Source organism: Budorcas taxicolor, chromosome 13 (assembly GCF_023091745.1).
Source record: "Budorcas taxicolor isolate Tak-1 chromosome 13, Takin1.1, whole genome shotgun sequence".
In the NCBI taxonomy this organism is placed as follows: domain Eukaryota; kingdom Metazoa; phylum Chordata; class Mammalia; order Artiodactyla; family Bovidae; genus Budorcas; species Budorcas taxicolor.
The window spans coordinates 77,202,255-77,316,934 of record NC_068922.1 but is presented as its reverse complement, the minus strand read 5'-3'; the positions used below and the strand labels follow the sequence as shown (position 1 = coordinate 77,316,934).

The 114,680-nt window shown below is 44.5% G+C and overlaps 2 protein-coding genes, 1 long non-coding RNA gene and 3 other non-coding genes across 7 annotated transcripts; 1 reads left to right on the top strand and 5 right to left on the bottom strand.

Moving 5' to 3' along the window:
• Positions 1–33,126: 33,126 nt before the first annotated feature.
• On the bottom strand, positions 33,127–36,115 carry LOC128058725 (uncharacterized). The gene is made up of 5 exons (XR_008200515.1): positions 35,708–36,115; positions 35,286–35,394; positions 34,427–34,491; positions 34,058–34,134; positions 33,127–33,330 (listed from the first exon to the last, which is right to left on the bottom strand). It is a non-coding gene; the product is annotated as an uncharacterized LOC128058725 (long non-coding RNA).
• LOC128058932 (small nucleolar SNORD12/SNORD106) lies at positions 34,257–34,348 on the bottom strand. The gene has a single exon (XR_008200533.1). It is a non-coding gene; the product is annotated as a small nucleolar SNORD12/SNORD106 (small nucleolar RNA).
• On the bottom strand, positions 34,570–34,660 carry LOC128058933 (small nucleolar SNORD12/SNORD106). Its single transcript, XR_008200534.1, has one exon. It is a non-coding gene; the product is annotated as a small nucleolar SNORD12/SNORD106 (small nucleolar RNA).
• On the bottom strand, positions 35,468–35,559 carry LOC128058931 (small nucleolar SNORD12/SNORD106). Its single transcript, XR_008200532.1, has one exon. It is a non-coding gene; the product is annotated as a small nucleolar SNORD12/SNORD106 (small nucleolar RNA).
• A 243-nt stretch (positions 36,116–36,358) lies between the features above and the next one.
• ZNFX1 (zinc finger NFX1-type containing 1) lies at positions 36,359–62,679 on the top strand. Of its 2 annotated transcripts, XM_052651017.1 has the most exons (14): positions 36,359–36,487; positions 38,460–38,615; positions 42,447–44,258; positions 48,183–48,314; positions 49,901–50,049; positions 50,632–50,781; positions 52,080–52,194; positions 53,456–53,706; positions 55,380–55,519; positions 56,514–56,668; positions 57,096–57,241; positions 58,078–58,188; positions 58,493–58,588; positions 59,217–62,679. In XM_052651017.1, the coding sequence occupies exons 2-14, from the start codon at positions 38,555–38,557 to the stop codon at positions 61,653–61,655; spliced, it is 5,757 nt and encodes a 1,918-aa protein (XP_052506977.1). In that variant the 5' UTR covers positions 36,359–36,487; positions 38,460–38,554; the 3' UTR covers positions 61,656–62,679. The 2 variants fall into 2 exon arrangements, with proteins under 2 accessions (XP_052506977.1, XP_052506978.1); XM_052651018.1 differs by lacking the exon at positions 48,183–48,314.
• Positions 62,680–66,766: 4,087 nt separating this feature from the next.
• Positions 66,767–84,164, bottom strand: DDX27 (DEAD-box helicase 27). The gene is made up of 21 exons (XM_052650782.1): positions 84,022–84,164; positions 82,624–82,770; positions 80,563–80,622; positions 80,142–80,307; positions 79,208–79,254; positions 78,986–79,072; positions 77,958–78,063; positions 76,933–77,106; positions 76,117–76,267; positions 75,346–75,445; positions 75,091–75,232; positions 74,095–74,248; positions 72,753–72,834; positions 72,463–72,640; positions 70,781–70,887; positions 70,509–70,611; positions 69,128–69,222; positions 68,908–69,031; positions 68,076–68,163; positions 67,051–67,125; positions 66,767–66,916 (listed from the first exon to the last, which is right to left on the bottom strand). Exons 1-21 carry the CDS (start codon positions 84,112–84,114, stop codon positions 66,898–66,900), a joined length of 2,298 nt encoding a protein of 765 aa, XP_052506742.1. The 5' UTR covers positions 84,115–84,164; the 3' UTR covers positions 66,767–66,897.
• Positions 84,165–114,680: the final 30,516 nt, after the last annotated feature.

Sequence of the window (114,680 nt, the reverse complement as noted above, 5' to 3'; positions counted from 1 at the left end):
TAAATTTCCACCATTCACCACTGCAAGTTCTGGGGAGCAGCAAGGAGCTAGAAGCAAGCGGATAGCCCAGCTCCAAATCCTGCTGGGTCGCCTTGGCTGGCCACAGCCCACACCTGTCTGAGCCTTGCTCTTCCCAGAGGCTGAGCAGGGACCTTATTATAGGCCAGAGCCCCAGAATGCCATGAGACAGGAACCAGGTTGGATGAGACACCCAGCTTACAGAGTACACTGGTGGTCAGTAAATGTTGTTGTTTGAGCAGTCAGTCGTGTCCGATTGTTGGTGACCCCATGGACTGTAGCCCGCCAGGCTCCTCTGTCCATGGATTTCCCAGGCAAGAATACTGGAGCAGGTTGCCATTTCCTTCTCCAGGGGATCTTCCTGAACCTGGAGGGGATTAAACTCTCATCTCCTGCCCTGCAGGCGGATTCTTGACTACCAAGCCAGCAGGGAAAACCTAGTAAATGTTAGGTCCCTTCCACTTTGAATATTTTAGAGCTGTTCTCTTTGAAATATAAGTTTCTGAAGGAAGCTCCCCTGAGACTCCAGGTAGAGGGGTCCAATCAATCACCCTTCTCAGGACTTCCCAGCTGGTCCGAAGGTAAAGAATCTTCTTTACAATGCAGGAGATGTGGGTTCAATCCCTGGTTGGGGAACTAACGATCCCATACATCCAGCAACAACTAAACACCACACCACAACTAGAGAGCCTGGCTCCACCCCCCAAGGATCTGCCCACACTGAAATGTCCCACAAGAGACAGGAAGACTCCACCTCCAGCGCCTGAGAGCTGTATGAGTTCTCAGTCTCTCAGCTATGGCTGACTCTGTGCGACCCCACGGACTGTAGCCCCCCAGGCTCCTCTGTCCATGGATTTCCCATGCAAGACTACTGGAGTGGGGTTGCCGTTGCCTTCTCCAGGGACTCTTCCTGCCCCAGGGATTGAACCCACGTCCCTTGCATTGGCTGGCAGATTCTTGACCACTGTGCCACCTGAGACCTGTGGCAGCCAAATAATTTTTTTTTAAAAATCACTGTTCTCCCTGACAAAGGAGATTTAGATCATATCCACTTGACAAGGTGACAAAATTTAGATTTTTTTGTCTCCAGTGGGAGACAACCCTGCATATTAATAATCAACCTTGAATATTCATTGGAAGGACTGATGCTGAAGCTGAAGTTCCAATACTTTGCCTGCCTGATGTGAAGAGCCAACACATTGGAAAAGACCCTGATGCTGGGAAAGACTGAGGGCAGGAGGAGAAGGGGACGACAGAGGGTGAGATGGTCAGATAGCATCATTGACTCAATGGACGTGAATTTCAGCAAACTCCAGGAAATAGTGAAGGACAGTGAAGCCTGGCAGGTTACAGTCCATAACATAGTAAAGAGTTAGACACGTAGGGACTCAACAACAATAACAACTCCAGTAGGTGTGAAAAGGTTATTCCTAGAATTTAAAAAGGATGGGGAGGGTGGTGTTCCCTGGTGGTCCAGTGGTTAAGAATCCACCTCCCAAGGCAGGGGGCATGGGTTCCATCCCTGCTCAGGGCACCTAAGCCCTTGCACCCCCGCCGCTGAGCCTCCGCTCTCGCATCCTGAATGGGCTACAACGACTGAAGACCCTGCGCCCTGGAGCTTGTGCTCCGCAGCAAGGGAAGCCCCAGCAGTGAGAAGCCTGCTGGCTGCAATGAAGGCCCAGCGAAGCCAAAAATAAACAAGTAAATCTTTTTAAAATAAAAATAAAAATGGAGTCCTCCCCACTAAGCTAAGCTGCTTCCCTTGTGTCCGGCTCTTTGCGACCCCATGGACTGTCGCTAGGCTCCTCTGTCCACGGAATCCTCTGAGCGAGAATACTGGAGTGGGTTGCCATTCCCTTCTCCAGGGGTTCTTCGCGACCCTCGTATCCAACCTATTTCTCTGATGTCTCCTGCACTGGCAGGCGGGTTCTTGACACCACGCTGGCGGGGGAGGGGCGGTGGGGATGGGGGTGGGGGGTGTCTCGCTATGAAGTATGCCCTAGACCCCGGTACCCACGGCCGCACCTCCCACTGAGCCCACAGTGGCACCTGCCTACTGTCAGGAACTCCCACCCTCGCAGTCCCCCCTTGGCCCAAGTTTTAGCCTGTTCCCCCCCACCCCTCACACCCAGTTCCTCCACCCCTCCGGGACCACCCTGCCGGTTCCCTCTCTCTGCTCCGTGTCCGTCCACTCCAAGCCCTCTCCAGGCTTCAGCCCTTCCTTCTGCTTCTCAACACCGCCTCCATCTGCCTGCTGAACCCCCCTTGCCAGCGACGGTCGCCCGCCCTCCCGCTCCCACCTCGAACCCCTCCAAGCCCCACGCCATTCCCCCAGCTAGAGCTGCCAGATAAAATTACAGGATGCCCAGTTAGATTTTAATTTCAGAAGAATCCGTTTTTGGCCTAGTTTTTAATTTCAGACGAATAATCAAAAAATTTTAATAAAAGTATTTCAGTTCCAATTCAGTCGCTCAGTCGTGTCCGACTCTTGCGAGTATGGCCCGCGCAATACTCAGGACACACGTATACTCAATAAGTGCGGGTTATTCATCTGAAATGCGAGTTTAACGGGGCGTCTTGCGTTTTTATCCACTAACTCTGGCGCCCTACCCCACGCCGCCCGCGCCTCCTCGCGTGGCTCCGCACCGCGAGAGCCCGCCGACGGCCGGCCTCCCGCTCCCACCTGGTGTGGCCGCGTGCGCCCTGCTCAGCTCGTGCGCCGCTCCTCTCTCGCGCTGTTCCCGCGGGGTCCCCTGCCTCGCGCCCCGGAGTGCCTGGCTCGCGCGCCTCTTCCCCGAGCGCTCCATCCTCAGACCGCCCTCCCAGGCCCCGCGCAAGGTGAGGACTCTTGTGCCTTCTCTTCCCAAACGCTCATCGACTCTTCTCGCATCCGTGTCCATTCGGCTCCCCAGCCCACAGACTTGCGCAGCGGGGTCGGGGGCTCGCGGGCCTCTTTCTCCGCGCGCCCCTCCCCAGCCCCACTCTTGCCCTGGCGTCCCGCGCGACTCCGTCCCCCTTGCTCGTGCGCCCCTCCAAGTCCAGAACCGACGCCCCCGACCCAACCTGGCTGGCTGTCTTTCTTCCTTGCGATGGCACGCTGGTACCCTGCTCCCCTAGGCCCTGAGAGCTCCGCCCCCGCCCCGTGCTCGCGGGGGGGGGGGGGGGGCGCACCTCTGCGGACTCGCGTGTAGTTGGGGCCGTAGTCTCCCAGCTTGCCGCACTCCTCATCGCAGAAGCAGCGCGGGGGCCCGCGGGCGGCGCAGGGCAGGTCACGACCCGAGCAACAGCGGCCCAGCCCTGCGCAGCCCTGCCGGCCCGGAGCGCGCTCGACCTACCCTGTGCCCAGGACGCCGCGGCCACCGAGGTCAGAGCGAGCGCCAGGGGCAGGATCGGCGCCCCGCCACGTGGGGCCGGAGCCGGAGTACTGCTGGGAACCGGAGGCGGGCAGGCACCGACCCTAAGCAGCCCTCCTCGCGCGGTGGGGGCTCCTGGCCCGACCCCTCCCCTACCTGTCACGGAGCTATTTTTATTATTCACCCCTATTCATCCTATCCGGGCTTCCCTGGTGGCTCAGTGGTAAAGAATCCGCCTGCAATACAGGAGACACGGGTTCCATCTCTGGGTCGGGAAACTCCCCTGGAGAAGGCAGTGGCAACCCACTCCAGTATTATTGGAGTGGGAAGAACACTTGGGAAATCCCACGGACAGAGGAGCCTGTAGGGCTGCAGTCCATGGGGTCCTAAAGAGCTGGAAACGACTTTGCAATTAAACCAACATTCTATCCAAACTTTGCACAGCTTATGGGCAGTGAAATATTAAGATAATAGTGGTAACAACCACAGGGTTCAACAAGTAACAACAACTATTTCAACAAAGTTGCTCAAATAGTACCAGTTTTGCAGGGTTCCCATTGCCCCCAGGGACAGGGGAGCCTGGTGGGCTGCCCTCTATGGGGTCCCATAGAGTCGGACACGACTGAAGCGACTTAGCAGCAGCAGCAGCATTGCCCCCAGGTTCCAGGGAGGTACAAGTGATACTGAGGTTCATCAAAACAATGCATTGTCATAAATAACAGTAGTGTATTGTTACAGCAGTAATAACAGTAATAGCCACTATGCCATAAGAATAGTAGCAAGAAGATTCAAAATAGCTGCCCATATTATTTAAATAATAATAATAGGCTTAATAATTGCCAGGTAAAGGGGCTTTGGAGCCAGACTGTGTACCAGGCTCTTTGTGTATCATCCGTAATGCCCAAATCTGAGTCCCTTGAATACAGCTTCATTTTTCGCTATGCTCCTACCATTTTGACTATCATTTCCTGAACATTTCTCTTTAAATTGACTCATTTTTAAAAATTTTCAGTGATTTCTTTGTTACAAAGCTGTATCACTCAAGAAGATGAGAAGACAAGCCACAGACTGGGAGAAAATATTTGCAAAAGACGTATCTGATAATGAATTATTATCCAAAACATACAAAGAACTCTTAAAACTCAACAAGAAAACAAACAATTGGATTTAAAAATGAGCCAAAGAAGAACTACAGATGGCAAATAGCATATGAAGAGATACTCCACATCATGTCATTAAGGAAATGCAAATTAAAACAATGAGCTACGATTACACCTCTGAATATTCATCAGAACGACTGATACGGAAGCTGAAGCACCAATACTTTGGCCACCTGATGCGAAGAACTGACTCACTGGAAAAGACCCTGATTCTGAGAAAGACTGAGGACAGGAGAAGGCAACAGAGAATGAAATGGTTGGATGGCATCATCGACTCAATGGACATAAGTTTGAGCAAACTCCAGGAGATAGTGAAGAACAGGAAACCCGGGCGTGCTGCAGTCCATGGGGTCGCAAAGAGTCAGACACGACTGAGCAACGGAACAATAAGACTGTGACCTGCCAGGCTCCTCTGTCCATGGGATCACCCAGGCAAGAATACTGGAGTGGGTTGCATCTGCTCCTCCAGGCAATCTTCGGGACCCAGGGATCAAACCACATCTCCTGCATTACAGGTGGATTCTTTACTTCTGAGCCGTTGGGGAAGCCCAGGAAGGAGAAGGGAACGACCCAGGATGAGATGGTTGAAGGGCATCACTGACTCAATGGACATGAGTCTGAGTAAACTCCAGGAGTTGGTGATGGACAGGGAAGCCTGGCCTGCTGCAGTCCATGGGATTGCAAAGAGCCAGACATGACTGAGCAACTGAACTGAACTGATGTGTCATTATACATTTGTCCAAACCCATAGAACTTAAACACCAGAAGTGAACAGTAATGTAAGCCATGGACTTTGGGTGATAACAGTGTGTTGACGTAGGTTCCATTACTGTAACAGATGGCCCACTACGGTTGGGAATGTGGCCAGGGGAGGGGCTGAGTAGGGGTAGGGGTCGGGGAGTTTATGCAAACTCTCTGTATTTTCTGCTGAATTTTACTGTGAGTCTAAAACTGCTCTAAAAAACAAAGTCTATTTTAAAAGAGAACATATCACTACCATAAGTGGAAAGCCAGGAATATTCTTTTCATAGATGAAACAAGAAGGAAAGAAGGTTGGAAAGAGAGAAGACATATAAGACAGAGGATACTGTGAGTTAAATCCGCACGTATTGGAGCAAAACTCAGTAGATAATGTTTCTAAGGCTGATAAGTCAACAAATGTCCACCTGAATACATGATTTAATTCTATGGAAATAACAATTAGAAGAAATAGCTACAAAGGCTAGATATAGTTGCCATGCGAAGTGAGGATAGTCAAACCTCCTGATAAGACAGTTCAAATGTAAAAAGTACAAAGATACCATTTCTTACCAATTGGTGGAAATCACAAAGGTTGATTTTTATTTGAATGGAATTGAGGAGGGTATGGAGAAAGGCAGGACTTCCCCAGTGGCTCAGAGGTAAATATATATATATATATGCCTGCAATGCAGGAGCCTCAGGAGATATGAGTTCAATCCCTGGGTCAGGAAGATCCCCTGGAGGAGAAAATGGCAACCCGCTCCAGTATTCTTGCCTGGAGAATTCCATGGATAGAACATGGGGTAACAAACAGTCAGACACAACTGAGCAGTTAACACTTATCACTTTTGTATATATGTAACAATATTATATATATATATATATATAATTGTTGTTGTTTAGTCCCTCGGTTATGTCTGACTCTTTTTGACCCCATGGACTGTAGCCTGTGAGGCTCCTCTGTCGTTGGGATTTTTCAGGCAAGAATACTGGAGTGGGTTGCCATTTCCTTCTCCAGGGAATCTTTCCAACCCAAGGATCAAACCCACATCTCCTGCACTGGCAGTCAGATTCTTTAATTCTGAGCCACCAGGTTACATATATACATATATACAATATTCACTTGCAAATGTTTTAACTACTAGAAGAAAGAAGAAAGGAAACAAGGAGATAGAAACAGAGAGAAGTGGTCCCTATTGATGTAAAGGTCAGGGGAGCAGGCACCCACTGCTGGCCCTGCCCTGTCCCCAAGGCAAGAATCAGCAGCTTCCTATAGCTTCCAGCCTCCAAAGAGAAGCTTATTCTCTTCTTCGCAGGGAGGGGCCCATCAGAATGCCAGAGAACCTTCCAGCTGAGGTGGAGCACCCCTCTCTCCATGGTTCTGGGCCGCAGGGTACTGGGCTTTGGTTGGGGCAGGGAGGCTGATCCATCTCCTTTCACTGCTCACGTCTGTCTCAGTTATCTGCTGCTGTGTAACAAAGTATCCCAGAACTTAGAGGCTTAAAACAACCATTTATTATTATCCGTCAGAGTCCTGCGGGTGGGTTGGGTGGTTCGCTTAGGGTCTGTCATGCAGTTACAGTCAGAAAGCTGTTGCTGCTGGGTCTCCCAGGGAACTTCTACCACCGAGGGCCCAGGTTCAGTCCCTGGTCAGGGAACTCAGATCCTGCAAGCTGGGAGGGGGTGGGGGGAACACAGCTGCTGCTGAAGTCATGTCAAGTCTTGATGGGGCCCGACATCCAAAACAGCTTCTCCACTCGCCTGTCTGCCACCTCAGTTGAGATGGAAGAATCAGGGAATAGCTGACCATCGTCTCCTCTTCATATTGTCTTGCCACATGGCTAGCTTGGGCTTCCCCCCATCGTGGCAGTCTCAGAGTTAGATTTCTTAAATGGCAACTAATTTATCCCAGAGCATTGTCTCAAAGGGGCTTCCCAGGTGGTGCAATGGTAAAGAATCCGCCTGCCAATGCAGGAGATGCACGAGACGCAAGTTCAATCCCCAGGTTAGGAATGTCCCCTGGAGGAGCAGATGGCAACCCACTCCAGCATTCTTGCCTGGCAAATCCCATGGACAGAGGAGCCTGGCGGGCTGCAGGCCAGGGGGTCGCAAAGGGTCGACATGACTAAGCACACGTGCACACAGTGTCCCAAATCAAGGGTGGAAGCCACAGGGCTTCTTACGGCTCCCGAAGCATGGCCTCAGAGCTCCATTCTGTTGCTCTCACAGGCCCAGCCCGGAATGAAGGTGGGAGACAAGGGCGTGCAGGGCAGAGTGCGCTTCCCGATGGGCCATCTTTGGAGCCCAGTCACTGCCATCTATGGGGTCGCGCCGAGTCGGACACGACCGAAGCGACTCAGCAGCTGGAGCAGCACTGCTGTGTTGCTGCCATAAGCACTCTCTTCTCTTCCTCCACCTCTAAACTCACCAGTGCTCCTTCTTAGAGTCTTCAGTGGTTTTTCCTCATCTTCTGGCTTCAGGTTACTCGAGTGCCCGCAGACCCAGACCTGGCCTCTCCTCTACATGCCCTCCCTTAGTGATCTCATCTGGCCTCAGGCCTCTAAACAATGACAACTCCTGAATTTACATTGCCAGCCTGGACCTTCCCTGTGAAGTCTAGCCTCTAGTCTCCAGCTGCCCACTTGACATCTGCACACACGTATCACACGGGGGGCCTCAATGCTAGCCCCTCTAAAAACACCTGCCGCCCCCTGCTCCCAGACACTTCATAAAAGAGTGTGTGTCAATAGCCAGTAGTCGCACATAAAAAGATGTTCAATCCCATTAGTCATTAGGGAAATGAAAATTAAAATCACAATGAGACACCACTATACATCCATTAGAATGTTGAAAATTACCAAGACCGATCGTAAGAAGTGTTGGTGAGGACGGGAAGCATATGGAGCTCTCATACGCTGCTGGGGGAATGAAAAATGTGCTAAACCATTTTAGAAAACAGTTGGGTAGTTTCTTGAAAAGTTAAACATGTCCCCACCATAAGATCCCATCCAGCCATTCCACTCCTAGGCGTTTCTCCAAGAGAAGCGAAAACATTCGTCTCCACGAAGACTTCTGCTTTAATGTTCAGAGCAACTTCATGTGTAATCACCAAAAGCTGGAAACAATTGAAGAAGTTTGTTAACAGATGAGTGAATAAACAAATCATGGAACACCCAAACAACGGGATACTTCTCAATATTAAAAAAAAGAAAAGGAATGATTTATTGGTACCTATGATGTCTCAAAATCATCATACTGAATAAAAGAAGCCAACCGCCACCACGTAACAATGAGTACATACTTTATTATTTCACTTACATAAATTCTGGAAAATGCAAACTAATTTACAGTGACAGAAGTCAGTAAGTAGTGGTGGGGGGAGGAAGGGAAGAGGATTGCAAGAGGGCACAAGAATGGATGACAGATTTGGGAGGCAAAGGATATGTTCATTATCTTAACTGAAGTGTTCATGGATTTGACCTATAGCAACACCAATCACAGTATACACTTTAAATATGGCCATGTAGTGTATTTCAATTATACCTCAATAAAGTCGAATCAAAGAAAAAGAAAGACGTGTGTTCGGATGAGCGTGTGTGCTAAGTTGCTTCAGCTGTGTCTGAATCTTTGCAACCCTACAGACCGCAGCCCGCCAGGCTCCTCTGTCCATGCGATTCTCCAGGCAAGAATACTGGAATGGGTTGCCATGCTGTCCATCCTACAGGGGATCTTCCCGACCAAGGGATCAAACCCGCGTCTCTTACATCTCTCGCATTGGCAGGAGAGTTCTTTACTGCTAGCATCACTTGAGAAGCCCGAGTTTGGATGAATACACACCAGAAGTTAATCATCGTTACCTTGCGGAAAGGGCATGAGGCAAGAACTATCCCTTGTTACCTTACACACACGCAGCTTCCTGGTTTAAATTTCCTATGACACGCATGTATGACGTGTGTTTAGGAAAAAGGGCAATACATTTTTTTATCCCAAGTCTCAGCCCAGCGTTCAGGAGGCCCCGTGTCACATGCCCCCAGTGGACCAGGTTGTTCCACTAAACTAACTCACCTCCTGGAGTTGAGCCGAGGGTTTCTGGGCCAAATTCCCATCTAGAGACAATGAAAAATGTGCTCCCTCAGAACAGGGACTTTATTTACACCTTATATCTACATTCTGGACGGAGGCCCATGTGGGATGATTGCCCAGGAAGATAATGGAGTCATTAATCTCTGCCCCAGACCGACTCCCCCAGCCAACTTCCCATTGGGGTAATTAAACCACCTGGCAGCCTGGTGTCCGAATCCATGGGGTCTGCGGGGCAGAGGGACCAGGCGTCTCTGGATGCTGCACTTGGCTTCTCCAGAGGGGCAGGTTGCTGACTGACTTCAGGACAAGCGAGCTGAACCCAGGCTGGGGTCCATGGTCGTGACTTGGCTAAACCCAAGACTCAGGCAGACATGGACTTCTTGGCATGGCAGGGGCTTGGGAACAGCTGCACGACCTTCTGCTTTTGTGAGGTTGCCTATGTGTGGACTTCCACTCTTCCTAACCTCACACCGGTTCCATCGATGGGCCCAGGAGCGGGCTAGTCCACCTCTCCCCTGACTTTCTCCCTTCCTCAATAATAGCATCAAGACCTTTCAAAGGAGGACCGCCTCCCCTTGCCCTCAGACCCAGAAGGTACATCTTGATTTGGCTTGGCCCTCACTATTCAGAACTGGGTCCAGCACCCGCAATCGGCTGGGAGCTTGTTGGAAATGCAGAATCTCAGTCTGCACCCCAGACCTGCTGACCTCGAATCTTCCTTTGTAAAATATTTACTTATTTGGCTGTGCTAGGTCTTAGTTGCAGCCTGTGGTTTCTTGTTAGCTGCAGCCTGCAGGATCTTTGGGCTTCCTAGGGGGCGCTAGTGGTAAAGAACCCACCTGCCAATGCAGAATACACAGGAGATATGGGTTCAATCCCTGGGTCAGGAAGATCCCTTGGAGAAGGAAATGGCAACCCACTCCAGTATTCCTGCCTGGAGAATCCCATGGACAGAGGGACCTGGTGCGCTACAGTCATGGGGTCGCAAAGAATTGGACACGACTGAAGCGACTTAGCACAAGCGAGATATTTAGCTGTGGCATGCAAACTCTTGAACCCTGATGCCCTGATGTCCAACATGGTGATCTAGCCACTTCCTCTAGGGGCCTTCCTCTTGCCCTCTGTGTGTGTTTATATCTTAGATAACATTTTTTTAAGGATAGAGCTAACTCAGTGGACAATATTTAACTATGTGATTTCCTGAATGGCTAGTCACACCCAGAAATAAAAGATGGATGCCTGATAAACCTGGAATTTTCCCAGCTGATTTTGGACACCACCCAAGTAAAAATGCATATGGCACCCCCAGACACCAGGAAAGCACTATCTTCACTATTTCCTGCCAAATGCCTAGCTGGCTCCACTGGTAAATGATGAGGTTCAGGGTGTAGCCAGGTGCATGACCCTTTCTGTATGGATAACTTTCCAGCTCAATTTCCCTCTCTGACAGAGAGAGTCTGGGAAACTGGAGGCCCGTGAGTTAGAGATGAGGAGAATTTCTCCAAGGCAAATAAAACGCATCAAGTGTTTTTAAAGAAATGTCTGGTGACCTCCCGGGTGGCACAGTGGTTAAGAATCCGCCTTTCAAGGCAGGGGACACAGGTTCAATCCCTGGTCCAGAAAGATACCACATGCTTCAGGGCAACCAAGTCCATGGGTAGCGACAAAGAAAGCCAATGCAATGAGAAGCCCACCCACTACAACTAGAGTAGCCCCCGCTCACTGACTAGAGAGAGCTCACTTGCAGCAAGGAAGACCCAGTGTAGCCAGAGATAAATAATGAATCAATAAAAGAAATATCTGGGGTTTTCCATTTTTACCCCACATTCACATGAGTCCAGGTCTGATAAGTGTTTAACTGGTGTTAGTTCTATGTGTCTAAGACCCAAGTTCCTTCTGTGGACAGGTTGTTCAGAAGCTGAAGCAGAGTGTTCAGCACAATTCTGTGCATTCTCATTGGACAGAATTTGCACTCCCTGTTTCTTTTCCCAGGATGCTTTCTCTTTCAGATTTTCTCCTGCCCAGCTCCTGTTCACCCTTTGGGTCTATCACCTCCTCAGAGAGACCCTCCCTGAATATCGTAACCAAAGCAACCCTCTATCCATCTTCTGTTCTATCCCCCTATTTTATTTCCTTTATAGCATTTTTCACTGTCCAACACTATCTTCTCCCTGTGTTTGCTTACCTGCTTATTGACTGTGTCCTCAGCTAGAGTGAAAACTTTATGGGATCAGAAACCACATCTTTCTCCCTTTCTGGGCAGTCCAGTGGTTAAGTCTCTGCACTTTCACTGCAGGGGGCCTGGGTTCGATCCCTGGTCAGGGAACTAAGATCACACATATCGCACCGTGAGGCCAAACAAACAAGATAAATAAATAAATACCTTAAAACACACACATCTTTCCTATCTCCACCTGCTAAGGGGCCAAGCAGGAAGGAGCGTACCTGGTACCTAAAAAATCAGAGTTCCTTGGATAAATGACTATTTCCAAAGCTCAGCAGGTAAAGAATCCGCCTGCAACACAGGGAACGCAGGAGACATGGGTTTGACCCCTGGGGTGGGAAGATCCCCGGAGGAGGAAAATGGCAACCCACACCAGTTTTCTTGTCTGAAAAGTCCCACGGAAAGAGGAACCTGGCAGGCTACAGTCGATGGGGTCACAAAGAGTCAGACCTGACCAAGCGACTAATGCCATACAAAATAAGAGCCAGAATAAGGAGCATGCAAATTACCTAGTTAACATCAGCATTTACGGGACAAACTGACATCACGCGCCTCCTGATAGGACTTCCCTGGCGGCTTAGACGGTAAAGCATCTGCCTACAGTGAGGGAGACCTGGATTCGATCCCTGGGTCGGGAAGATCTCCTGGAGAAGGAAATGGCAACCCGCTTCAAAATTCTATATGGAGAAGGGCACAACAATATTTCTATGTATTCTTGCTCAAAGGTGTAGAACCTGAATGCTTTCATAAGGAAACTTGAAACTACATGGAGGAACATTTTACAGAATAACTGGTCAGTACACTTTACAAGTGTCAGGGTCAGGAAAGACAGAGTGAGGAACTGTTCCAGATGAAAAAGAGTCGAAGAAGAAGAAGAAGAAAAAAAGAGTCTAAGGAGACGGGACAACTAAAGGCACCATGGGATGCTCGATTGACTCTTGGACCAGAAAAAAGCTACTGGGAGGGAAACTGGAATAATCTGAATAATAATGAGAATAGACTGGTAGCTCTTAAAGTGTTGCTGCTTAGGACACGTTCAGAAGGTCTGCAAGGTCTCCTAATGGCAGTAAGATGTTACTTACCTTTCTCACAGTGTTGACGGTCACACTAACACTATGAACACAGTGACGGGAAAACCTGCAGTCTCCTCCGCATGAATCAACCCAGTGGCACCAAACTCTGCTGGAAATCACTCCTACACACTCACCATTAAAAACAGAAGGAAAAAGAGAAAGCCAATTTCACCTAGGAATATCCGTAACAAGGCAGTGAAAATTACTGATTTCATTAGATTTCAACCTTGGAGTAAATCCTTTTGATTATGTAGAAAAAGCTTAGAAATAAAAATGATAGATTATTCTGTGATCACTTGCTATGCACTAACCATCTTTTTAGTGATTCACATCCATCAACTGACTTTACACTCACGGGACCTCTGGTCTGTCTAGACCGTCAGGCACTGCTGCTTAGAGACTCAGGGTGAAAAGTCATGTAAATAACCCAGTGCACCTGTAGGGATGTTTTCCTTTTCTTTTCCTTCCTTTTTATTATTGATTCTTCTATTTATTTATTTACTTTTGGTTGCTCTAGGTCTTGGTTGCTGCACCCGGGCTTCTTCATGGTAGATTTCTCATGGTGGAGCACAGGCTCTAGGCACACCGGCTTCAGTAGCTGCCACACGCAGGCTCAGGAGTTGTGGTATGAAGGCTCTAGAGCTTGGGCTCAGCGGTTGTGGTGCACAAGCTTAGTTGCTCCACAGCATGTGGAACATTCCCAGACCAGGGATTGAACTCCCATCCCCTGCAGGCGGATTCTTATCTGCTGTACCACCAGGGAAGGCCCAGGCATGGATATCACGAGAATCTTATTTGGGGTAAGCGCCTCTCACCCAGAATCTGATTGTTCTGCTTCAGGAACGCTTTTAAGAGCTTAACATCATGCAGGACTTTGGCATCAGAAAAATTTATTGCTCGGGAAAATAATCTCAAGCTGAGTACTTTTCTCTAACCACCAACTGACCAGCTTCTCCAGTGATCATCAGCAATTTAGGAGAGTTTTCACTAGAGAGAACACGTCAACCTAGGACTGTATTTGCTTATTTAGGGAGTCAGCATATTGAAAGAGACAATTAAGGGGGAAGGGAGAAAAGAAAAGAAAACCCATGATTGATTTAAGTGGATCTGAAAAAGAGAGAGAGGGAGTGAACTCAATTTTTTCTACTTTTTCCAGAATAATGCCCTCCAGGGCAACACCCCAAGGTTAAATTCAATAGCACGCCATTAAGTTGCCTGTGCCATTCACTCTCTTATTTTGCTAATATCTCTGGGGTGGGCATTAAGAGTTTTTCCAGGACTTCCCTGGCAGTGCAATGGATAAGAATCCACCTGGCCATGCAGAGGACACATGTTGGATCCCTAGTCCAAGATTTCACATTTCCTGAAGCAACAAAGCCCCAGAGACGTAACTACTGAGCCCGCATGCTGCAGCTACTGAAGCCCTCATGCCCTAGAGCCTGGGCTCTCAGCAAGAGAAGCCACCGTGAGGAGAAGTCCGAGCACCACGACTGGAGAAAGCCCGCACGGCAACAAAGACCCACTGCAAGCAAAATACATTTAATTCATTAATTTTTAAAAAAGAGTTTGTCCCTTTCACAGATCTTTACTGAGCTCCTTTACTGATTTCACACCAGACATTTTCTATACTTCATTATTGCCCCAACCCAGGGAAGCATCATTATGAGGCCCATTTTACAGGTAAGAAAACTGAGGCAGAGAAAGAGTACATGATTTTTGAAAGTCTCACACCTGGAAAGTGATGTATCCCAGAGCGCCAATCTTGTGGGATTTGCATACAGAGTGCGGGTAGGAGAGGCAAGGATTCAAACACACACAAATATACTTTCCCTTCATAACAAAAGTCTGTCTCCCGTGGGAGCCATGCATATCCTGTGACTTTTTCTAACTGGAAAATCTGAATAGAGATGTGCTTTGTATTTTAATATTGTTTTCTTTTCTAAATTTTTAATATTTTTCATAAGAGCTGTATATTTTTATATTCAGAAACATTTAATAGTTTTATGTCCTGCGGAGGAGCCTGGTAGGCTGCAGTCCATGGGGTTAAGAGTTTTACACGACTGAGTGACTTCACTTTCACTTTTCACTTTCATGCATTGGAGAAGGAAATGGCAACCCACTCCAGTGTTCTTGCCTGGAGAATTCCAGGGACGCGGGAGCCTGGTGGGCTGCCGTCTACGGGGTCACACAGAGTCGGACACGACTGACGTGACTTAGCAGCAGCAGACTGGCTGCAAAAGCATCTTTCTTTTTTTTTTCTTAAGATGATACAGAAATTTTTATTTCTCTCTGAAATTTTTCTTTAAAGTCATTTTATCTTAAAATAGAAGCTTCCTTTTTTTTTTAATTCATGATGCTCTTTTATTTTTACATTTTAATGAAATTTTTATTGAAGTACAGTTGATTTACAACGTTGGGTTAGTTTTTGCTGCACAGCAAAGTGACTCAGCCATACATATGCATACATTTTTAATATTCTTTTCCATTATGGTTTATCACAGAATATTGAATATAGTTCCCTGTGCTATACAGTAGAATGTTGTTTATCCATTCTATACATAATTTTTTGCATCTTATAACCCCAAACTCCTAATCCATCCCTCCACCACCCCAGCTCCCTTAGCAACCACAAGTCTGTTCTCCATGTTAGTCAATTTCTGCTTAGCTGGATAGGTTCGTTTGTGTTGCATTTTAGACTCCACATACAAGTGATATCATATGGTACTTGTCGTTCTCTTTCTGAGTCACTTGACTTAGTATGATCATCTCTAAGTCTATCCATGTTACTGCAGGTGGCATCCATTCTCTTTATGGCTGCCTGGCATTCCACTGTGTATGTGCACCCCATCTTCTTTACTCATTCATCTGCTGAAGGACGTTTAGGTGGTGTCCGTGTCTTGGCTATTGTGAATAGTGCTGCTAGGAACATAGGTGTGCATGTATCTTTTTGTGTCATAATTTTGTCCAGATACATGGCCAAGAGTGGGAGTGCTGGGTCATACAGCAACTCTATTTTTAGTTTTTTGAGGACCCTCCATACTGTGGCTGGATCAACTTACATTCCCACCAACAGTATGGGAGGGTTCCCCTTTCTTCACACTCTCTCCAGCATTTGTTATTTGTAAACTTTTTAACGATAGCCATTCTGACCGGTGTGAGGTGGTACCTCACTGTAGTTTTGATTTGCATTTTCCCAGAGGATGAGATGGCTGGATGGCATCACCGACTTGATGGACCTGAGTTTGAGTGAACCCCGGGAGTTGGTGATGGACAGGGAGGCCTGGTGTGCTGTGATTCATGGGGTCACAGAGTCGGACATGCCTGAGCAACTGAACTGAACTGAACTGAACTGAATGATTAGTAATGTTGGGCATCTCTTTGTGTACTTTTGGCCACTCGTGTATCTGCTTTGAAGAAATGTCTATTCAAGTCCTTTACCTATTTTTAATCAGGTTATTTTGTTGTTGTTGAGTTATAGGAGTTCTTTATATACTCTGGCTGTTAACCTCTTATCAGATATATGATTTGCAAATATTTTCTCCTATTCTATAACTTACCTTTTCTCTCTGTAGGTTGTGTCCTTTGAACAGGGTTCTTAACTTTGATGTAGTCCAATGTATCTATTTTTACTTCTGTTGCCTAAGAATCATCTTTTATGCCATCTTTTTAATTATGTAACACAATTGAAGAAAGAAAATACAGATTCATACAGTTGACTAACAGGTTTATTAAGAGATCTTCTACATCATAGGTCATCAGGATATGTGAAAATTAAAATAACGAGATACCACTTCACACCTATTAGAATGGTCAAAATCTGAAATACTGACAACACCAAATTCCAGCAAGGTACCGTCATACATTGTTGGTGGACGTGAAAAATGGTAAGGCACTCTGCAAGTTTCTTATAAAACTAAATACACTCTGACCATATGATTATTCTCCCAAAGAGTTGAAAGCTTCTGTTCACACAAAAAAATCTGCACAAAGATAGCAATAGAAGTTTTATTCATAATTGCCAAAACTAGGAAGCAACCAAGATGTCTTTCATTAAAGAAATGGATAAATAAAATATGGTACATTCCAGCAAGGGAGTACTCTACAGAGCTATAAAGAAATGGACTACCAGGTCATGAAAAGACATGGAGGAACTTAAAATGCATATTACTATCGCCAAGTAGTGAAAGAAACCAGTCTTCTACTACTAGAAAGAGCTACTGTACGATACTAACTGTATGTATGTGACATACTGTGTGATTCTGGCTATATGCTATTCTGGAACAGGCAAAAACATGGAGATAATAAAAAGATCAGTGGTTGCCAGGGGTAAGGAGGGACATAAACAGGCAAAGCACAGAGGATTTTTAGTGAAAATAATCTTTATTATGTTATATATAATGATTGATATATGTCATTAGGGGCTTTCCTGGTAGCTCAGCTGGCAAAGAATCTGCCTGCAATGCAGGAGACCCCAGTTCGATTCCTGGGTTGGGAAGATCCCCTGGCAAAGGGATAGGCTATCCACTCCAGTAATCTTGGGCTTCCCTGGTGACTCAGATGGTAAAGAATCTGCCTGCAACGTGGGAGACCCTGGTTCGATCCCTCGGTTGGGAAAATCCCCTGGAGAAGGAAATGGCAACCCACTCCAGTATTCTTGCCTGGAGAATCCCATGGATAGAGCAGCCCGGTAGGCCAGAGTCCATGGGGTCGAAAAGAGCTGGACACGACTGAGCATGTATGCACGCATGTTGACAATGAGGGAGAATTTACACGTGCAGGGGCAGGGAGATACGTGGGAAAATGTCTGTGCTCTGCTTTCAATTTTGTTGTAAAGCTAAAACTACTCTTAAATAATTGCATTTTAAAAAACAGATTCCTCCAAAATACATATACTATTTATAAACACATAGAAAAAGATCTAGAAAGATATACAATAAGGCTTAACAGTGTAGTCGGATTTATGTGAATATCATGTTTATTTTTGTTCTATATTTGACTTTCTACAATGCGCTTATTCTGTGCTGGTAACAATGAAATGTTTTAATTTTTTATATTGAAATTTAGACTCATAGGAAGCAGAAACATAATGCCCAAACTATCATGTATCCTTCACCCACCTTCCCTTAAGAATGATATCCTATATAATGTAATGCAACATAAAATCCAGGGAATTGACTTTAATGCAATATTATTAATTAGGCTGAGGCTTCCCAGATGGCTCAGTGGTAAGGAATCCGCCTGCCAGTGCAGAAGATGCCAGCTCCATCCCTGGGTCGGAAAGATCCCCTGGAGAAGGAAATGGCAACCCATTCCAGTATTCTTGCCTGGGAAATCCCATGGACAGAGGAGCCTGGTGGGCTACAGTCCATGGGGTTGAAAAGAGTTGGACACAACTTAATGACTAAACAGCAACAATTAACTAGATTACCTCTTTCTGTCGTCACCATTTTTTTACACATTTATTTGTGCCTGTATACACAGGCATATATAATTATATGTAATTTTATCCCATGTATAGATTAATATGTTTGTGTAAACACCATCACAATCAAGATACAGAACATAGACATTTTCCTGTCTGTCCAGTGGCTAAGACTCCATCTTACAATGCAGGGGTTGTGGGTTTGATCCCTAGTTGGGGAACCAAGATCCCACATGCCACATGGCTAAATTTAAAAAAGAGACAGAGATATAAAACACAAAGGAATTACCTGACACTATCCATTTATGTTTGCACGCTTCTCCCCAATCCCTCTACATGGGCAACCACTAATCTATTCTCCTATTCTATAATTTGGTCATTTCAAGAATATTATATCCACAATCGCACATGTGTAACCTTTTGAAATTGACTTTTGTCAGTAAATATAATGCCCTTAAGATGAATCTAGGTTGTTTTATGTTATCAATAGCTCATTCTGCATAGTAAAAGTTTTATTTTTAATCAGAATATATTTGAGTGTATATCCCACCTGAATTTAAAATTTAAATTTAAAAAACATCTGTGTGTCCCTGTTTCCAAATGTGAGGCTAGAGTCTGGAAACCACAGGTAGAGGAGCTTGTTCTCAACCCCTATAAAATTCTAGCCTGAAAAATTAATCAGGTATTTGATGGCATGGCTGTGAATTGTTTTAGGGCAGAGACTAAGGGACAGTTATCCTTCTTGCCACTCCTTTAGCCCCACTCAATGCTTTTCCACTTTGGGAATGTTCAGGAAGCACTGCTTAAAATGGTTCTCATTAAGCACTTGGGGGTAGGCTGAGGGTGAAGGTGCAAGTCTTCGCTAAGAACAAGTCATGTCAAGCCAGCGTTGTTTTGGATTTATTTTTAATAGGGCGCATACACTAGCATGTGGCTTCCCAGGTGGCGCTAGTGGTTAAGAACCTGCCTGCCAGTGCAGAAGACATAAGAGACATGGGTTTTATCCCTGGGTTGGGAAGATCCCCTGGAGGAGGGCATGGCAACCCTCTCCAGTATTTTTGCCTGGAGAATCCCCATGGACCGAGGAGCCTCATGGGCTACAGTCCATAGGGTCGCAAAGAGTTGGACACAACTGAAGTGACTTAGCATGCACACCCATACACTAACAGGCTTCCCAGGTAGCTCAGTGGTAAAGAACCCACCTGCCAATGCAGGAGATGCAACAAAAACCCCTGGGTCAGGAAGGTCCCTTGGAGTAGGAAATGGAAACCCACTCCTAGACTCTGGCCTGGAAAACCCCAAAGGCCGAAGAGCCTGGTGGGCTACAGTCCACAGCGTTGCGAAGAGCTGAATGTGACCGAGCACTCAGGCGTACAGTAGCAGGCACAGAAAAGGCACTTTACAGCATCTCCTATAATTGTTGGAGAAAAGGAATAGGCATGAGACCAGGTCGTGATCCAAGCCTGAATGAAAACCCCGTGCCTGCTAGGAGCAAGGAGCAAGCAGTTCTAGGAGGCCATGAGCAAAGAGGTTATTTTGGAGTCCTTGGGTTCAGATCCCAGCTCTGCTCCTCTACTGGTTCTGGCGCTTTGGAAAGAGAATAACTTTCAGCAGAGTGTTATTCAAGAACACAGTGATGTTCATAGGATATAAGGCAACCACAGAAGCTAGTGCAAAACCTTGGGACTGGAATAGAGGGGTTCCCGCTATCTGAGAGGGCCAGGGAAGATGCATCAGAGCCCAGAGGGAGAGTCAGGTAGAAGAACATCTGGAGAGGTGCCCAGACAGCGGGGAGCCAGGGGAAACGCACAACTCAGGTTGACTCTGCAGCCCCATCCCGTCTCCTGTGGAGGACCACGGGGCTCCAAGCTGATGCTGATGAGTCCCTGCTCCAGGTACACTAAGGAAGGCAGACTAGGGTGAGGGGGGACCTGGATGAGCAAGGAAAGGCACCGGCAGAACCATTTACTAACTGTGTGACTTAGGGAGGTCACTAGCCCTCTCTGAACCTCGGTTTCCTAATCTGTAGAGTCAGGATAGTAATATTATTGCCCCTGAAGAATAAAAAAAAATTTTTTTAAGGAATAAGTTATTTCAAGTATGGAAAGGACCTGGCAAGGAGGCTGGTAAGAAATTTCAACAAATGGCATTGCAATTATTGTGCTATTACTGTTATGATTCAAGTAGGGAAACATGGGAGACTTCCCTGGTGGCTCAGATAGTAAAGAATCCGCCCGCTATGCAGAGAGAAATGGAGCTTAGAGAGGAAGCTTTGGATTTGACCAAACAGTGGGGCAGTGAAATATTTGAGGCAGCCTAGCATGTTTGATGATAAATCCCACCACACTAAGTAGGTAGCTCCTCTAGCTGTAAAAATGGGCAGCGGCCAAAGTGATGACGAAATCCCAGGCTGCACATGCCACCATTTTAACAAGAGAAAGAGAAAAATGCTCTTACCCACCAGGACCACCCTCATCCCAAATCCTCCCACCTGCAAACTGGCTCCACAGTGCCAGTCTGTTTTAGCAAAAGGACCATTTGTTTAAATGAGCCTGCCAAGTGAGAGGATCCAGATGTCTCCTTTTCTCTCTTTTTGAAAAAGCCACAGACAAAAATAAGCCCAAGATGGCCTGTTTCTGCCATGACTTACAGATAAAAGAAAAGACAGTTGCCTTCTAAACAGACCTGCAATTAATCAACATTGGGACCTCAGGAGAAATGGATCAGGAATCAGCTTAGGGGACTGTAGGACCTGCCAATTCTACCCATCCAGGCACTGAAGGTAAATTATAAACTATCGGGAGATTCCATAAGCCACCATTTCCCCGCAAATAACCCAGGAGGAAAGTTCAAGTCGGCACAGATACAAAAGTTACTCAGAAGGTACAAAGTCCATCTAGGGTTCCTTAAAGAACAGATGTATCATCCCAGGCCAGATGCTCTCTACAACAAGGTTGCCAGATTTAGCAAATAAAAATACAAAACACCCAAGTACACACTGGAAGTTCAGATAAGTAACAATTTTTTAGTGTGTGTCCCAGGCAATATTTAGGACATTGTTAAAATTATTTGTTACCAGAAATTCAAATGCAGCTGGGCATTGTGTGTTTTTCTGGCCCAGGAATGACAGGGATGGTGCTGAAAGGGTCACAGCTCAAATTCCAGAAGTCTCACACTGGTGGCCTCCAGGCTCTATGAGGCTCACGAATGTGAATTGTTCAGTCTTCACCGTTGATAAAATTGGAATCAGTAGCCAACATTTTAAGGATTTCTGGCTTTCTTTAAAAACTGGAAGCTCCGGCCATGCTGGCAGCAGCTTCCCCACTATAGTAACATAAAGAGAACAGAAGGGAATGTAGAAGAGTGAAAATTAGTTACCGATAATGTTAGATTGAAAGGACCATGGGCAAATTTGGTTTTGGTTGGTTTGTTACACAATGAGTGGTGGTCACAAGATCAGTAGCCCGAGCTTTAGGCCTGGGGAGCTCGATTTTTCTCAGGTTCCCCACAGTGCTGGCTGCAGAATGTGAAAAGCTGGCCCAACCACCTGGCTCTCCTGAGCCGTCTTCCTTCCTCCTAACCGAGGCTTCGCGCTCATGTTGGACAAATGTGTGCGCACAGCGCCCCCTGCAGACACAGGCTGGAGCTGCAAGTTCTAGAAGGGATAAAATCAGTTCAGTTCAGTCACTCAGTCGTGTCCAGCTCTTTGCTACCCCATGGACTGCAGGACGCCAGGCCTCCCTGTCCATCACCAACTCCTAGAACTTGCTCAAACTCATGCCCATCGAATCGATGATGCCATCCAACCATCTCATTATCTGTCGTCCCCTTCTCCTCCTGCCTTCAATCGTCCCCAGCATCGGGATCTTTTCCAGTGAGTCGGTTCTTCACATCAGGTGGCCAAAATATTGGAGTTTCAGCTTCAGCATCAGTCCTTCCAATGAATATTCAGGACTGATTTCCTTTAGGATGGACTGGCTGGATCTCCTTGCTGTCCCAGGGACTCTCAAGAGTCTTCAACACCACAGTTCAAAAGCATCAATTCTTCAGCGCTCAGCTTTCTTTATAGTCCAACTCTCACATCCATACATGACCACTGGAAAAACAATAGCTTTGACTAGACGGACCTTTGTTGGCAAAGTGATGTCTCTTTAGGTTGGTCATAGCTTTTCTTCCAAGGAGCAAGCGTCTTTTAATTTCATGGCTGCAGTCACCATCTGCAATGATCTTGGAGCCCCCCAAAACAAAGTCTGTCACTGTTTCCATTGTTTCCCCATCTATTTGCCATGAAGTGATGGGACCGGATGCCATGATCTTCGTTTTCGGAATGTTGAGTTTTAAGCCAACTTTTTCACTCTCCTCTTTCACTTTCATTAAGAGGTTCTTTAGTTCTTTGCTTTCTGCCATAAGGGTGGTGTCATCTGTGTATCTGAGGTTATTGATATTTCTCCTGGCAATCTTGATTCTAGCTTGTGCTTCATCCAGCCTGGCATTTCACATGATGTACTCTGCATATAAGTTAAATTAGCAGGGTTGACAATATACAGCCTTAGTGAACTCCTTTCCTGATATGGAACCAGTCTGTTGTTCCATGTCCAGTTCTAACTGTTGCTTCTTGACCTGCATACAGATTTCTCAGGAGGCAGGTAAGGTGGTCTGGTATTCCCATCATAAAATTCTTAAAGAACTTTCCACAGTTTATTGTGATCCACATAGTCAAAGGCTTTGGCATAGTCAATAAAGCCGAAGTAGATGTTTTTCTGGAACTCTCTTGCTTTTTCCATGATCCAACAGATGTTGGCAATTTGATCTCTGTTCCCTATGCCTTTTCTAAATCCAGCTTGAACATCCGGAAGCTCACAGTTCATGTACTGTTGAAGCCTGGCTTGGAAAATTTTGAGCATTACTTTGCTAGTGTGTGAGATGAGTGCAATTGTGCAGTAGCTTGGATGTTCTTTGGCATTGCCTTTCTTTTGGATTGGAATGAAAACTGACCTTTTCCAGTCCTGTGGCCACTGCTGAGTTTTCCAAATTTGCTGGCATATTGAGTGCAGCACTTTCACAGTATCATCTTTCAGGATTTGAAATAGCTCTACTGGAATTCCATCACCTCCACTAGCTTTGTTCGTAGTGATGCTTTCTAAGGCCCACTTGACTTCACATTCCAGTGTGAAGTCTGGCTCTAAATGAGTGATCACACCATCGTGATTATCTTGGTCATGAAGATCTTTTTTGTACAGTTCTGTGTATTCTTGCCACCTCTACTTAATATGTTCTGCTTCTGTTAGGTCCATACCATTTCTGTCTTTTATTGTACCCATCTTTGCAAGCAATGTTTCCTTGGTATCTCTGATTATCTTGAAGAGATCTCTAGTCTTTCCCATTCTATTGTTTTCCTCTATTTCTTTGCATTGATCACTGAGGAAGGCTTTCTTATCTCTGCTTGCTATTCTTTGGAACTCTGCATTCAAATGGGTATATCTCTCCTTTTCTCCATTGCCTTTAGCTTTTCTTTTCTGGCTATTTGTAAGGCCTCCTCAGACAACCATTTTGCGTTTTTGCATTTCTTTTCCATGGGGATGGTCTTGATGCCTGCCTCCTGTACAATGTCATGAACTTCCATCCATAGTTCTTCAGGCACTCTGTCTATGAAATCTAATCCCTTGAATCTATTTGTCACTTCCACTGTATAATCACAAGGGATTTGATTCAGGTCATCCCTGAGTGGTCTAGTGGTTTTCCCTACTTTCTTCAATTTAAGTCTGAATTTGGCAATAAGGAGTTCATGATCTGAGCCACAGTCAGCTCCCGGTCTTGTTTTTGTTAACTGTATAGAGCTTCTCCATCTTTGACAGTAAAAATATAATCAATCTGATTTCGATGTTGACCATCTGGTGGTGTCCATGTGTAGAGTCTTCTCTTGTGTTGTTGGAAGAGGGTGTTTGCTATGACCAGTGTGTTCTCTTGGCAAAACTCTATTAGCCTTTGCCCTGCTTCACTCTGCATTCCAAGGCCAAATTTGCCTGTTACTCCAGGTATCTCTTGACTTCCTACTTTTGCATTCCAGTCCCCTATAATGAAAAGGACATTTTTTTTGAGTGTTAGTTCTAAAAGGTCTTGTAGGTCTTCATAGAACCGTTCAGTTTCAGCTTTTTCAGCATTACTGGTTGGGCCATAGACTTAAATTACTGTGATATTGAATGATTTGCCTTGAAATGAACAGAGATCATTCTATTGTTTTTGAGACTGCATCCAAGTACTGCATTTCGGACCCTTTGGTTGACCATGAGGGCTACTCCATTTCTTCTGAGGGATTCCTGCCCACAGTAGTAGATATAATGGTCATCTGAGTTAAATTCACCCATTCCAGTCCATTTTAGTTCACTGATTCCTAAAATATCGACATTCACTCTTGCCATGTCTTGTTTGACCAGTTCCAATTTGCCTTGATTCATGGACCTGACATCCCAGGTTCCTATGCAATGTTGTTCTTTACAGCATCGGACCTTACTTCCATCACCCGTCACATCCACAATTGGGCATTGTTTTTGCTTTGGCTTCATCTCTTCATTCTTTCTGGAGTTATTTCTCCACTGCTCTCCAGTAGCGTATTGGGCACCTACCGACCTGGGGAGTTCATCTTTCATTGTCCTATCTTTCTGCTTCTTCATACTGTTCATGGGGTTCTCAAGGCAAGAATACTGAAATGGTTTGCCATTCCCTTCTCCAGTGGACCACGTTTTGCCAGAACTCTCCACCATGACCCGTCCATCTTGGGTGGCCCTACACGGTATGGCTCATAATTTCTTTGTTAGACAAGGCTGTGGTCCATGTGATGTGTTTGATTACTTTTCTGTGATTGTGGTTTGCCTTCTGTCTGCCCTCTGATGGGTAAGGAGAAGAGGCTTATGGAAGCTTCCTGATGGGAGAGACTGACTCCAGTGGGGGAAACTGGGTCTTGTTCTGATGAGTGGGGCCATGCGCAGTATATCTTTAATTTTTTGTTGATGGGCAGGGCTATGTTCCCTCCCTGTTGTCTGACCTGAGGCCAAACTATGGTGGAGGTAATGAAGATAATGGTGACCTCCTTCAAAAGGTCCCATGATGCACTGTTGCACTCAGTGTCCCCGACCCTGCAGCAGGCCACCACCAACCCACACGTCCACTGGAGACTCCTGGACACTCCCGGGCAAGTCTGAGTCAGTCCCTTGTGGGGTCACTGCTCCTTTCTCTTGGGTCCTGGTGCACACAAGGTTTTGTTTGTGCCCTGCAACAGTCTGTTTCCCCAGACCTGTGTAAGTTCTGGCAGCTCTATGGTGGGTTAATGGTGACCTCCTCCAAGAAGGCTTATGCCATACCCAGGTCTGCTGCACCCAGAGCCCCTGCCCCTGCGGCAGGCCACTGTTGGCCCACACCTCCGCAGGAGACGCTCAACACTCAAAGGCAGGTCTGGCTCAGTGTGGGGTTTCTTGGTGTGCACAAGGTTTTGTTTGAGCCCTCTGAGCATCTCTGCTGGATATGAGGTTTGATGATAAATGCAATTTCGTCCCCTTACTATCTTGCTGGGGCTTCTCCTTTGTCCTTGGACATGGGATATCTTTTTTTGGTGGGATCCAACATTCTCCTGTGGATGGTTTTCAGCAGCAAGTTGTAATTTCGGAGTTCTTGCAGAAGATGAGTGCACATCCTTCTACTCCGCCATCTTGTAGGTGTTTTAGGGATAAAACAGGATGGTAGTAAACCAGGGTGGGGTATGGATTAAAGAGAAAATAATTAACACAGTGTCACACATGGTAAGCACTCAATGAGCTCACTTCTTCCATCTCTCGAACATAGATCTTCTTCCATCTCAGTGTGGCAGGAAGATTTTATTCACTAGATATGAATTATGTTTCAGGACTTTCCTGACAGCTCAGTGGTTAAGGCTTTGTCTGTCCGAGGCCAGGGGCAGTGGCCGGGAGGAGCAACCCCATGTCCAAGGAGCAGTGGCTGCGCGGGCACAGGAGGGCCTAGAGGGGCCATCCCACGTTGAAGGTCAGGAAGGGCGGTGGTGAGGAGATACCCCTCATCCAAGGTAAGGAGCAGTGGCTGCACTTTGCTGGAGCAGCCATGAAGAGATACCCCACGCCCAAGGTAAGAGAAACCCAAGTAAGATGGTAGGTGTGGCAGCAGGGCATCAGCGGGCAGACACACTGAAACCATACTCACAGAAAACTAGTCAATATAATCACACTAGGACCACAGCCTTGTCTAACTCACTGAAACTAAGCCATGCCTGCAGGGCAACCCAAGATGGGCGGGTCATGGTGGAGAGGTCTGACAGAATGTGGTCCACTGGAGAAGGGAATGGCAAACCACTTCAGTATTCTTGCCTTGAGAACCCCATGAACAGTATGAAAAGGCAAAATGATAGGATACTGAAAAAGGAACTCCCCAGGTGCCCAGTATGCTACTGGAGATCAGTGGAGAAATAAATTCCAGAAAGAATGAAGGGATGGAGCCAAAGCAAAAACAATACCCAGCTGTGGATGTGACTGGTGATAGAAGCAAGGTCCGATGCTGTAAGGAGCAGTATTGCATAGGAACCTGGAATGTCAGGTCCATGAGTCAAGGCAAATTGGAAGTGGTCAAACAAGAGATGGCAAGAGTGAACATCGACATTCTAGGAATCAGCGAACTAAAATGGACTGGAATGGCTGAATTTAACTCAGATGACCATTATATCTACTACTGTGGGCAGGAATCCCTCAGAAGAAATGGAGTAGCCATCATGGTCAACAAAAGGGTCCGAAATGCAGTACTTGGATACAATCTCAAAAATGACAGAATGATCTCTGTTCATTTCCAAGGCAAACCATTCAATATCATGGTAATCCAAGTCTATGCCCCAACCAGTAACGCTGAAGAAGCTGAACTGTTCTATGAAGACCTACAAGACCTTTTAGAACTAATACCCAAAAAAGATGTCCTTTTCATTATAGGGGACTGGAATGCAAAAGTAGGAAGTCAAGAGATACCTGGAGTAACAGGCAAATTTGGCCTTGGAATGCGGAATGAAGCAGGGCAAAGACTAACAGAGTTTGGCCAAGAAAATTCACTGGTCATAGCAAACACCCTCTTCCAACAACACAAGAGAAGACTCTACACATGGACATCACCAGATGGTCAACATCGAAATCAGATTGATTATATACTTTGCAGTCAAAGATGGAGAAGCTCTATACAGTTAACAAAAACAAGACCGGGAGCTGACTGTGGCTCAGATCATGAACTCCTTATTGCCAAATTCAGACTTAAATTGAAGAAAGTAGGGAAAACTGCTAGACCATTCAGGCATGACCTAAATCAAATCCCTTATGATTATACAGTGGAAGTGAGAAATAGATTTAAGGGCCTAGATCTGATAGATAGAGTGCCTGATGAACTATGGAATGAGGTTTGTGGCACTGTACAGGAGACAGGGATCAAGACCATCCCCATGGAAAATAAATGCAAAAAAGCAAAATGGCTGTCTGGGAGGCCTTACAAATACCTGTGAAAAGAAGAGAGGTGAAAAGCAAACGAGAAAAGGAAAGATATAAGCATCTGAATTCAGAGTTCCAAAGAATATCAAGAAGAGATAAGAAAGCCTTCTTTAGCGATCAATGCAAAGATATAGAGAAAAAGAACAGAATGGGAAAGACTAGAGATCTCTTCAAGGAAATTAGAGATCCCAAGGGAACATTTCATGCAAAGATGGGCTCGATAAAGGACAGAAATGGTATGGACCTAACAGAAGCAGAGATATTAAGAAGAGGTGGCAAGAATACACAGAAGAACTGTACAAAAAAGACCTTCATGACCCGGATAATCACGATGGTGTAATCACTCATCTAGAGCCAGACATCTTGGAATGTGAAGTCAAGTGGGCCTTAGAAAGCATCACTATGAACAAAGCTAGTGGAGGTGATGGAATTCCAGTGGAGCTCTTTCAAATCCTGAAGGATGATGCTGTGAAAGTGCTGCACTCAATATGCCAGCAAATTTGGAAAACTCAGCAGTGGCCACAGGACTGGAAAAGGTCCATTTTCATTCCAATCCCACAGAAAGGCAATGCCAAAGAATGCTCAAACTACCACACAATTGCACTCATCTCACATGCTAGTAAAGTAATGCTCAAAATTCTCCAAGCCAGGCTTCAGCAATACGTGAACCGTGAACTTCCTGATGTTCAAGTTGGTTTTAGAAAAGGCAGAGGAACCAGAGATCAAATTGCCAACATCCGCTGGATCATGGAAAAAGCAAGAGAGTTCCAGAAACACATCTATTTCTGCTTTATTGACTATGCCAAAGCCTTTGACTGTGTGCATTACAATAAACTGTGGAAAATTCTGAGAGAGATGGGAATCCCAGACCACCTGACCTGCCTCTTGAGAAATCTGTATGCAGGTCAGGAAGCAACAGTTAGACCTGGACATGGAACAACAGACTGGTTCCAAATAGGAAAAGGAGTATGTCAAGGCTGTATATTGTCACCCTGCTTATTTAACTTCTATGCAGAGTACATCATGAGAAACGCTGGACTGGAAGAAGCACAAGCTGGAATCAAAATTGCCAGCAGAAATATCAATAATCTCAGATATGCAGATGACACCACCCTTATGGCAGAAAGCAAAGAGGAACTGAAAACCTCTTGATGAAAGTGAAAGAGGAGAGTGAAAAAGTTGGCTTAAAGCTCAACATTCAGAAAACGAAGATCATGGCATCCGGTCCCATCACTTCATGGGAAATAGATGGGAAAACAGTGGAAACAGTGTCAGATTTTATTTTTTTGGGTTCCCAAATCACTGCAGATGGTGACTGCAGCCATGAAATTAAAGGACGCTTACTCCTTGGAAGAAAAGTTATGACCAACCTAGATAGCATATTGAAAAGCAAAGACATTACTTTGCCGACTAAGGTCTGTCTAGTCAAGGCTATGGTTTTTCCTGTGGTCATGTATGGATGTGAGAGTTGGACTGTGAAGAAGGCTGAGCGCTGAAGAATTGATGCTTTTGAACTGTGGTGTTGGAGAAGACTCTTGAGAGTCCCTTGGACTGCAAGGAGATCCAACCAGTCCATCCTGAAGGAGATCAGCCCTGGGATTTCTTTGGAAGGAATGATGCTAAAGCTGAAACTCCAGTACTTTGGCCACCTCATGCGAAGAGTTGACTCATTGGAAAAGACTTTGATGCTGGGAAGGATTGGGGACAGGAGGAGAAGGGGACGACAGAGGATGAGATGGCTGGATGGCATCACTGACTCGATGGACATGAATCTGAGGGAACTCCGGAAGTTGGTGATGGACAGGGAGGCCTGGCGTGCTGCCATTCATGGGGTCGCGAAGAGTCGGACACGACTGAGCGACTGAACTGAACTGAACTGAAGAGAGTATGGGTTTGATCCCTGGTCAGGGAACTACGATCCCACATATTTCCAGCCAAAAGGCCAAAACATAAAACAGAAACAATACTGCAACAAATTGAACAAGGATTTTTAAGTGGTCCACATTAAAAAATAAAAATAAAAAAGAACAGAGGAGATGTAGGCAACAGCATTAAAAAAAAAAAAGAATTGTGTCTCTACTATGTGCCAGGCTTGGGGTAAGTGCTTTACAGGCCTGATTTTCTTGATGCTTACAACTCTCTGAAGCAGGTATTGTTATGAATCCCATTTCACAGATGAGGAAACTGAGGCTTATGGAAGTAAAGAAGGTGCCCAAGGTCCCTCAGCTAAGAGGACAAAGAGGTAGGATGAGTCTGGAGCATCAAATGTTTAGTGAGACTGAAGCTGGGGAGACAAGATGCAGAAAGTTTGAGCAGCTAAACCCTGACATTGCCTGCAGAGTTCAAAGAAGCAGTAGTAGCAAAGGAGAGAGATTCAAGCTGCGTGGAAGCTCTCAAGCGAATGTCTCCAACCCTGGCTGGTAGGCATTCGGGGCCACTTCTGACCTCAGAGGTGTTTCACCAAGGAAGTCAGAAGAATTTGAACTTGTAAGAACTGGAAATTGGCTCCTACCTATAAGACTGCATTTCAGTAAGAGGCTGCCATTAAGTCAAGGGTTATAGACTCAAGAGCCAGACCGACTGGGTTTGAATCCTGGCTCTATTACTTACAGGCTGTGTAACTTTAGACAAGATGTTTTCTCTCTCTGAGACTGATTCTTCAACTGACATATTTAATAATACAATCTGCCTCATACAGTTGTTGGAAGAATAATGTTTTATTACACGTGAAGAACTTAATTAACACACAGTAAGAGCTCAATAAATGTTAGCCATTTGCTGTTTAGTTGCTAAGTGGTGTCCACCTCTTTTCAATCCCATGGACTGTAGCCTGCCTGACCCCCCTGTCTGTGGGATTCCCACATCCCCTATTACTACAAGGGCAAGTATATTAAAGAGGGAACTACACCAATGTGGGGAAACAGAAAGTGCATGACCTTAAAAACATACATACAGGGACTTCCCTAGTGGTCCACTTGCTACGGCTCCACGCTTCCAATGCAGGAGCACAGGCTCAATCCCTGCTCCGCGAGATCCCACACGCCCACATGGCATGGGACGACTAAGCCCGGGCACCACAATTACCTTGTGCCTGGAACCCATGTTCCCCGACAAAGAAATCACTGCGGTGAGAATCGTGTGCACCCCTAGAGAGCAGCCCTGTTCGCCTCAACTAGAGAAAGCCTGCTCGCAGCAACACCCAGAGCAACCAAAAATAAATGAGCTAAAATAAAAACATACCTACACGTGTTACTCAGCCACAGCCAATTATCAGGTAAGAAAATGGGCCCACTCTGAGCAGATCTTTCAAATTTTCCATGAGAAGCCACACTGGCCTCCTTTCTAACAAGCAGGTTTTCACCTCAAAGCCTTTGCACTGGTCTGTTCTATCCCACTGATAAACCACTCACTCCCTGATCTTGTTCAGCTCTGTACTCAGATGCGCAATTTTACATTTCTATTCCTTTTCCTCACTTTAGTTTTCTCCATTGCACTTATTAAATATCATAACACAGAGCATTATTTTTTACTGTTCCTCCCCCTACTAGCAATGTCATGTCCCATGCAGGCAAGGATTTTTTTTTCACTACTGTTATCTGTAGCACCTAGAACAGAGCCCGACATGTGGTAGACACCTGATGAATAGTTACAGAATGGATCACGTGAGTGCATTTTAAGAAACATTCTGTGGACTCAATATGTCTTCAGGTTTCCGGGTTAAGTGATGCTTCAAGGAATCATTTAATCAGTTTTGCCTCACTGAGCACCTACTATGTGCAAGAAGCAGCTTTAGAAACTGTAGGGGATGCGAAAAACAGGAAATACTTGTTATGGTAAAAGGCAGTAAGTTATAGACAGAAAAGGAGTCAAATTTTAAGTCAGGGTGTGTGACCTGATTCTGTCTCACACAGATTTGGGGAGCTCTCTGAGCCTCAATTTCCTCATCTATGCAATTAGACTGGGGATCATGGTAGTTCTCTCCTCACAAGGCTGTTGTAATGGGTAACAAGTGTGCAGGTCAAGGGCCTTAGCAGTCCCACAAGGCATTCGTTTAACATTTAGTGACCTACCTTGGGCCAGGCACTGCCATGTGCCATGGAGGGGCCACAAAGGAGTGGAAGTTGCTTTCTACGTGGTCATGGTCTAACGCAGGGAGACAGATGATGTTTGTGCTACACATAATGTATGCATACTGTATATGCATTGGCACTATTTGTTACACAGTAAGAAAACATAAGGGAACAGAAAGTGGCGGGGATTGTTTACTACAGGTCCCCATAGGTGATGTTAGAGTAAACGGAGGGAAACATGCAGGGGCTAGGGCTGGTCATTCCAGATTGGAGTGAACCTGAAGGACAGTTAGGAGATCTCATATGGCTGAAAAAGAAGGAAAAGAGATGAGGTCAGAGGTTACAGTGAGGAAGATAGCCCAGGCCATTGACTCCACCAGTTACCATGTAAGGTGGGGAGAGGACAGATGGGAAGAGTACTCACAGCATACAGAGAATAGATGGTGGCTCCAACAGTAAAGAACCTGCCTGCGATGTGGGAGACCTAGATTATCCTTGGGGCAGGAAGTCACCCGGGAGAAGGGTATGACCACCCATTAGACTATCCGTCTAATCAATGGTATGGTTTTTTCAGCAGTCATGCATGGATGTGAGTTTATAAAGCTGAGCACCAAATTGATGCTTTTGAAATGTGGTGTTGGAGAAGACTCTCGAGATTCCCTTGGACCGCAAGATCCAACCAGTCAACCCTAAAGGAAATCAACCCTGAATATTCATTGGAAGAACTGATGCTGAAGCGAAACTCCAATACTTTAGCTACTTGATGCTCATTGGAAAAGATGCTGATGCTGGGAGATTGAAGGCAGAAGGGAGCAACAGAGCATGAGAGGATCTGATGGCATCACTGACTCAATGGACATGAGTTTGAGCAAGCTCCAGGAGTTGGTGATAGACAGGGAAGCTAGGCGAGCTGGGGTCAGAGTCCGGACATGACTGAGCAACTGAACTGACAGTATTTCTGTCTAAAGCATTTCATGGACAGAGCCTGGGGGGTGCTGTGTCCAACACTTTCTGTGCTTCAAAAAAAAAAAAAACCTGTTTCTGCTGCAGCTGTTCTAAGTGGGAACTACGATCCCACAGGCAGTGCAGTACAGATTAAAAAACCAAGACTAAAATCTTTGTTCAGCAGCACACAAGGATGCTGTCCATGGAATTCTCCAGTCAAGGATACCAGAGTAGGTTGTCATTCTTCTCCAGATCTCCCCAACCTAGGGATTGAAATCAGGTCTCCTGAACTGCAGTCTTCACTGCCTGAGCCACCAGGCAGTCCTTATTCCCTTATTGGTTGGAGGTCTCTTAATTTTTGCTAGCTTGTTTCATCAAGGTTAGGAGGTTAAGAGAGGAAGGGAACTATCAGTGGATGTCAACAAGTCATGTGAGTGTGGGATCTACCTTTTAACTCAGTATCATTTGGTTCAAGGTCTAATGACTCAAGAGAACAGCATTTTCATTTAAAGGATTTTATTTCTCCAGACAGGAAGGCTACACAGTTAAAACCTTAATAACCAAAATTTAATATAACACTACATTTTTCAAAACAGCCACAAGCTTTTTACCTCTGGACACTCAGGTTACACAACAACCCAAATCTTCATGCTTTCTCAGAAGTAAATGTACATCTTTGTCAAGAGGCCTTGCATTCTGACTCCACAGCTGAAATTCCTTAAAAAGAAAGATACATCACAATCAGTACTTCATTAGGATGCAAACAGCTGTTTGGGATGTCGGAGTATCTAGACTTCAGGAACTAGGATGATGTACAGTTAGTTACCAGACCAAGGAGGGAGGCTTCCAGCCTGGGGTCTGCCCATCAAAGTCAATATTGTTCCTGATATGCCAAATATTGATTCTACTCAACATTCTGCATGAAATAAATGCAAAGGATACTTTAGGGACAAATGGAGGCATCTGAAGGAAAAGGGGATAAGCAGGCATACAAAGTGTTATGTTTAAGAAGAGAGGGAGAAGGTAAAAAACTGTCTCGATCTGCTCACTGTGATGATGCAAGGCAGTAGTTAGTTTTAAAATATTTATTTCTATTGACTTGGCTGTACCAGGCCTTAGCTGATGCACATAGGACCTAGTTCTCTGACCAGGGGATCAAACCCAGACTCCTTTGCCACTGGACAGAGGAGTCTGTCCGCCATGTTTAAGAGGCACATGGAGTAATGTATTAAGGTTGGCATCCAACTAAGTGTTAAGAATTCAATCTTTCATAATGAATTATAAGCCATTTGGAACTCAAAAGGTAACTTGGAACCCAACTTGCAACTGGTTCCCAAGTCACTCCCAAGTGGGCAAACCCAACACTTCTCTACCTGCAACACATTCAGTTATCATTTTACCAAGGGGTTAACACCTAGGGGACAAAAATTTACAAAAATCTTACCTATTACAGAACTGAACCAAACTGAAATCAGGCAGCCATCAACCTATGTAGGCCCTGATGTACACAGGGCTCTGGTCCTGTAGGAAAGTAAGAGGAAGCAAAGATAAATGATTTGAATGATGTCCAATTCCCACTAAAAAAAAAAAACACACACAGAAAGTCAGTGGTAAACAGAAAACAAACAGGAGTTATCTTTGAGGCCAACGCATCAGACAAAACTGGCTAATAGTTCAGTTGGATCAACAGGGTCGATCTGATGGGGAAAAAAGTCAAGTCATCAGCTGCAATGGCCATACTTGAGTCACAGAAAAGTAGAACGTAGGGGGATAACCCCTTCAAAAGAAAAGTAGTTAAATAGATATGACTTACAAATTCTCTCCCAGTCCTGGATCCATCACGGTCCATTCAATGCCTGTTTGCTGCCAACAGTGAGCCTGAGATGAAAACATTTGAAACATGACCTGTAAGTCAGCTAGATGCAAAAGCAGTGAGGGGACAGAAGAGCTGCTCAAGTTGGCATATCAGACAGAAACTGGCTTAGAGAAGTTAGATCAACATGGTCGATCTGTCGGGGAAAAAAGTTCAGTCATCATTATTGCCAGCAGGAAGCTCTTGGACTCTACAAGGCAAACACCCGGCTTTCTGTAGTTAATATTTGATAGAGGCCAGCATGGCTGGCAAGAGCTGTGGGAAAATGGTTGGCTTTTACTTAAGTGACTGCAGCGTTTTGACTGTGTCAGGATATCATCATACTTGAACGCAACATGTCATCACTTCTAACACAGCAAGGTCTAAGGAAAACTTCATTTCAGAGCATTCATCCCAGCATTAGGGTGGCATTTTGAAATTAGACTAACATGGTCAAAAGAAACATTTGGCCTTCCTTAGAAAAGCAATGTATCACAGTATGCACCCATTTGGAAATTTAAGTACAAAAAGCTGTTTATTACTAAAAAAAGGAAGGAACGGGCATCTGAGTATGTGGCATAAGCAGCATTTAAAAATTAACACCGATTCACTTATCCTAGTTTGAAATGTCTCTAATACATATGTTTTTGTGAATTATAATAAAACGAATTCAGAATACCTCAAGAAAACCGAGTAACTAAAATATGCTTATTAGTTACCCTTACTCTTTTGTTCCCCTGCAAGGCGGCCTAGCAAACCAAGAGGTTCCTCAGAGCACAAATTCCTGCAACAGGCCAAAAAAAAAGAAAAACGTGCTTACTCCAGACGTCAGGAAGCTGAAGGTTATGCCTGTCGACACGTGGTTCCCTTGGAGCCCCAGCAGGGACCCCTCCGCCAAGATTCATTCTGTAGCGTCTGATCACGCAAATCTGCAAACCAACAAAGAAAGGTCGTCAGTCGCCATCTTTCCAGTCAGAAGAGAACAGGGCACCGCCTTTTGAGGCCGGTGTAATCAGAATTAACTGGCAAGTATTCAAAGACATCAACATGGTCGATCTGATGGGGAAAAAAGTGAGTTCATCATTTACACCGGCCGAGGAACCCTAGGTTTCTTCAGCTCTCATTCATCTCCCCAACGACGCTTAGACCTATTCAGTCAAAGGAGAGGGGACCACCAGGAGAGGCGACGGCACAAAGAGGGAAAAGGAGGCGCAAAGATGTAGAAGCGAGGTTTCTACTCACCACGTACAGTAGCAAATTCTGATTCCAGGGTTGAGACGACATCGGATGAGGAACAGACAGCACACCACAAAGAAGAGAGAGCGCCGCAGACGCGAAAGGAAGAACAGCGAGCGAGCCTCCCTTAAGTAGCCAGCGGGACTCTCACGCCTGCGCACTGGCTCCGAGGCGCTTCCTTTTCCCCGCCCCCGCCAAGCCCGCGCCGCACGAGGCCCTCTGGGAAATGTAGTCTCCGCGCCGCCCAGACGTAAGAGGTCTTAATGGTCGTCCAGGGTGCTTTAGCCTCGCCCGTTCTCAGTCCCTACTAGGCCTCCGGGTGCCGTCGGCCTTGTCGCCATGTTGCGCTTCACAGGCACCGAGCCTTGTGCCGGGTCCCCGCTCCTTTGGGGACGGCTGAAGCCTACAACGGTCTTGGGTGCTGTTAACCCGCCCCCCGCAGTCCCCTCCCTTCAGCGGCGCCCGCCCGAGCCTTCCTGCCCAGGCGCCTGGGGTAGCTGAGGCGACGCCCGCGCATCCGCCCGCCCCTGACGGGCCTCAGGGCGGGGGGTGCCGGCTGTGCCAGGGCCTGGCCCCTCGCTCGGCGCCCTGGCCACCTCCTCCTCCTCCCCCTCCTCCCCCCGTCTTCCTGCCGGCCGGCCCCTCGCCCCGCCCCGTGTCTGAGGAGCCGGGAAACCGAAAGTGCGCGGCGCCGGGCGGGGCCGCTAACCTGCCTGGGCCCGAGTCCGAGTGCCAGTCGGCGGCGGCGGCGGCGGCGGCGGCGGAGAGAGGACGCACCGGAGCCCGGTGAGCGACCCCCTGCCCCGCGCCCCTGTCCCACACTTGGTCCCGCCCGCTGGCACTCGGCGCCCGGGCCGCCCTTACCCTGCCCTGCCACCCCCTCAGCCCCCGCGTCCCCATCACCCGCCTCAGCGCCCCTATCACTCTCTGAGGACCTCCATCACCCATCTCCGCGCTCGTCACCCCCTCAGCGCCCCCATCATCCACCTGAGCCCCTGTCCCCTCTTCCCAGCGTCCCTCTCACCCTCCTCAGCGTCTCCATCACCTCCTCCGCCTACATCCTCATCATCTAGTTCCCCTCTGTCCCCCACATCTCCGTCCTCACTTTCTGCCACAGCCCCTCGTTCATCCTCACCTTCCATCTCCTCACTCATCCCCCTTCTTCTAGAAGCACCCTCCGCACCTAGACTCCCCATCCCTATTTCCAGGCGCCCCCCTCCCTGCCCCCGGCGCTTCAGCAGGCAACCCCCAGCTGAGCTCAGTTCCGCCCTCCTCTTGAGAACCCCAAACCTCTTGCAGTCTCCCCAACCTCTCCAGCCGCTCCAGGCTTCAGCCTTGCCCGGGCACCTTCGTGGCCCCACCCAGCCCTGGCTGTCCCTTGACCCTATAATAGCTCCATCAGGACCTGCTGAGGCCCTGGGTGTCAGGGACTTCTCCATCCTTTCTTCTACTCTCTCAGGAGCCTGGAGACTTCCTCTAACATTTTTCATTCCACTCTGGTAAATTACATTCTTCTCTGATTTAACTCTTCCATTGGCTTGAACATCACTGATTTTCTTCTTCCTGTCCTTTGAGGCTTTGATTCCCAAAGAAACCCACTCTAGTTTGCTTTTTTGGTAGCATTTCCTGTTCCTCCCTGCTTCTCCCTTTCCTTTCCTTTCCGCTTTCTTTTCTTCTGTATCTTTTATCCCAGAAATTTGTGAGTTTCTATTTTAGTATTTTTTTTTCAACAAGAGAAGGAATTGTTCCCTGAGAAGTTTTTATAATTAAACAGAAAAACTAAATGTTGAACTTGTGCCTTGAGAACTGGGTTTGATAAAATGAGAGATGAGATTCAAAAAATATTCCCAGCAGGAAGGAAGGGGACTCCTTTTTCCCATGAAGATAAAAACTACTCCTCATATAATGCCAGATCTGGTCACAGTTTCCAAGTATGAATGTGTTAAAACTCAATGAGAGGGACAGTTGGAAAAGGTCCCTTTGCTGTGAACTCTCAATTACCCACTCTTTCCCCAGCCCCAGCCCACATGATGTGTTTGAGTAGGATGGAGAAGTTTCCTTTAAAGGGATTTCCTCTTACTCCTGTAGGACTACCTTTGCAAATCAAGATAGAAGAAAGAAGGAAGGAACTGCAGATTTCTATTTATAGTTGGTCCTGAGAAAACAGTATCCAGTAGATGTTAAGCCTCCTGGTTTTTGAAACATGTTATTTCTTTATTCTTGCTCCTGCGGAGGGGAGGGCTTAATCAGTTTGGCTCTGTTCCAGAGAGTAGTATAGGGATATCTGCTCACTAATTATTTACAAACTATAGAGTACTGCAAGCTATAGAGTATTATATAATAGAAGTGTTGGGTGGAGTGGTGAATACATGATTTTGGGGTTAATAAAAATGTACTTTTTTCTGTCCTGGCAACAATATTTGTTTGCTTTATAGGAGAGGAAAATGAAACCTAGCAACTGATTAAGTAACTTGGCTAAAGGTATAAACCAAACAGGAGTTTTGAATGGGAAATGATGACACTCATTTAACCTCAAGAAAATACAAGGATGCAGGGAAGGGGGAATTTGATCCTTTGGAATTTGATCCTAAATTGTGAATTTCCCATTTTGTGTCATAATTGGGCATTCACAGAGTTGAACACTTGTACACATGATTAAAATCTGTGTTTCAGTCTTAGTTAACAAAGCATTAAGATATAGAGGTAGAAGGATTAGCCTGATATTATTTGGGTGTTTGTTTTTTTCTTTTTCTGCTAGATGCTGTGTTTCAAAGGCACTGAAAACTGTCAAACCGTGCAGACTTCCAGACAACTGAAATAACGTGACCGTGGAGGAGATCAGGTGACTCAGACATGGAGGACCGAAGACCTTGTCCAGAGGTGGGACCCAGGAATCCTCGTATTAACCACAGAGGTGAGCAAGATTTTCTACTCTCAGATGATCCCAGATTGATGTTGGTTCCACTTATGATTTTTGACTTTACAAGATAGTCCAAAAGCCATATGCATTGAGTAGAAGCTGTGCTTCAGACTTGAATTTTGAACTTTTCCTGGGCTAGCAATATGTGTGTGGTAAGATGCTCTCTCGTGATGCTGGGCAGCGGCAGTGAGCTTCTGCTCCCAGTCAGCCTTGCTGTCCGAAGAGCAAGCAATTAATGCACTCAAAACCACTTGTATCCAGACAACCATTTTATTCTTTCAGTACATTATTCAGTAAATTACATGAAATATTCAACACTTTGTTATAAAATAGGCATTGTGTTAGATGAGTTTGCCCAACTGTAGGCTATTGTTAATGTTCTGAGCACATTAAAGGTAGGCTTGGCTAAGCTATGATGTTTGATAGATTAGGTGTATTTAGTGCCTTTTTAACAATGTTTTGAACTTATAGTGGGCTTATAAGAAAATAACCTAACATAAGTTGAAGAAAATCTATAATGGGAAGGAAATCAAGTTCCTTATGGATGAGCAGGCCCACCACAATTGACTGCATCTCTCAAGTAAAGAATGGTTTATTTTTGAGAATTCCCTGGAGGTCCAGTGGTTAGGACTTGGTGAAGTGAAGTGAAGTCGCTCAGTCGTGTCCGACTCTTTGCAAACCCATGGACTGTAGCCCACCAGGCTCCTCCGTCCATGGGATTCTCCAGGCAAGAATACTGGAGTGGGTTGCCATTTCCTTCTCCAGGACTTGGTACTTTCCTGCAATGGCCAGGGTTAGTCCCTGGTTGTGGAACTAAGATCTTGCAGGCCGAGCAGCAAAGTCAAAAAAACTGAGAATGATTTATTCCTTAGTTACAGCATGAGTGACTTTGAGATGAGACAGCCCTCCCCTTTCCTTAAGAGAGCTTCTAAAATGGTACAGTTCACTTTAGCAAAGGTAGAGATGAGGTATTAGAAGTGGCAATAACTGGTTTAGAGCAGCATTATCCAGTAGAAACATAATGCAAGCCAAAAACATAATTTTTGATGTTCTAGTAGCATCATTAAAAACAAAAAACAGGTGACATGAAATTTAAAAACTTAATACTAAATAATCATTTAATAAAATTTGATATTTGTCTTATTTAAGCCAGTGTATCCAAATAATATCATTTGATTATAATTGAATATATCTTATTATTATTGTTCTTTTCTTGGAGTTTTTTCCTTCTAGTTTTATGGAAATATAATTGACATATAGCACTGTGTAAGTTTAAGGTATATAGCATAATAATTTGACTTAAATATATATCATGAAATGATTACCAGAATAAGTTTAGTGAACATCCATCATCTCATATAGAGACAAAACCAAAGAAACAGAAAAAAAGTGTTTTCCTTGCGATAAAGGAAAAAATTAGGATTTTTAGGGTAAATCTTAGGATTTACTCTCTTAAAAACTTTAATAGATAATATATAGCAGTGTTAACTACATTTATTGTGTTGTACATCATTTCTCTACTATTTATTAATCTTATAACTGGGAGTTTGTACCTCTTAATCTGCCTCACCTACTTCTCTTCTTCCTCTACTTCCCTCCCCGCTGGTAATCACCTGTTTATTCTCTGTATCTATAATTTTGTTTCTTTTTTTGTGTGTTTGTTCATTTCTTTTGTTTTTTTAAAGTTCCACATATAAGTAAAGTCATAGAGTATTTGTCTTTCTCTGCGTTATTTCATTTACCGTAATACCTTCTAGGTCCACCCTTGTTGTTAAAAACTGTAAGATTTAGTTCTTTTTATAGCTGAGTTATAGTCCATTGTGTGTGTGTGTGTGTGTGTGTGTGTACACCCCACATCTTCTTTATTAATTTACTCAGGCTGCTTCCATATCTTGGCTATTGTAAATAATGCTGTGAAGAACATAAGAGTGCACCTGCCTTTTCTAATTAATGTTCATAGTACTTCAGCAATTTCAATTTTGTGTTTATTCCCTGAAAGTATTCAGTATTATCATTTTCAGATGTTACCAATATAAAAAATTTTAATGAGGTTTTTAACTTTTTTTCTGTTAAGGCTTCAAAATTCCATGTGTCAGTTTACACATCTTAATTCAGACTAGTCACATTTAAGATGCTTAATAGCTACACATAGTTAGCTAGTAGCTATGTGTTTGATGGTATGTGTATAGAGTCGTAGTCACCAAAGCAAAGTTAGTTCCAAAAACATCACTCTATTGCAATGATTATTCTGTTTGCTCAGAACTGTCTAAAACAAAACTGAATGGAGCCTTGCCTTTTCCTAAGTTTGCAATATATCCTCCAAATTTCAGTTGTGGAACAGATGAGGAAGAACTGTAGAATATATTTTATGAACTATGTGAATGTTGAAAGGTTGAGAAATAATACAATTTTCCATTCTTCCAAAACATTGTCTTCTAATCAGACCAGCATTAAAAGTAGAACTTTTTACCAGGATTAAAAGTAGGACTAAATTTAATGATATCTTGGGAGTTTGAAAAGTAAATGTAAAAGCAACAGTTACAAGGAAATATGTACATTAGTAGATTTTTTTGGATCTGACGACATGAAATGGCACGGTCGTCTTGAATATGATATTCATTTGAAACTTTCATAACATTTGTTATCATCAAATCATTGCATACAGTCTTATTTTGTTTATTTGTTTTTAAACTCTCCAAGTCATTCTGCTAAATTGGGTCAGCTCCAGACTCAGTTTTAGAGGAAAGGAAAGTGAAAGAAAATGGGCTTGGGTAAATTGGCCAAGGTCTATGAAATGTGTGGCAGATCAAGAAAGACATGTTCAGCCTCATCCACAGGATGGCGTTAGCTTTCCTGTGTCTGCTGGGCACCTCTGCTCTTCTGCAGACCTCCTTGTCTGAAGATTGGGAATAGAGAAGTACTATGTAGATGAACTCGTGCTGCAGAAAGGAGGAAGAGTTAAGTTTCATTTTTCAGTTTCCTGAATCAAAGTTTGAGTTTCATTTTTCAGACCTGAAACAGAACTTGAGTTTCGTTTTTCGGTTTCCTTCACAATCTATTATTTGGCTCAAAAACATCTTGGGAAAGGAAGTCCTACCTTCCCCTTTGCCATCTGATACTAAGCAAAGTTCAAATATATATTTCCCTGTATACTTTTACCCCGCTTGATGCCTCTGTTGCCTGTGACCTATTTGTTTAGAGACAGAAACTATGGCCCTAGAAATCAATAGAGTTTTCCCAATAAAAAATGATTAGTATTTCTGCTAGTAATAACTAACATTTAATGAGAGCTCTTTATATGTCAGATAGTATACTAAGCATCTTATAAACATTTAATGTTTACAGCAACCCAGATAGTGAGGCTTAGAGAAATTATACAACTTAGCCAAGGTTGTACAGTAGGGAAGTCCCTAGACCAAGATTTGAATCAGGTCTGTTTGGCTATGAAACTCATGCTTTCACTATTATTTGGTATTGGCAAGAGGCTGAGAAAATAAGATGATCTCTTTGAGCCCCTGAAATAATCCCAGCTTATGAAGATTAAATGAGTAATTATTTCTGTCATGTATGAGGTACTCAACAAATGTTTATTCCCTTTTTCCTTTTGGTACCGTCTGAAAAAACAGTATTTTCATAATGTATACAGCAACCATAGTAATCTATTTTATATTTATTACATGACTTGGTAGGAAACCTTTTTTCTCTCCAAATAAAACCTAAGCTCCTCAGTTGTTTTGGAAAATAAAAGTATGTTCATATTGTTGTACTATTGGATTTTCTTGCATCTTGATTTTTATGTTTGCCCCAAATTCCCATTGTGTTTAGGACCTATGGATGGAGAATTACCACCAAGAGCTAGAAATCAGGCCAATAACCCACCAGCCAATAATCTCAGAGGAGGAGCCAGCCAGCCCGGAAGGCATCCCAGGGCCAACAACCATCCTTTTCCTCATCGGCAAAGAGAAGAGAGGTTTGGGGCCATGGGCAGGAACCCACATCAGGGAAGGAGGAATCAGGAAGGGCATACCAATGACGAGCCTAGAGGCCAAAGACATGGTCAGGAAAATGATAACAGGAGGAGAAATGGCAACCAGGAGGGAAGGAACCGCAGACCCCCACCACGATCTGATGAAAACTTCCAGCAGTGGCGGACCCCCCAGCAAAAACCTGCAGAACAGCCACAGCAGGTGAAGAAACTGGGCTACAAGTTCCTGGAAAGTCTTCTGCAGAAAGACTCCTCTGAGGTGGTCATCACCCTTGCCACATGTTCGGGACTGAAGGAACTCTTGTCTCATTCTTTTATGAAGTCCAACTTGCTTGAGCTCATCTGCCAGGTTGTTCGGAAGGCTTGCAGTTCCAGAATGGACCGCCACAGTGTTCTTCATGTCCTGGGCATGTTGAAGAATTCCAAATTCCTCAAAGTCTGCTTGCCAGCTTATGTGGTAGGGATGATCACTGAACCCCTCCCTGAAGTTCGAAACCAGTATCCAGAACACATTAGCAATATCATCTCCCTCCTCCAGGACCTTGTAAGTGTCTTCCCTGCCAGCTCTGTGCAGGAAACTTCCATGCTCATTTCTCTCTTGCCAGCTTCTCTTAATGCTTTGAGGGCCTCTGGTGTTAACATAAAAGAGGAGACAGAGAAGAACCTGGAAAAGGTCCAGACCATCATTGAACATCTGCAGGAAAAGAGGCGAGAGGGCACTTTAAGAGTGGACACCTACACTCTTGTGCAGCCCAAGGCAGAAGACCATGTTGAGAGCTACCGGACCATGCCCATTTACCCCACTTACAATGAAGTGCACTTGGATGAGAGGCCGTTCCTTCGCCCCAACATTATTTCTGGAAAATATGACAGCACTGCTGTCTATCTAGATACCCACTTCAGACTCCTACGAGAGGATTTTGTCAGACCCCTACGAGAGGGCATTTTGGAACTTCTCCAAAGCTTTGAAGACCAAGGCCTGAGGAAGAGAAAGTTTGATGACATCCGAATCTACTTTGATACCAGGATTATCACCCCCATGTGTTCATCGACAGGTATTGTCTACAAGGTGCAGTTTGACACAAAACCACTGAAGTTTGTCCGCTGGCAGAACTCCAAGCGATTGCTCTATGGGTCCTTAGTGTGCATGTCCAAGGACAACTTTGAGACGTTTCTTTTTGCTACTGTGTCTAACCGGGAGCAGGAAGATCTCTGCCGAGGAATTGTCCAGCTCTCTTTCAATGAGCAGAGCCAACAGCTGCTCGCAGATGTCCAGCCCTCTGACTCTTTCCTCATGGTGGAGACAACCGCCTACTTTGAGGCCTATAGGCACGTCCTGGAAGGACTCCAGGAAGTCCAAGAGGAAGATGTCCCCTTCCAGAGGAACATCGTGGAGTGTAACTCTGATGTGAGGGAGCCAAGGTACTTGCTCATGGGGGGCAGATATGATTTCACTCCGTTAATAAAGAATCCCTCAGCCACTTGGGAATCTCTGAGGAACGCCGAGGGCTTGAGATGTCCCAGCGTTAATGTCTTAGACCCCTGCCAGTGGCCCTCAAAAGAAGCCCTGAGGCTGGATGACTCCCAGATGGAAGCCTTGCGGTTTGCTCTCACAAGAGAACTGGCTATTATTCAAGGACCTCCTGGAACAGGTAAGATAAAATTTTTCACAGCACACATCTGCCCTATGAGATAGGCAAGAGTGGCTTTGACTCTAGGTTTCTAGAATGTCTCAATTTAAGACATTCCCCTGAAATGGGCATCAAACTTGTTTAAAAAGTAGCTGCTCAAAAAATAAATAGGTGAAAATTTTTAAAAATAAAAAAAAAAGCAACTACTCATAGTGATTTTCCAGTGAGGACTCATTGGTATACATGGTAATAGATCAAAATCACAAGGTTAGAAAAGACTTCTAAGGGGTCAGACTTAGGGAGATGCCTGACTTCTGTCTGCTTCATCAAAGGCTGTATTGATTTGCTTGATTTTATGTAAATTTAAATTAAATAGTATCAACTATAAATACCCTGTGTACCAAATACTATCTTATATTTTTTGCATATGTTAACTCATTGCAAGGCTGTGAGGTAGAAGCCATTCCATGCAATAGATGAAAAAACTAAGGCAAAAAGGAGTTGAATGATATGTTGATGGTCACACAGATGGCAGTCGACAGACCTGAGACTCAGGCAGTTTAGAAGCCAGCTCCTGGCTCTGTCATCTACCTCATTGTACTCGTTTCTCTTGGAAATACACCTACCTACCTCCTCCCTGACCCTGTGTGCCATTCTAATCCTTCTCTGGAATGATAGCTACTATTAGCAGTTTGACGTACATCATTCCAGATGTTTTCCAAAATTAAAACTGATACATCTTTGTGTCTCTGAATGTGTTTATATATTTGCATACATACATGCATACTTTTCCTATTTTTTATATAACAAAAATGAGATTATGCTATATTTATATATATATATATATATATGCTGCTAAGTCACTTCAGTCATCTCTGTGACCCCATAGACGGCAGCCCACCAGGCTCCCCCGTCCCTGGGATTCTCCAGGCAAGAACACTGGAGTGGGTTGCCGTTTCCTTCTCCAATGCATGAAAGTGAAAAGTGAAAGTGAAGTCGCTCAGTTGTGTCCAACCCTGAGCGACCCCATGGACTGCAGCCTTCCAGGCTCCTCCATCAATGGGATTTTCCAGGCAAGAGTACTGGAGTGGGTGCCATTGCCTTCTCCGATCTATATATATATGGGTCTACAATTTACATATGTATGTATAGAACTACATGTTAGGGATATTTTTACATTCTTTACAGTACAATCACATTTGGAAAAGTACCTCACTCTTTTTACAACATGCCTGTATTCATGGCGTAAATGTACCATGTTGTGTTTTTTGTTTGTTTTTTAGTTTCACAGACAGTGCTTATTAAGTATTCATATATCTAGTTCTGTGTGTGTTTATCTTTGAGTACTCTGCTAATTACTTCTGTAGTGTTTTTCCTTAAGGTGGGAATTCACATTAATAGTTAGTAGGTACTGCTATATTACCCTCTCAAAAGAATATTAAAAAAACAATGGGAAGAGGTCCTTAAAAAATACCAATAAAATAATGGCAGCTCATGATAAGAAATTAATGTAACAAAATGCAAAGCTCTTACTGATGAGACATCCATATGATGGGAAAACATGCATAATTAAAGTGATGCTTTCAGGCCTTTAGAAGAAGAAAAGGATATACCAGTTTGTACTGCCACCAAGAATGAATTAGTGTTCCTATTTCCTTATATACTTTCCATCATTGTTGTATGTTATCAGTCTTACTTTCTCATTAGCAGTTTTCCCTGATCTATGAGATTATAATTTTTGGCTCATTTTAATTTTAGTTGTATGTTCAAATTTTTTTTTTTAATTCATGTGTTTCTCCCCTCACCATCCCACTTGGTTCTTTTATCTAAAGCAAACGATGTTATTGTCTTCCTATTTATCCTTCCTGAGATAGTCTATGTATATTCAAGCAAATGCATACTTATATTTATTTCCCCTACTTTTTTTTTAACTCACTGTGCTAGAAAACAGTTTGCATATTGCTTTGCTAACTTATAAACTGTCTTGGTGATCCTTTCATATTGGTGCACAAGTGGCATCCTGTTTATGAGTATGTAATATACCATTGTATAATTAGTTTATAATCTCTTTAACCAGTTCTCTATGGAAAGATTTACTAAAACAAACGATGTCAGTAAATAACCTTGTTTGTGAGTCATTTCACACAGAAGCAGAATATGTCCAGGGGAGAAATCCCTAACTGAATCAAATAATATTTGTATTTGTAATTTTAATAGGTAGTGCCAAATTGCCCTCTAGAAATGTATATCACAGTGGTTAATTTGTATTTCTCTAATCAAGAGTGAGATAAAATATCCTTTCTTGTCTTTATTGGCTACTTATATTACTGCTTCTATGGGTTGCCTTTTTATATTTGACATATTTCTATTGGATGGTTTCCCTTTCTTACTGATTTGTAGGAGCTGTTAGTATATTTAAAAAATGTTGTGTTCCAAATAACTTCCCCTAATATTATCATTTGAATTGGGATTCTTTAGCTCCAAGTATAGTAATAATTTAGCAATTTCACACTAGCTTTACACACATACACACACGCACGCAGCTACTAAAAAAGAGGCTACCTGTGAATTTGAGGGGAGGTGATAGAGGGGTCATCTTGGAGGTAGAAATCCCAAAAAGTATCCATTCTAAGGGGAAGGAAGCAGTGGGAGAGAAGGGGCAAATATTGAATTATAAAGATTTTCTTTCCTCTGGAGGTCTCCTTATCCATCCAAGACTCCAAATTAAAAACATGGGATTTACTCTTTTCTGTTCCCCAGCCCAGCCAAACCATTATCCTGTTGGAATGAAGTTTACCTCTGAAACTGCTCCCCAGTCTGTCTCCTTATCTCAGCTGTTGGAGCCAGGCCTTATCCTCTGTCACTCCCTGGAAGATGGCAGGAACCTCCCAGCCAGTCCATTTCTATTCTCTCTTGCCCAGCCTTACTCAGTTACCACTTTCCCAGAAGTGATAGATAAGAAGCCTCTTCTAGTCTCATTGAGTAAGACCAAAATCCCAGTTGTTTTCTTGTTACCTTGTATTTCTCATTTCCCACATTTGTGATTTTTACATTTGTTTGTGTGATTATCTTTCTCTTCTGCAAGTCTGTAAGTTCCAGGAAGATAAGAACCATGGCTGTTTTGCTCACCATTGTATTTCTTGTACTTAACCCCATATCTAACACCCATTTGGCACTTGAAACATACTATTTGAAGAAAAAGAAGCAAGAAATTGTCATTTATTTATCTATACTGAAAAGTATTCCGCTATACTGAAATTTTTTATTTTCTTGTATTACTAAGTATTGAGTACTTTTGAGGACAGTGGCTACCTTCTTAGCCTGACACAATGTAAGAATTTAGCATTTACTAATGAGCCCATAACTCTAACTCCAATGTTGATTTCTGTGACTTTTTCCCTCCTATCACAAAGGCAAGTCTACTATGGTATATTAAAAGCATTTCTAAATAATTCACCATGTGAGATTGGAAACAATGTATTAATATATATCTGTCAGTATAAAACTAGCTGAAAACAATGCCTTCCAGCTGTGAAAAACAAAGGATTCTTTTTCTGTATTGACAGAACCACCTCCAATTTTAGTAAGTGAAAAAAACAAGATATAGAGCAGTGAAAATAGTCTGCTACTATTTGTATTTTAGAAAGGAAGGGGGAAGCTAGAAAAAGACTGTATATTCATTTTTCTTTGTGTATGCATAGAATGACTGTCTCTGAAAAGTTACGCAATAAACTAGTAATGTTGGTTGTTTCCAAGAGAGGAACTAGGTAGCTGGAGACATAAGAACAAGGAGAACATAATAGAAAACCATTTGTGCTTCTAGGATTTTAAACCATCTCAATGTATTGCCTTAAAATTTTAAATGATAATTTGCTATAAGTAATTAATTACTCCTTTTAGAAAGTCTCTTTAAGTTTTTTTAACTCCTTTTTCCTTGTTTTTTAGGCAAAACCTATGTGGGTCTAAAAATTGTTCAGGCCCTTCTAACCAACGAGCCTGTTTGGCAAATTAGCGTCCAGAAGTTCCCCATCTTGGTTGTGTGTTACACTAATCATGCTTTGGACCAGTTTCTGGAAGGTAATATCTATAGGCAAAATTGTTCTCTGTTGAGAGTTCTCTGGTGGTCTATGGTTAGAATTATGGGCTTCACTGCCGTGGCACAGGTTCATTCCCTGGTCAGGGAACTGAAATTCCACAAACCACGCAGCACAGCTGAAAAAATAAACTTCTCTATTAAGACATATGTAGTTGAACCATGAGCAACTTCAGTTGCTCTCTGTTGCACTTTGAAGAAAGTCCACAGTCCGTCCTTACCATGACAGGAAAGGCTGTGTGTTATCTGTGTGCTTGCGCTTTGTCGCTCAGTTGTGCCTCACTCTTTGTGACCCCGTGGGCTGTATCTCACCAGGCTCCCCTGTCCCTGGAGATTCTTCAGGCAAGAACACTGGAGTGGGTTGCATGCCCTCCTCTGTGTGTTGTCTGCTCCACCCTAAGTCTGACGCTCTTGTCCTACCTCTTCCCTTGTTCTAATTCCAGCCACACTGATTGTCTACAATTTCTTGTCTTCCTTTAGCTTCTTCTTGGCCCATGCTGTCTCCTCTGCCTAGCATGTACTTTTTCTTTTCTTCTCTCTCTCAGTCTTGATGCATCCAGCCCAGATGGTTCCAGCTCATTCCTTAGGTCTCACTCATATGGATTTTCCTTCTTGCCCCAAGTCCTGTTGTATTTTTTCTTCTAAGACTTAATTGGCACATATGTAACTATTTATTTGTATATGTCTCTACCCTGAACTATAAATGCTAAGAACTTTGGTCCTATTTCTGTCTATAGTCACAGATCCTGACACATTCTCGACACTCAGAAAATATTAATTGCATTAATGAATGAATAAGTGTTTATTTTTTCTTTGGAAAATAATGCTTAGACTATTATTTTCCACTCTTTTATATCCTTCTTTCATCTGCATTAAATCTTCAGTATTCCTGGAGTCTCAGTTTAAATTAGATCCTCAAAAATTAGATCCATACCCCACCCAACTAGTTAAGATCCCCTGTTACACACTTTTAGCGTGTATTTGTAGTATTAAATTTTATTAAGTTAAAATGTTTACATGTCTTCTCTGGTAGACTGTGAGTCATGAGAACAAATGAGGAACTGAGCCTGCATTTTGACTACTTTAGCTTCCTAACCTAGCCTGGCACATAATAAGCAATCAGCAAATATCTATAGAGTGAGTAATAGAGAGCATTTACTAATGCTTACTTTGGGCCAGGCCCCCCCAGAAGCTAGAAAGATAATCTCTCGTTTATCCAGACCATAGCCCTATAGGGAAAGTATTACTGTCTTCAAGTCACAGACAAAGAAACTGAGGCTCAAGTTAAGTGACCTGCCCCAGGTTACATAGCAGTAAGTGGTAAAGACAAGACTTGGGTCCCCAGGTGTCTGAGTCTAAAGCCTTTGCACTGAAACATCACACTTTACTGCTCTGCAGATCACGTCATCTCTTGGGCCTTCTTGTTCACTGGTAGGGTAGATTTCCTGTAAATACCAGTTTGTACCCTAAGGGACCAGCTGCATCAACACCCCAGACACATGCAGCTCTTACCCAAGAGAATCCAGCATAGCTCCTCTTAACTCTGCCCCTGCTCCACTTTGCTCCTTAGGCATCTACAAGTGTCAGAAGACCAGCATTGTGCGTGTAGGTGGAAGGAGCAACAGTGAAATCCTGAAGCAGTTCACCCTGAGGGAGCTGCGGAACAAGCGGGAATTCCGCCACAACCTCCCTATGCACCTCCGAAGAGCCTACATGAGTGTAAGTCCCAGCTTTGGAGATCTGAGGTTGCTCAAGGGAGAACCAACCAAGACAGCAGTGGCTTTGTGGGTGGGCAGGCCAGGGGAGATAGAGAAGCACCACAAACCTGGGAACGACCCAGGTGCCTTCCAGCATTCCATTCTGCTAATCCTATGGTGGGATCTTTGCCCTCATAGTCCAAGATGGATAAAGGACAGAAAAGGGCACACCGCCCCTCCCAGCCCCTCCCAGGACCTTAAAGCTATTTCTCCCAAACCACCCATAACACTGCTTCCAGCCTGTTGGCCAGGTAAATACCATCTTCTAGCTGGGCAATGTTGTGCCCAACCAAAACTCTGAATTCTTCCTACTAAGGGAAAGAGAAGTCTCCACCATGGTATACTTGGTCTATTTTCCTGTTGTATTATTTGTTTCCTTTTCTTACTAGTGGTAGGAGGCTTTTAGACATTTTAGACACTAATCCGCTGGTTTTAAGACTAGCTGTTCCTATGTTACCTTTGTTTTCCCTCAAGGCAGAGACTGAGTTCTGCTGAGCATGATGACATACTTCCTCAGCCACTTATTTCCCTCTGCTCTTGGTAGATCATGACAGAAATGAAGGAGTCAGAGCAAGAACTGCATGAAGGGGCCCAGACTCTGGAGTGTACCATGCGTGGGGTACTACAGGAACAGCATCTGGAGAAGTTTATCTCTCCCCAGCACTGGAAAAGCCTGATGAATGGACCAAACCAGGTAGAGGGGTCGTCCTGTGGGGCACAGGCCTCTCTCGCCCAGGACCGGGAGGGAGCCTCTGGCAGAAGCAGCAGTCGAAGTATTAGCTGCAGTCTGCTGTGATGCTGCTGTGACGTGAAAGTTCCTGCTCGGGAGAAAAGTCACCTGAATGCACTAGTCAAAAATAAGACTCTAGAGCCAGTCTGCTGGATATGAATCTTGATTTTGCTCTAGGCGAGTTACTTTTTTTTGTTCCTGTTACCTCTTTTATAAAGGGGGATAGGGACTTCCCCTGGTGGTCCAGTGGTTCAGACTCTGAGCTTCCACTTCAAGGGGCATGGGTTTGATCCCTGGTCAGGGAACTAAGATCCCACATGCCATGAGGCACAGCAAAAAACAAAAAATACACACACATGGGGATCATATTTAGTTGAACTATGTGAAATTGCCAATATTTGTAAGTCTAACTTGCAAAAAGGCAGTCTTTTACAGATCAACTTAATTCTTATAGGATTGTTATTGGATAAGCAAGTTAATATCTGTAAACCTCTTAACTATAATAAGTGTGCTCGAAGTATTTATTAAATGAAACCAAATCATAGCAAGGCAACTTAGCATGTATAGAGGGCCTGGAACTTGACAGACCTGTCACACAGACTGACTGTGTGACTTGAGCCAGTGTGATCCTCAGGTCCCTCAGCAGTCAACAAGAAGAATAATAATGCCTGCATTCAGAGGATATTACAAGAAGTATCTGATGTACTCTGGATTTTTTTTTTTCTCATTTGGCTGTGCCACGCAGCATACAGGGATTTATCTAGTCCCTCCTCAAGTTGAAGTGTGGAGTATTAACCACCAGACTACCAGGGCAGTCCATGACGCAATCTCTATAAAGTGGGTGGCTAGGAATCCAGTGAAATGGTAGCTCTAGTATCAGTGGGTTGGCATTTCCAGGGTTTGTAACCCAAAAACTTAAAAAGGGTCAGTCAGGTCGTGTGACTGACTGAAGCAGGCTAGTTAACTGTGTTGTTAAGTAGTGAGGACTGAGACAAACCGGAAAAGGCGTGGCAACAGCGCTCTTCAGCCATTTGTTGCCTTTCAGGAACACAGGCTCATTGCCCCCATAGCTCCTGATTTTGTCAAAAGAAGCAGGAAAATTCTGTTTTTAAAATTCTATACAAGTTCTATTAACAGACCCAGTTGCCCAAACATTGCATTTTTAAGAGAGTTCTAGGGGAATTACCTTTTGATCCCTTGAGAAGACCTTCATACTGAGTTGTGATAGAATTTTCATTGGCTAATAATTCTTCTTTCCTCAGGATAGTGAATGGGTTTGCTTCCAGGGTCGGAAGCATTCCATGATGTTGGAGTTTCTCGGTCTGGGTGTTGGTTCTTTCACCCAAAGTGTTGCTCCAGCAGCACCTGAAAATACAGGTAAGAAGTGTAATGGTGGAATGTGGTTAAGACTAGAAGAGCAAGACTTTAAAGTAATGCCCAGAATTTATAAAGAGCTATAATCAATCAAAAAAGACAAATAAAAGCTTAATAGGAAAACAAATCAAAGACTTTCAAAGAAGCACATCACAAAATCTTCATGGTCAATAAACATGAAAAGTGCTCACTAGAAACGAGAGGAATTTAAACTACAATAATATACTATTACACACCTACTAGACTGGCAAAAAAAAAAAATTAAAATGTTTGATGTAATCCCACACTGATAAGAATGTGAACAGTGGGAACTCTGATATGATACTAGTGGAGATATTGATTGGCAGAACCACATAAGGAACTCAAATGTCCATCCATGATGGATCAGTTACCGTCTATTCAGATAATGGATACAACTGTAAAAAGGAATGAATTACAACATATACAGCAATATGATCTGACTCAGAAACATAATGAAAAAAGCAAGTTACAGGAAAATATATTCAATGTGATTTCATTTATTTAGAGCTCAGAAAAGTCAAAGCTAGATGCATTATTTGAAGGTGTATATACATTATATCCTAGAGAAGGGAATGGCAACCCACTCCAGTATTCTTGCCTGGAGAATTCCATGGACAGAAGAGCAGTGGAGTTGAAGAGTCGGACACAACTGAGCAACTAACACAAGTACACACATACATTATACATGTGGTATCATCGACTCAATGGACATGAGTTTGAGAAAACTCTGGGACATAGTGAAGGACAGGGGTATCTGGTGTGCTGCAGTCCATGGGGTCACAGAGAGTCGGACACATTTGAGTGACTGAACAACAACATGTATATGGTAAAGTTAAAAGGGAGGAATAAGTAATAAAAAATTCAAGTTAGTACAGCCCACAAATGTCTTCAAAGAAATTGGTAACTTCCTGCTTCTTAAGTTGGGTGGAAGATACCTGGGTGTTATATATTTTTATTATCATTTGAATTGCATGTTTATGTTGTACAGTTTCCTTTGTATATATATTGACATGAGTAAAATCTCCCTTAAAAAGGCATACATTCATGTGATTTTCTAAATGTAACAAAAATGTGGGTAAGGAAACATGTCTTTCTCCCCTTCATTCCTCCTGTGTTTCTCTCAGCGGAGGTGACCATTTAAACCTTGGGAATGTCTCCATGCATCTAAGGTCTCGTAGGTACCCTTGTTCACCCTTTGACGTTAAGACTCTCCATCCCTGTCCGGCCTGCTCTCCTCTCTTAGCCCAAGCAGAAAGGGAAGAGGAGGAGGAGGAAGGGGAAGAAGACGGTTCGCTGATTGAGATCGCAGAGGAGGCCGACCTGATCCAAGCAGACCGGATGATTGAGGAGGAAGAGGTGGTACGGCCCCGGCGGCGGAAGAAGGAAGAGAATGGGGCAGTCCAGGAGCTGGCGAAAGTACTTCTGGCCATGAGGCTAGACAACTATGGCCCCGGGACGGCAGCCGGGCAGGAGCAAGCTGCAGGAGAGTGGGAGGTAACTCACTTCCTCACAGCCCTCGAAAGCCCTAACAGAGTGGGAAAGGGGAATTCAGTTATTACCGCCAGGGGATTGTGGGTTAAACTCTCCCGAAACAGACCTGAGACCATCTGTCCTGACCTGATTTTCACCTTCTTCTGTTGCAGTACATTGACTTCATCCTCATAATTAGCTTAATTTACCCTTTTACAGGGCTTCCCTTATGACTCAGCTGATAAAGAGTCCACCTGCAATGCAGGAGACCTGGGTTTGATCCCTGGGTTGAGAAGATCCCCTGGAGAAGGGAAAGGCTACCCACTCTAGTATTCTGGCCTGGAGAATTCCAGGGACTATATAGTCCAGTGGGTCACAAAGAGTCAGATACAAATGAGTGATTTTCACTTTTCATTTACCTCTCTTATAACCTAATCCTTGTATAAGACAGGTCCAGTTTTCAAGGGTATAGAAATTATGGCCTTTTAGAGGGGTCCTGCCAATAAATGCTAACTTAGAAAAACAGGAAGCAGGTAGCCGAGGACTTCTCTTGAATTTTTAGAGAAATGTAGCACATATGAGTCAGATCAGACACTGATGGCCTTAGTGTTTGGTGCTTTTATAGATATTCTCAACAGCAAACCAGCCCGGGCATTAGGATTTTAGAGGATTCAAGTAAAACAGAATGAAGTAAGCTGTATAGACTGAATGGAGTGTTTCTCCTTCATTCACTTTGAGATTGGTTATTTCTTTTAGAGCCAGAATAGTATAAATGCCCAGACTTTCTGTCTTCTCCTTCCTTTGATAGAACCCTGGGGTCCTCAGAATTTACTGTGTGTTACTATGACAGTAGAACACTGAACCCTATTGATGATCTAAGGGACTTTGAGGGCAGGTTTTTACTGAATGCAGCTTTCTCCAGTCTGCTGGCTTTGAGCCTGATCTCCTAGTTCAGTTCAACGTCTCTATATGTGAGGGACAGAATCACGATCACAATACTTAGAAGCATGGATTGGGCATCTCTCTGCTGTGGCCTTATGAGGAGTTGAATTGTTTGGATTTGAAGCAAAGGGGTGTCCATAGTATTGTGACATCCATCTAGCATGCTAGTCCTTCTAAAGGCTCCTGGCCTCAGATTCTGACAGAGCCAAGGAAGAGTACTTTCTCCTAAATGGTGCTTTTCACCCACATGTTTAAGATACTAACTTGATATAATGGCATTAAGACCATCTTAGCAGGATTTGTATACCATTTAATGAGAGAGACGTACCTCCGCTATTGTCATGACATATGTTTTGGGAATAAGAAGTAGACTGTGGTCAAAAGACCGTCAGTAATAACTAGTTTGCCAGCACTCTTCTAAAGTGCTTTCCATGTATTTTACTGCTTCAGTCAATCCAGCAACTCTGTGAAGAGGTACTGTTATTATTCCCATTTTATAGAAGGGAAGGCTGAGGCACATAGCGGTTCAGTTAGTTACTGTAGGTCCCACAACTAATAAGTAGTAGATGGGACTTAGAACCAAGACATACTGGCTCCAGAGCACTCATTTAGCAATGAAATATCTCTGGGGAGAGTGTGGAACATTTAAGAAATGTCCATCAGAGATGACAGTTCCATTTTTCAGTGTGCTCTGGCCCCCATCTTAGAACCAGGCCCATCTCTCCTCAGTGACTGACTGGTATTGATATCTGCAGACCCAGCGCAGCCAGAAAAAGAGAATGAAGAAGAGAGTGAAGGTTGAGCTTCGCAAGCTGAACACCATGACTGAGGCCGAGGCCAATAAAATCCAGGATGTTTGGCAGCTGGACCTGAATTCTCGCTGGCAGCTTTATAGGTACAGTGCCTGTCCCCATCCTCACCCCCACCCCCAGCCAGTCCATGTAATTTCCCTAGGGTGTCCCTTTCCTGTTTCTAGAATATAAGCCTTTCAAATCCTCAACATTAGTGCTAACTGATGATGGATCGAGCACTCCCGATGAGCTGAGTGCTAGATGCAGCCATGGGATGGAAGAGACACACTTGGCTGTACCCTGTGGGGTTTAGAGTCTAACCAGGGAGACAAATTTTGTTCCACAAATAAAAAGTTACAAGTAGGCATCACCACTAAGAAAGAACGAACCAAGGAGCTAAGAATATTAGAACCAAGGAGCTGAGCTGGTCTGAGCTATCCAGGAAAGTGACACTGGAGGCAAGATCTGAAAGATGAGTAGGCCTTATTAAGGCCAGTTGGGAAGGGGAGCAGATGAGCTTGTGAGGACCACATGCATAAAGGCCTCCAGATGGGAGGGAGCATGTTTTTTTGAGAACCTGAAAGAAGGCAACCACCATGGCTGTGGCTCAGACAAATGGAAAGTGAGGCCAGAGAGGGAGTCGGTGGGCAGGTTGTGCAGGGCCTGTTAGGGCTGAAGAGGACTGTTGGAAGGTTTTATAGCAAGAGTGCTGACATAATCTGTTATACTTACGGAGAATTGGGGGAGGAGGGGGAGGGGGCTTGGCAGGAATGGATTAGAGACAATTTGTGAGAAATGCTTCTTGAAGCTTTTAAAAGTTCCTTACTCTTGTCCAGTAATTAGCATCTGTTCTTTATCCCCCTCCTTCCTTAGTTCCTGACCACTTACATACATCTCTCTGCACATCTTTTTTGTTGGGCATTTTTTGTTGTACAGGACTCTCAGGTCCCTGCACATCTGGGTCTTGTCTTCTTTTTCTGTGGCATGTAACCTCCTCTAGGGTATAGGTTCCACTTATGCATAGGGCACACTGAAGGGGGTTAAACCACTTCTCAAAGAGCACGTGGCTTCCTCTCCCTCATTCTTCACATTCTTCAGGCTGTGGCTCCAGATGTACCAGGCTGACACCCGCCGAAAGATCCTCAACTATGAACGCCAGTACCGCACGTCAGCAGAGAGAATGGCTGAGCTGAGACTCCAGGAAGACCTGCACATCCTGAAAGATGCCCAGATTGTAGGAATGACAACCACAGGTAAGAAAGCATGGAGTTCACGGTTCGTGCCAGATGCCTATCAGATTATCTGGGACAGGTAAAGAGAAGCTTCTTTAGTAGGTTAGAGGAAAATACCATGAAGAGCTCTGGAGAGCAAGCTCTGTTTTGGATTCTCTTGGTGAAATTCACCCTCCTGCTTCCATTGCATTTGGAACTTCAGCAGCTAATGATCCCAGTGCCGAGGTTCCAAATGCAGTGAGAGCAAGTGCTCAGCAGTGACGGCATGGGGACGCTGCTGCTCTGGAGACTGTCCAGCAGCACTCATTCTTGTCCAGTGGTCCCCAGAGCCTTGGGTGGACGGGAGGACTCAGCTGGAACAGACCCAGGCTCAGGGTGCACCAGTCCTGAAGCCAGTGACACAGGGAGTCCAGTACATCCACTCAGAGGAGTCTTCTCTTCACTCAAGGTGCTGCCAAATACCGCCAGATCCTGCAGAAGGTGGAGCCCCGGATCGTCATTGTGGAAGAGGCTGCAGAGGTCCTTGAGGCCCACACCATTGCCACACTGAGCAAAGCTTGCCAGCACCTCATTCTGATTGGGGACCACCAGCAGGTAGGCCTGGGCCCTCTAGAAGATGAACTGACTCTCTGCAGGGGGCGGATCAGACAGGAAGACCCTGGCCTCTGCTTCCTTCCTCCATCCTCAGGCTTGTTGGTGGCTTTCTGTGATTCCTCTTTTCCTTACCTCCCACGTCCAGTGTCAGAGCAGGTCTTCTTAGATTTGGGGCGTATTTTAGAAGTAGCGTCATCTATTCCATCTGGCTTCTTTGCTGTTTTTAATTTACCTTGGCATTTTAAGTGGACTGTTAAAACGGCATGCTCCTCATCCTACTGCTTCCTTTTTTTGCCATGCTGTAATCCATTCCTCATAAAGGAACCAAAGGGAATTTTTTTAAAAAACTCAAATCAGGTCATGTTACTCCCCAGCTTAAAACCCTTCAGTGGTTGCCCATTGAACTTAATATAAAAATCAAGCATCTTAAAGTGGCCTACAAAGACCTATAGTCTCAGGGTACAGCCTGTTTCTTTGACCTTACCTCACACCACCATCTATCTCATTTGCTCACTGTGTTCCCAACTCCTGCCCTTTCTGTATTCTCTTATGGCTTCCTTTTTGAATGACTAGCAACTTCCTCCATGCTGGTGTCAACTCAGATGTCGCTCTTCAGGGAGACCTATGTAAAGAACCTCCACCCCCAGGCATTCTGTCACTTCACCCTTATTTCTTGGCTTCATGGTCTTTGTCACTCTTTACCCTTAGCCTGTTAACATCTAAAGCCGAGCCTGGAGCCCAGAAGTCACTTGAAAAACATTTGATAGGTGGGTGGATGGGTGGATGGTTAACATACATTTTCAGTGGACAATCCTCAGCCATGTTTTTCTTTTCAGCTGCGCCCCAGCGCCAATGTGTATGACCTGGCCAAGAATTTCAACCTGGAGGTGTCCCTCTTTGAACGGCTAGTGAAAGTAAACATTCCTTTTGTCCGTCTGAATTACCAGGTGAGAAGCTAGATCTCCATTATTACCAAATGTCCAGGTGAAGGCTCCTGGCAGCCTGCCAACTGCCAACAAGAAAGGGTTCATAAAATAAAGCTAGTTTAGCTGATCTTGTTTTCTGTTTTAAAATAACACAAGACCAGCCGTGGTGAGTTTGTATCAGATGAAGAAGCTGTTTCTCTTCTGCTCTTTTCTCCCTGTTCTTTTCAAATGTCATCTCTCCAGATTTTCCACTAGCAACTTAGTCTTTAAAACTGTCCATTTATTCTCTGCCCATGTGTTTAATGACATACATGTCTTATTTCAGCACCGCATGCGTCCTGAAATTGCCCGGCTTTTGACCCCTCACATTTACCAGGATCTGGAAAACCATCCTTCTGTTCTCAAATATGAGAAGATTAAGGTGAATCTGCTTTACCTGATCTTTCTCTGATGCTGTCAGCAACCTAGGAAGTTATCTTTTTCCTCAGGACGAAAAGGGGCTTTCAGAAGGGTATACAGCCAGCTTTCTAAAAAGCTAGCTATTGGGAATTCCCTGGCAGTCCAGTGGTTAGGACTTAGTGCTTTCACTGCCAGGGCCCAGATTCTATCCCTGATCAGGGTACCAGGATCCCGCAAGCCGAGCAGTGGCAAAAACAAAGCAAAGCAAACAAACCAAAAACCCCAAACAGTAAAAGCTAGTTATTAAGAAAAGGAGTGGTATAGAGGTTGAGAACACAAACCTGGGGTTTTGAATCCAAGCTCTGCCGTTTAGTAGCTGTGTAGCCTTTACCAAATTATATACCAGTTCTAAGGGTAAGGGTCTTCTGTACAATGAGAATAATGGTTGCTGCCTGATTGCATTACCGTATTGCAGGAGATAATGTATATAAAGCACTCAGCACAGCAGATGCTCATAAACTAAAGATTGTGGTACGGAGTATACAGAAGCCTTCTAAGGTTCCTCCCCAGAACAGGGCCAGTGGCCAGCACACATGAAGCTAGAAAAAGCTGCCATGAATAAACCTAACGTGTCTTCTTTTTCTTTCCAGGGGGTCTCTTCCAACCTTTTCTTTGTAGAACACACCTTTCCTGAACAGGAAATCCAAGAAGGCAAAAGCCACCAGAACCAGCACGAGGCTCACTTTGTGGTAGAGCTGTGCAAGTACTTCCTGTGCCAGGAGTACCTGCCCTCCCAGATCACCATCCTCACCACCTACACTGGGCAGCTCTTCTGCCTGCGCAAACTCATGCCTGCCAAGACCTTCGCTGGTGTCAAGGTCCATGTGGTGGACAAATACCAAGGGGAGGAGAATGACATCATCCTCCTCTCGCTAGTACGCAGCAATCAGGAAGGCAAGGTGGGTTTTCTCCAGATATCCAACCGCATCTGTGTGGCCTTGTCCCGCGCCAAGAAGGGCATGTACTGCATTGGGAACATGCAGATGCTGGCCAAGGTGCCCCTGTGGAGCAAGATCATCCACACCCTTCGAGAGAATGATCAAATCGGCTGCGCCCTCCGGCTCTGCTGCCAGAACCACCCCGATACCCACACTTTAGTATCCAAAGCTTCTGACTTCCAAAAAGTGCCCGAAGGAGGCTGCAGCCTACCCTGTGAATTCCGGCTGGGCTGCGGGCATGTCTGCACTCGTGCCTGCCACCCCTATGACTCCTCACACAAGGAGTTCCAGTGCATGAAGCCATGCCAGAAGGTGATCTGCCAAGATGGGCATCGGTGCCCTCTTGTCTGCTTCCAGGAGTGTCAGCCTTGTCAGGTGAAGGTGCCCAAAACCATTCTCCGGTGCGGCCATATACAAATGGTCCCATGTTCTGTGCCTGAGTCAGATTTCTGCTGCCAAGAGCCTTGCCCCAAGGTCCTAAAATGTGGGCACAGGTGCAGCCACCCATGTGGTGAAGACTGTGTATGGCTGTGCTCAGAAATGGTCACTGTGGAGCTCAGGTGTGGGCACAGACAACAGATGGAGTGTGGTCACACGGGGGGCCTCAGGCACGGCCTGACTGGGCAGTGTGCCTCCAAGTGTGGCAGCACCCTGGACTGTGGGCATCCGTGTCCCGGCTCCTGCCACAGCTGCTTCGAAGGGCGCTTCCACGAGCGCTGTCAGCAGCCCTGCAAGCGCCTGCTCATCTGTTCACACCAATGCCAGGAGCCCTGCACTGGCGAATGTCCACCCTGCCAGCGGCCCTGTCAGAACCGCTGCGTCCACAGCCAGTGCAAGAAGAAGTGTGGGGAACTGTGCACTCCCTGCATGGAACCCTGCATCTGGCGCTGCCGGCACTACCAGTGCACCAGACTCTGCTCTGAGCCCTGTAACCGACCGCCATGCTACGTGCCTTGTACTAAGCTGCTGGCTTGTGGCCACCCGTGCATTGGTTTGTGTGGGGAACCATGCCCCAAGAAGTGCCGTGTCTGCCACCAGGAAGAAGTCACCCAGATCTTCTTTGGCTCTGAGGATGAGCCAGATGCTCGCTTTGTACAGCTGGAAGACTGCAGCCACATCTTTGAAGTGCAAGCCCTAGACCGCTACATGAACGAGCAAGGTGACGAAGTTGCCATCAAGTTGAAGGTCTGCCCTGTCTGCCAGGTACCCATCCGCAAAAATCTGAGATACGGAACCAGCCTCAAACAGTGCCTGGAAGAGATTGAAGTCGTTAAGGAAAAGATCTTGGGCTCAGCAGGGGAGATCGCAGTCAGCCAAGAGCGACTTATGGCCCTACTGGAGGAGAAGAACCTCCTCTGCCAGCTGCTCCCGGAAGATTTCCTAAAGTTGAAAGAGAAGCTGGCCCAGAAAAATCTGTCAGTGAAGGACCTGGGCCTTGTTGAGAATTATATCAGCTTCTATGACCACCTGGCTGGCCTATATGATTCCCTGAAAAAAGTGGATGTCTTAGAGCAAAAGAAAGTGAGGACTCGATTAGACCAGGTTCACAAATGGCTCGCCAAGAAACGTTTGAGCTTCAGCAGCCAGGAGTTGGATGACCTCCAAAGTGAAATCCAGAGGCTCAGATACCTGGTGAACCTCCTGACCCGCTGCAAGATGGCTGAGGGGAAGGTGAGAGGCAGTGTCGCTGCGGAGATCCACACTGTCCGGAACATCCTTGAGAGAACATGTAAGTTCACCCAGAAGGATGCACAGCTTGTGCAGAGAAAGATGGAAGCTCTGAAAGCCATTCTCCCCTGCTCCAGCCTGGGCATCTCAGAGGAAGAGCGAGTGCAGATCGTCAAAGCCATGGGTTACCCTCGTGGCCACTGGTTCAAGTGCCCCAATGGCCACATCTATGTGATTGGCGACTGTGGGGGAGCCATGCAGAGGGCTACGTGCCCTGAGTGTCAGGAGGTGATCGGGGGGGCAAACCACACGCTGGAAAGAAGCAATCGGCTTGCTTCCGAGATGGATGGAGCCCGGCACCCTGCCTGGTCTGACACGGCCAACAACCTGATGAACTATGAGGAGCTCCAGAGGATGATGTAGGGAGGTGGCAGCCCACCCACTGCCTTTTGCCCTGGCCACCGCAGGGCTGGGCCAGCTCCCTGCCGAAGGAACTGAAGGTTGTTTTTTATTATTGTCTTTTAGTCTTAGCACCTATTTAAGGAGCCACTTTTAGGGCTTGCCCACATTTGTTTCTAGATTTACCCCTGCGCTAGAGTAAGCACTTTACCTCCAGAACTGAGAGCAAAGTTAACATTTCTCTTCTTTTTCTCTCCTACAAGTTAGTGGACAGACTGCCTGGAGCATGTTTGGGCTTCCACCCAGGGCTGCCTGTAGTGTCTCTGGGTCCTGACTCAGTCAGATGTTCTTTCTCTGCAGTGCTCCAGAGGCAGATTTGAGCTCAGTGAAGCAGACTCATTCTAAATTGCCAGGCCCTAACTTGCAGGCTGACTTCTGCTCTAAAAAACAGAGGCCCAGAATTGTTGTTTGTGAATTATCATTTCAAGGAGCACAAGAACCCCTCCTCTTCTCCTTGGGCACCTTCGTTCCAGGAGAGGGAGCCATGTGATGAGACAGAGACTTTGCGGACCAATCATGACCCAATTACATATTCACTGAGAGTGGGGGAAGGTGTGACCCCACAGCTGGGGGCTTGTGCAGCAGGCCTAGGCTAAGGAGTGACTCCCGTACCCTTCCTGTGACTTGCACTTTGGGATGGTGGAGGTTACTTTCCCTGTAGTAGGGGAGGTGCAGTAGCTGTGCTGGTTCCCCAGGGCCTTGAGTGGAACTAGACTCTCATTTGGTGCCAGAAGCACCTATCCAAAGTGTGACCCTTTGTCCCGACACCCTCTATTGCAGCTTTTACCTGGGCAGGGTTAGCATGCTAGCGGCTTCTGCAGGTCCCAGGTCCACACCAGAAGCCAGCCCCCAGGTCTTCCTGCGTACATACTCCCTCAGTCCAGTGTTCCCTATAATTGACACTTAGGCATCTCAGGTCTTTCTAATGTTGGCAAGAAAACATACCTTTGCTATGTATACATTTCCTTTTTTGTCTTTACTATGCACTTTAGCCTATAAAGCCAATAAAAACAATGATTGAGAAAACCAGCAGTCTGTGTTTGTCCTCAGCTGTTAGCAGCTCAGGCAGCTTGAGACGGTAAGGATGGGGATGGATGCACTGCCTACAAGGAAGCCCTTCATCTTCTGCGGAAGGGAGAGGTTTTGTGTTTTTTGTTGTTGTTGCTGTTTTTGGCTGATAAGTCATTTTTACTCTTGGTAAAAAGAAAAATTTTCAACTTGTACAAAAAGGCCTACTTGAAGTTTCCTTCCCCAGCGGCAATCCTAACAACTTCATGAGCCTTCCCAGAGATAATCATACCATACATTTGTAATATCTAAGCCTTTAAATAGATACTCTCCTGGAATGTGAAGTCAAGTGGGCCTTAGAAAGCATCACTATGAACAAAGCTAGTGGAGGTGATGGAATTCCAGTTGAGCTCTTTCAAAATCCTGAAAGATGATGCTGTGAAAGTGCTGCACTCAATATGCCAGCAAATTTGGAAAACGTGGCAGTGACCACAGGACTGGAAAGGTTCAGTTTTCATTCCAATCCCAAAGAAAGGCAATGCCAAAGGATGCTCAAACTACCGCGCAATTGCACTCTTCTCACACCCTAGTAAAGTAATGCTCAAAATTCTCCAAGCCACGCTTCAGCACTACATAAACCGTGAACTTCCAGATGTTCAAGCTGGTTTTAGAGAAGACACAAGAACCAGAGATCAAATTGCCAACATCCGCTGGATCACGGAAAAAGCAAGAGTTCCAGAAAAACATCTATGCCGGGAGCCAGCGTGAGGAATTCCACCTGTGACAAGGTTGTGCGCCAAGAGCTCTGATGGCAAGGCTAATCAGACCTCAGGTTTTCCCCCTGGAATTTCCTGAGCATCCACCCCCCACCCCCCAAAAAAAGAATCTGCCTGCTTTTCCACTCTTCTGATATTCTCTGGAAAAAGTTAAATCAGGGCTTTAGTCTTCTGCATTTGAAAGGGATGTTTCAGTTAAAACCCCTCTGATAGCGCTCTAGCTTGCCTAACAGGTTCCCCAGACCTCTTACAGCTTGCTTACAGACCCCCAACCGCGAGAGCCACAAAGCTTGAAAGCAATCTTAAAGATACAGAGTCTTTTCTAAAGAGTTTAAAATTATATTGATAGAGGGTTTTCACTGTTGACTCAATGACTGCTGCCAGGCCTCCATATTCTTTATCTTTTAGGCACCTGGAAGGATGTTACTCAATGTAAGCAGGATGTAGAAAAAGATAGACAGTAGTTTTGATGTTAGCAACACTAGACTTTTGAGTTAATTGCTTCTCTTTTGCTGTAAATCACTGTACTCCCTCTACTTGTTATAAGTTGCTGTATCTTTGCTGTGTAAGAATGTAACTTTATTTAGTACTTTCTGAGAGTGGCACCAGACCTTGGGAAGATCAACACAAATAAGTCTTCTGGTTGACAAACCCTTATCAGAAAAAGGCTGTAAAATGTTAATTGGCCCTTTTGGCTGGAAGATGATGTAAATTACCTAAGACTTGTGTATACAATTAGGTATGCAGAGAGAAAAGCCTGGTTTTGATAAGAGTCTGGACTGCTAACGCTGCATAACTTTGTGTTACCCATTGATCTCCATGTTTTATCAAAAATATAAAAGGCCTGAACAATAGAGGACAGAGCCAGTCGCTGGACTGGTTTCCCCCATGTCTCTCTCTTTTTCCTCTCTACTTTAACTTCAGGCTGAATTCCCATCTGGGGCACGGAGGCTCGCCAAGTCTACTTACGTGCCCTGGCTGTTAAGACCCGCGCGAAAGGGAGCCTAAGGCGAGGCACTCTTAGATATTCAAGCGAGCACCGGTGGCTCAACGTAGATGGTGCAAATTCCTTGTCTGGAATTTTATTGGTCTTCCACGTAATCCAAGTTATTCAGCCCTCTTTCTCCACTTAATTTTCCTACTACACTGTTGTTTCTTAATCTAATCTTTTATCAATAAATAAACAAGTCTTTCCTCGCCAACGCCATCCACCCTTCGAATTCCCTGGATCCACCGGGGCTGGACCCCGGCACATCTATTTCTGCTTTATTGACTATGCCAAAGCCTTTGACTGTGTGGATCACAATAAACTATGGAAAATTCTGGAAGAGATGAGAATACCAGACCACCTAACCTGCCTCTTGAGAAACCTATATGCAGGTCAGGAAGCAACAGTTAGAACTGGACATGGAACAACAGACTGGTCCCAAATAGGAAAAGGAGTATGTCAAGGCTGTATATTGTCACCCTGCTTATTTAACTTATATGCCAAGTGCATCATGAGAAAGGCTGGGCTGAAAGAAACACAAGCTGGAATCAAGATTGCCAGGAGAAATATGAGTAACCTCAAATATACAGATGACACTACCCTTATGGCAGAAAGTAAAGAGGAACTAAAAAGCCTCTTGAAAGAGGAGAGTGAAAAAGTTGGCTTAAAGCTCAACATTCAGAAAATGAAGATCTTGGCATCTGGTCCCATCACTTCATGGGAAATAGATGTGGAAACAGTGTCAGACTTTATTTTGGCGGGCTCCAAAATCACTGCAGATGGTGACTGCAGCCATGAAATTAAGATGCTTACTCCTTGGAAGGAAAGTAAAGACCAACCTAGATAGATATTCAAAAGCAGAGACATTACTTTGCCAACAAAGGTCCGTCTAGTCAAGGCTGTGGTTTTTCTAGTGGTCATGTATGGATGTGAGAGTTGGACTGTGACGAAAGCTGAGCGCCGAAGAATTGATGCTTTTGAACTGTGGTGTTGGAGAAGACTCTTGAGAGTCCCTTGGACTGCAAGGAGATCAATCCTTGGTGTTCTTTGGAAGGACTGATGCTAAAGCTGAAACTCCAGTACTTCGGCCATCTCATGGGAAGAGTTGACTCATTGGAAAAGACTCTGATGCTGGGAGGGATTGGGGGCAGGAGGAGGGGATGACAGAGGATGAGATGGCTGGATGGCATCACCGACTCGATGGACCTGAGTCTGAGTGAACTCCGGGAGTTGGTGATGGACAGGGAGGCCTGGCGTGCTGCAATTCATGGTGTCACAGAGTCGGACACGACTGAGCAACTGAACTGAACAAGCCTTTAAAACGTGCACATTCCTAACAATCTAACTTGGGGTTCTTTCTGTAAGCATGTGAAAACAGTGAGTCTGGGATTTTCCTGGTGGTCCAGTGTTTAAGACTCTGCGCTTCCACTCCATGGGGTCTGGGTTCAATACCTGGTCTCCATCTTGTGTGGGGACCATTATTTACTGAACTGAAACCCTCTGTTGGCAACTTTTAAGTGAAGCCTAAATGAATAGCACTGATCATAATCTAATACTGAGGGTATGTGCTACTGGATAACTAATTATAACTTGAAATTATATATGACAAACTACAATCACAATTTTCCCCTGGCTTCATCTAATTGTCAAAGGGAACTGTGATTCAGAAAAGGAAAAGAACCGTCATTCTACAGGGTACAGGCTGTTTTTTACAACAAAGAGTTAACTTATCTAGTATTCTTTCTGTTCCCTTGAAGCGTTCATCTCTCCAGTACCATTTTCCACATCATTGTAGTCGGGATATAGGTCCAGATACACCCTGATTTCAAAAACCTGAATTCTCAGCTGGACAATTTTGGGAAGATACTCCATCTTTCTAACCCTCCATTTCTTTATCTACAAAACGGGGATTACAGTACCTGCCTCATAGGAGTGTAGTGAGTTGAATGAGACAGTGCTCAGTACACAGAATGCCTGGTGCACAGTTGGGGCTCAATAAATGACATATTTTCATTCTAGGACATTGAAAGAGAACCTCCAGTAAGAGTTTCTCTACTCCACATCCAGCTCCTCTCCAAGCACTGAGATACGTTCAAGTACATATGGCAGTGCCAAGCTGGTAGGTGACATAGACTGTGCTACTGAGGGAAGAAACAGAAAGATGTACAATTAGACTGGTCTCAACGCTTCCCAAAATACTTCCTCCATTTGGTACTTTCTTTATGTGAAAGCTAATGAAGAAAGGAGCTGTAAAAAAAAAAGGGAACCTTGGCTAACAAGGACGCTTAGACCCCCAGCTTTTCCTTTCTTTAATGTACAAATGACAAAGTTTTAAAGAATGTTTTTTACAGAGAGAAGAGAGACCAAGCCAGGATGACTTCCCAGAAGGAAGAGATCGAAGAGCTGCCCGATGAACTTCCTCAGCTCACCACGGCTACTTCCTCCTCTTGTACCTATGAAGAAAATGAGCAGGGTAAATAAATACCAACCCACAAGGCCAGACAGGAAGGAGAAGCTCCTTTCCCAGAAAAGCTTTATTCTCTAACCCCACTTGTAGCCTCCAGCCCTCCAAAACTGTAAACATTACCTGGATTTAGATTTAAAGTTTCCTCCTCGTCTCTGGTGGGGCAAGCCCAATTTTTTTCTTTCTTCAAAGGAGGGGCTGTGAATGAGAAGACAGCAGGATGGTGGACAAGCGGGCAGTGTCTCACCATCCCCCACCACCAGCTCCCACATTGAGCAGCGGCACAACGCAGATACGTCTTTAGGGTCCGAGGTTCTAAGTTTGTTTTTCCACCTGATGGTATGTGTTTATCAAAGACAGGACCCAGCTCTAAAGCAAGACTGGAAGAGGCCCTTCCTTCCTGTGTATATAAAAAAGTGCTTGCATAACTTAGTCTACCCAGCTGCCAAGCCCAGCCCAGAGGATGTGGGGAGGAACAAAACATTCCAGAGCACACCACAGTCCTCTATTACTCCCCTGAGAGAAGCTATACGTCCAAACCATAATGTGCTATTTTACCTCCAAGGCAGGAGGGCCTTCACACTTCCCTTACTCTCACCCTGGGACCCACAGATGAGCTCGGGGAGGGGGTAGATGGGAGCCCTTGAAATTATATATAGGCAGATACTGTGGGTTTGGATTTTTTTTTTTTTTGGTTTCCCAGTGCATGTAACAGTTAATGTCTATACTATACAAGAATCTATTTAAACTGTGCAATAACATTATATCTAAAACACAATGCCCATATCTTAATTTAAAAATACTCTATTGCTGGGAACACCCTGGTGGTCCAGTAATTAGGCCGTGTTGCTTTCACTGCTGGGACCCAGCTTCGATCCTTAGTCAGGGATCTGAGATCCTGCAAGCCATGTGGTGCGGCCAAAAAAACAAATAAAAACTAAATAAAAATAAGAAAACTCTATTGCTAAAAAATAAAAAAACGCTAGCCATCATCTGACGACACAGGGTTGCTGCACTAAGTACAATAAAATGAGGTATGCCTATATTATTAATCTGTAGGTATATGAGAATTAAGAGTGGGGAACAAGGGAGAGGATTCATAGCTTTCATCAGAAAACCAAGAGCTCCATGATGACTTAAAACCGTACCCAGCTCGATACTGTTTCAGGGCCTTCTTGCTCGTGTTGGTGAGTTCTTCATCAAATACTGATTTCTTCACCTGCTTCTGCTTCTTTGCTGCACACAGAGAGAATGGGTTAGATAAAGCTTCTTTGTCCCAAGCTCCTAAATCCCCTAATGCTCAAGGTTCGCACTTTAGTGGATGCTCTGGCTTGATGTTTTATTGACATGGAAGTGACACAGCAGATCCCAACAGAAAAGGGAAAAGGAATCAAAATTACCAGGTGTGTGGGGGGGCAGGGTGGGGGCAGGATGCTTAAGGACTCCAAAGGTGGAATGGACCACCTAAACATAAAAGTGTCTTCACATCATTCTACCCTGACCCACTCCTCCAACAGCAGCTTGCGGAGATCTAGGCTCCAAAAACAAAAAGTGTTAGTTGGTCAGTAACGTCCAACTGTTTGCAGCCCCATGGACTGTAGCCCGCCAGGCTCCTGTCCATGGGATTCTCCAGGCAAGAATACTAGAGTGGGCTGCCATTCCCTTCTTCAGGGAATCTACCCAGCCCAGGGATCAAACCCGGGTCTCCTGCATTGCAGGTGGATTCTTTACCATCTGAGCCACCGGGGAAGCCCAAGAATGAGAAAGAGTGGGGTTCAAATCCTAGCTGTCCCCACTAACCATGGGGTCACTTCACCACTTGGAGCCAATGAAGGACAGCTGTAAATGCAGGCATCTACTCAGTACTCAAAAGATGTGGGCCCTTGTCATCGTCATCCCTCCTGTTTCCTCCCTGACCACAAGCACAAGTTTCAGGGAGATCCCTCCTACCAGCTCCTTCAAGGCTCCCCGCCTACCTACCAGGCGCCCTCACTGGCTCCTCCTCAGGCATTGCTCGGGCCCGCTTGGCTCTGCGGTTCCTCTTGGCCAGCCGCTCTGCAAACATCTGTGCCTTGAGGATTTCAAACTGGGATCTCTCCTCTGCCTGGGGAGAAGGATGACGTGTATGTATGGAACAGACGAGGCAGCCCTGACCCAGGTCCCCAGGCAGGGATCCACCTCCAAGAGGGAGGCCACTCACTGTCATTTCCCCCTTTTTTTTGGCTTCCTTCATAAACTTCTTCCTTTTCTTCTTTCCTCTTAAGGCTAAGTCAAACTCCTGCAGAGCCTTGGCAACTAGGATGAGAAGAAAGCATGAAATTTCAGGTACTGTTTTATAAAATGTTTTCGTTTTAAAACTCACAGTAAGTAAACATATTTTAAAGTGATACCTTTGAGGGCTTAAAATGAGAAGAACCAACCACTTCTTCTGGTGGTTACCTCCATCTCACTAAATAACATGTTTATTCCACTATTTCTTAATTAATCCACTTGAGACATTCATTATCTATCTGCCTCTTGTTATGAAAGACATACACCCCATACCTTCCCACAATACAGTTTTAACCCTATTTATAACAGAGACTTAACATACATACAGACACCTTAATGTTTGGTCCCATCACATAAAGGCAGTGTTTCTTAAATTCCTGGCACAACCTCTTTGGAGGGTAACTGTGCAACCCCCAATAAATACACATACCCTCGGACATACAATTTCACTTCCTAGAACTTACCTTGCAAATCAAATATGTTTGCTTAATTGTGAAATGACATCTCAATAGCTATTCACTTGTTTATAATAGCAAAAGATAGGAAACAATCTCAGTGTCCCTCAGTGGAAAAGTAATAAACTATAACCCACCCATATGATGGAGAAGACCACAGTCATTAAAGAAAAGGCGGCTCTGTATGTGCCTATGTAAAATGATCTCTAAACGGCAAAATAAGTGGAAAAAACCAAGGTGTAGAACATGAATTCATCTGTTTTTAAAAGGGAGAGAGAAAGGAATATATATATATATCTCTAAATATCCAACTTTTTTTAATTGGGGCAAAATATATATAAACTTTGCCATTTTACCATTCCTTAACGTACAATTCAGTAGGATTAATGACACAATATTGTACAACCATTGCCATCATCTGTTTTTTAAAACTCATCATCCCAAATGGAACATTAAGGAGCAACTCCTTGCCCACAACGTCTAGTAAGTTCTGTGTCTATGGATTTGCCTCTAGGTACCTCATATAAATGGCATCATAAAGATTTGTCCTTTCGTGTCTGGACCACTTCACGTAGCATGTTTTCAAGGTTCATCCTTGCAGCGTGTGCCAGAACTTCATGCCGGCTGAGTAACACCCCACTGTACGCATATACCACATTTTGTGTACCCAACATCTGCTGATGGACACAGCTGTTTCCACCCTTTGGCCACTGTGAGTAATACTTCAGTGAACACTGGCACACAGGCATCTGTGTGAGCCTGTTTTCAGTTATTTAGGGTGTAGGCCTACGAGTGGAACCACGGGGCCTGATGGCAACTCCATGTCTGGCTTTTGGAGGAACCTTTCCAACATACTTTTTTCCTTCTTCCTCTCTTCCTTGGTCTGGAACCAGCTCCTCTCAGGTTCAGGGTTTGGGGCCTCCTTCCCTTTCTCCAGGAGCCGCTGTGCTGTGTTGATCTGTGGGGACAGCAGAAGGATGAAACCCACATCTGATAACACAGAACATGGCGACTGCAGGAAGCCACGGCCTGCAAACGCCTGGGGCTGTTGGTACGTTTGGCAGACACAGCCCATCGGAAGGCAGACCAGCAGGGGCCTGTGTGGTCTGCTCACTGAGCAGCCTCACCTGGGCTTCTGACTTCTGCATCTCTTTCTCCTCAGCCTCTAACTGCAGAACTGCATACACATCTTTCTCCATTTTCTCAATCTTATCCCGGAATTTAAGGATGACATCTCAAGGGAAAAGAACAAAAAAGATTTTAAAATAAAGATGAATATGGTGTAACTGATTGAAACAATGCAGGGTGGGTATTTAGTGACAAAACTGTGTGACTTCTCTGCCTAATACCTCCCCAAAGGCTTTCTGACGCTCCTGGAATAAAATCTGAATTCCTCAGCGTGGCCCTTCCTACCTCTCTGACTTCTGTCTACTGCTTGCTCACAGGCTCTGGCCCTCTGGCCCTCCTCTTCCACTCACACACCAAGTGTGTCCCTGTCTCTGAGTCTTTGCCCTGGATTTCTCTGCTCGGCACACGCTGTCCCCAGACCACCCCCACCTCATTCTTATCATCCAGGACTCAGCTCAAATGCCATCTGTTCAGAGTCCTTTCCCAACAGCTTTTCAAAAATAGTCACTTCTCCTGATGTTGTCAATCACATCTACTATTGGCTTATTTACTGTGCCTCTTTCTCATCAATGTCAGCTGCTTTGTTTCCTGCTGTATCCCCAATACCTAGAATAAAGAGCAATAGACTGAATGAATCAAGTGAAAAAAATTTTAAATGAAAGGGAAAAAAAAAAGACCCATGAATGGGAAAAAAGGTCTGAAAAGATGTACATCAAATGCTACAAGCGGTAAGCTCTTTCATATGCAATTACATTTTTTAAGACTTTTTTTTTTTTGATGTGGACTATTTTTAAGGTCTATTGAATCTGCTACAATCTTGCTTCTGTTTCATATTTTGGCTTTTGGCTGCAATGCCTGTGGGATGTTAGCTCCCTGACCAGGGATCAAACTCACACCCCCTACCTTGGAAGGCAGAGTCTTAAGAACTGAACCACTGGGGTGTGTGAGTGTTCAGTCACTTCAGGCATGTCTGACTCTTTGTGATCCATGGACTGTAGCCTGCCAGGCTCCCCGTCCGTGGAATTCTCCAGTCGAGAATACTGGAGTGGGTAGCTGTGCCCTCCTCCAGGGGATCTTCCTGACACAAGGCTGGAACCTGCGTCTCCTGCATCGCAGGCAGATTCTTTACCACTAAGCCACCTAGGAAGCCTGGACTGCCGGGGAAGTTCCTACAATCACATTTTTACTCTTATTTGATTTACTTTTTTCCAACACTGAATGCTTATTATTTTTGTAACTTAAAAAAAAAATTTGTAAGGATGCACTTTATATGACCCTTATGGATGAGAACAACAAAAAGAATGTTAACTATCCAAAAAGAATGAGTACTGACTTCCTCCTCACTCTGTGGAAGAAGAAGGGACGAAGGGTTAATGGGGGTGGCACCTTAAGAAGAAGCCTTCTCTTCCCAAAGGCTGACAAATGCTGTGAGTAAGCACTTGGGGCACAAGCCTTTCCTCACTCCCTCTCACACACAGAGAGGTGAGCAGAGACCTGCCCAGGACTCCTCAACAACGAAGTGGTGGAGCTGGGATACCGATCTGGCTCCTAACAGCAAAGCACCTGCTCTTACCCATCACCTTCTGTCCCCTGCCGTGCCCTCCTGGGTGTGATTGAGGACCCTGCCCGCCCCGCGCCCCACCCTAAGGCATCCTGGGCTGCTGCACCAATGCCTGCTCACCCTGGGGCAGAATGCGGGCCTTCACGGGGGCCTTGGCGGCCTTGACAATTTCCTTCAGCATCTTCCGCTCCTCTTCCCCTACCAGAGAGACTGAGCGCCCGGCCCGGCCAGCACGAGCTGTGCGCCCCACCCGGTGGACGTAATGCTTAATGGTGTTGGGCATGGTGAAGTTGATTACCTGGAAGGCCAAAGCTGAGCATCAGTCAGGTCTGGAAGCTGGCAGGTAGAAGAGGGCACAAGGAGGTAGAAGGATCCCCACCGGAAGCTCAAGGAAAGGGAAGCCTGCTCACCGTTTTGACCCCCTCGATGTCCAGTCCACGGGCTGCTACGTCGGTGGCCACAAGGATGTCAATCTGTTCGTCTTTAAAGCGCCTGGAAACAGCCACAAACACATTCCTCTGAATACTCGACCCCAAAGCTCTGCAGGAGCCTGAACCCACAGCGAGAACACAAACCCTTCTGGAGTCAAGCAGCAAAGTACAGACCGTCACGGTGGGGACAGGTCCTAAATGTCAGCCTAACAACACTTATGTGCCCCCCCAAATATCCCACAACATACAGCAAACATAGTTTCATGGATACCACTTTAAACAGAAATTCCTATGAATATGGAAGCTCGGGAACCACAGAGCTAGACTGTAAGAAGTAGCACACACAATGTCTCAGCATTCAAAGCAGCCTTTAAGAAACAACTCTGGGGCTTCCCTTTTGGTCCGATGGCTAAGACTCTGAGCTCCCAGTGCAGGGGTCCCAGATTCAATCCCTGGTCAGGGAACTAGATCCCACATGCTGCAATTAAACATAACTGCTGCTGGTAAGTCACTTCAGTCATGTCTGACTCTGTGCAACCCCAGAGACGGCAACCCACCAGGCTCCCCCATCCCTGGGATTCTCCAAGCAAGAACACTGGAGTGGGTTGCCATTTCCTTCTCCAATGCATGAAAGTGGAAAGTGAAAGTGAAGTCGCTCAGTCATGTCCGACTCTTAGTGACCCCATGGACTGCAGCCTACCAGGCTCCTCCACCCATGGGATTTTCCAGGCAAGAGTACTGGAGTGGGGTGCCATTGCCTTCTCTGTAAACATAACTAAGCACAGCCAACTAAGTAAATTAATTTAAAAAAAAAAAGAAAAACAACTCTCAACTGCCTATCATAATGAATAGGGACAGGTGGAGTGTTCTAAAGGATACCTCCTTGCCTACCAAGCTGATCCCGTTCTGTGGGAATTAAGAAAGAAAGCACATGGAAAAGCACAGGGCCTGGCAAAGTAAATGCTCAAGAAATAGCGAATGGATTCGATTCAGGATTTCGCTCTAGCAGACCCGGGGACATCCAGCGCTTTGGAAAGGCTGCAGAGGTCAGAACCTGCTTCTTCCTGAGTCGGAATTTCCTGTGACCCCACTCAGCAGCTCCTAGTTTCTAAGCACTGGGACAAGGGTATCATTTTCTACACAGTCAAAAGTTCTGACTGTATCTGACACATGACCCTACAATGGTTAGGCTAGAATGTGGGGAACTCTGCTGTGTGCCCTGCCATTACGGTACCATGACCTCTGGGAGTAGTCCCCGACTCTGGAATGAAGACAGCCCTCTCTGAAGGATGGGTGGGAGCCTCAGCCCCGGAGACTTTACCGGAGGGCCTCCAGCCGCTGGGTCTGAGACAGGTTGCCGTGGAGCTCGCCCACCTGCAGCCCCATCAGCCCCAGAAGGATGTGCATGCGGTGGGCCTGCTTCTTGGTCTGGGTGAACAGCATCACATGGTCGGTGAAGGTTCTCATCAACAGAGCTGCCAGGGAGACAAGAGTGAGCCAGGAGCCACCTCCAAGCACGTCCTGCTCCTCGCCCGCAGTGTGGCTGCTGTGCCTGGGGCCACAAAAGCAAGTGAGGGCCCTGCTGTGTGGAGCTTCAACTGCAGGACAGAAGCAGGGAAGCCAGCGCCGATTCAGGGCTGGCCTCTCTGAAGAGGTGACATTAGGCTGAAGGACAAAACAGGGTCATCTACGAGAAGATCTGGGGGAGGATTCCAGGCAGAGGATCAAGAGCAAATGTAAAGGTTCAGTCAAACACAAAAGCTCAGTGGGTTTGTGAAAGCGAAAGCAAGAGGGTATGGCTAGAAAACCATGAGCTAAGGCTCTAAGGCCAGGCAAGCAGGGGCAGGTCCAGAGGATCTTAGAGGACTCGCTAGCGAATGTGGATTTCAGATTAAGAGCGATGGGAGACAGCAGAGGGGTTCAAAAGCGAAGGAACTGGGTGAATGCTTGTTAATGATCCTCTTTAATGGTCTGCAGTGTGGAGAAGAGACAGAGTAGAAGCAGCCAGCCAGGTAAGAGGCTGCTGCAACAAGCCAGGCGATGTAGTGGCCTGGGCGAAGAGCCAGAGGGACCGCTGGAGGAGGTGTCCAGGAGTTCAGCAGGACATAAGGAAGGCTGGATGGCCGAAGGGAGGTGAAGGGATGAAAGAGAGAGGGGAAGCACGCCTGGTTAAAGTATGGAGCAGACGGCAGGCCCAGGCACAGGACTCGGGGAGACTGGATGGAGGAGGGGGTGCCGTGGGAGAAACCAACCCTTCGGTGTGAAGCTCAGGGGAGCTGAGCACCCCACACTCCCCGGTCCCACCCCAGGCTTTCACCTGCCACGATGGCTTCCCGGTCCCCTTCCCGGTTAGGCCGGATCCGGATGAACTCCTGCCGCAGGAAGGGGGCCACATCCGTGTTGCTATTCACAAATATCCGGACGGGATTCTTCAAGGAGACAGAGGCCAGATCTTTCACCTGCCAGCCACAAAGACAAGGAGGCTGACTGGTCTGCCAGGGGGCGGGAGGGAGACGCTGCCCCAGCCCAGCCCAGGGGCCTCTGTGCTGTCTCTCCATTCCCCACAGCCCACCTCGTCCGTCATTGTGGCTGAGAAAAGCATGGTCTGGCGGTGGTGGGAGCACATTCGGATGATCTCCTTCATCTGCTCCTCAAAGTACTCGTCCAGCATCCTGGCCAACAGGGGAGGGAAGAGGTCAAAAATGGGCTGGGCTTGCATCTGTATCGACGAAGCACAGAAAACATAAGACAAGTGATGTTTGCCTATCATTACTAGTTACGTTTCAGGCTCATGTATTTCCTTATTTTATGAGTGTTACTTTATCCTTTTACCAAGATTCACCAAGAATTACCATCTGGCCACATTTGCCTAATCTTTTTTCTTTTGCAGAATCATTTGCTTTTCAGTGGCAGGTATCACAACACTTGACCCCTAAATATTTCAGCACATGTTCCCTAAGGACAAGGATTCTCTCCTACACAGACACAATGAGGCTGCTGGCTGAATCCTCACCAGGCACACCGGCACTTTACTGGAGTTACTCCTTGAATCCTCAACACCATGAGGCTGGGTACTTAATCCCCACTTACAAACAAAAAGGATTTGCTTTGAGAATCTAAATAATTGCTTCCCAATCTCAGGAAGTGACAGAACCAGAATCTGACCAGCCTTCCCTCTTAACCATCATGTTACAGAGAGAGAAAGAGAGCCGGATAATCTGGGCCAAGATGGACAAAGGCACGAACATGAACAGCTGAACTGGCGAGAGCCACGTAGGACCACGTGGAGTGCATGTCCCCATCCAGGGTTGGGGCCCTGGAGACCCCGGCATTTCAGGCGTACCTGTCAGCCTCATCCAAGATGAGCACCTCAATGCTGCTCAGATGGAAGGAAGGACAGTTGTGGAGGTGATCGATGAGCCGGCCTGGCGTGGCGATGAGGATGTCAGGCGCTGCCCGAAGCGCAGCTTCCTGAGACTTCACGTCCAGGCCACCTGCAAAGAGCAGAGCCCACCAGGTGGGCAGCTGAGTCATTACCATAAGGACTCGCTACCTAGAAGGACTGAGCCCTGCCACCCGCCGGGTCTCATGGCAGATGCAGAGCAAAAGGCAGGGAACAAGGCCAGTGGAGGCCCCACCTGCATGGATTTTACAGTACACTGGGAGAGATGGGTTATTTAACTCCAACTGTACTAAATGCAAAAATCAAAAAAAGAGGATGACACAAAGGCACTTCAGAATAAAAGGAACCACAGAATAGAACGAGTCAACCATCCAAGGACTGAGATATGCAGCTGTGAAACCATCATCTTTCTAAATCACCTGTGACTTCCTACCGCATAAAGAGGGTAAAATGAAGGCTGAGTGACTATCATATAATGTCATCAGAAAAAACCTGCTCCAATTAATATTTGATTCATTATTCATATAAGACAAAAATGATATCCCAAATTTGTTGAGTACCAAGAAAAAAAGTGTTCTCAGTATTCTGAAGTTCCATTTTGCAAGGTTCCTCCCTCCCCATCCCCCTCTCTCTACTGTGGCAACGTCAGCAGCCCCATGAAGGTTTTCCTGCACCTGTCACCCTCGGACGGTGGCGCACATCCATTCTTCCCGTGTCAGCCTTCCAGGGGCAAACGGCCCTTAGCCAGACACTCACCCACAGCCAGGCAGGTGGTGATGCTGCAGAACTGGGCCAGCTGCTTGGTGACGGAGTGCACCTGGATGCCCAGTTCTCGGGTGGGAACCAGCACCAGCACGCGGGTCACTGGAGCCTGGCGGGGTTTGTAGATCAGACGCTCCAAGACCGGCAGGGCAAAAGCTGCCGTTTTACCTGGAGAGAAGGGCAGCAGGAACGCAATGAGCAGAAAGATGTGAAAACACCTCACAGGTCCAAGTGCTCACCTACGTACAGAGAGCCTACACATCTGCTCAGAGGGAAGTGAAAGAACTTAGTTTTCATAAAACTTTCTCTCTGGTTTTAAAATCACATGGTCAATGTAAAACATCTGGGAAATAAAAAAAAAATTTTTTTAAATCATCCACAGTTCAGCCAACCAGAGGTAAGCACTAACAGAACAATATCTATATTACCAATCTTTTTTTAATTAATGGACAGAAATATATATAAAAATATACACTTTAATGCAATAAGACTATATATTGTTTAGTAACTTCCCTTTATACATATATTTTCCCATTTCTTTATGTACTCTACTTTTAAATGAGTACATCGTACTCTATTACACAATTATTTCTCCTCTATTCTATGACATGACTATATAATTAACTGCACTAGTCCACAATGTTGTGATAAACATCCCTTTTATAAAATCTTTACTCCGATGACAGGGGCCTATCATGGAAGTGCCAGGAGGTCATGGTCACAGAGACACCCTGCTAGGTTCAAATAAAAATGTCCTTCACCAGAGCCCCTAAAACCTATCACCTGTGACTACCCTATTTGAAAAAAGTAGAGTATTTAAAGAAAGAAAAGATATATATATATAAGCATTGTTTAGAAGGGAAGTTACTATACAGAATATATAGTGTTGTTGCGTTAAAATGTGTGTCTGCATATTTAGCAAAGTGGCCTTGTGGGCAGCCAGCCCCGAGCCTCTTCTCCGTCATGCGTCCTCCTCCTGCCGTCCTCCCGCCGCCACCCCAGCTCCCTGCCCTCAGTACCTGTCCCCGTGGCTGCGCAGGCACAGATGTCCTTCCCCAGCAGCCCCACAGGTATGCACGCCTTCTGGATGGGGGTGGGCTGCTTGAAGCCCATGGCTGTGATGGCCTGAAGAAAGAAGGCGGGGCCGGACAGGAGGGCGAGGGGGTCTCAGCGTCAAAGCAACAAGGCAGGTTTCCAGCGGGTTTCAGTCCCTTCCAGCCATTCAGTCCATCGTGCGTGCGTGCGTGTGTGTGTGTGCGTGTGGGTGGGTGGGTGGGTGGGTGTGCGTGTGGGTGGGTGGGTGGGTGGGTGTGCGTGCATGTGTGCATGTGCATGCGTGTGTCTGTGTGTGTGTGGCTGTGTCTGTCTATGTGCGTGTGTGTCCGTGTCTCTGTGTGTGTGTGTTTCTGTGTGTCAATATTCCAGGCACTGAGCACAGAGCAGGCAACAAAAGAAACAACCCTGCCCTTAGGAATCTTAGTCTGTGAGAAAAAAACAGGCCAAAACCAAACAGCTGTGATATGAAGAGAAATGCTGTGGGGAAAGCCACAGTGGTCGAGCAGGCCAGGGAGGGCGGCAGGGAAGGGGTGAGAGTGATTTCCAGGAAGGCAGCCACGGACGGTCTCACTGAGCAGGGTATACTGAGGAGAACCCTGAGAGAAGCGAAGAGCAGCCCAACCAGGTTTCTGGAACCATCTTCCAGGCAGTGGGAACAGCAAGTGCAAAGGCCTTAAGGAAGAAGATGCCTGACTTGTGTGAGGGTCAGTGAGGAGGCCAGCGTGGCCAGAGCAGAATGGCTGCTGGGAAACATCATCAGAGGGGACCAGACGGGGCAGGGCCGTACGTACAGGCCAGCAGGGGAACCTTTGCGTAAGCGGGCTCTCCAGCAGCTGTGTGGACAAACAGAGTTCAGGGAGGCCACCGACCCAGCTTAGGGCAGAGAGCCCAGTTACGGGGCAACTGGGGAGGCCACTGACCCAGCTTAGGGCAGAGAGCCCAGTTACGGGGCAACCGCAAGAATCCCATGGTTGACGAAAGTAGCCATTACCTTCAGAAGAGGGCGGGAAAGGTTCATGTCCTGGAATGAGAGGTTTTCATCGTACTGAGATGCATCTTCAAAAAATCCTCCTGCTTCCTACACCAGAAAATCAAAAGACAAAGAGAATTCAGCAAAAGGGGCCTAAGAAAACTAAATGACCTGAAAATCCTTTCAGGTTGTAAAATAAGCTCCAAGCTTGTTTTCCAAGGGGTTGTCCAAGCCCATGCTCACCTGTCCTTTCTTCTTTTTCTTCTTCCGCTCCTTTACTTTGAGTGTATCTATGGAGAAAAAGAGAGCAAATAATCAGGGCTCACACCTACTGAACACTCAGTCAGCTAGACACTGTCCTAAGTACATTACCTGGACAGACACCTCACTGAAGCCACACAACGACCTAGGGGAGCCACCATCACCAGCGTCACCTCACAGAAGAGGAGGCTGTGCGGCTGGGAAGGTAAGTCATTCAAACGAAGGAAGCTTACCACGTTCCAGAGACCAGACTCCCAGTCACTGTGCTGTATAATAATGCTTTAGCTTTAGCACCCATTTCTGCAAGAAGTTATTCATGGAGCAGCCACTACGTGGGTGGACTCATCTGAGGTGGGAGACCATCACCCCAAGTAAGTTTGAGTCATAGAAGTGCCAACAGCTGTGTGGGGCTGGAGATGAGGAAAAGAGTGAGCTTGGGACCTCCTTGGCAGCCCAGTGGTTAGAACTCATGCTTTCACTGGGGCCCAGGTTTTATCTCTGATCAGAGAAATGAGATCCTGCCAGCCATGTAGCATGGCCAAAAAAAAAAGGAAAAAAAGATTTCCCTGGTGGTCCAGGAATTAAGACTTTGAGCTCTAACCCCCCTAAAATAATTAATTAATTTTTTTTTTAAAAAAAAGATTGCACTTGCAATACAGAGGGCACAGGTTCCATCTCTGGTCAGGAAAGATCCCACACACCACATGGCATGAGCCAAGGGGGAAAAGGGAAAAGAGTGAGCTCAGTCTGTGAAGTATAGCAGCCCTAATAAAATCCTAAGAAAAAAGAGAAGCTAAAAGAAAGGAGTTCAACATGGAGACATCCTAAATTTAACTGCAGAAGGGCACAAAATAATCTACAAAAGTCAAGGCGAACACTCCGATTTCCTGTCCCCGCTTCTGACAGCACCACCTACCTGCCTTGGTGAGGATGTTCTCATCACCTGATGAGTAGTCAGTCTCTGATTCTTCATCTTCTGAGGCTTCTTCATCTTTTCCTTCAAGGTCTTCCTCCTCCTCTGGTTCAGAGCCCTCCTTTGCGTCTTTCTCCTTCTCTGACTTTCCAGACTTGGCTTCTTTATCCTAGAAAAAGAAACTATAATAAAGCAAGACGACTACCCACTTTAGGAAAGCAAGAACCTATGAAGAACAAGGTTATGCTCGCCACCCTGGGAGAACACTATGTGGATTCTGAGTGAGTATTAACCACAGACACGTGGAGAAAGCCTGCCTGGACCAGCTGCACTGTGACCTAGGCTCAATGAGAAACAGGGGGGCTGCCCTGAGAGCAACGCTCAGGGCTGACCAGCAAAGAGAAGTGATGCTTTGCTTACTCACCTCTGTTTTCCTTTTCTTTCGAACTTTCTCAATCTTCTCATCTAATGTTGTGGCAGCCCTCTACAAATAAAAATGAAGAGATAAAAAAGAAACATGCATATGGGAAAGAGACAAAGCAAGCATCTTCCAAGGGTTGGTTTTGAGATGTTCAGTATAAAAAAAGCTTGTCTGTCCTTGGACAGATTGATCAATCTAGATTATTCACAATAAGACAAGCAAACAAAGAAACATTAAATAAATGATCTGTTTGTTAAAAAAAAAAAACCTTTAAATTACCTGGAACCAATAAAGACCTCCACATTCTAGAAACTGTTGACTATTCAGAATGATACAATTACCAAGAGATGTCACATCGTATCTGAATGAAAGCCACTTGGAAAAAACTTTCCCCCTTGCCGACTGAACATAATTTAGCCTATCAAATAAAACGTTGAACTCTGAGCAAATTCAGGGAATGATGGATACTGCTAAAACTCTAGAAAGAGTAAGTAATGGCAGGCCCCCCTTTTGCATGCTCAAAGCACCTTAAACTGCTATGGCACTTACCACAACCACAATTAACTGTTCAATTATTTGTTTAGTTATTTTCTATCCTGCTAGAATGTAAGCTCTATAAGACTTAAGAATATAAGTCTTTAATGACATGAATTTCATATGAAAAGAAAAAAAAAATCCTTCCAAGATGACTTTGAAAAGGCAATGCTGTTTCATTTCAGTCAGAACAAGGACCAGCAGTTCAGTTCAGTTCAGTCACTCAGTCATGTCCGACTCTTTGCTACCCCATGGACTGCAGCACGCCAGGCCACCCTGTCCATCACCAACTCCCGGGGTTTACTCAAACCTATGTCCATCCAGTGATGCCATCCAACCATTTCATCTCTGTTGTCCCCTTCTCCTCCCACCTTCAATCTTACCCAGGATCAGAGTCTTTTCCAGTCAGTTCTTCACATCAGGAGGCCAAGTATTGGAGTTTCAGCTTTAACATCAGCCCTTCCAACGAATATTCAGGACTGATTTCCTTTAGGATGGACTGGTTGGATCTCTTTTCAGTTCAAGGGACTCTCAAGAGTCTTCTCCAACACCACAGTTCAAAAGCATTAATTCCTTGGCACTCAGCTTTCTTTATAGTCCAACTCTCACATCCATACATGACTACCAGAAAAACCATAGCTTTGACTAGACGGACCTTTGTTGGCAAAGTAATGTCTCTGCTATTTAATATGCTATCTAAGTTGGTTATAACTTTTCTTCCAAGGAGGGTCTTTTAATTTCATGGCTGCAGTCGCCATCTGCGGTGATTTTGGAGCCCCAAGAAATAAAGTCTGGCACTATTTCCATTGTTTCCCCGTCTATTTCCCATGAAGTGATGGGACTGGATGCCACGATCTTAGTTTTCTGAATGTTGAGTTTTAAGCCAATTTTTTCCCTCTCCTCTTTCACTTTCAAGAGGCTCTTTAGTTCTTATTCACTTTCTGCCACAACGGTGGTGTCATCTGCATATCTGAGGTTATTGATATTTCTCCTGGTAGACCAGCAGAGTCTGGATTAAACTGCTCTGAGCAGGCAATAATTCTCTCTGAAGCACATGAAATGGAAAAGAACTTTCAAGCATCTTCTAGCTTGTTAATAACCACATTCAAAGGAAAGCACAGGATTTTGGCAAATAAGCAGATGACAACAACATCTGTGGTGGTTTTGCCTGTGATGTGTGGGAACCAGGAATCCTAAACACTAAGGTCACCTGAGATCACCTGACAAGTGACAGAAAGTGACAGTCTCTGTGGGACTGCGTCAAGCCTTTTCAAAAACCCCACTACCAAGGAAATCTGCTGGACTGTTCTTTGTAATAAACTGACATTAAAAAGGTTTCTTTCTAATACTCAAAACAAGGAATGAACATCTAGAAAAGAGACCATTTTAACACAGCTATGTCCATTTTTTAAGTCAATCAATTGATATGTGACATTTGGTATTCCTACAACACTGGACCCTGAAACCCAGTGTCCAACCTTAACTGTGTCCGATTCTCGGCCTGGAACTGCCTATCACTGTCAATCTCACCTTCTTCTTGAGCTGGCTTAGGACATCAGCCATGGCCCAGCTGCCATCGTACATTCCCTCCTTCTCAGTGAAAACAAAGTCAGGGTTGAAATCAGCACTGCGGTTCTTCTGTAAGGCTTTCTGCTTTCTGCCCAACACAATGGGCCCCTGGGAAGAGGGAGAAGAAGGATGACTATGGGACTAAAATGAAAGAACAACAGAAAGAGAAGGAAATGAGGGACTTCCTTGGTGGTCCAGTGGCTAAGACTCCACCCTCCCCATGCAAGGGACCTGGGTTCAATCCCTGGTCAGGGAACTAGATCCCAGATGCAGCAACTAAAAGATCCCTGTGCTATACAGAAGGACCTTGTTGCTTCTCCATCTTATATATATAATAGTTTGCATCTGCTAATCCCAAATTCCTAATCCGTCCTTCCCTGCCACAAGTCTGCTCTCTATATTTGTGTCATATTTTAGATTCCACATGTAAATGATAACTTTTCTCTGACAGTTTTCCATTCACGAAGTGAAAAGATCATTCTGGCTGCTAAGTGGAAAATACACTGTGGGGGAAGAGGGAGGCAAGAGAAACAGCTAGAGACCAGGTATATTAAGATTGTAGGTAACCAGGTACAAGATGGTAGTGGGCTGGACTAGGGTGGAAGCAGTGTGGATTGAGCCCGGAAGACACTGAAGAGAGATTTCCAAGGTAGCCTACAGAGCATTGGAGGGGAGAGAGGAGAAAGAAGTTGCATGACTGCAGGGTTTCTGGTGTGAGATGGAGCAGGTTGGCAGGGTGAGGGAGACCCAAGAGTTCAGCTTTGAAAAAACTGAACCCTTAGAGGCCAAGGGACCCCCAAACGGAGGTGTCAGTAGGCAGATGAAGCCGCAGAGGGGGAAATACTTGAGCTGGATCTTTAAAGGGTGAGCACCTTTCCAGGACACCTATGCCTTTTTAATCGCCATCCTGCCTAAGTCTCTTAACTCCCCATCCATAAGCTTCAGGAGAGCGGTTTCCTTGTCTACCCTGTTCACCGCTACGCCCTGGATGCTCAACACTAGGTGTAGCGCACGTAAATCAGTTCAGTCAGTACTGACTTAATGAATGCATGGTAACACGGCTCCTTGAATAAGAACCAGGACTGACTCCGTCTCTGGATCTCTATGACACAGGCCTGGATTAAACTTCAGTTCAGTGAATGGGTACGAAGCTCATCAAGGCGACACGGAACGGCATGGGCACAGGTGAGGAAAGGCTAGTGGCAACCACCGGGGGTCCAGGTGAGGCCCAGGGACACTTGGCAGCCGGGCAGAGGATGCCGAGGACCTGGGGACAGGGACCTGAGGCACGGCGGAGAAGGGAAGCAGTCAAGGACAGCAACTGCCTGCCGCCGCGCTGCCACCCTGATCGGCCCGTACCTCCTCCTCCTCGTCCTCAGAGTCCGTCTCCGGCTCCACCTGCACGTCCTCATCTTCACCTATGGTCCCGATGAAGCCCAGTTCCGAGAGCATGGTGCCTCAGCAACCACTTCCGGAAAGCAGCGCGGCGCGCCGGCCGATTCGCACACTTCCGCCCCCCTCGGGTCGTCACTGCAAACGTGCTGACGTCACTTCCCCTCGGCGCCCTCCTCTGCCGGTGCCCGCCCAAACTCTGGGAGCGCGCATGCGTTCTTTGCTTGACGAAACGGAGACTCGTAAATTCTGTTTTGTTGGTGCTTGGAAAACGGTGGGGTGGTTAGAGGCGTGTGTGAGGAGGAAGTCTACAGAGATGCGTGGATAACCCCATATATTTCTGTACAAAGAATTGTGAAAGAAAAGTACAGTAAAACAGCTACTAGTGATTGTCTCTGGGTAGTAGAATTTATAGGTGATTTTTATTTTCGTCTTAGATTTTTTTTTTCCCACAGCATTTATTTTCATCAGTTCGGTCGCTCAGTCGTGTCCGACTCTTTGCGACCCCGTGGACTGCTGCACGCCAATCCTCCCTGTCCCTCACCAACTCCAGAAACTTACTCAAACATGTCTTTTTATTTTCATAAAAAAGAAAAAATTAAGAATAGATCAAATTGCCAACATCCGCTGGATCATGGAAAAAGCAAGAGAGTTCCAGAAACACATCTATTTCTGCTTTATTGACTATGCCAAAGCCTTTGACTGTGTGCATCACAATAAACTGTGGAAAATTCTTCAAGAGATGGGAATACCAGACCACCTGACCTGCCTCTTGAGAAATCTGTATGCAGGTCAGGAAGCAGCAGTTAGAACTGGACATGGAACAACAGACTGGTTCCAAATAGGAAAAGGAGTATGTCAGGGCTGTATATTGTTACCCTGCTTATTTAACTTCTATGCAGAGTACATCATGAGAAACGCTGGGCTGGAAGAAGCACAAGCTGGAATGAAGATTGTGGGGAGAAATATCAATAACCTCGGATATGCAGATGACACCACCCTTATGGCAGAAAGTGAAGAGGAACTAAAAAGCCTCTTGATGAAAGTGAAAGTGGAGAGTGAAAAAGTTGGCCTAAAGCTCAACATTCAGAAAATGAAGATCATGGCATCCGGTCCCATCACTCCATGGGAAATAGATGGGGAAACAGTGGAAACAGTGTCAGACTTTATTTTCTGGGGCTCCAAAATCACTGCAGATGGTGACTGCAGCCATGAAATTAAAAGCTGCTTACTCCTTGGAAGAAAAGTTATGACCAACCTAGATAGTATATTCAAAAGCAGAGACATTACTTTGCCGACTAAGGTCTGTCTAATCAAGGCTATGGTTTTTCCTGTGGTCATGTATGGATGTGAGAGTTGGACTGTGAAGAAGGCTGAGCACCGAAGAACTGATGCTTTTGAACTGTGGTGTTGGAGAAGACTGTTGAGAGTCCCCTGGACTGCAAGGAGATCCAACCAATCCATTCTGAAGGAGATCAACCCTGGGATTTCTTTGGAAGGAATGATGCTAAAGCTGAAACTCCAGTACTTTGGCCACCTCATGCAAAGAGTTGACTCATTGGAAAAGACTCTGATGCTGGGAGGGATTAGGGGCAGGAGGAGAAGGGGACAACAGAGGATGAGATGGCTGGATGGCATCACAGACTCGATGGACGTGAGTCTGAGTGAACTCCGGGAGTTGGTGATGGACAGGGAGGCCTGGCGTGCTCTTGATTCATGGGGTCGCAAAGAGTCAGACACGACTGAGCGACTGATCTGAACTGAACACCTATAACATTTACTCTGTACCAAGTACCAATCTAAGCACTTTTACAGGTATCAACTAATCCTCACCACAGTCCTCGCAGAAGGTACAATTACTGTCGCTTTGCCATTTTACAGATGAAGAAACTGAAGGCTCAGAGAGGTTCTCCTCAAGGTCACAGAGCCAGTGAACTAGAGAGCCAGGATTATAATCGAGGCAGGGCTCGAGGGTACTTAGGAAAGAAGATCTCACAATTTACCAAGAAGTTTTCATCTTCTCTGCTTGCGGGTATCTTACTGAATCTTAACTTTACTTAAATACACCTCCTGCATGAAGTCTTTCTGAACTACCCATCCTCCTTCATAGCTATTTGCTGTTTCCATATTAACACTTTCTACTTGCAGCAGAGTAGTAGTTACGGTGTAGAAGTAGGTTTAGTTGTCTTTTTTTCTTTTTCACTTTTTTTTTTTTTGGCCACACCTTGTAGCTTGTCAGATCGTAGTTCCTCAACCCAGGATTGAACCCCAGGCCTTCCACCGTGAAAGCATAGGAGTCAACCCACTGGACCACTAGGGAAGTCCTAAGTCCTAAGATTTCGTTCTTTTTAATGGCTGAATAACATTTCATCATGTGTATATACCATGTTTTCTTTCTTCACTCATCCACTGATGGACACTTAGGCTGCTTTCATGTCTTGGCTGTTGTTAATAATGTTCCTATGAATATGGAGGTGCAGATATGGTTTTGAGTTAGTGTTTTCATTTCCTTTGGGTAAATAACTAGAAGTGGAATTGCTGGGTCATACAATTCAGTTCGGTTCAGTCGCTCAGTCATGTCCGACTCTGCAACCCCATGAACTGCAGCAGTTCTGTTTTTAATATTTTGAAGAAACTTCATACTGTTTACCATAGCAGTTGTACTAATTACATTACCACCAACAGTGAACAAGGATTCCTTATTTTCTCCACAGCTTCACCAACAGTTGTTATTTCTTGCCTTTTTGATGATAGCTATTCTAACAGGTGTGAGGTGATACCACCTTTTGGTTTTGATTTGCATTTTCTTGATGATTAATGATGTTGAACACCTTTTCATGTATGTAACCATTGGCCATCTGTATGTCTTCAATGGAAAAAATGTCTATTCAGATCCTCTAACCATTTTAAAATCAGATTTTCTGGGGGTTTGCTATTGAGTTGTGTGAATTCCCTATATACTTTGGATATTAATTAGACTCTTACTGATATATGATTTGCAAATATTTTCTCCCATTTGGTATGTTGCTTTTTCATTTTGTTGATGGTTTTCTTTGCTGTGCAAAAACTTAAAAAAAAAAAAAACTATTTACTTTTGGCTATACTGGGTCTTCATTGCTGCAGGAACTTTTCTCTAGTTTCAGAGAGCAGGGGCTTCTCTTTGTGGTGGTACATGGACTTCTCATCTTCCAGTAAGCTCTCTTATTATGGAGCACGGCCTCTAGGCATGTGGGCTTCAGTAGTTGCAGCCCTCAGCTCCCACACTCTAGAGCACAAGGTCGGTAGTTGTGGCACAGGGGCTTAGTTGCTCCCTGGCATGTAGGATCTTCCTAGACCAGGGATTGAACCCATTTCTCATGAGTTGGCAGGCAGATTATTTAACACTGACCCACCAGGGAAGGCCTGTGCAAATGCTTTTTAAGTTTGATATAGTCCCACATGTCTGTTTTTGCTTTTACTGTCAAATCTAAAAAATCATCACCAAGACTGATGTCAGGGAGCTTATGGCCTATGTTTTCTTCTAGAGGTTTATGGTTTAGGGTCTTAGATTCAAGCCTTTAATCCATTCTGAGTTAATATTTGTGTGTAGTGTGAGACAGTAGTCCAGTTTCATTATTTTGCAGTTGTTCAGTTTTCTCAATACTATTTATTGACGAGACTGTCCCTTCCCCATTGTATATTCTTGGCTCCATTGTCATAAAACAATTAACCATATATATTTGTGGCTTTATTTCTGGGCTTTCTATTTGGTTCCATTGATCTATATGTCTTTGTTATATCAATACCATACTGTTTGGTTACCATAGCTTTGTAATATAATTTTAAAACCAGGAAGCATGATGCCTCCAACTTTGTTCTTTCTCAAGATTTCTTTGGCTATTTGGGGGTCTTAAACAATTCTTTATGTTAAATTTTCTGTGTTAAAATAATTAGTGTAGTTTCTGTCTTGTAACTGAACTTTGATACATAAGCCTATATATATATAGACAAGTGTACACAATCATGTACATCAGAGTGCTATTTATAAAGGTAAAAACTTGTACATGACCCTACTGTGTATCAGTGACAAAATAGTTCACTCAATTGTGGTACATTCTTGCTAAGGAAAACTATAGCCATTAAAAAATATGTCACTCCATTTATGCTAACATAGAATAATACCTAAGATACCATAAGAAAGCAGGTTATAAAACAACATATGTGGTAAGATTCCATGATTAAACAGTTGGTATTTTGTGCTTTTTGCTGCTGTGGATTCACCAGAAGCAGTCAGTGAGATGTTAGGCCCATCAAGGAAGGTTAAATTGAGGAAACTAGAAGAGAAAGCAGCAGAGGTGTGTGGCTTCAAGCTTGTGAGAAGAGTATTGTCTAATGTTTATGTTGGGTTGTAGGTTTTCTAAAACTAGTAAGAGGTGGAAGCTCCTGCTTTAAGTTGAAAATGGACAACTAATCCAATCCCAGAAAGTTGTTTATTGGTCAGTGAAATGATTAAATGTATGTGTCAACTTGAGTGGGCCACAAAATGTCCAGATATTTGATCAAACATTCTAGGTATTTCTGTGAGAGTGTTTTGGGGTGAGATTAACACTTTAATCACTTGATTGAGTAAAGCAGATTATCCTCCATAAGGAACCTAATCCAGTCAGTTGAAGGCCTGAATAAAACAAAAGACTGACCCTTCCCTGTTTAAGGTGGAGCTAGTTAGTGGTAAGAACTGGAGATGTGGGTTCCATCCCTGGGTTGGGAAGATCCTCTGGAGTAGGAAATGGCAACCCCACTCCAGAATCCTTACCTGGAAAATTACACGGACAGAGGAGGGCTACAGTCCAGGAGGCTACAAAGACATGACTGAACACCATACCACATCTTAGCGTAAGAGAGAATTCTTCCTGCCTCGGGGCATTTGTTGAACTGGAACTGGAATCCTCCTGATTCCAAAACAACTTCCAGCCTTCAGACTCAAACTAGGATATTGGCTCTACAGATTTTGGACTTACTACACATGATTACATGAACCAATTTCTGATAATCTCTATCTCTCTCCCAGTCTTCTGTCTCTCTATATCTCTATAAAATATCTCTAGATAGATGGATGGATAGATGTATAGGAAGGAAGGAAAGGAAAATATCCTAACCCTTCATCACACCTCTGGAATGCTGCTTCCCTCCCATTGGCCAAAGTTCAGTCTGCTGGCATACCTACCTGCAAAGAGGCTGGGAAATACAGATTTTATCCTGAGCAACCACATGCCCAACTAAAATTCTGTGGAAGAAATGGACAAGAGTTATTGGGGACAACAGGAAATCTGTCACAGTCAAGAGGTACATACACCCCACTTTATCTCTGGAAGAAGGGTAAAATTACAGGTGAGTTTTAGTTTGTTACAGTTTTTTTGTAATACTTGATTTTTTAATAACTGAACATATAATTAGAGGAGGGGGGGAAGCATTGTCACTCTTTTCAGTCTGAGAGTCTGTATTTTATTCAAATACAGTTTGAATAAAAGAAATGGTAAAATGATACCAAGAGGGGCTTACCTAGTGCTCCAGTGGCTTAGACTCCGTGTTCCCAATATAGGGGGCCCTGGGTTCCATCCCTGGTCAGGGAGCTAGATCCTGTATGCCGCAACTAAGACCCAGCACAGCCAAATAAATAAATGATACCAAGAGCTAAGGCAATCCTTAAAGAAACACATCTGCTTTCAGAAGGTCTTGAGCAGTGTTCCCAAGGCAGTAAAACTTCCTGGGAAATGCCGCTTCCTTTAGCAACCCTGTTTGGCTCTCTGTACCTACAGATACTATCTGCATTGACATGTGTCTTCTTGCCTCAGTCCTAGAAGCATTGTCATCTACACGATCAGATGAGGAAGGCGTGACTCTGGCAGGAGAGAGACCTACCCAGAGTCACGTGGACAAGAAGGGGCAGAAAGTGGGTTTAAAACCAGGTTCTGCTGACTGCTCTCCCCACGCCCTCTGCTGCCTTCATAGAGCTGGAGGGGCTTTTAGAGACCTTCTTGTCCAGTGGTCTCAGCACTGGCAGCACAAGAGAGCCACCTGGAGAATTTAAAATGAAGACAACATTGGGCTCGTCCCTGGCCAGCTAGATGGAGTCTCTGGATGTGGATCTCAAAGTGGGCGGTGGGGGGGCGGGGGGTGCTCCCGGGATGATTGTGCTATGCAGGTCTCGCTTGTGTCTCTGCACCGCGTATGGTGCCCCCAGGGGCGTAGGCTCCCTAGATGTGTATTAGCCCAACCCAGGCTGCCTTCACATCTTAATCCCCTGAAATGATTTGCCATGGATAAGATCTGGGTAGATGTGGAAATCTTAACAACCTTGCCCAAGAACAAGCAAGTCCTCTGAAATCCTTGGAAGTCAAAGATTGGCAGTTTGCTGTACTTGCCTGTAAAAATCCATCTTGACTCTCACTCCCAACTCTCCCCATCCACACTTAATTTCTTATCTGCTTTCCAAACCAAAGTCTAAGAAGAGCAGATTGGAAAAAGGAAAAAAATTGATTTCTTATTTTTCTCCCTGGGGCTCTAGCATTAGTCCCAGATCTTTCGGTGCATTTAGAAGAACCAAGTGTTTGCTGTCCAATTCAAAGCAGAGAGTTTCCTAACAATGTTATTCTCAGAGAGTTGAAGTGAATGTTCTCAACATTTAGTGTTAAGCAATATTCTACTTCTGAACCGTGGTACCAGCTCAAGATCGGTTTGTTAATGTCATGTTTTTATTAATTCCGCAAGTATTTATTGAGCTCCTGTTTTGCTCCAGCCTCGCTTCTACACACTGGGCACATTGCCCTCTCATTCCTCCTCTCTCCCTCTCATCAGAACCAGCCATTCTCATGAAGTTGAAGTGTAGCCTTCCTAATGGTGCTATCATATCCTCATTGTACAGGTGAAGAAACTGAGACACAGGGAGATGAAAGAAATTGCCCACAGTCACACCCTTGGTAGGTTGTAGAACCAGTTCAGTTCAGTTCAGTCGCTCTGTCCTGTCTGACTGTTTGCAACCCCATGGACTGCAGCATGCCAGGCCTCCCTGTCCATCACCAACTCCCAGAGTTTACTCAAACTCATGTCCACTGAGTTGGTGATGCCATCCAACCATCTCATCTTCTGTTGTCCCCTTCTCCTCCTGCCTTCAATCTTTCCCAGCATCAGGGTCTTTTCAAATGAGTCAGCTTTTTGCATCAGGTGGTCAAAGTATTGGAGTTTCAGCTTCAACATCAGTCCTTCCAATGAACATTCAGGACTGATTTCCTTTAGGACGGACTGGTTGGATCGCCTTGCAGTCCAAGGGACTCTCAAGAGTCTTCTCCAACACCACAGTTCAAAAGCATCAATTCTTCAGCACTCAGCTTTCTTTATAGTCCAGTAAAAACAGGTAATAGTAAGATGAAGAAACCAAGGGAGTTTGATAAGGGGACTGTTCCAAAGCATAGAACTGAAGGTGAAGAAAGGCACCAAAAGAAGCTTTATTGGAAATCCTCCCCACACACCCCAGCCCTAGGCACCCACTAATCTACTCTCTGTCTCTATGAATTTGCCTCTTCTGGAAAATTCATGTAATTGTATAATATTTTGACTGGCTTTTTTCATTAGTTTTTTTTCCCCAGGTTCATCCATGTTGTGGCATGTATCATTACTTCATTCTTTTATACACAGCTCAGTAATCCATTGTATTGATATGCCAGGTTTCATTTATTATCTGTTTTTGTAGGGTGATTTTAATGGTATGTGAATTACATCTCAGTTAAAAATAAAGCAATAGATTATAACCTGTTCAATATAAGAGAAAAATAAATTGAAAGTCTGTATCTGTACAAACTACTGTGCATGAAATAAATAAGGTACAAGGATATATTGTACAGCACAGGGGCTGTAGCCAATATTTTGTAATAACTGTAAATGGAGTATAATCTTTAAAAATTCTGAAACACTGTGTTTTACGCCTGAAACATTAAATATTGTACATCAACTATACCTCAATGAAAAAATTTTTTTAAAAAAGAAAAGTCCGACGAGGAATACAACATTTACCTAACTTCAAAGTGCCTCTCTACAAAATACATGATAAAAAGGAAAAAAGAGTAACTCTACAGATGTGAAGCCCAGCAGATGCTACCTGAATCAAGCGTGCAGAGTGAACACCATCAGCGAGGCGGCAAATCACAGTGCCATGTCCTCTGGCCAGATGTCGGTGAGAACATTCCATTATTGGTGTTTGATTTTCCTGCCAAAAACCTAGATAGAATCTTGAGGAAACCTCAACTAAACCCATATGGAGGAACATGTCGCAAAACAGTTGCCCTGCAATCTTCAAATGCGTCAAGGACAAGAAAGTTGAGGAAAGACTGAAGAACTGTCCCACACTGAAAGAAACAGAACAATCTGAATGCAAAGATCTTATAGCTGGAAGTTACATTATTTGGGATATCGGCAAACCTGAAGGGGGTCTGAGGATTAGATGATAGTTCTGTATCATATTAATTTTATTTGGATGTGTGTATCACATAGCAGAAAGTCCTTGTTGTAGGAAATATGCACTAAAGTGTTTGGGGATGATGAGGTATCAAGTTATCTTTTACCCTCAGATGGTTCAGGACAAAATATCTGAACCATATTTGCAACTTTTTCTCTGCAAATCATTGTTTTTAAAAATCCGTACACCAGTTTCCACTGACCCTACTTGCCACGACTACTGAAGCCCGGGCACCTAGGGCCCATGTGCTGCAAGCAGAGAAAAGCCCCTGCAGCAACAAAGACCCAGCACAGTAAAAGAAAAGATAAAAATAAATAAATTTTTTAAAAAAGAAGAAAGAAAATCATCCACCCATACTGTTAAAAAAAATCCGTACACCATTTTCCAATGTGGTTTCATACTTTCTCAATTATTTTAACATTAATCTTCATTTTATAATCTTATATCTCATTGAATATTAATAATATCTACCATTTATGTAGCATTAAATTCTTTATACATGTGTGACAACACACATGAAAAACCCTATGATTTATCATATCACATAGAGTTCAGAAACCTGCTCTAACTTAAATAAGAAAAGGAATTGACTGGAAGGATGTGAGATATACGGCAGGCTCTGTTGGAAATAGCTCCTCCACTTAATAAAAGTTTGTTGATCTTGGGCAAGTGACTTAACTACTCTGTGCCTCAGTTTCAGCATCCATAAAATGGAAGAAATTATAGTACCTACCTCATAAGATTGTTGTCGGGAGTTAATTAGGACATGTAAAGCACTTAAAAGAGTGCCTGACACATAGTGTTCCTCCATAAATATTATTTATTATCATTAGCTGACTTGTCCAAAGAAACCAGTGAATGGCCAGTGCAGGATTTGAACTGAAGTCCATTGGAAACCAAAACCTGAACTTATCAGCGACACTTTGTCCCAACATTAACCAAGCCATGATTCCCCCCTCTTCTCCTAAACCTTGATGCAAACTGAAGGATGTTCCTTCTCCCACCCCAAGAGCAGTTACTTCCTTTTGCATTCTCCTAAGCACCTGGAGTAACAGGCAAATTTGGCCTTGGAATGCGGAATGAAGCAGGGCAAAGACTAATAGAGTTTTGCCAAGAAAATTCACTGGTCATAGCAAACACCTTCTTCCAACAACACAAGAGAAGACTCTACACATGGACATCACCAGATGGTCAACACCGAAATCAGATTGATTATATTCTTTGCAGCCAAAGATGGAGACGCTCTATACAGTCAACAAAAACAAGACCAGAAGCTGACTGTGGCTCAGATCATGAACTCCTTATTACCAAATTCAGACTCAAATTGAAGAAAGTAGGGAAAACCGCTAGACCATTCAGGTATGACCTAAATCAAATCCCTTATTATACAGTGGAAGTGAGAAATAGATTTAAGGGCCTAGATCTGATAGAGTGCCTGATGAACTATGGAATGAGGTTCATGACATTGTACAGGAGACAGGGATCAAGACCATTCCCATGGAAAACAAATGCAAAAAGACAAAATGGCTGTCTGAGGAGGCCTTACAAATAGCTGTGAAAAGAAGAGAGGCGAAAGACAAAGGAGATAAGGAAAGATATAAGCATCTGAATGCAGAGTTCCAAAGAACAGCAAGAAGAGATAAGAAAGCCTTCTTCAGCGATCAGTGCAAAGAAATAGAGGATAACAACAGAATGGGAAAGACTAGAGATCTCTTCAAGAAAATTAGAGATCCCAAGGGAACATTTCATGCAAAGATGGGCTCGACAAAGGACAGAAATGGTATGGACCTAACAGAAGCAGAGATATTAAGAAGAGGTGGCAAGAATACACAGAAGAACTGTACAAAAAAGATCTTCACTACCCGGATAATCACGATGGTGTGATCACTCATCTAGAGCCAGACATCTTGGAATGTGAAGTCAAGTGGGCCTTAGAAAGCATCGCTACGAACAAAGCTAGTGGAGGTGATGGAATTCCAGTGGAGCTCTTTCAAATCCTGAAAGATGATGCTGTCAAAGTGCTGCACTCAATATGCCAGCAAATTTGGAAAACTCAGCGGTGGCCACAGGACTGGAAAAAGTCTGTTTTCATTCCAATCCCAAAGAAAGGCAATGCCAAAGAATGCTCAAACTATCCCACAATTGCACTCATCTCACATGCTAGTAAAGTAATGTTCAAAATTCTCCAAGCCAGGCTTCAGAAATACGTGAACTATGAACTTCCTGATGTTCAAGCTGGTTTTAGAAAAGGCAGAGGAACCAGAGATCAAATTGCCAACATCCACTGGATCATGGAAAAAGCAAGAGAGTTCCAGAAACACATCTATTTCTGCTTTATTGACTATGCCAAAGCCTTTGACTGTGTGCATCACAATAAACTGTGGAAAATTCTTCAAGAGATGGGAATACCAGACCACCTGACCTGCCTCTTGAGAAATCTGTATGCAGGTCAGGAAGCAACAGTTAGAACTGGACATGGAACAACAGACTGGTTCCAAATAGGAAAAGGTGTACGTCAAGGCTGTATATTGTCACCCTGCTTATTTAACTTCTATGCAGAGTACATCATGAGAAACCCTGGGCTGGAAGAAACACAAGCTGGAATCAAGATTGCCAGGAGAAATATCAATAACCTCAGATATGCAGATGACACCACCCTTATGGCAGAAAGTGAAGAGGAATTAAAAAGCCTCTTGATGAAAGTGAAAGAGGAGAGTGAAAAAGTTGGCTTAAAGCTCAACATTCAGAAAACGAAGATCATGGCATCCGGTCCCATCACTCCATGGGAAATAGATGGGGAAACAGTGGAAACAGTGTCAGACTTTATTTTGGGGGGCTCCCAAATCACTGCAGATGGTGACTGCAGCCATGAAATTAAAAGACGCTTACTCCTTGGAAGAAAAGTTATGACCAACCTAGATAGCATATTCAAAAGCAGAGACATTACTTTGCCGACTAAGGTCCATCTAGTCAAGGCTATGGTTTTTCCTGTGGTCATGTATGGATGTGAGAGTTGGACTGTCAAGAAGGCTGAGCGCTGAAGAATTGATGCTTTTGAATTGTGGTGTTGGAGAAGACTCTTGAGAGTCCCTTGGACTGCAAGGAGATCCAACCAGTCCATTCTGAAGGAGATCAGCCCTGGGATTTCTTTGGAAGGAATGATGTTAAAGCGGAAACTTCAGTACTTTGGCCACCTCATGAGAAGAGCTGACTCACTGGAAAAGACTTTGATGCTGGGAGGGATTGGGGCCAGGAGGAGAAGGGGACAACAGAGGATGAGATGGCTGGATGGCATCACTGACTCGATGAACATGAGTCTGAGTGAACTTCGGGAGTTGATGATGGACAGGGAGGCCTGGCGTGGTGCAATTCATGGTGTCGCAGAGTTGGACAGGACTGAGCGACTGAACTGAACTGAACTGAAGCACTGATAAACAAAAACTTGTCAAGTCAGCTCCACCCTTTCAGAAGCTCTGTCTGTGTACACACCCTCCAAAAACCTTTGCTTCACTGGTACATTTTGTTTGCCTTGAAAGTGAAAGTGAAGTCATTCTGTCAGGTCCGACTCTGTGACCCCGTGGACTGTAGCCTACCAGGCTCCTCTGTTCATGGGATTCTCCTGGCAAGAATACTGGAGTGGGTTTCCTTCTACAGGGGATCTTCCCGATCCAGGGATCAAACCCAGGTCTCCTGCATTGCAGGCAGATGCTTTAACCTCTGAGGCACCAGGGAAGCCTTTGTTTGCCTTGGGTAATGTTATTCTTTTAAGTATGGAGGACATTTAATCTAAGTAATACTGTTCATGATCTTTGATCTAGGCCTGCAACAGTGCAGTGATGAGTAACAAACTTGCTTCATGCAATGTCTATCTATTACTCTTCCTTCTCATGGGTGTGTGCTAAGTCGCTCCAGTCATGTCTGACTGTCTGCAACCCTGTGGACTGTAGCCCACCAGTCTCCTCTGTCCATGGGATTCTCCAAGCAAGAATACTGGAGAGGGTTGCCATTTCATCCTCCAGGGAATCTTCCTGATCCAGGGACCGAACCCACAGCCCTTATGTCACCTGAATTGGCAGGTGGGGTTTTTTTACCACTAGCACCACCCGGGAGCCCCTTCCTGGAAGGTGTAGTATTGATCATGTTTTAAATTTTCTGTATTTTTCTGATGTTTTTATGTCTTAAAAACACGACTTCCTCATGATCCAGGGGTTAACAATCTGCCTGCCAATGTGGGGACATGAGTTCAATCCCTGATCCAGGAAGATCCCATATGGCACAGAGCAACTAAGTCCATGTGCCACAGCTACAGAGCCCGTACTCTAGAGCCTGCGAATGGCAACAGCTGAGTCCATGTGCTGCAGCCAATGAAGCCCTTGAGCCTAGAGCCTGTGCTCTGCAATGAGAGGCCCATGCCCTGCAACCGAGTAGCCCCCCACTCACCACAACTAGACAAAGCCTGCACACAGTGAGGAAGACCCAGCATAGCACCCTGCCCCCTCCAAAAAAAAAAAAAAAAAACAACTTGTTGATAGGGAAGAGACTGCTCCTCCCAGGGCTACTCAATCCTTAGAGATAGCAAAGGTCTTAGCTCAGAGCACATCTTTCATACACAAGCCAATGAACCTCTAGTCTATAACTCTAATCACCTCTTTATCTAACTGACTTATCAAGTCAATACACTCATCAAACCAATATTTCCCCTACCCTACATCATCCCAAGGCTAGGTGTAATATTAGGAATGATAGAGAAGTCATTTTTCAAGATCTTTTAATTGACAAAAGCAGTTAGCCAGCCAAAGTGCCTTTCATCTACATGATATATGTGTGGTCTTGCTATAGCAGTAGTTCAAACACAACAGAAGGCGTAAGAACCAAAATTTCTCTGCTTTGTAAATACAATTCTATGATAGGAAAACAATTTTGTGCTTTCTGATAGCTCTAGAGTTTGAGAGCCTGACAATATAGAATTTTTCCCCACCACCAATAGCAAGAAGAAGAAAGAGGAGGAGGGGGAGACAAAGAGAGAGAAAGGAAAGAAATAAGAGAAAAGTTGGTTCCCCATCTAAGTGTAAGGTTCTAAAGAACAGATTTCCACTCCCCCCATCCCCTCTGCCAGAATAAGACAGAAAAATTCTGTGTTCTGAAGGGACAGTGTTTTCTAACCTAAAGTTCTATACCCAGCGAAATTATCCATGAACTGTGAGGATAGAATGAAGACATTTCCAGACATGTAATCTCTCAAAATCTTCTCTTTCTCAGAAAGTGAATGGAGCATGAGGGAGAGAGCCATGAAAAAAAGGAACTTAGAGAATCCTGGAAACAGGAGATCTAGCTCAGGAAAGAGGCAAAAGGAAGGGCTAGTGCTGCCACTTCTAGCAGGCTGGAGAGGAATCAGTCCCAATCAGAGCAAGAGAACAGAGAAGCACGGGGGAAGTCTCCAAGACAAAGAAAAAGAAAAATATTAATAGGCTATCTTATGTATTTTAATCTATTGAGAGGTTTCTATTCCTGTCAGAGACTTTGTGGGTCGACTGGTGATAAGCACATAGAAAACGAAGTGTAGCCAATTTGTGGAACAGATGGGACCTATGAGGTGTAGGCAGAAAAGAAGTTTATTCTTGGATGCAAAGTTTATTCTTCGCATCTTCAGATTGTCTCTGGGAAGACAGTTCTTCCCTCATACCCATTTGATAAAGTCTAGGGCAAACCTCACTCTGAGGTAATAAAACTCTCTTCATCACTTAAAACCCCCAAGCAGTCTCAGTTCAGTAATTATAATGTCCCCTCTTATGCATTCTGCTGAATCACATGAAATTGTCATTCTTGTGAACATAGGTGGTTGAATACTGGCAGTTTCACTTGATTCACTCTAATGAGTCAAAACTTTCAAATTTATTTAAAATAAAATCATCTCCCCTTCTGTCTCTTTGGACTGGTCACCTGAGGTAAGAAGGGTCAGCCTGGTGGGCTCCTCTGTTTCCCCACCGAGGCCTTCCACCATCCCCCTCCACTCAGGAGTCAGCCTGTGGTGCTTCCAGGAATGAAGCGGGCTGTGGAGGCAAAAGAGAAGAGGCGATGTGGCTGCTCTGTGACCTTGGCAGGTGTTCACAAGGAACTCTACCTCTTCCATCTGTGAGGCTCCAGAGACACTCCTCCACCCCACCCACCTACCAGCCTGCACTCTACTCCAAGGGTGGGGCCTTGGTCAACCTGAAGACCCCTCGATTTGATGACTGCTTACAATTCTGCCTTTAGCCCCCAGGCATCCAACCTCTTTTGATTGGGTCACCTCACACTACAGGGCAAACCTCTCAAAAAAAGATGCAAGCTGGTGTTTCCTCAGCACAGCCCGATCTGGTCCTCAGGACACTGTGCTGCATCCTTGAACACCACTTCCCCATGCCCTCTGCCTCCATCAGGGCAGTCAGCCAGCCTCGGTGCCTTTCGTCTACGCCTCACAGGCATGAGTCAGACAGCACTCACTGTGTCACCTGGGCTTCCTGAGACTCATCAAGCTCTTCAAGAGGTCTTACTGAAGTGCCTTTCTTTAGGCTCAAAGAAAAAACATCTTTCTCCTCCCCTCCCCACTAACGAGCAAAAGTATTATCACGTCTCATTCTCTCCAAACTTTTTTTTAAAATAACCTCTGGAAATTTCATGCCTCAGTCCTTTCATGCTCTTGAATGGGTAAGGGACCAAAGATAAAAATCAGTTTTGTTTTTTTTTAATTTAGTAGGTTTAATTTATTATTTTTTTAGAGCAGTTTTAGGTTCACAGTAACATTGATCAAAAGGTAGAGAAATATTCTGTGTATGCTCTAACAGAACAGATACACAGCTTCCTCCACTATCAATGTCCTGTACCAGACTGGTACGTGTGTTACAATCATGAACCTACTTGGGGATTTCCCAGGCAGTCCAGTGGTTAGGACTCTACGCTTCCAATGTAGGAGGCATGGGTTCAATCCTAGTTGGGGAACTAAGATCCCTCATGCCACTTGTAGTGACCAAAAATTAACAACAACAAAAACCTACACAGACGTTATTATCAAAGTCCATAATTTACATTAGGATTCACTCTTGGTGTTATATATTCTATATAACACCACATGGTATCACATGGTATCTATTTGAAAAGATATATAATGGCATGTATCTGCCATTACGGGGCTTCCCTAGTGGCTCAGCTGTAAAGAATCTACCTGCAATACAGGAGCTGCAGGAGATGTGAGTTCAATCCCTGGGAAGATCCCCTAGAGGAGGTATAGCAATCCACTCCAGTGTTCTTGCCTGGAAAATCCCATGGACAGAAGAGCCTGGCGGGCTACAGTCCATAGGGTCACAAAGAGTCAGACATGGCTGAAGCAACTGAGCACTCGCATCCACCATTATAGTGTCGTGCAGAATAGTTTCACTGCCTGAAAAATCCTCTGTGCTCTTTTTATTCATCCCTCCTTCCCTCCAAGCCCCTGGCAACCATTAATCTTCTTCTAATAGTCTCCATAGTTTTGCATTTTCCAGAATGTCATACAGTTGAAATCTCGTAGCATGTAGCTTTTCCAGGTTGGCTTTTTCTCAGTAATTAAGTTTTTGTCATGTCTTTTCATGGATTGATGCCTCATTTCTTGTTAGTGTCGAATAACAGTCCATTGTCTGAATGTACCACAGTTTATCTCTTCACTTACTGGAGGACATGCTTCCACATTTTGGCAATCATGGATAAAGCTGCTGCAACCAGTTTTTAATCACCTCTTTTACAAGTCCTGCCTGGGTGGATTTAACTTTGGAATGGGGAAGCATCAGTTGAAACTGAGACTGAAATAGTTCTCTATTACATCCTGTTACATGAGGAAATGAAAAATCAAGGCAAATAATAACTTCAGGGAAGGAAATGTATGTAAGAAATGCAATTTAACCATAATACTCTATATAATCAGTGGTGAATACCATTACTTATACAGTCAATATAAATATTGAGTCAAGAATTATGATAGAAACACACTGGAAGGATGAGAAAAGGAGAAATTTGTGTTGTGGAGTGGGCTGGAATAGGACTAAGAAAACAAAATTCTTTATACCATAGTAAGCAAGCAACAGTAGAAGTCAAATTGAAGAATCAAGAACTCTCTGTACAGGCATGTCATTTAGAAATACAAAGGAAGAGACTTCCCCAGTGGTCCAGTGGCTGACGCCACGCTCCCAGTGCAGGGGACCGAGATTTAATCCCTGGTTGGGAAACCAAATCCTACTTGCCTCAACTAAAAGTCCCGACCACAGCAATGAAAGATCCCAAGTGCCACAACTAAGATCCGGCCCAGAAAAATGAAAGAAAGAAAGAAAGACAAAAGAAGATACCAGAAGAGCTGAAAGAGTTCACAGTGAGTGGGTTGGGGTGTTGTTTCATGATAAGCTTCTTAAAACTATTTGACTCTCGAACTATGAACATATTACATTGAGTAAGCGATTTAATTTTAAAAACTGTCTGGTAAAGAATCTGCCCGCAATGCGGGAGATCTGGGTTTGATCCCTGGGTTGGGAAGATCCCCTGGAGAAGGGAAAGGCTACCCACTCCAGTATTTTGGCCTGGAGAATTCAATGGACTACAGTCCATGGGGTTGCAAAGAGTCGGACACAACAGAGCAACTTTCGCTTTCCTTTCAAGTGATTTAATTTTTTAAAATGGTAATAAAACACAAAAGCTCTCCAGAGACTACGTAATATTTGAGTATAACAAGAGCACTTGTGGGAATCCCCTGGTGGTCCAGTGGTTAAGATTTGGAGCTTTCACTGCCGTGGGCCCAGAGTTCAATCCCTGGTCAGGGAAATAAGATCCCAGAAGTTGAGCATCACAGCCAAAAAGAAAAGTGCCCTTAATGAGAAATTATTTGCACGAAGCCAGAAGTTATTTTGCATGACCAGAAAGCTTTCTAGTGTTACAGAGAAAATTGCTCCCTGTAGCTTTCTGCTTGCAGGATAATATAAAAATACATTATCTTATTTCCAAATAACCTTGAGATAAGCAGTTATCCTACAGGATAACTGTAGGTTCTCCTACAGGATCAATTTTAACTTATATCGTGAGGATCTGTTTTCCCTACTGGATTACTTAATAATAAATCTGAGAGATAAACAGGTCGGCTAAGGCAACAGGGGCTACCTCATTGCCCTAGAAGTAACTCATGATCACTACTTCTCACCTCACTTATCTTGGAGCCCATAACATTCCTATAATGAAACTCAAGCAAGATTTTTTAGGACAGGGACTTCCCTGGAAGTCCAATACTAAGACTCCATGCTCCCAATGCAGAGTTCAGTCCCTGGTCAGAGAATTAGACTCCATACGGTGCAACTAAAGACCCTGCATGCAGCACAGTCAAATAAATAAAATTTTTTTAAAAGATTTTTTCGGACAACAGGCAAGAGAAAATGACCAAAAATTGAAAAAGAGAAGTATGTTCTTCATGTGACCTCCATGAGAATAGGGGTCTGTCTTGTTCATTTCAGTATTCTCAGTGTCTGGCCCATAGTTAATGCTCAGTAAATATCTAATTTTGTTTATTTATTTATTGAATAAACAAATCAATGAGTGACGCTACCTCCCCAATTTCCCCAAGGTCTAGGTGCATTGGAAAAAAGTTATATCTACCATAAATCTAGAGAAGTCAACAGGTAAGAGGTCTTAGATAACGGTACCTCACTGGATGTTTTGTGAAACAGCCAATTACAAGTACTGGAAACGTAAAATCTACCAAGTGCATTGAGGAGATACGTGAGGATGTTGACACCAGTATTAGTTATAACAGCAAGAAATGGCACTAACCTAAAAGTCCATCGAGAGAAGCCTGGGTAAATACAAGACGATATACTCATTTGATGCCTACTCTATAGGAGTGACAATGAACAGACTAAAGCTATGTGTATAAATATAAATGAACCACTGAAAAATGTAATGCTGAAGGGAAAAAAAGCAACTCATAGAATTCAAATAGTATGATGCCATTTATATAAGATTTTTAAATATACCCAACAATATTGTTTCCAAAGCCTTCATTTGCAGTGTAAGTATAAAAATGCATGCTGTTGTTGTTTACTTGCTAAGTCATGTCCAACTCCTTTGCGACCCCATCGACTGTAGCCTGCCAGGCTCCTCTGCCCATGGGACTTCCCAGGCAAGAATACTAGAGAGGGTTGCCATTTCCTTCTCCAGAGGATCTTCCTGACCTAGGGATCAAACCCCTGTCTCCTGCATTGGCTGGAAGATTCATTGCTTCTGAGCCACCATGGAAGCCCCCAAAATGCATGGATATAAGAAATACTAAATGTTGAATGAATGAACCTGTGCCCCCTGCTTTCAATTTTATTGATATCCGCTCTTATCTTTGTTATTTCTTTCCTTCTGCTTGCTTTGGGTTTAATTTTATCTTTTTCTACCTTAGGTAGAGACTTAAGAAAGTTTCTTAAGAGACTAGGATTGAGATTTTATGCTGTGCTGAGATAAGCATTCAACACTACAAATTTTCCTCTCAGTTCAGTTCAGTCCCTCAGTTGTGTGCGACTCTTTGCGACCCCATGGCCTGCAGCATGCCAGGCTTCCCTGTCCATCAGCAACTCCCAGAGCCTACTCAAACTCATGTCCATCGAGTCAATGATGCCATCCAACCATCTCATCCTCTGCTGTCCCCTTCTCCTGCCATCAATCTTTCCCAGCATCAGGGTCTTTTCCAATGAGTCAGTTCTTCACATTAGGTGGCCAAAGTATTGGAGTTTCAGCTTCAGCATCAGTCCTTCCGAAGAATATTCAGGACTGATTTCCTTTAGGATGAACTAGTTTGATCTCCTTGCAGTCCAAGAGAACCTCAAGAGTCTTCTCCAACACCACAGTCAAAAGCATCAATTTCTTGGTGCTCAGCTTTCTTTAATAGTCCAACTCTCACATCCATACATGACTACTTTGACTAGATGGACCTTTGTCAGCAAAGTAATGTCGGTTTCTTAATACGCTGCCTAGGTTGGTCATAGCTATTCTTCCAAGGAGCAAGCGTCTTTTAATTTCAGGGCTTCAGTCACCATCTGCAGTGATTTTGGAGCTCAAAAAAACGAAGTCTGTCACTGTTTCCACTGTTTCCCCATCTATTTGCCATGAAGCGATGGACCAGATGCCACGATCTTAGTTTTCTGAATGCTGAGTTTTAAGTCAACTTTTTCACTCTCCTCTTTCACTTTCATCAAGAGGCTCTTTAGTTCTTTGCTTTCTGCCATAAGGGTGGTCATCTGCATATCTGAAGTTATTGCTCTTTCTCCTGGCAATCTTGATTCCAGCTTGTGCTTCATCCAGCCTGGCATTTCGCATGATGTACTCTGCATGTAAGTTAAATAAGCAGGGTGACAATATACAGCCTTGACGTACTCCTTTCCCAATTTAGAACCAGTCTGTTGTTCTACGTCCAGTTCTAACTTGCTTCTTGACCTGCATACAGATATCTCAGGAGACAGGTCAGGTGGTCTGGTGTTCCCATCTCTTTCAGAATTTTTCATATTTTGTTGTGATTCACACAGATAGAGTGCCTGAAGAATTTTCCTCTAAGTATTGTTTTAATTGCATTTCCAAATTTTCTGATGTGTTACAACTGCATTTTCATTCAGTTCAAAATACTTTTAGATTTCTCATTCCGATGAGAAACAAATTTACCAACTAGAACGAGTGTTTTTTCTTTTTAATTTTACTTTAAAGCGAGTGTTTTTATGCAGTTGTTTTTGCATTTAACTTTACAGTTACCAGTCCAAACGCCATTTTCCAATGTTATTTAGGTCAGCTGCTTTTTTATCTCACCCCATCAGTGAGATCCATTTGTTATAGTCTTCATTCCATCTTGGAATCTTTGTTGATTTTTAAACATTTCCATATGATAAAGTTCATTCTGTAATGGTTTTTGAAAATGCAGAGTCATCTATCCACCACTTCAGTAGCCTGCAGACAAGTTCAATCACTTAAACACCTAGAAGTTCTTTGTAGCCTTTTGGTCAACTATGTCCCCTTCCCCCAACCCTGGAAACCATTGATCTGTTTTCTGTCCCTATAATTTTGCCTTTCTCGAAAAGTCATATGACTGGAAGCAAACATCTGTAGGCTCTTGGGTTTTGTTTTTCTCATCTAAAGAGATACAATTACAATCTAGTTTCATTGTGTTATTTCACACACATGGCTCCTGTTCCTTGTTATTGCTGTGCAGTGTCCCACTGCATGGAGGGACTGCCGTTTGTTTGTCCATTCACCTGCTGAAGGACATCCTGGCTTTACCCAGGATGGATTGACTGTTATGAATAAAGTTACAGTAAACGTTAGTGTAAGGTTTTAATGTCTTTTCAATTCACTTGTATAAATACCTAGAACTAGGATTGCTGGGTTGTATGATAAGTATGTTTAACTTTATAAGAAACTGCAAGCTGTCTTCCCAGTGGCTATACTGTTTTGCATTCCTGTCAGCAATGAATAAGCATTCCTGTTGCTCTGCATTCTTCTATTTGGTGTTGTTGTGTATGTAATAGTATCTCATTGTGTGTGTGTTCTATTTGCATTTCCCTAATGACATATTTTCATGTGTTTATTTGTAGTTCATGTGTTTATATGTGTTCATGTGTCCCAGTTCTTTTGACCATTTTTTTCCGCTCGGGTTTATTTTCTTATCATTAAGAGTTCTTATGTATTCTACATACAAATCCTTTATCAGGTATGTGACTTGCAAATACTTTTTTCCATGTCTGTCCTATGTTTTCATTTTCTTTATGGTGTCTTTCATCATTCCTTTTTAAAAAAGAAACCCCTGATTATTATTCCATTGTATAAATTTGTCGTAATTCTGGTTGATGGACATTGATATTATTTTCAAACTCTTTTCATGTTATAAAATTTGCCACACTGTGCTGCAGCTTATGGGATCTCAGTTCCCCAAACAGGGATGGAATCCAAGCCCTTGGTGTTGAGAGTGCAGTCCTAACCACTGGACCACCAGGGAATTCCTGAAATTCGCCTTTTCTATAATTGAGATGCAAGTCTTCCTCCAGTTTGTCATTTGCCTTTTTACCTCACATGATTATGTTTTGTATCTTCTTGAAGTCAAATACATTGATCTTTCCCCCTCAGGCTTCTAAATTTTGTGTTATACTTAAAAGGATCTTCTCCCACTTCAAGGTTATAAAAGAATTCTCCCAGGGATTCTGCTGGTATGCACATGGTTTCCTTCTTTTCATTTAAATCTTTGATCCTGGGGATCTCCCTGGTGGTCCAATGGTTAAGAATTAATCCTTCCACTGTAGGGGGCATTGGTTCCATCCCTGGCCTGGAACTAAGATCCCACATGGGCAAAAACAAAACAAAAATAAACTTTTATCCTTTCAGTGCCAGGTATAAGATGTGAAGTACGGACTTAGTTATTAATATATTTATTTATTTATTCAGCTGCACTGTGTCTTAGTTGTAGCACTCAAGATCTTCAGTTGCGGCATGTGGGATCCAGTTCCCCGTTGCTATTGTTCAGTCACTAAGTCCTGTCTCTTTGTGACCCCTTAGACTGCAGTGTGCCAGGCTTCCCTATCTTCCACCATCTCCAGGAGTTTGCTCAAATTCATGTCCATTGAGTCAGTATTGCTATCTAACCATCTCATCCTCTGCCGCCTCCAGTTCCTCCTGCCTTCAATCTTTCCCAGCATCAGAGTCTTTTCCAATGAGTCGGCTTGTCGCATCAAGTGGCCAAAGTATTGGAGCTTTAGCTTCAAGATCTGTCCTCCCAATGAGTATTCAGGGTTGATTTCTTTTAGGATTGACTAGTTTGATCTCCGTGCAGTCCAAGGGACTCTCAAGAGAGTCTTCTCCAGTGTTATAATTTGAAAGAATCAATTCTTCAGCATTCAGCCCTCTTTTAAAAAAAAAATTTTTTTTTTAACTTTTTAATTGGAGGATAATTACTTTACAATACTGTGTTGGTTTCTGCCATACATCAACATGAATCAGCCATAGTATACATACATATGTCCTCTCCCTCTTGAACCTCCCTCCCATCGGGCTTCTTTGTGGTTCAACTGTCACATTCATACGTGACTACTGGAAAAACGTAGCTTTGACTATATGGACCTTGGCTGGCAAAGTGGTGTCTCTGCTTTTTGGTATGCTGTCTAGGTCTGTCATAACTTTCCTTCTAAGGAACAGGTGTCTTCTGATTTAATGTTTGCAGTCACCATCTGCAGTGATTTTGAAGAAAATAAAATCTGTCACTGCTTCCACTTTTCCGCTTCTATTTGCCATGAAGTGATGGGACTGGATGCCATGGTCTTCATTTTTTAATGCTGAATTTCAAGCCAGCTTTTTCACTCTCCTCTTTCACCCTCATCAAGAGGTTCTTTAGTTCCTCTTCTCTTTCTGCCATTAGGGTTGTATCATCTGCATATCTGAGGTTGTTGATATTTCTCCTGGCAATCTTGATTCCAGCTTGTGATTCATCCAGCCTGGCATTTCTCATGATGTACTCTGCATATAAATTAAATAAGGAGGGTGATAATATACAGCCTTGACATACTCCTTTTCCAATTTTGAACCAGTCCCTTGTTCCATGTCTGGTTCTAATGGTTGCTTCTTGACCTGCTTATAGGAGACAGGTAAGGTTGTCTGGTATTCCCGTCTCTTATAGAATTTTTCAAAGTTTGTTGTGATCCTCACAGTCAAAGGCTTTAGGATAGTTAATGAAGCAGATGTTTTTTCTGGAATTCCCTTACTTTCTGCATGATTCAGCGAATGTTGGTCATTTTATCTCTGGTTCCTCTGCCTTTCTAAACCCAGCTTGTACATCTATCTGAAAGTTCTCAGTTCACGTACTGCTGAAGCCTAACTTGAAGGATTTTGAGCACAACCTTACTAGTATGTGAAATAAGCACAATTGTATGGTAATTTGAACATTCTTTGGCATTACCCATCTTTGGGATTGGAATGAAAACTGACCTTTTCCAGTCCTGTGGCCACTGCTGAATTTTCCAAAGTTGCTGACATATTGACTGCAGCACTTTAACAACATCATCTTTTAGGATTTGAAATAGCTCAGCTGGAATTCCATCACCTCCACTAACTTTGTTCATACTAATGCTTCCTAAGGCCTATTTGACTTCACAATCTAAGATGTCTGGTTCTAGGTGAATGACCACACCATTGTGGTTATCTGGGTCATTAAGACCTTTTTTATATAGTTCTGTGTTTTTTTCCCACCTGTTTTTAATTGCTTCTGCTTCTGTTAGGTCTTTATCATTCCTGTCCTTTACCCTGCCCATCCTTGCATGAGATGTTCCCTTTATATCTCCAGTTTTCTTGAAGAGATTGCTGGTCTTTCACATTCTACTGTTTTCCTCTATTTCTTTGCATTGTTAACATAAGAAGGCATTCTTTTCTCTCCTTGCTGTTCTCTGGAACTCTGCGTTCAGTTGGGTATATCTTTCCCTTTCTCCTTTGCCTTTAGTTTCTCTTCTTTTCTCAGCTATTTGTAAAGCCTCCTCAGACAACACAGGTCAGGTTCCCCAAGTAGGGGTCTGGTTCTGTCTCCTCACAGTGTGACCTGCCCTTAGCCACCTGACCGCCAGGGAAGTCCCTGAAGTATGGATTTAACTCTTTATTTTTTTCTTGAAGACACTACATAGCAGTTTTCTCAAACCACTTATTGAATGAAATCCATCTTAACCAGTTTGAAATACCACCTTTATTGAATATTAAACACCAACATGAGTTTGGGTCTATCTGGGAATTTCCTTTCTCTTCCACTGATTCATGGAACTTATTAGGTACTAGTACCTAATAGTCTTAATCATAATAGTAAAGGCTTTATGATACATTCACTACATGGTCAGGCATTTTCAGAAATGTTTTCTTGTTGATTTTTCCATAGGAATTTTAGACGTGGTTCATCTAGTTCTAAAACAAAATCCTGTTTGTGTTGTTTTGGGGCTCTCATTAAATGTCTATATTATATCTTATTAACCCACTCCAGCGTTCTTGCCTGGAGAATCCCAGGAACGGGGGAGCCTCATGGGCTGCTGTCTATGGGGTCACACAGAGTCGGACACAACTGAAGCAACTTAGCAGCAGCAGCAGCAGCAACCACCCTTATGGGAGAAAGTGAAGAGGAGCTAAAGAGCCTCTTGATGTAAGTGAAAGAGGAGAGTGAAAAAGTTGGCCTAAAGCTCAACATTCAGAAAACGAAGATCATGGCATCTGGTCCCATCACTTCATGGGAAATAGATGGGGAAACAGTGGAAACAGTGTCAGACTTTATTTTTTGGGGCTCCAAAATCACTGCAGATGATGAGTGCAGCCATGAAATTAAAAGACATTTACTCCTTGGAAGGAAAGTTATGACCAACCTAGATAGCATATTGAAAAGCAGAGACATTACTTTGCCAACAAAGTTCCATCTAGTCAAGGCTATGGTTTTTCCAGTGGTCATGTATGGATGTGAGAGTTGGACTGTGAAGAAAGCTGAGCGCCGAAGAATTGATGCTTTTGAACTGTGATGCTGGAGAAGACTCTTGAGAGTCCCTTGGACTGCAAGGAGATGCAACCAGTCCATTCTAAAGGAGATCAGTCCTGGGTGATCATTGGAAGGACTGATGCTAAAGCTGAAACTCCAATACTTTGGCCAACTCATGCGAAGAGTTGACTCATTGGAAAAGACTCTGATGCTGGGAGGGATTGGGAGCAAGAGAAGGGGACGACAGAGGATGAGATGGCTGGATGGCATCAGCAACTCGACAGACATGATTTTGAGTAATCTCCGGGAGTTGGTGATGGACAGGGAGGCCTGGCGTGCTGTGATTTTTGGGGTCGCAAAGAGTCGGACATGACTGAGCAACTGAACTGAACTGAACTATCTGATATCTTAATAATGTAGAGTCTTGCTAGCCATGAACATAGCTTATATTTCTATTTGTTGACGTTTTTCCTGGGTCAGTTTATTAAATTTTTTCTTCACGTAGGTTGTGAATTTTTGTTGTAATGTTTATTCCTAGGAATTAAATAATTCTTGCTTTGGAAATGGGGTCTTTCATTATATCTTTTGTTGCATCCCTCAGCTGTCTGAAATAGCCCTAGGAAATCAGTCTACCATAAATAATCACTCTGACTATCAAGTAGTTCTCAACCAGTTTCCCCTTGCAACATGTAGTATAGGTGACCTTGACATACGCCATTCAATCCTACAGGTGTTCCTTGTTTTTTAGAGACTCCAGCAGAGAAAGAAAGGCTCTGGTTCTTTAGCAGTTGATGGAAATTTGTATGTATCAGATATTGTGTTGACAGTCAGGGATACCATGGTGACCTAAGTCCCCGCCCTCATGAAAGCTGATCACAGAGTCCTAGCCAAACAGAACAAACTAAGAAAATAATTGAATAATTATAAAGGTGCAAAGTTCTGCTAAGGGGCTATAAGATTGGAGCAGTGATAACTGTCAGGTGTTAACATCAATTAACACCCACATTGAAGGCTTCAATTACCACCCAAATACTGCTCACTCACCCGCCGTGTCTCCATTCCTGACTTTCCTTTAAACTCCATTTCCACTTCTACCTCAGGAGGTAGAGTCTAATTGTCCTAACCCAGCCTGGACTGGCTTGTGTTTTGCTTGTAGCCAATGAGTGCCGAGTGAGTGGGCCAATGAGTGGCCTAAAGCTCAACATTCAGAAAACTAAGATCATGGCATCCAGTCCCATCGCTTCATGTCAAATAGATGGGGAAACAGTGGAGACAGTGGCTGGCTTTATTTTTGGGGGCTCCAAAATCACTCCAGATGGTGATTGCAGCCATAAAATTAAAAGCCGCTTACTCCTTGGAAGGAAAGTTATGACCAACCTAGATAGCATATTAAAAAACAGAGACATTACTTTGTCCACAAAGATTCATCTAGTCAAGGCTATGGTTTTTCCAGTAGTCATGTATGAATGTGAGACTTGGACTATAAGGAAAGCTGAGTGCCGAAGAATTGATGCTTTTGAACTGTGATGTTGGAGAAGACTCTTGAGAGCCCCTTGGACTGCAAGGAGATCCAACCAGTCCATCTTAAAGGAGATCAGTCCTGGGTGATCATTGGAAGGACTGATGTTGAAGCTGAAACTCCAATACTTTGGCCACCTGATGTGAAGAGCTGACTCATTTGAAAAGACCCTGATGCTGGGAAAGATTGAGGGCAGGAGGAGAAGGGGTCGACAGAGGATGAGATGGCTGGATGGCATCACCAACTCAATGGACATGAGTGTGGGTAAATTCCGGGAGTTGGTGATGGACAGGGAGGCCTGGCGTGCTGCGGTTCACAGGGTTGCAAAGAGCTGGACACAACTAAGCGACTGAACTGAACTGAATGAGTGCTGAGAAACTGATGCTTTTGAACTGTGGTGCTGGAGAACTCTTGAGAGTTCCTTGGACAGTAAGGAGATCAAACCAGTCAATCCTTAAGAAAACCAACCCTGAATATTCATTGGAAAGACTGATGCTGAAGCCGAAGCCCCTATATTTTGGCCACCTGATGTGAAGAGCCGACTGATTGGAAAAGACTCTGATGCTGGGAAAGATTGAAGGCAGGAGGAGAAGGCAACAACAGAAGATGAGATGGTTGGATGGCATCACTGACTCAGTGGCCATGAATCTGAACAAGCTCTGGGAGATGGTGAAAGACAGGGAAGCCTGGCTTGCTGCAGTCCATGGGGTTGTAAAGAGTGAGACAGGACTGAGCAACTGAACAACAACAAGTGAACTATAGTGGATGTGGCGCTGCGTGCTGTCCCAGGCTCAGCCAGATTAAGAGTGTAGGTCTGCCTTGTTGTTGTTCAGAGCTCTGCCTTGCTCTGTGGGATTCTCTCTCTTTAAGCCTTTAGCTGCCAAGTAAACAGTTTGATTGCCCTGAGGCTGCCATGCTGTGAGGAGCTCAAAGTAGCTCATTGAGAGATCACACGAATGGGCTTTCCAGAGGCCCAGCCGGCTCCCAAGCACAGTATCACCCAGTGGTCCATTCCACACTAGAGATCCCAAATTAGAAGATCCTTGTCAAGCTCCTTCCAAATTCCAGACCCACAGATCTACTAGAGATAATAAAATGATTGCTGTTCTTTCAAGCTACTAAATTTGGGATCGGTTTGTCTGGCAGCGTAGTAATGGGGCCTGGGCCACGTGTCCCAACACAGGGCTTTGCACATGCTTTCCCTCCTACTTGAAACACTTACACTGCTTTTGCCTAGTTACCGCCTACGTGTCTCCTTGGATCTTGGTAAAGCTACAACGCTTCTGGAGGCTCCACTCCCCAAACCTTGAAACTGGGATTTCATAATGCCCTCATAACATTGGCACCTGTGGTACTTGTCACAGTTGTACTTAGAGATTCTTCCACTTGTCTTTCTGACAAGTCTTCAGCTCCATAGACCAGCATTCAGTCCATGCAGTTATAATGTCGGCCATGCATTGTAAACTCAAACATCAACAGGAACAGGGGAGTAACAGAAAGGAGAGATGTAGGGAGGGGAGGGGTTGTGGTGAAATGAAAGTACTCATCTCCAGGACACAGTTGCCACTCAGCAGGCTCTGTGCAGCCAAAGCTGCCTCCTTTTTAAAAAATGTATTATTTATTTATTTGGCTGCACTGGGTCTTAGTTGTGACACTTGGAATTCTAGTTGCAGCATGTAGGATCTAGTTCCTCCACCAGGGATGGAACTTGGGCCCCTGTATAGAGTGTGTGGAATTTTAGCCTACTGGACCACTAGGGAAGTCCCAAATCTGCCTCATTTTTAAAGAAATGACACAAACCCAGATTATTATGTGAATGTTACAATGACAGCTTCCCTGGCTCAGATGGTAAAGCATCTGCCTGCAATGCGGGAGACCTGGGTTTGATCCCTGGGTTGGGAAGATTCCCAGGAGAAGGAAATGGCAACCCACTCCAGTACTCTTGCCTGGAATATTCCACAGATGGAGGAGCCTGGTAGGCTACAGTCCACGGGGTTGCAAAGAGTCAGACAGAACTGATCGACTTCACAATGACAGCAACAAATTAAAACTAAAAACCCAGAAGAAAGAAAAGGAGAGAAAAGAAAAACAACAATCACCTGAAGATTTAATACTCCTTATTTTTTTAGAACAACTTTGAACTCTCACTTTGTATAACCAAGGAACTGTATTTAACTGAGGCACAGGTTAGCCGTGGGCTGGCTGGGGTTCAGGAGTAGGTCACTTGGATTTGTTTTTCTCTATTTGTACCTAGAGACTGTCAGTCAAATTCTCTTCCAAGGGCCAGAAGACTTGACTCTTGCCTAATTACTAAAAAAAAAATAAAATTATTTTTAGGAATTACTTATTTTTCTTTAGGAAGAAGATGGAAGTGAGGAACTGTGACCATTAAGTTACACTAAATCCTGTGTATTCCTTCCCAGAATTTACATTATATGTATTTGTAATAAGGAATGGGAACTCGCAGAGCTCGTGAAGGTCCTGTGAGAGGTTGATTTTTATCTAAAGATCATATCTATTATTTCACGTATCGGTTAGAAAATAGAGAAATGAGCTATCAAGCCATGAAAAGATATGGCTTGATATCTTCTCAAGAAATCAAGGAGAATGGAATGCCTGGCCGTCCAGTGATTATAATTCTGTGCTTTCACTGCAGTGCCCCAGGTTCAATCCCTGGCTAGGGAACTAAGATCTCGAAGTCACACAGCACAGCCAAAAAGAAAGAAAGAGCAGTTAGTCACCTTCGCTGATCAGAGCAGCATACTTAATTCTTTACAACACTAGGGAGAGTCCTATGAGTCTTTAGATGGGGAAGCTGAGAAAGGGTGTCTTCAAACTACTAATTCTCATGACCCCTAGGTCAAACAGGAACTTGTTCCTATTTAAGAGGAAAACTGAGGCCCAGCTGTATTGAGGCCCAAGGCATAGGATAACATCCAAGGATTGCGTTGGCGCTGGGGGATGGGGAAGAGAAATATCCCCCTCAATATATAGAAGAAGGGAAGAAAGCAGAGACTGGAAGTCATGGGCCCATCACCTGGGTCACCAGGGGTGACAGTAAAATGGGTCAAAACGCTACCTTCTACGTTTAAACCTTTGCAGAGATTGTCCGTGCAGAGACCTCAGCGCTGGGTTTAGGAAAACCTTTCTGTGCTCCTTTACCCAAGTGAACTATAGGATCCAGATTGCTTGAAAGTTAGCAAGAAAAAAAAAGTTAACCTTTAGCAGAGGGCTGGACAATATCTCAGTGCTGCTTAGTACTGTCTTACATGGGTACTAAACAGACAGTGAAGTTCCTTTGACTGTTTTTGGTATCCTAAAATTCAGGTTCCTTGTATTTTTTTTTTAAGACTGCATAAAAGTGCCTTCTTATTTAGCTAATTTATTATTTTATATACAGTTTATAAGTAAGGAAAATAACGAGAGATAAAAGTCACTTTTTTAGATAAATGGGGAAAAATAATAAAACTTTTACCTCAATATTACTTTCTCATCAACAAGCTGTTATTGCAATTGTTTTTGAATTATTTTCTTTTTTTCCCCTAACTTTAAACTTTTTATTTTGTATTGAGGCATAGCTGATTTAACAATTTTGTGGTAGTTTCAGGCGAACAGCGAAGGGACTCAGCCATATATATACATGTATCCATTCGCCCCCAAACCGTCCTCATCCAGGCTGGCAAGTAACGAGTAGAATTCCATGTGCTATACATGGAATTCCATACGTAGGTCCTTCCTTGTATTTTATAAGGAGCAAAGTCAGGAGGGTTGCCCCATCCGGAAAAGGGAGTCCTCTATGCCTGGGGCAAGGTCCCAAAGCACTGTTTGGAGCAGCCCCATCAGCCACTTGATATCATGAACTCAGCAAATTAAACTATATTGCCTTGGCAAGAGAGATTGAGCAATAGTTTGACTGAGAGATACTGAGAGAGATAGAGAAACTATTTTTATTTTCTGAGAAACTATTTTTAAATAGTAAGGACGCAGTCCTAGAATAAGCAAGAGAGAACGTGCCTGGACATCAGCAGTCGCTTGCTTTACTGTTCCCTCAACCTCCAACAACGTGTGCGTGTGCGGTTCTTGACTGCGTCTGATTCAACGTTCCCCATGCGCAAACT

Coding starts and splice junctions, on each gene's coding strand:
- DDX27 (XM_052650782.1), bottom strand. CDS start 84,114: ATGCTCTCGGAACTGGGCTTCATCGGGACCATAGGTGAAGATGAGGAC. Junction 79,255..80,141: donor GAACATCCTCACCAAGGCAG/GTAGGTGGTGCT, acceptor TTTTCTCCATAG/ATACACTCAAAGTAAAGGAG. Junction 72,835..74,094: donor CAGCGGCTGGAGGCCCTCCG/GTAAAGTCTCCG, acceptor GGCTGTTTCCAG/GCGCTTTAAAGACGAACAGA.
- ZNFX1 (XM_052651017.1), top strand. CDS start 38,555: ATGGAGGACCGAAGACCTTGTCCAGAGGTGGGACCCAGGAATCCTCGT. Junction 44,259..48,182: donor TCAAGGACCTCCTGGAACAG/GTAAGATAAAAT, acceptor CTTGTTTTTTAG/GCAAAACCTATGTGGGTCTA. Junction 56,669..57,095: donor TGTAGGAATGACAACCACAG/GTAAGAAAGCAT, acceptor TCTTCACTCAAG/GTGCTGCCAAATACCGCCAG.